The 144179-nt window shown below is 42.4% G+C and overlaps 3 protein-coding genes across 5 annotated transcripts; 2 read left to right on the top strand and 1 right to left on the bottom strand.

Annotated features, from left to right (window-relative positions):
- Positions 1 to 26372: 26372 nt before the first annotated feature.
- Positions 26373 to 42191, top strand: LOC141116424 (acyl-coenzyme A thioesterase THEM4-like). Of its 2 annotated transcripts, XM_073608688.1 has the most exons (8): positions 26375 to 26464; positions 27961 to 28107; positions 30344 to 30449; positions 30561 to 30723; positions 32701 to 32854; positions 36234 to 36344; positions 36425 to 36549; positions 39438 to 42191. In XM_073608688.1, exons 2-8 carry the CDS (start codon positions 28088 to 28090, stop codon positions 39461 to 39463), a joined length of 705 nt encoding a protein of 234 aa, XP_073464789.1. In that variant the 5' UTR covers positions 26375 to 26464; positions 27961 to 28087; the 3' UTR covers positions 39464 to 42191. The 2 variants fall into 2 exon arrangements, with proteins under 2 accessions (XP_073464790.1, XP_073464789.1); XM_073608689.1 differs by lacking the exon at positions 27961 to 28107 and having other exon boundaries at positions 26373 to 26464.
- Positions 42192 to 53574: 11383 nt separating this feature from the next.
- Positions 53575 to 54513, top strand: LOC141116559 (olfactory receptor 11L1-like). The gene has a single exon (XM_073608957.1). The coding sequence runs from the start codon at positions 53575 to 53577 to the stop codon at positions 54511 to 54513; it is 939 nt and encodes a 312-aa protein (XP_073465058.1).
- A 16925-nt stretch (positions 54514 to 71438) lies between these two features.
- STX7 (syntaxin 7) lies at positions 71439 to 126122 on the bottom strand. 2 transcript variants are annotated; one of them, XM_073608687.1, is made up of 11 exons: positions 119320 to 119458; positions 118052 to 118203; positions 115968 to 116102; positions 112303 to 112372; positions 107759 to 107849; positions 97231 to 97368; positions 92772 to 92824; positions 91069 to 91162; positions 87182 to 87254; positions 80010 to 80092; positions 71439 to 77009 (listed from the first exon to the last, which is right to left on the bottom strand). In XM_073608687.1, the coding sequence occupies exons 3-11, from the start codon at positions 116041 to 116043 to the stop codon at positions 76914 to 76916; spliced, it is 774 nt and encodes a 257-aa protein (XP_073464788.1). In that variant the 5' UTR covers positions 116044 to 116102; positions 118052 to 118203; positions 119320 to 119458; the 3' UTR covers positions 71439 to 76913. The 2 variants fall into 2 exon arrangements, with proteins under 2 accessions (XP_073464788.1, XP_073464787.1); XM_073608686.1 differs by lacking the exons at positions 118052 to 118203; positions 119320 to 119458 and adding an exon at positions 125982 to 126122.
- Positions 126123 to 144179: the final 18057 nt, after the last annotated feature.

The following is a 144179-nucleotide window of genomic DNA, read 5'->3' as shown; positions in this document are numbered from 1 at the left end:
AAAAGAAGTGATGAAAGCAGATATGATCACCATGTGTAAATACCATGTGTAATACCATGTGTGTATCATGTGTAAGGTGACCATTTTAAGGTTGTTGGCTGCCAGTAAAATGGATTGAGAAAGGAATTAGGATAAGGTGACTGGGGTGAGAAAAAGAGCAGATAAGCTCTATATAAACACTATTTGACAAGTCTAAATTTAGTTGTATGTCCTATAATATTAATGAAATTGTACAAAATTTGAATGAGAGCACTTATAATAACAATTTGTCTAGCTCTCATACACAAAGTATGGATGTGGCGGAGTGTGAAAATGTTGTGTTTCTTCAAAATTGGAAGAAATGAGTCTAAAGTCTCGTACACACGATCGGATTTTCCGCAGACAAAACCTCAGACTTTCGTCCGAAGGGCGTTGGCCAGGAATTTGTCTTGCATACAAACAGCAAACGGCCAACAAACACAAATGTAGTGACGTAGTACGTGGTTTTTCAGCTCTTTAGCGCCACCTTTGGGCTCCATCTGCTAATTTCTTGTTAGTAGAAGTTTGGTGAGTGTTGATTCGTGCTTTTCATTTCGTGCTTTTCATTTAGCGCTTTTCAGTTCGTTTCTGAACAGCCGTTCGTCAACCAAACATGTTGCAGAATCGGAGGAGATAACATGTTATTGGACCAAAAATTGGTTGCTTTATTAATTGTGACCAATTATGTCATATTCCTTTGCTGCGGGAGCTCCAGGAGAATTATCTCCGGATGACGGATCCCTGCTTTCACCAACTCTTGGCATTGTTGACCCCCTATATTAAGAAGCAGGACACATGCATGAGGCTTTTTATTTTATTTTTTGGTTGAATAATGATTTGATTTGATATATTTTCTATATTTTTGGATGCATAGAATGCACTTTTTGGTTAAGTTTTATTGGCAGATAGCATGTCTACTTTTATTTGTTTTCTTTTTTTAATGCACAATAAAAAAAATTGTGGAGAATAATACTTGGCTATGTGTTTTACTTCAAATGACAGTTTGGGAGTAGGCAGTTACATTTTTAAAAATACAATGTAAAATTAACAAGGGACACCAACATAGTTGTATTTTTGATCTTAAAAACTATGGGATAATAGTGTTGTGGTAACTTGCACCAAAAAAAAAAATAACAAGCATAATAATATTATTCTTGATATCACTAGAAAAAAAAAGCCTTTGTTAATTCTGTTAATTCTCCATTACGAGCGCTAGTTTACAAGACCGACCGCTTCTGTCTCGTCCTTGCTTCCGAGCATGCGTGTTTGTTCTTTGGACTTTTGTCCGACGACTTGTGTACACAGGTTCAGAAAATCCGACAACAGACATTTGTCTGCGGAAAATTTTAAATCCTGCCATCCAACATTTGTCTGCGGAAAATCCGACAACAGCCTGTCATCACACAATTTGAGTCGGAAAATCCGATCGTGTGTACGAGGCTTAAGAATTATGAAGCAAATAATGGTGGAACGTTGCTAAAAAAGTATCTAACAGAAGGTCCCCAATGGGATTTATAACCACCAAAAAACGTTCCTTTTTAGACAGACCTTAGAAAAAATTGGGAGAACATAGCATCCCTCTGCATAGCACAATGGATTGAGAAATTGTGCATGCAGAGAGAAAACATGTTGCTGCACTAAAGATTTGAACCCAGTTCATGTAACCAGTTTTGCCAAAAATGTAGACATAATTTCCAAGCATATCAAGGATTTTGAGGAAAAAGTTATTAAAAAAGCAACAAAAATTTGAAAGAGACCTGCCGGATTATCATCAAGGTTGCATTTTTCAGTGGAAATGTATTGTAGTCCCATTTTATATACTTTAAGCTTTGAGATAATTTATATAGTGATTATTCCTTCTCGAGATTCTTGACTGAAAACATCCTAGTTAATATACAAAATGTATTATATTTAATAATACAGTATTTACATAAATGTTTTTATTTATTTATTAAGATATAATTGATTGTAGTATCTACACATGACTGATTATTAGAATTTATGCATTATACCTATACATGTTTTTATATTTTATATGGTTGTATGTACTTAATGTTACTTATGAATTAGTATACCGTCATCTTCTCTCTCCCTGTTTTTTTTACAGGGTTTTTTGGTTGTTTCACATTTTGACCATTTTGACCAGCACCTTTTACCCGAGCGGATTTTCCGTCGGAAAAAACTTTGCATACACACGGTCACACAAAAGTTCTCCGAACTTACGTCAAGAACGCGGTGACGTACAACACTACGAGGAGCCGAGAAAATGAAGTTCAATGCTTCCGAGCATGTGTCCAATTGTTTCTGAGCTTGCGTAGGAATTTTGCGCGTCGGAATTTGTACAGACGATCGCATTCTTTGATAGGAACTTTTTCCGACCGAAAAATTGAGAACCTGCTCTCAATCTTTTGCTGGCGGGAATTTCGCCAGCAAAAGTCCGATGGAGCATATACATGGTCGCATTTTTCGACCAAAATCTCTCATCTGTCTTTTGCTGGCCGAATTTCCGGTCGTGTGTATGCGGCATTAGAGATAAATAAGTAGACAGAGCATTCACTTACTGCAATAGCTATATCACATTGCCTGTCAGTGTGGGAGGTGGTCATTGAAGGAGTTAACAATGGGAGCTCTATGTGTACAAACTGCTACATGCTATGGGTAAATGTAGCCACTTTCTTGGCTTATCAGTTTAGCATGGTACAGCAGCACATAGGAGAGGATTCACAACTGCAGGACCAGTTTTAGCCCTGGCCAGGCTACCCAGGGTCCAGTTGTGGCCACCATTATTTTCCAGCACTGCCTTAACCCTCTTGGGCATGGAGTTCACTAGAGCTTCACAGGTTGCCACTAGAGTCCTCTTCCACTCCTTCATGATGACATCACGGAGCTGGTGGATGTTAGAGACCTTGTGCTCACTCACCTTCCGTTTGAGGATGCCCCACAGATGATCTATAGGGTTTAGGACTGGAGACATGCTTGGCCAGTCCATCACCTTTCCCCTCAGCTTCTTTAGCAAGGCAGTACCTACAAAACTGCAGCTGTTGTGGGATGTTCCCGGTCTGCAGTGGTCAAGACTTACCAAACGTGGTCCAAAGAAGGAAACCTGTGAACCGGTGACATGAGGAGCAAAGGTTGGCCCATGTAGTTTGATCCAATAGAAGAGCTACTATAGCTCAAATTGCTGGTTCAGGTAGAGAGGTGTCAGCACACATAGTGCATCACAGTGTGTTGCATATGGGGCTGCGTAGCCACAGACCAGTCACAGTGTCCATGCTGTCCAATGTCCACAGCCAAAAGTGCATTCAGTGGGCACATGGACATCAGAACTGGACCATGGAGCAAAGAAGGTGGCTTGGTCTGATGAATCATGTTTTTTATTTTACATCATGTGGATGGCAAGGTGAATGTATGTCACATACCCGGGGAGGAGATGGCCCCAGGATGCACTATGGGAAGAAGGCAAGCCGGTAAAAGCAGTGTGATGCTTTGTGGAGTCCATACCTCACCAGGGGGACCTACTCAATATTAGGCAGGTGGTCATAATGTTATGGTGGGTAGTTTTCAGTTTATGGCTGGTTGGTGTATGTAAATAATAAATTCCTGGACTAAAATAATGTACAGCTTCATAGATAATTTTTTTGGAAACAATCTATCCAAATGTAATTCATAATCTGTCCATCAAATTAACAAACAGCACATATTATACATTGATATGTTCTTCCTACAATTTTATAGGCTTTTTCTTAATAAAGTTTCCCTATCTAAGGAGTTGGAAGGAGAAAGCTGTGAAAAAGTCCTGTTCCCTACAGTTTGAAGTTTGGGACTTTTAGGGGTCCATTTATAAAGCATTGCTATCCCCTTACCACTACGGCTTTGCTGCTTTATAAAAATGTGCATTACATTTCATTTGCTTTGGGGCTCTGAAGCCCCATTCAAATGAATAAATAAGGGGAGCAGGGCAAGGTGAAGGTAAGACAAGTATCTGACCGGTCAAAATCATGTGACTGGCCTCTCCTTCAATACCAGAGTGCTCCCTGCAGCATTATGCATAGAGAACGCCATGGACACAACATAGTCTGCTTTTATGAATGGTTCGCAAAGTGGAGCAAACACTGAGATGTTCACTGGAAAGTGGATAGAGGTTTAACAAAATTAGTAACTGGCTGAATAATGAGAGTAACTGTAACTTGCAGTTTAGTAAATAGCTAAAAAAAAGTTAAAATCAACAATGCAAAACAGGTCCTAGATGGCAAAAACATGTATACAATGCAGAATAATGCAAAACAGATTATAAAAGCTGCACCGGCTCTGTCAGGGTAACATGTGGCTGCATAGCATACACTCTGTACAGTTATATAACAATAAAGAGTCTAGCTGAGAGGCATTTTGTTAATGAAACAGTTCAGGACACAGCTACTTGGGATATCCTCACAGACAATGTCACTCACAATGAAGTCCAGGATAGGTCTGGTAACACTGTGAACAGCTGGAGGGATCCAAGGCCCAAGGGAGAAGGGCCACCCCACAGTAACTGAGTTTTCAGGAGAAGCTGTGAGTCACTAGATTCTGGCCTGACTGCCTGCCTGCATACCAGTTCTGAGGGTCACCCACCTAGTTGTAGATAATTTCCTAGATACCTTTGCCTCATCGGATGTGGCCTCTCTGAGCTTCTGAGGGAGGGAAGCTGAGAAACGTATCTTTCATGGGTGTGCCCAGGATCCCATGGAGGCACATATATAAATTTGTATAGGAACAAAATGCGCACAAGAACAAGAAAAGCAAGGCTTATTCTTTCAGGCATTGCAATGGGGATACTAAAGTGCCATAATGGAGAGCAAAAAAATTATCATCTAATTATCATAAGTAATTTTTCACAGATAGCACTACAGAAAACTGGCCTGTGTTTGGGTACATGGGTGAGTTATGAAGTACATTATAACTGTTCTCACTGCTTTTAGAACTGAAAGGATAAAAAAATAAAAAAACATCCCTGCAGAAAATCCTCTCAAATCACAGACAAACATAAAAAAATTACTTTACACACACACACACATCCCTTGACTCACCACCCAACATGTCTGAAACCCCCTTCTCTCAACACCCACCACATTTACACCCCCTTATCTAGGACCCACTGCATCTGCACATTTGCATTCAACCGTCCTGTCTTTCCTCAATTTTAATTTTGTTTTTACATTACAGTGCCTGCCCAGGAACCTGAATATTAACATATTACCATCAGTACTTTAAGATAGCTATACCAGTGAGATGACTCTCCTAGTCCAGTGCTATTTTTCCACTTTCCTTAACTAAACAGTTTGTAAAAGCTATGGATTGTACTGTGAAACCATTCCCATCATATACCCTAATCATTTTTTTGGAGAGGAGGCAGCCTTATTTTAGGAACCACAACCCCCTAATATCTGTACACAAATTATAGCCCTACCATGTGACAAAAGCATGACTACAGCTCTAATTAAGAATTAGAACTAAGAATTCCACCCCAAAGGTATTTCCCTGCCAGTTAACTGGTAATCTTAGCATGGGAGGGCTGGTATTTCCTATGTACTGGTAATTTAAAGACCTTAATTTAGTCACAACTATAATGCTAAAATTACTTCAATGAGTGAACATTTTCTATTCCTTGGGGAAATGTAATATTCATACATCAGATGGTGCCATAATTTTTCTAAGCAAAATGGCAAATCTTACTGCTTTAGGGGAAAAAATGGACAAACTGAAAAAGTTGAATGTTGACAAAGACAAGAAAAAAGGCAAAAAAGCTACACCTAACTCTGAACTTCGTGGTCACAGAAAGGTATATTGAGCACAAATATCAATATACTGTACAACATAAACATTACATTTTACAAATATGAAATGCAAGCAGAAATGAAAAGTCTCTCCCTGGGCCCTGTTAGAGAAATTAACTAGGTCCAAACTTGCTAAATAAATATGCATAGTTTAAACATACTGATTGTTTACTTGGTTTGATTTTGTGCAACTTACCTGTGTGAGGGTGTTCATTTTCTTGCAAATATCCTGCTTGTTATATGCATTCTTATATACTGTGCTTTGGAGCTATACTCATGGGTCCCAAGGCACTGACTGTATAAGTCTCAGTGCAGCTATTACATAATGCCTTCCCGATAGAATTTAGTCTCCCAATTGAGTAGAGTGCAGTTTTGTTAACCATTTAATGTGTTGGAGCTGTTGGCATGTTTAAAATACAAGGCTAGTTTTGCACATTCTGATATGACCTGCTAATTTCCCATGTAGAATATTCAGGTGACCATGTGACATAAAACCTTTTGACATCTCCAAGAGTTATACAGTAAAAACCACTACACTCCAGGCAATTTCAAAGGATGTGTCCTTAGACTAGTAATAATAAGATATCGTCATTGCTCTGATTTGTGTTAACTCAAACCATAAAATTACAGAAAGGGGCACCAGACCAAAACCAAATCAAAAAGGTATAGTTACATAGTTGACGAGGTTGAATAAAGACATCACTCTATCCAGTTCAACTTGTGTGAGTGTGTGGATGTATTTATGTCTCTAACACCTCCCACATCCCTGTATATTGGTTACGCCAAGATGACTATATTATGCTGAGTACACACGATCGGAATTTCCAACAGCAAATGTTCAATGTGAGCTTGTTGTCCGAAATTCCGACCGTGTGTAGGCTCTATCGGACATTTTCTATCGGAATTTCCGACAACAAAAATTTGAGAGCTGGCTCTCAAATTTTCCGACAACAAAATCTGTTGTCATAAATTCTGAGCGTGGGTAGACAATTCCGACGCACAAAATTCCACGCATGCTCTGAATCAATTAAGAGACGGAAGCGTTCGGTCTTGTAAAACTAGCGTTTGTAATGGAGATAGCACATTCGTCACGCTGCAAAGTTTTTAATCTTTTAATGCAGCGCATTCTCTTTTTCTTTATAATGCTAGAATAATGAAGTTGTTTTGCTGCTGATATTCACACAGAGTTCTGACAAACTGATTTCTTTATTATTTCTCGTGATCTCATGAATAGTCTTTTTTTCTTTTTTTTTTTGTCGCCAGATCTTCAGAATAATGTTTATATTTTTTTTTATAGCGATCTACTTTTTTTTTGTCAAGATCTCCTGATTTTTTTTTCTAGTGATCTCCATAATATTTTTTCTCGTTTTGTGTGTCAAGTTACCACAACACCATTATTATCTTGTATTTTTTAATATCAAGGAGATTGGTTGGTGTTGGTGTCCCTTATTAATTTGACATTGTATTTTTGAAATGTACCTGCCTACTCACAAACAAACTGTCCTTTTTGAACTAAAACACATAGCCAAGTATTTGTGATTAAAAAAATAGACATTTATTAGGGGTCATAACAAAATAAAGAGGAAGGCAGCGCTGGATAAACTGGTGAGATTGGAAAAGCCTTTGTACCCCAGGGCACACATCAACTATTTGACAGGCAAAATTGGTAGCCTGAGGAGTCCATTTAATAGGGAGCACAATCCGGTCCAGGACTACAAGAGATCAGGAGCAGCAGCAGATGACATGTATGTGCCGAGGCTGTGGTCTTACAACAGCCTGCGTCTTGTCAGACCAGACTGAATCCAGGCCATCACTCACTTGTCTTCCTTCCACACTTGCTTCCAGGCTGTGGCTCTGGTGTTGGAGTTGTGGCAGAAGGTGTAGGAGGCGGAGGATGGTCTAACTCACACAGGTGGGTTGTGCTTGTGAGTTTCACCCCTCAACCCCTTATTTAGGGCCAGATAGATCACTTCCTCACAAATGAGGCATTGGCCCACCTCCATTTCCTGTATTTTGCTAGCTACCATGCAGGCATAGGCCTCTTGAATATTGGAGGTGATTCTGAGGGCCGCAGTAGCCTCCCGAATCAAAGAAAGCGCTGACTCCTCCACGTTCCTCCCCTTCCTAGTACTTTTTGTTGGAAGTCGGAGCGGAGGAACCTGCGATTCGATCAGGCTACTGGGTCCTGCCACCTTCTGGCTGCCACTTACCCCCGCCTCCCCCTGGCTGAGACTTTCCACGGCCTCCTCCTGGCTGAGACTTTCCACGGCCTCCTCCTGGCTAAGACTTTCCACAGCCTCCTCCTTGCTGAGACTTTCCTGTGTATGAAAATGGGACATAGTTTTAGTTTTTTGGTCATCAATCACACACAATTTTGAGCTCATGATTGTTGCAAATTGAATGTTAATAAATAGAAAAGACTATCATTCTGACCCCAGCATTTTTCATTTGTGTCCCACTCATTTTTGGCTACTACTGTCTATTGAAATGTAAACCACTTTGTTAATTCCAAAATTAGTGATCAATACTAACATCTAGTTAACACCATTCAATTTTTGGATATGAAATATGTTGAACAGTGCTATACCTGGTTCAAGCTGGGCTCCTCCACATCTTCCTGGGTGGAAGGCCCAGGTTGTACGTCGGAAGCCTCACCTGATGTGGAAGGAAGGGTGGAAGGAAGGGTTGAGAGTGATGGCCTGATTTCAGTCTGGTCTGACAAAAGCCGCAGTCTGTCGTAGTACCAGAGCCTGGGGACATATACGTTATCTGCTGCTGCTCCTGATCTCATGGAATCCTGGACCTTTTTGCGCTCCCTATTATATGTGCTCCTCAGGCCACCAATTTTGCACTTCAAATAGGGGATGGGTGCCATGGGAATCACCGGCTTCACCAATTCCAGCAATTGATCCAGCGCTGCCTTCTTCTTTATTTTATTATTATAAAAAGGGTGTTTCACCTGCCACAGACAGGGCAGCTCCCTGTATTTATCAATGAAGTTGGTGAGGAAGTCATGATCATTGAATCTATCCATTTTATCTGCAAGACACAACACAAGACAAACCCTAATGTCAGGCTAAACTCTCCTAATCTTGTCCCAATATAGGCCTCAATCTTTAAACAGTATAGGCCACTGATGCCCCAAAATGTTACCTTCGTTAGCACGATCCGTGCTTACACTACTCGTCCTCAGTTCACAGATCGTACGTACGACGTTACACTTTATATACACTGCGCATGTGTGAAACTCCGCCTGCCCCTGACTTTCTTTCTGGTATATTCCACGCCCTTTCTCTTTCGGCGCAGTGGGAGAGCACATGGCGAAGAAAGAGCAAGTGTATGCAGAGGAGAGCAGCAACGAGGAGGACGACGAAAACCCAGATCCACAAACGTCCCGATCCCAGAGGAGATTTAAGGTGTCAAATATGTCCTTGGTGGAGATGGTGGACATCTTGAAGAGGGCAGACAATGATGGGAAGCATGGACCTTACCCAAACCCAAATGTGACAAAGGCCAAAATCATCAAGTTGTGAAAAGTCTGCAGAAGAATTTTGGGGCACGGCGATCCAAGGATCAACTGAGGAAACAATGGTCAGACCTCAAATTGAGGGAGCAGGATCAGTACAGAAGAATCTAGAGAGTGCTGCAAAAAAGTAAGTATTTTGTCATGTGTTCCTATTATTATTATTACTTTAGTGCTGCTCCATTTGCTTTTCTTTACTGTTATACAGTTTAAAATGGCGTTTAAAATGGCAAGTTTCAGGTTTGTGGGTACAGTAATCGTTCGTAGTAAACATCATTCGTTCGCCCACTAATACGATGTTTTTGGCAGATGCAGGCTAACTACATTTGTTCATGCCTATTTGTATTAAAAGAAGTTTGTTGTCTAGATGGGTTTGTAACTAGAATGAAATGCAAACTTGATTAAGTGTAAGGAGAGGACACTCAGCAGCTGTTTACACATCTGGATGCAGGAGCACTAGTGTGGGACACCAGGACACCCTTTTTAGGGTGTCCCACACAGGTGCTCCAGTGGATACTAGGGGTGTCTTTATGTGTGAAACTTTCACAAAACAGGTAAGTATTCTAGCTTTAGAAAGGGAAAAAAATAATGTCTTCAGCTTGGAACTCTGCCAAAACAGACAATTGTACGTCACTTCCAAGCAATGTTTCATATTCCTAATTCTGTCCTCAAATATCTGAGTCCTAAGTATACCTATTTTTTAATTCACATAGGGGGGAAAAGACTCGGGACATCAGAGGACACCAGGGACCCCCAACCTCCTAAAGAAGGGGAGGTCACCACACCACAACCTCACGATGTGGAGGAAGGAGAGGTTTATGAAGTGGGCAAAATAGTGACCACAACAGGTGAGTGTCTGAGACCACAGCTTGCATGCCTGCATATTTATAATACATGGTGTTTTTTTATTTTTAGGTGATGTGGATGTTGTGGAAGAAAAAACTCATTTCACCAGTGCAAGTGCACACGTCCTCATCGGGGAGATCATGGTGTGCAATCATGATTTAGAGCTGATAAAGTAAATATCAATGATGTTCCAAAAAACAAATGAAGAACATCATTGATGTTTTAGGCAGAATCTAAAACTCACAAAAATTGTACCGTTTGGTTGTGTAAATTTTTCTTTTAAATCAGGTTTTAAAGCATTTTAAAAGCCAAATTTTGAACATGCACACAGTGTGTCAACATGTGCTATCTGCCATCACGGAATATCAATGTACGTGTTTTGTGGGTGCAACCCCTTCCTCGCAACTAAAGTAGATAAGAGGAAGGGGTTGCAGCCCCGAAACACGTCCATTGATCCCCCATGATGGGAGCTAGCACATGTTGACATTAGGCATGGGATCAGGAGGGAAATCCACATTTTGATTTGCAATTTGTGTGCATCTTCAAAATTTGGCTTTTACAGGGGTGACATCACCCCATCTGATTAAGGCAATATCAACACAGTTTGGACATACTAATGTCTGATATTGCCTTCACTTTGCCAAAGTTGAACTTTGTAAGTTCCTGAGTTGTGTATGTTTTATGGTTTTAAACATGCCTTTTTAACCCAAAAAAGGCTATTGTACTGTCAAACCTAAAAATGTTATACAACAAATATGTTGGTTTGTTCAAAAACCCTTTTCTAATGCACATGTGAATGTGCTTTAGGTAAAATGTTTTGGTGCAAAGTGGATTTGCCTTTAGTAAATAACCCCCACAGTGCTCTAAAATTTGCCACAATCAGGCCATTTTCGGGACTCCAAACAATTAATAATTCATGGTGCTGAAAAGGATGTGTTTTTTTTTTAGCATTAATGCATTACATACATTAAAACAAAAACAAGGTGTGTGTGTAGCAGACCCACAACATAATAGTTAGCTGAAGAAGAGATTGTCACCTCATGTATCAAATAAATTACGTTTGCACTATTGAAGAAAATGGCAAAAAAGAAAGGCCCATTGGAGAACCTAGGAGACTGCTAAAAGAAACACAAGCAGTAAATCAAATGAAATATTATTTCAGTTTAATAAAAAAATTATTTTAAAAATGTTTCTCAAACATTTGATAGCTTATCAATGGCCCCCCTACCCGCAAAGTATTCCACATATTTTTGATGGACCTCGTGGGCGCTTTGGGGGGGGGTAAGCCAGGACGGCCAGCTTCAAGCACCATCAGGGTTGCCTGATCTGGCAATCCTGTCTCAGGCCCAACTGAGGCCACGTAGTCCGAAGCATTTCTCCTTAGAAAGTTGTGCATAATGCAGCATGCAAGTACGATATGTGTCAGGGGAATATTGCTTCCAGACATCAAAGCTGTGTTCCTGCGCGCATGCACGGCGGAACGGCGCTCCGGCGCATGCGCATTCGCGGGACGGCAATCCGGCATGCGCACTAGCGCACGTCCCACGTGACCCTTGGGCTGGCCTATAAAAAGGACTCTGGCACACAGAACAATTGCTCGTTTGTCTTCAGCTTCCTGTGTATCTCTGTTTCCTGTTGTTACCTGATTACCTGCCTTTGACCCGGATTGACCTTGACTATTCTGCTTGTCTTCTGAACCTGACCCTCGGCTTGTTATACGGATTCCGCTCTTCTCCACTGTTTAACCCTCTGCCTGTGACTCGGACCTGCCTGCTGTCTCCTTGCCCTTGAACCATTGCTTGTATCCTGGACTTCTCTTGTGTCTTCCTGCCGCACTACCTCAGCCTGTATTTGGATATACTAATCCTGTGTGTTTGACCCTCAGCCTGGTTCTGGACTTTCTCTTGTACCCGCTCCGGCTTACCCTCCCCCTTCCAGTCGCTGCACAGCCAGCAACCTCCTGCTTCCTGGGTAGCCTGTGCCTCTTTGTGCATCCACTCCCTGTCTCACCTCCGGGGGGCGGACTGCGCTTAGTCGCAAGGGTGAACCGCTCTCGGCATTTCGGCCTCGGTAAGTACTTCTCTGACAGTACAAACCAGCCATGTCTGAGGCCGACAGAGCACGTTCACCCCTGGAGATCCTTTGCCAGCAAGTATCAACACTTATGGATGCAGTGCAAAAATTGCAAGATGGCTACACCCAGATAGATGGTCGTCTCCAAAAACTTGCTGGTCCATCCGCAGCTTCTATCTCTGCTCCTGCACCCACCAGCGGGTCCTCCTCTCAAATGGCTTCTAACCCTACAGTGGTCATGGCTACCCCAGAACCCAGGGTCCCCATAACCGAGCGATTTTCTGGCGATCGCAAAAAATTCCGAGCTTTCAAGAATGCCTGCTCTTTATACTTGGCTTTACAGCCCAGGACTTTCTCCTCCGAGGTAGTAAAAGTGGGCTTTGTTATCTCTCTTTTAACTGATGAACCAAAAGCCTGGGCCCACAGCCTGATGGAACAAAGGAGCCCGGTATTAAACACCATAGACTCTTTCTTTGAAAGTATGGGGCAACTCTACGACGACCCCCAACGCATGGCTACAGCCGAAGCCACTTTACATAATTTGTTCTAGGGACGCAGGCCTGTGGAGGATTATATAGTTGAATTTCGGAAATGGTCAGCTGACACCGGTTGGAATGAGCCAGCCCTTAAGTATCAATTCCACCAAGGGTTGTCTGAAGTTCTTAAAGATGAGCTGGCCAGGATGGAGACTTCTGCAACTTTAGAGGACTTGATCCAAACTGCCACCAAGCTGGACAGGCACATGCGAGAGCGGTGCTCAAAACGCCTCCAGGTCCCTCGTCCCAGCTGGATGCTCCCTAAACCAACTCCCATCCACCCACCTTGTACTGCCTTCCCAGCTTCAACCACCTCTGACGTTAAGCCCATGCAATTGGGATTGGTCCGGGCTCCACTCTCCTCTGAAGAAAGACTGCGTAGGCGTCAGGCCAACCTGTGCCTCTACTGTGGAGGGTCGAGCCATTTCCTCCACACCTGCCCTGTAAGACCCAGTAAGTCCTACTCACCAGTTATCATGAACTATCAAGCCTCTGGTTTTTCACAGACTTATGTAACCCTCTTTGTTTCCCTACAGCTAACGGAAAAAGTAACCCGCCTGCCAGCCATAATTGACTCTGGAGCATGCAGCTGCTTCTTGGATGCCGCATTAGCTGCTAGTCTACATATCCCTCTGCTAACCAAGAAACAAAGTTTCCGGGTACACCTGGCTGATGGGTCTCTTCCCCATTTCGGACTTATCACCCAGGAAACAAGACCCATTCTTATCACCACGGACTCCGGTCACCAGGAGTTCCTGCGTTTTGACATCATCCCATCACCTATGTTCCCTATCATATTGGGCCTTCCCTGGATAGAAGCACATGAACCCCAAATCCGTTGGAAAAAGAAGGAAGTCTCCTTTTCCTCTGAATTTTGTTCCCAGCACTGTTTCCTCTCAGTTCCAGCCTCTTGTTCCACTGTTATACCAGTACCTGACAGCCTTCTGCATGTACCTTCGGCTTACCTGGAGTATAAGGATGTCCCACCGGTCCTACGACTGCCCTATTGATCTTCTACCAGGCTCTGAAATTCCGTTTGGGCGCATCTTCCCACTATCCGAAACCGAACTAAAGGCTCTCAAAGCTTACATCGACGAAAACCTAAAAAAAGGATTTATTCGTCATTCCTCATCTCCAGACCCTGCATTGACTACAGAGAATTAAATAAAATTACCATTAAAAACCGGTACCCGCTTCCTCTTATCCCAGAATTGTTTCAGCGCTTCCAATCCGCCAGGGTTTTCTCCAGCTTGGATCTTCGCGGGCCTATAATCTCATCCAGGTCCGGGCGGGCGATGAGTGGAAGACCGCCTTCAGGTCCAGGTTCGGGCATTATGAGTATTTGGTAATGGCGTTTGGGCTCTGCAACACCCCGGCTACCTTCCAGCACCTGGTAAACAACATCTTCCGGGAGTACCTTGATGAATTTCTAATCATTTACTTAGATGATATTCTCATTTTTTCTGCCACTCCCGAACTGCACCAAGTCCATGTTAAACTGGTCCTCGCAATCCTTAGGAAACACAAGTTGTATCTCAAAGCAGAAAAGTGTGAGTTTGAGGAAACAATGGTTCAGTTCTTGGGATTCATCATCTCCACCAACGGGGCTGCAATGGACCCTCAAAAAGTCAAGGCAATTCAGGAATGGCCGGCTCCCATGGATAAAAAAGGAGTACAGCGTTTTATAGGATTTTCAAATTTCTATCGAAGATTTATCGCTGGCTTTTTGGCAATTGTAGCACCCATTACCCAGCTCACACGCCAACGTAGCCGGTTTCTGTGGTCCTTGGAGGCACAGGAAGCTTTTACCAAATTGAAGGCCTTATTTTCTTCCGCACCAATCTTACGGCATCCTGATCCTCTCCTACCTTTCGTACTAGAAGTTAACGCTTCTGAGACAGCCACTGGAGCCATCCTCTCTCAAAGGCAAGGTCCCAAGGCCCTCCTGCACCCTGTAGCTTTTGCTTCCCGGAAGTTAAGTGCACCAGAGAGAAACTACGATGTTGGTGATAGAGAACTGTTGGCCATCAAGTTTGCTCTAGAAGAGTGGAGGTATCTACTAGAGGGAGCATCCCACCCTGTCATGATTTTTACAGACCATAAAAACTTGGAGTACCTCAGAACAGCCAAGCGTTTAAGACCCAGACAAGCTCGGTGGGCTCTCTTTTTCTTGATATGTAATTTCTACATCGCATACAGGCCCGGCTAAAAAAACAGTAAAGCGGATGCACTATCTCCATGAAACCACCCAGGAAATTGAAACCAGCACCATTTTATCGCCACAGAATTTTTGTATGATCACTCAGACTGATATGTTGACCACTATTAAAGTTGCATCCAGTCACTTTTCTGGCCCTAAAATGCCTTTCTTACAGAAAAAAGATGACCTTCTTTGGGCTCTGGGAAAGATCTTCGTCCCACCAGAAAAAAGACCTCTGATTCTGAAGACATGTCATGACCATAAACTGGCAGGCCACTTTGGAACACTAAAGACTGTTGAATTAGTATCCCGTTCCTTCTGGTGGTCGGGCTGGAGACAAGAATGTAAGGACTATGTGGCTTCCTGTATTCCATGTCAGCGCAGTAAAGGGTCAAATATGAAGTCATGGGGTTTGCTAAGACCACTGCCCATTCCTGAACGTCCATGGGCAGACATTTCCATGGATTTCATTGTGGATCTACCGCCCTCAGGAGAGTTCACTCCTATCCTGGTTGTCATTGACCGTCTCTCCAAAATGGTACATTTCCTGCCCATGGTGGGCACACCCTCTGCTTCAGCTACAGCTGATATTTTCTTCAAAGAAGTTGTTAGGCTTCATGGTGTTCCTGTCAGTATCACCTCAGACAGAGGGTCCAGTTTACATCTAAGTTCTGGAAGGAACTCTGTAAATCTTTGGAAATTAAAATTTGCCTCTCCTCTGCATACCACCCACAGAGCAACGGACAGATGGAGAGAACGAGCCAGACTCTGGAGCAGTATCTCCGCTGCTTTTGTTCCGACTCCTGCGTGCATGCTCGGCGGAATGGCGCTCCGGCGCATGCGCATTCGCAGGACGGCAATCCGCCGCACGCACATGCGCACTAGCGCACGTCCCACGTGACCCTTGGGCTGGCCTATAAAAAGGACTCTGGCACACAGAACAATTGCTGGTTTGTCTTCAGCTTCCTGTGTATCTGTGCTTCCTCTTGTTACCCGATTACCTGCCTTTGACCCGGATTGACCTTGACTATTCTGCTTGTCTCCCTCGGCTTGTTATACGGATTCCACTCTTCTCCAGTGTTTGACCCTCTGCCTGTGACCCGGACCTGCCTGCTGTCTCCTTGCCCTTGAACCATTGCTTGTATCCTGGACTTCTCTTGTGTCTTCCTGCCGCACTACCTCAGCCTTTATTTGGATATACTAATCCTGTGTGTTTGACCCTCAGCCTGGTTCTGGACTTTCTCTTGTACCCGCTCCGGCTTACCCTCCACCTGCCAGTCGCTGCACAGCTACTCCTCTCTGACAAGGACTTCACGCCAGCAACCTCTTGCTTCCTGGGTAGCCTGTGTCTCTTTGTGTATCCACTCCCTGTCTCACCTCCAGGGGGCGGACTGCGCTTAGTCGCAAGGGTGAACCGCTCTCGGCATTTGGGCCTTGGTAAGTACTTCTCTGACAATATGGTTTATTTTGTATTCCGCCATGTGAATTGGCGTCAGGAATAGGCAGAACCGGCTGACCATTATGCCGGAAGCATTCTCCACCACTCTTCTGGCTCTGGCCAGCCGGTAGTTAAAAACCCTCTGGTCCGGGGTGAGGGTCCCCATGGGGAATGGCCGCATCAGGTGTTCACCAAGCCCAAATGCTTCATCAGTGACAAAAGACGAACGGTAGACCAGCCACGTTGTCTTCTGCAGGTGGCAATCCCAAGCCACCACTCTGGAGCTGTCGTTAGAACATCTGGGCGATGACTCATCTGGGTGGTGACTCCACCATCTGACTTCCAACCATTCTTCCCCAAGTCCACATAGAGAAACTCATATGTCGCCGACACCACCGCCAACATCACTGAACTATTAAACCCTGTATAGTTGTAATAGTATGACCCCGAGTTAGGGGGTGGCACGATGTGGACGTGTTTCCCATCAATTGCCCCTCGCAGTTGGGAAAGTCCCACCGCTGGCCAAAGTGGGATGCCACTGTCCTTCTATTCCTGTGGCACTGAAGGAAACTGTGGAGTCAGCAAGATTAGACACAAACATTCTTGGACAACATCAGTATTACATTTTTTTTAAGGAGTATTTAAAGACAAAAATATAAGGTCCACTTATCAGATTCCTCCTAAAAATTTTAGGGGGGGGGAGATGTTTTGGACAGGTTACATAATTACATAGTTAGTCAGGTTGAAAAAAGACACAAGCCCATCCAGTTCAACCATAAAAAAAAAAAAAAAAAAAAAATATCGTACAATCCAATATACCCGATTCTATACCCACAGTTGATCCAGAGGAAGGCAAAAAAAACCCAGCAGAGCATACTCCAATTTGCTACAGCAGGGGAAAAAATTCCTTCCTGATCCCCCAAGAGGCAATCGGATTTTCCCTGGATCAACTTTACCTATAAATGCTAGTACCCAGTTATATTATGTACATTTAGGAAAGTATCCAGGCCTTTCTTAAAGCAATCTACTGAGCTGGCCAGAACCACCTCTGGCGGGAGTCTATTCCACATTTTCACAGCTCTTACTGTGAAGAAACCTTTCCGTATTTGGAGATGAAATCTCTTTTCCTCCAGTCGTAAAGAGTGCCCGCTTGTCCTCTGTGTTGACTGTAAAGTGAATAACTCAACACCAAGTTCACTATATGGACCCCTTATATATTTGAACATGTTGATCATATCCCCCCTTATTCTCCTCTTCTCAAGAGTGAATAAATTCAGTTCCTCTAATCTTTCCTCATAGCTGAGCTCCCCCATGCCTCTTATCAGTTTGGTTGCCCTTCTCTGCACTTTCTCCAGTTCCCCGATATCCTTTTTGAGAACTGGTGCCCAAAACTGAACTGCATATTCCAGATGAGGTCTTACTAATGATTTGAACAGGGGCAAAATGATATCTCTCTCTAAAGTCCATACCTCTCCTAATACAAGAAAGGACTTTGCTCGCTTTGGAAACCGCAGCTTGGCATTGCATGCTATTAATGAGCTTATGATCTACCAAAACCCCCAGATTCGTCTCCACTACGGATTTCTCCAGTTGTACTCCCCCTAGTATGTATGATGCATGCATATTCTTAGACCCCAAGTGCATAACTTTACATTCTCAACATTAAACCTCATCTGCCACATAGACGCCCAATCAGACAGTGCATTGAGGTCAGCTTGTAAATTAGAGACATCCTGTAAGGACGTTATTCCACTGCATAGCTTGGTGTCATCTGCAAAGACAGAAATGTTACTTTTGATCCCAGACCCAATATCATTTATAAAGATATTAAAGAGTTAGGGTTCCAGCACTGAACCTTGAGGTACACCACTGATAACCCTAGACCATTCAGAGTAAGAATCATTAACCACTACTCTCTGAATTCTGTCTTTTAGCCAGTTTTTTATCCATTTACAAACTGATATTTCCAAGCCTGTAGACTTTAACTTACACATGAGCCGTGTGTGCGGAACTGTATCGAACGCTTTTGCAAAATCCAAGTATACCACGTCCGCAGCCACCCCTCTGTCCAAGGTTTTACTTACCTCTTCATAAAAAGAAATCAGGTTTGTCTGACAACTTCTGTCTTTCATGAATCCATGCTGTTTGTTGCTTAAAATGTTTTTTTCCAGCAAGAACTCGTCTATGTGGTCTTTTATTAAATGCTCCAGTATCTTCCCAACCATAGAAGTTAAACTAACAGGTCTATAGTTACTTGGTAAAGACTTTGATCCCTTTTTAAATATAGGCACCACTTTTGCCCTGCGCCAATCCAGTGGTACTATTCCCGTCATTAATGAGTCCCTAAAAATTATATACAATGGCTTTGAAATTACAGAGCTCAATTCTTTTAGGATCCATGGGTGGATGCCATCAGGTCCAGGTGCTTTATCCACCTTTATTCTGTCTGAATATTTCTGGACCATATCACTTTTGAGACATTGTGGATCATTCGCGGCTGTGTCAATACCACCCCCATTATGGACATGAGCTCCCCCATGCTCTTTTGTATACACAGAGCTGAAGAAATTATTTAATAAATTAGCCTTCTCCTTGTCCCCAGTCACCCACTCTAGATTATTTTGTAAAGGGCCTACATGCTCAGACCTGACCTTTTTACTATTAATATATTTGAAGAATTTTTTGGGGTTTGTCCTACTATTTTTTGCGTTCTGTCGTTCATTTTGAATTTTTGCATCCTCGATTTCCTTTTTACATATTCTGTTAAATTCTTTGTAGCATTTAAATGACACTAGTGTTCCTTCATTTTTATATTTTTTAAAAGCTCTTTTCTTATTGTTTATAGCTTTTCTAACTTTGACCGTGAGCCACATAGGTTTTATTTTTAGCCATTTAAACTTATTGCCCATGGGAATATACTTTGCAGTGAGGACCCAAACAGTCTTTTTGAAGAATTCCCATTTCTGTTCTGTGTTTATCGATGCCAATATTCCCTCCCTCTTGTCACCTGCCATAACCCTCCCCCCATTTATCCCCATTCCACCCTCCATTAATGTCTGACCCCTAACTGACCTGTCTTCTTGATGTAATTCTAGTTCACCCTCCCCCCTCAATCCTAGTTTAAATACTCCTCCAGCCTTCCCATAAACCTCTCCCCCAGCACAGCAGACCCCCTTCCATTCAAGTGCAAACCGTCTTTAGCATATAGGTTGCACCCCAATGAAAAGTCAGCCCAGTGCTCTAGAAACCCAAATCCCTCCTCCCTACACCAGGTCTTTAGCCATGCATTCAGCTCTCTAATCACCCACTGCCTTTCCTGTGTTGCGCATGGCACAGGCAATATTTCAGAGAATATCACCTTGGAGGTCCTTCCCTTCAACTTGCAGCCTAGTTCTTTAAATTGATTCTTAAGGAGCCTCCACCTTCCATGTATACTGTCATTGGTTTCAACGTGGACCAAGACAGCTGGGTCAGCTGGTAACCCTCTCCACTTCATTGAGAGCTGAATGCATACATAATGTGTGTTACTTTGGCCAGGCCCTCCTTAATTACACTACTGGCAGCCCACTGGACAGGTAAGAAGTGTCATAATACAAAAATATAAATACACACTGTACAAATTGAAGCACAATTTTACATTCTGCAATTACCTATCTAGATAATAGGAGAACAAAACTTTAAACAGTACCTTTTGAAAGTATTCAGGCAGGCCCTTGCACTACATGCTTTGGTGAATTCATCCATAAATATGACCACAAAAGAGATAGTTATAGTGTGTATGGATTTGGCAAAGTCAGCAGATAGAGGATTGGTATCAGTTGACTTAGCGGTTGGGGGGAGGGAGGGTTCCAAATGAGTTTGGGACCCCCAAAATAAGCTTCTGGCACTCTGCCTGAATTTAAGGACAAAAATCACATTTGTACACATTTTAGGGGATGTTTAGGGTAAAGCACTACAATGGAGCTGAAAAAATACATTGCTAAGTGACTAGGCTAGGTGCGTATGGGCCCAGGATAGCATGCTGCGAAGGTTAGTGAAGGCAAATATGCATGAAGGACAAAAAAGGAACTTGAAAAACGTCCATCATGCATGAGGACAAAGAGGACATTCACAGCATATTACAATCATGGAATTATGAAAGAAATACAATACATTAGCAAACATTAAATACATAGAATGTGATGTTAAAGGAGAAAACTTACCTTAATATAGTCCTTCTGCAGGACCTGAATGATGGTAGAACAGGTCTCTGGAATAATGATTCCCAGAGCCTGGGGGGAGATGCCTGTCAAGAAATTGATGTCCTGCAGACTTCTCCCCGTCGCCAAGAACCGCAAGGTGGCGACTAGCCTCTGCTTGGGAGTGATGGCTTGCCGCATGCAGGTGTCCTGCTTCGTAATATAAGAGAACAGCAAAGCCAACAAACGGTGAAAAACAGGGTCCATCATCCGGAGATAATTCCTGAAATCGTCAGGATTATTCTCACGGATCTCCCGCAGCAAAGGCATGTGCGATTATTGGTCACGCTGGAGTAACCAATTCTTTGTCCATGAACTCCTCCTCCCCCTGTTCATGGACTGGGCTTGGGTTAAAGTAAGAACCCCAACACCAAGCCCCCCGCATAGCACGAACTCTACGATGAGTACATACCCACAACATGGCTAGAAAACGGTCGGCTGGTCAGAACGAACTAACAGAACGCACTGAAAATCAGAAATGCCTGAGAAGAACGCACTGAAAAACAGATACGAACTGACTACACGCATTGAAAAACAGATACGACCACACAAACACAAACTGGAGAGCAGTAACAATCTGAAAAGCACAAAGCTGAAAAGCGCGAATCGTCTCTCACCAAACTTCGACTAACAGAAGATAAACATGAGATTAGCAGAAGGAGCCCAAAGGGTGGCGCACTGGCTATTGAACTTCCTTATTCTAGTCCCATCGTAGGTGTTGTACGTCAGCACATTCTTGCCGATCGGAATTTCCGAAAACATTTGTGTGACCGTGTGTATGCAAGACAAGTTTCAGCCAACATCCGTCGGAAATAAATCCACGGTATGGTTGTCGGAAATTCCGATCATGTGTATGCGACATCAGAGTTTTTTTTAAATCATTAACACTTCCCGCTGCCACCACTGTTTGTGGAAAGGGAATTCACCATTTTTACCATTATAGCAGAAAAGAACCCCTTCCGCTGTTTAAGGTTAACCCATTTCTCGTCCAACTTTATTGAGTGGCCACATGTCCTCTTGAGCGACCTGAGACTGAACATTTTTCTCACTATGTTAGAATTATGATTTAAATATTTATATAGTGTGATCATATCCCCTCTAAACCATCTCTTCTCCAGGGAAAATAAGCCTAATGTGTGCAGCTTTTCCTCATAACTGAGGTCCTCCAGACCCCTTATTAGCTTTGTTACCCTTCTCGACTCTCTCCAGTTCAAGCAGGGCCGGTCCATGCATTAAGGGCGCATGGGCGCTGCCCCCTATATCCTCGCCACCCCCTATATGCATAATAGATAGATTCATGCATTGCATGAATCTATTCATGGCCGCTGCTGCCATCCCTTAGTCAGGCGTCCGGGTGTTTTTTTGAAGCACCTGATTGGAGCCATAGGCTTTAACAGGCTTCAAAATAGGGTGGACTTGGAGCGCAGAGCAATGCGCTCAGAGTCTACCCAGATGTGTTAGAAAAGCAAATGAATATTTGCTTTTCTAACACTGAATCGCCTCTCCGCCAATCAGGAAACGTGGGGCTGTTACCTGTTTCTCAATTGGCTGAAAGGTTAGGCAATCCTATTGGACACCTAGGAGGAGGGGAGGAGATGCATGGCCGAAGCTGCCGTGATCTCAGAAGGACACGGAAGACGCTGCAAGATGCCTGCTGCAGCCTGTCCCCCTGCCCGATGTGCCATACCAAATGTGCCATACCAGAGTTTTGTAAAGTGGTAGAATTATAGATTGATCTCTTGAATAAATCTCATTTTAATGCATGCTAAAAATCTGCTGGCCTTGCTTGCTGCAGCTTAGCATTGCATGCTATTGCTAAGTCTGTCATCAACTAGGACCCCAGATTCCTTTTCATCCTTGATTTCTCAGGGATCTCCCTCTAGGGTGTAGATTACTTTCATATTTTTAGCCCCCAAGTGCATTACTTTACATTTATCTATCTTTATTTGTCAGTTGTCTACCTCTCTAATTTGTTGAGGTTCTCTTGTAAAGTTTCTAGAATAATAGGGGGGGAGTTTGGGACTTTAAATGAAGCACACGGTCTGTGCCTCCATCCCTGGTTCAGGTATAAGAAAAAGGAAGATGGGACTTTGAATGAGGTTATTGATTTGTGGGGGTGAGATAATTAGAAAGTATATTTAATTGGCATATTGAGTCTGAAAATACAAAACAATGATGCACATAGTAGAAAAGGTTTAATATGTATACACACACACATACATGGTATTGACCTCATGAATACATTACATATACATATCAAATGGACGGCATATAAAATTGACAAGAGATTTAATAGGGTAAAATGAATTAGTGCAGATGTATACACGTCATCTAAATGGCACTATGCAGTGTAAACAATGGTAAAAAACACATGATCATTAGGTTGTAGATAATGAGTCTAAGTAGGTTCCTATCAGAAGGCATAAGAATGCATCCTATAAGCCTGACGCGTTTTGTGGATAATACCACTCTTCAGGGGCAGATGCATGCAACTCTTTAAGAAAACAACAAAACACAAGTAGACCAGTATGATCAAACAATATACCCCTTAACGGGGAGAATGTGTGCAAGAGAAAAGGGAGAGAGTTACTCATCCCTCTGAGTACTTACATCATGATAAGTCTGGAAAATGGGGGACGAGGAATCAGAGGCTGTCCAAATTGTCTGTACCGGGAGCTGTGTTATCCCCAAAAAGCAAACATTTATTATACTGTAGCTTATCAATTCTCAGATATGATGGCTGTTATAGTTTCCTTTTTTAGGTTTTCTTTCTTCTCTTTTCATCTGCTGATCCAGCCGGCAAATCTGTTATTTTTCAAAAGCACAAGCTTTCCAGCAGAATGTTTCAGTTTACATGGATGAGGCAAACCGCTTAACACTGGCAGGGGTGAATAAAATAATCAGCTTTTTGTAAAACCTCAAAAAGGATAAAACTGTTGGCTGTAACTGATTAAAAAGTGTGAGCTGGAGTTTGGCTTCAATTTGGTAATGTGTCTAAATCTGGTAATATATTTAACACTTGTAGGTGGGTTGCATTTATGTCTGTTCGGTGCTGCCCCAGAATGGGAGGGTAAGGGTTAATGCCTTTTCTGGTTCTTTGGTTTTGGTGGGTTATCCTTGGGTCGGACCCACTGGTCCTGTGATATAAAAGTGGCACAGTGGTCCAAAGCAGACGTCTCTCCCCCAAGCACAGAGGCCCAGAGCCCATAAGAGAACCCTTCGAGAGAGAAGATCAGATGACCGTACCTGGGAGGACTGTAAGAATGTTGCTCACTACTTCCGTGATGAAGAAGGTCATCAGGACCAAGGGGTTCATTACCAAAGAAACCAACGCTGGAAAATGCCATCTTTGGTTCCCTCAATCATACACGGACACTCTAACTTTTGCAGGTATGCTGGGGCAGAACCTATTGTAGCCCGAGTTAGAATTAGGAATGTAGGAGAAATATTGTTCTTACATGCTGGACGCTGAAATGTCTTAGCACTTCTAAGTAAAGATTTGAAACCTTGTTCCCACCTGGTCTGAAATTACTCAAGGGATGTAATGCAAGTAACCGACACTTTTCTACAGTTTGAGTCAAGTTGAGGTACTTTGGGGTATGAAGACATCAGTAATAAAGTTGATGTAGTGTGCAAATACAAGCAGTTACCTAGAGTAAAGGAGATTTACCAAGCAGCCTGTCGTAAACAGTGTAGATGTGGCAGGTGGGATTGCATTGTGCAGGAGAGTGTTATTGTTCGCACTCTCTCTGTAAGTGGTCTGTCTCCCATAGCAATGGCAGTGGATTCACGCCGCAAAGGTCTCCAGCCTGTAAACAGGTATGGAGGAGTTAAAGGAAGTCAAGTGCACGCATGGAATCTGCGCTGGGTGCACTGCACAGCCCCATACTGTTACTGGAAGTGAGGAAATGGTGACGCACTGCACGGGTGGATGCGGACAAGGCTCATCACGTCCCTCCTAAATGCAAGTTACAGAGAAGGTGTACATTGTCACGGGGGGGCTTGAGAGCATTTACAGTGCAAGTGTACACAATATATGTTCATCTCTAAAAGTAGAGGCCCTCCTTAGGGTCGAGAATTGCCCCCATGGCGGCCTCAGCCTTGTCCCAGAGCATTGAGGGAAATGGCACAGAGCAAAGGCACCCTATGTGTAATGCAGTGACCCCATCCCAAATGCCTAGTGTAGCCCAGAAGAACCCAACCCGGTGGCTAGTCCTCTAATGTGACTCAAACTTGGGTTAATGGTAAAACATTAGGAAAGGTTCATCATCAACTCTACTCCGCCTGCACACTACCCTACCCTCCAGACTGACAATGCTGCTGTCTGTTGAGTCTCCTATGCTCATTCCTCCAGAGTTGTGTCTCACTAATACAGGAGATGTGATACTGGCCTGAAATGGTGAAAGCCCTCCCAAAAAAAGAAAACTAATGCAGCCACTAAATCTAATGATTAATAAGCTGCAATATAATACATTTCTGGTTTGGGGTTTATTGATATTTTAAGAAAAGCATTTTCTTTTGCTGTTGAAGAGTTACCTTCACTTCCGTTGTGGTAAAATGGTGTCAGCTGGACAGGTAAATATCTCTAATGGATAGTAAGAAGTTTTAGATGGACATAAACTTTAATAAAGTATATGACCTGGAGCAAAAGTGCAACTTGGAGGAGGGCCAGCATGACTGGGGTGGGCTGTTGAGGTGGTGTGATGGGGGAAGGTATTAATCCACTTACTTGATTGGTGGGTCCTGAGGGATGGAGTGTTCTGTAGGGGGTAGAGGGGTGGAGGATCTTGTCGAAGCTCAGTTGGAGCTTCTCATGGAATCAGGAAAATTTCTATCACACACCCTCCCTTGCTTGTTGGTTTGGAGGGCTACCTAGCAAGATTTCTTGTAGTTGGGATGGTAGATTGTAGTAGGGGGTTGGGATGGTTTCAATAGTGCGCAGTTCTTAGTGGGGTATGTTTTTTTTCCATGACCATCCACGTTATGGGTTCATTTCTTACTAGTCGTAGCAGCAGCGGGAGGTCTATGGGGTCTTTGAAGGCCGTGCTGGATAAAATAATGGAAAATTAGGGGGTTGGGCCCATCTGGAGGTATGGGTGTCCCTTCCCTTCCTAATAATATAATAGTAACAATGGTTTTAAGTTGATTTATCTGGTAGGAAGTAAGTGGTAATTGTCTCTGAGTGTAAGTTGCGGCTGGGGGCTTTCATGGGGTCAGAGATACAACCGGTTGGTCGAGAGAAAATAGCCCTTCAAAGACCTTAGACCGGGTAGGATTAAGCTGAGGTTTTTTGGTTTAATGGTTAGGTATAAAATGTATTATATGCATTACAATTGTCTATGTTGGTAGTTGTATTTCAATTTTTGTAATAAAAGGCTGCTATGGCCTTTCGACTCCAAAAATATTATGTGTCGTCTGGTCAATCTTGGAGGGGAAGGAATGGGGTCAATTGTTTATTTTACAGGAAGGCTGAGCCTCAGTAATCTGCACATCCCTCAGTCATGTAATTTTCATCTTAATGTAATATACAAAAAGTATGTTGTAGCAATAATATCAGCAGTAAACCATAAAACCACAAGCACTGTACATATCCAGTCCAGATGCTCTATTTCATTCATGCATGTATTTGACCCAGCCTACAAACCGTAAGTCCTCATCCCCTACTGTCAATCATCATTAATGCCTTAGAGAACCATGTAAAGAGATTTGTCAGACAAACGTAATCTGACTCATAAATCTTTTACAAGTCTTGAACAGGGGAAACGACAATCTCTGACAGGTGAGAGAAAAATTAGATTACTATTACATTAGCCTTACCTTTGGTACCATAACAATTTTTTGATGCAATAAAGCATATAAGGCCTTGCTTGCTTTCATTTAAATGATAATGTAGGAGCCGCCTATGCTCTTGGACAATTTCTGCAGTCTCCAGAACAGCTTGCATACCTGTCTACTTAAAAGACCACAATTGCTAAAAATGTTGTATTCTAATAACTGCACGTGTGTAATAAATATACATAAAAGCATTTAGTATATGAATTTCACATGCTTTCAGACAATTTTTTTTCACATTTATCAACCATTTCACACTATTCAGCTGCCAGAGACCCTTTTGCTGCCAGAGCAGTTCTTTACACTTGTTAAATTGAACCTTTTATTCCTGAAGATTAGTTAAAACACCCTAAACTTTATATATTTTCTGCAAGCCATAGATATTAAAACTATGGTAGTTGCAATATTTTATGTCACATGATACTAGTGCAATTTTTTATCAATAGCATATTTTCAACAAAAAATATGCTAAAACGAATTTAAGTGCATAAAAAAATATATATTACACAACATATAAAAGACAAGGTTGTATTGCGCAAACAGATGCCCAGCTTGTCAAACCTTAAGATTGCATACCCCCGTGAAACAGCGGCAAACTTTGGTACCCAGAATGTTCCATAGATGACAATTTACCCACTTGCCAACTGCCTAACGCAGATGTACTGCGGCAGGTTGGCTCTATTGCATAAAATTACATACCTGTACATTATTTCATTCAATAGACATGGGGGGGGGGGCAACCGGAGGCGCGATTGTGCACTGGTTGGACACAGGGGATGCCAATCAGCAGGTTCTGTGGACCCGATGTTCGCCGGCCACCAGCGATCGTTCCTGGGAGAGACAGAACGGCGATCTGCCTATGTAAACAAGGCAGATCGCCCTTCTGACAGGGAAGAAGATGGAGATCTAGTGTTCTAGCTAAGCTGGAACACAGATCTCTGTCTTTACCCAGTCAGAGCAACCCCCAAACAGTTAACAAGCACCCCCTACGGACACACTTAACCCTTTGATCGCCCCTGGTGTTAACCCCCTTCCCTACCAGTGTCATTAGTACTGTATCAGTGCATATTTTTTAGCACTGATCACTGTATTAGTGTCACTGGTTTCCAAAAAAGTGTCAAAAATTTTCAGTTAGGTGTCTGATTTGTCCACCGCAATGTCGCAGCCCTGTAAAAATTGCTGCTCACTGCCATTACCGCCAAAAATATAAAAACATAAAAATGCCATAAAAATATCCCATAGTTTGTAAACGCTACTTTTGCGCAAACCAATCAATATACGCTTATTGGGATTTTTTTAACCAAAATTATGTAGCTGAATACATATTGGCCTAAATTGGTGAAGAAATTTGATTATTTAAAATGTTTTTATTGGATATGTATTATAGCAGAAAGTAAAAAATATTGTTTTATGTTTCAAAATTGATGTTTTTTTTGTTTATAGCGCAAAAAATAAGAACTGCAGAGGAGCTTTAGTTCTGTTGAAAAAAAGGACATCAATTTTATTTGGGTACAACATCGCAAGACTGTGCAATTGTCAGTTAAAGTAACGCAGTGCCGTATTGCAAGAAATGGCCTGGAAATTATGGAGGTAAAACCCTCCCGGGATGAAGTGGTTAAGGGTCTATGCATACTAAAAGCAGAAAAAAAAAAAATGCCAAAACCTGTGGCAGGAAAAGTGGCACAAAAAAGCTCATGGTAGCTCGTATTGCATAAAGGTTTAGAGGAGTATATGGATATTTGCTTTTATAAGTGTTTTTTCCAAGACATTCCCCCTGCTCATTTTTCACTATAATCTAAGTACACTTGAAAACACTGAATGCTCCTAAATGCTGAGTTTAGGGCATTTATACGCGTTTACCGTTTTTTCTGCCTGAAAACTCCCCTGAAAAACAAACTTGTGATGGGTTTACCGCCTCTAAACTCTCCTCTTGATTATGATTAATATGATTCTAAATGCCCTAATGTGCATGAACACTTAGGATAATACTGAGCTGCTTCTACAGACAGGAAAAAAAAAATGCAAAACTCATGTAAAAGCAGCGTTTTTTTTAAAGTGTTTATAAATTTTCATCTTGTAAAACAAACCCATTCAGTTTAAAATAGAACTGAAAGACAAAAACATTTGTGTATAGATATTAAAAAAAGTATATATATATATATATATATATATATATATATATATATATATATATATATATATATATATATATATATATATATATATATATATATATATATACGTACATACATACATACATACACACACCTTTTTTTATAAGTGATCACATTCCCTCTGTTCTCAGCTTCGTAAGAGCTAGGGGAGGACAAGCAGAAGCACACTGAGATTCCCAAGGAATGGCTGAGCTCTCATTGAGCTCTCATGCTTAGTATGGTCAGTTTTTTTATTAGGAAAGCAGAGGGACTGGCAGGAACATCAGGGACACACAAAGGAAGCAGTACAAAGTTTACACTTTTTCATACAAGTACATGATAGAGCAGGCACATATCAGGAATATGAAATGTGGGTTTACATACTCTAACCCCAGTGTTAATAGACCCTTAAAGCTATTACAGATCATTAGTTTAGAGTTATCCATGAGTGATGGACTTAGAATTGATGCTCTCACTGCAGTATGCACAGTGATATGTAACATGTGTAGCAAAATTGTCATTTTCATATGTAGCTGCACCCAATGCATGCATTTATATATGTGCATGTATGTGGGAGCAGGGGGGCTTAAAAAATGCTTTTATTTATTTATTTATTTATTTTGTTCCTTTTATTTTTAAACCCCTAATGTCATCTATAGACCCCAACAAAGCTGATCAAGCACAGCTCATGCTTGATTAACTTCATCCCTGGCAACAGCAGCTGGGAAATGATCGCTCTGAACCTGAAAGTGACATAATATACATTGCTTCTGGGACCAGTGAACCTTAGCTGTTATCTGTCGGAGCTGTTGGGGTTGTATCATGTTGGCAGTCAGTGTTTTTTGTTTTTTTCGGTGGACATCCTTCATTGTGATTGACATGGACCTGCATCGCTGGATGGGCGAATAGGTGGTGCATTTATATGATTGGTCTTTTTTTTTTAATTTAAAGACTTGTCAAAAAAAAAAAAAAACTTTGTGGTTTTTATTTGCTTTTCACTTTTTTGAATGAGTAGGGTTCTCAGACGTGCCTCCCCAGTCCTCCTGACTGTGCCTCACTCACCCGCCCTCCTGGCTGTGACCAGTTGTCCTCCCTAGAGTCTCTTAGCAGTGCTCTCTCCCGCTGTCCTCTCTTTGTTCTCTCTTGTGCCTCCAGTTCAGGTCCTCATCATGTGTTACTGAAAGTGGTCCCGACTGCACCTGAGCCCAGGCCCAAGGTCAACCCCCCAGACTGGGGAGCGCCCTGACAGCCTCCCCACCCTCTTACTCCAGCTCTTCCACCCAGCTGGGCTGACCCTATGTATTTAAGAAGGCCTGCCCCCTGCCAATCCATATTGGGGATTGGTCAGGGCTTCCCTTAAACACTCCAAGTGGCTCCACCTCCCCTCTCACCTCTTATTACAAAAAAGCACTAGAAGCCTCTGGAAAGAAATGGGAGGCCTGATGACACCACCTGTGAGTCACCCAGCCCTACCCTGAGCCACTCCCAGCCCAGAATGAAAAAAAAACAGGCCTAGAACCAGCCAGGCCTGCTTAAATTTACCTATCCCCTCTCTAGCACACTACTAGAAGGTGCTACACAGGCATAACACTTTTGTTAAAATATGCATTTGATAACATTTTGATAATATGTGTGTGCTTTACCAGTTACTCTCTGTTCTTATCACTAACAAGGGTGATGACAATGCTGAAAAGCTGTGCCAATCTTCTTCAGAGGTACCCTACCCTATTTACACCCACCCAGCTGCTAACTGCCAGATCACTGCCCCGCTACTTCTCAGTGAGTAACTTGTCTATATCTGTGTGTCCTATATACCTTTGACAGTGTTTTTATAACTAATATTTGCCATTTAGGTGTAGCTTTGATCACTGAATGCTTTCTTGTATTTAGATTAGCAGCACTTGTCCCGTTGAGGGACTACGTGATTTTGGTTTGCCCAATGCCACCTGGGGTCCAAACCTGCATGATCTGTACAACAAATTCCTGGAACTTAGTAAAACTGGCCTGTGGAAAAGAATTCCTTCCCATAACACTATAGCCCATCATCTAGAAGGTAAGAATTCCTGTAGAACTGAGCTTATAAGCACGAATGCTACCTACAGTTGAAAACTTGGGAGATAGTGAGAGCCTTAAAGAATGCGTAATGGGTCATAGTTAATAAATTGTCAGTCATAAAAACTGTTGGTGTTGCGCAACTGCAACCAGTCAGATTCCATCTTCTGTTCTTGATTGTCAGTTTCTAGTGTAGGTTTTGATTTGGTGGGGAAACAAAGACAGTTCTAAGATAAGGTAAAATTTTAAAAATATGCAATTAGTGGGGGAACTTGACTAAGGCTTGGTGCACACTGCCACGACTTGGGATCCGACTTATGAGACCCCAAGTCATGTGACATATGAAACCCCATGTTAGTCAATGAGAGCTGTCTTAAATAGCACTACTGAAGTCGATCCGATTTCAGAAAAGGTTCCTGTACTACTTCAAGGCGACTGCTATCCAACTTCTATTCTCTTCTATACTATATTTCTAATAAAGTAGTACTCAAGTCACCTGGCAAAGTCGCACTGCAAGTCGCACGACTTTCAGATCATGGCAGTGTGAACTGAGCCTAAAACTGGTGCACACAGAATCTGGTGCAGGTGTGCATAGTGATCATCAATCAGCTTTTAGGTTTTCTTGTCAAAGTTGCTGGATACACACTATATAATTTTCTGTAGATTTTTTCCTTCGAATTTACCAAAACCATATAATATGAGGTCAAACCTTAGGAGTTTCAATTTGTATGCAAATTGCACTACATGGTTTTGGTAAATCTAAAGGAAATCAGCCAAAAAAAGGTGTATAGTGTGTATGGGGTCTTACTGAACAAGCTAAAGTAATAGAAGCTGATTGGCTACTATGCACAGCTGCACAGATTCTGTGTGCACCAGTTTTAGTAAAACTCTCCCAATATGTCATCTGATGTCATAAAATGTTTTAGGATTATTAAAATTGATTGTAGATGCAATTGAATATGAATATCACTCATTACACCACACATGTTTAAACCAGGGAACTCCAAACTTTATAAACAAAGCCAGTTTACTGTCCTTCAAACTTTAGGGGGGGCAGTGGGGGAAGAAAATGTCCTGGCGTCAGTGGGAGGAAAAGTGTCCTATTATTGGTATTATTGGGAGGAATAGTGCCACCTCGTTCGAGTCAGTGAAAAGAATAGTGCCCCATCATTGGTGTGAAAGGGAAAAATATTGCCCCATTGTCGTTGTCAGTGGCAGGAGCTACATCTCACTGTTGAATGTAATCTAATAAGGATAGATCATCACAAACCATAAGCACCTCATCCCTGAATTTAAAAAAAAAGAGCAAATTGGGTGGGTTTATAATGGCGCAATATGAAAACCAGACCAAAGGAATAGATAAAATCTTCAATATTTATTAACAAAGTTCTGAAACATCAAATTCATAAAACCATAAGCTTATAACCCATATGTTGGGGTCCATGTTTTTTTATAGCGGTATAGTTGTAGAGCCCTAATCCCAGGGATCTATGACTATACCGCTATAAAAAAATGGACCTTAAAATATCTATTCCTTTGGTCTGGTTTTCATATTGCGCCATTATAAACCCACCCAATTTGCTCTTTTTTTTTTTTAATTCAGGGATGAGGTGCTTATGGTTTGTGATGATCTATCCACATTAGATTACATTCAACTTCTTTTTCTATACCTCACTGTTGCTGATGGTGTAAGGGGGGGGGGGGGGGATAATGCCTCAAGAGCTGTATAGAAGCATGCAAAGGGCCACAATTTTGAGACCACTGGTTTAAGCTCTAAAAATGGAACATATAAACCCTGCATTTTATTCACCAAAACACCAATATGACAATCTGTTGGCATGTTGACATTTGTTGAGCCCTTTACCACCTGCGGATTGAATGTCAAGCCTGTTCTACAGAGAGAGGTACTTTTGTGAAGTGTAATTAAACAGAATAAGCATTTCCCCAGCTAGTTTTCACTTTTTCTTTTTTACTACAGGTGATCCCCGGGAGACAGGAATAGGCAAACGCATGTTCCTCAGAAATCTTGATAGAGATGGTGTGGGCTTTGAATACTGCATGTTTTATAATAAGGCAGAATCAAGAATGGTCTGTCTTTTCCAGCCTGGCCCATACCTTGAGGGACCCCCAGGGTAAGGTATTGTTTTTACCAAGAAATGTTTTTTGCCCACATTCCAGTGTAAAAAATTGTCATAACTGACATAATGTAGTCTAAGGATATCAGTATCTTGGTTAAAAGAAGCCTGGTTGTGAAATACATGCAAAAATACAGTATAACCAATATTCATAATAATGATTGTAGATTTTTTTATCCAGGGTAGATCGGATTGCCCTTGGGGATAAAAACATTTCTTTCCTTCCCTGCTAAGGCAAATTGGAATTATTCTTTAAGCATTTTGCCTTCCCCTGAATTAACTGCAGATTTAGGGTTATGAAGATTCAAGGGTATTGATGTATTTTTTCTTTTGATTAAAGTTGATGAATATGTGTTTTTTTTTCAACGATACTAACTATGCAAGATAAAAAGGCAGACAGATTAAAGCAGGCCATACATGGTCGAATTTCAAACAAATTTTCTTTTCAAAATCAGAAAGTTCATTTTTTTTGTGATCCGATGATGCCCCCATTGATTTTCGAAATTTGGCCGACCAAGCCTTCAATTTCACCTCATGTTGCTACAGAAATGAATTTTTCGTGGCCGGGAATCTTCTTTTCTCTCCGTAAATTTTCTTTTCTTATTATATTTCTCACACGATTCTCCCATCATTGATTAGAAAATTGTTCGTTTTTCTAAAAATTTCCAACATGTCCGATTTCTAAAATTTGATTGCTGCACGAAAAATCGGCTATTGCTGCAGCCCACTAATGGTGCGAAATTCGTACGAAAATTCTTAAATACGATTTTCGAAAGAAAATTCTTTCAAAATTCGAACCGTGTATGGCCATCATTAGTCTGGCCATAGACATTTGATTTATTACATGTATTACATTTTTACATTTATTAGTTACATAGTAAGCCCCCAGACTATCAGTCTCTAAGAAAAAGACCAGTTAGACAGATTTGAACACATTCTATAACTACTTTTGGTTCCACTAAGGCCCTCTTCACACTTGAGCTGAGTGTCTGTGCTAATTTTTCTGGTGTTTTTTTGAGCGTTTGCACATTCCAGGCTTTACCTTTTTTATTATTATTTTTAGACTATATAAGACTAGTTACTAGGCAGAAAAACACAATATGCACTTTAAGCGTGTTTTTCAAGTGTTTTTAAGCACTCTCAATAAAGTCTCATGTAAAAGACAAGTGACTTTGCCACAATAGAAACTCATGTACTTTTTTGAGTGGCAAGCTTCATGTTTATATGCTTAGGTGTGAACAGGCACCATTGAATACAATGGGTATCCTACTGTTGAGGGTTAAAGTGCTTTTGGTGAAACTTCAATTTACTCAGGTGTGAACGTGATCTAGGATGTACCAGTGCTAAATGATGTAAAACTGTTCGCTTTATATCTAGCTCTGAGCACTGGTTTATATATTTTGCTTTCATTTTATAAGAAAAGAAACTTCTAGTGCTAGAACTTCCACCACAGCCACCTACTTTGCTGTTATGTGGTCAGAGAGACCTTGGTTAGACTCAATCCTGTTCCTCCTCTACCACTTCCTCTCCATTCCCCTTTTGACACAACCCTAATTGGTTAATGTACTGATTGTTCTCCTTGCCTGGGCTCTATGTATATCTGAAGCAAGCACTCATTGCTTCATGTATGCAAAGATAAGAAACAGGATTTATTATCAGAACATTATTCTGACTAGATTGTTTACTTCTTACCTCTTGCAACATCCTTTAGCTCTGGTTCACCCCGATGCAACTTGTCATGTGATTTGAAAGTTCCGGCAATGGAACCACTCATGTCGCAGTGATCACAAAAAAGTTTCCTGCACTACTTTTTACCAAATTCATTGCGACTTCCTTAGACTTCTGTTAAATAAAGTCACAAGCCGAAATTCAATCAGCAGTGAAAATCGCACTGATGTGCAGCTTTGAAATTGTGCTGAAGTAGCACGATTTCAAAGCCGCACTGGAGTGAACAGGGGGCTAAAAATAGGGTGAAAGTACATCAAAATGCTAATAACATTGCTGTCTGTTTAGATTGTTCACAGTGACTTAATACTGAGGTTGTGAGGGAAGGGAAAAGACCTTGTCTTGAGACTTGAGAGGTTGGGGGAGTAAAGCCAGTCATAGATGGATTGAAATTCGTCCGGTTCAAGACATTTATGGTCACGCTGTTTACAGAAGTCGATCTCTTGCTAAATATTTTTCATTAGATCAGTGTCACTAGCTATAACTAGCAACATTGGTCATTGTATTTTGATTAGGGAGAACTCTCCCCACTGTCATAATACAATAGCTCAGTCGGAGGGATTTCCCCATCAACACTAATGCCCTGTACACACGGTCGACGGAAAATGTGTGATAGGACCTTGTTGTCGGAAAGTCCGACCGAGTGTAGGCTCCATCACACATTTTCCAAAGGAATTTCTGACACACAAAGTTTGAGAGCTTGCTATAAAATTTTTCCGACATCAAAATCTGTTGTTGGAAATTCCGATCGTGTGTATACAAATCCGACGCATAAAGTGCCACGCATGCTCAGGATAAATTAAGAGATGAAAGCTATTGGCTACTGCCCCGTTTATAGTCCCGACATACGTGTTTTACGTCACCGCGTTCAGAATAATCAGATTTTCCGACAACTTTGTGCGACCGTGTGTATGAAAGACAAGTTTGAGCCAACATCCGTCGGAAAAAATCCATGGATTTTGTTGTCGGGATTTCCGATCAATGTCCGACCGTGTGTACGGGGCATTAGTGTGTTGAAGGGATAATTAAATCGTTTTTTCTTTTTTTTCGTTCCTCCTACTGGTTGAATGCAAAAAAAAATGCATCTAAGGGTCCAAAAAGTAGACATCTATGGGGCTGGATTTCTCATATATGTTTGCTAAAAGTTGATATAGTAAAATAGTTTGTGACATATCGCATGAAAAAACCCCACTGGTCACATTCCGGCCCCCATAAACTCTGAAGAACAGTTAACTGGCCCATTGGCCCATTGTTTTAAAAGTTTGCAGACCCCTAATCCAAACTTTTATTTTTGCTTTTGGATAGTGCATGGAACTGCAATATCCTCAGTTTGTTTTTGTGACCACTATCACCAGAATAGAAAGTAATGGTAAATCCAAAATTTTAAGTTTGTCACCTTAACATGATTAAAGTGAAAACCTTTATCTATTTTGGGGACAACTGTCTAAGAGAAAATTTCCTATCACTTTCTGTTGTGTCAAGTAAGTAATACAGTAAAACAAAACTGACAAAGGTTTTAGCCATTCGCTACTCTTGACATTTAGATATGCTTTAATATAAGATAAACCACGTAGACTGATGTGACGTCACTTAGCTTTTTATATTAGAATTACAATTTTTTTCATTATTATTTGTTAAAAATCTCTTCCAGGTATGCTCATGGGGGCTCTGTTGCAACCATTATTGACAGCACAGCTGGAGCAGGGGCTGTGTATACATGTGGAAGTGTCATGACAGCCAACCTTAATATCAACTATCTCAAGTAATTTCCATGTTTAATTACATATAATACATGTACATATTGTTTGCAAATACCTTACTTAGTAATATGTTCCTTCACAGGCCTATTCCTCTTGGATGTACCTTGCTAGTAGACAGCCATGTGGAGAAAATTGAGGGGCGAAAAGTGTATTCACGATGCCATATCCAAAGCCATGATGGTTTAATACTTCATACAGAAGCCACCGGTAAAGAGCAAAACACAACAGTAACACCGTTTTATCTTACTTTTTAAAATGCTATGGTTGGCAGATCAAATTTGGTCAGTGCTCCTAATTCCATGGTTTGTTAGTGCACATTTTGTCTGATCTGTAATTGTTTTTCATAGTTTCATTCTTAGGTACAGTATATATGAATATGGATGCAATAAATTGCAAGCATCTGATACAGATAGATAGATAGATAGATAGATAGATAGATAGATAGATAGATAGATAGATAGATAGATAGATAGATAGATAGATAGATAGATAGATAGATAGATATGGCTAAGATGGCAGACAAGGTGGTGGATGGAAGATATTTGTTGCCCAGAATATGGCTCTGGCGAATATAAGTCATTCTAACTTTAAAAGGCTGATTGTAAAATTCCTCTTTTGGGCCTTGAGTTTGGGCTGCAGAAGAGACTGGGTGGGGGCCACAGCCCAGCCACCCCAGTCCAGAAGTCTACCTGCCAGGATACCTGACTCATTACAGAAGGGCTGGGAAGCCTCATAGGAAGAAGCTGTGCTAAGGACTTTTTAAAAAATTCTGTGAATGGTGAACTGACAGGGGTACAAGCATGAAGTGTAGATGATACGGATCCCAATCTCAAAGCTGCGGTATCCACCTCGTTCCCAGCATTGGAGCGAAAAGAATCATCCACGGGCGGGAGGGAAGGAGACTCCAATGTCTCCCTTCTGCACTATGTATGAGTGCCTGATATCCTGGCACCCGGAGTGAACAGCAGGTAAAAATATCATCTGTGAAATCTGCCTGATCAGTTCATGCAGTGAAGGGCTCGATTTCTGGGTATGGGCGGAAATCAAGCCCTTCACTGCATAAACTGATCAGGCAGATTTCACAGATGATATTTTTACCTGCTGTTCACTCCGGGTGCCAGGATATCAGGCACTCATACATAGTGCAGAAGGGAGACATTGGAGTCTCCTTCCCTCCCGCCCGTGGATGATTCTTTATGCTCCGATGCTGGGAACGAGGTGGATACCGCAGCTTTGAGATTGGGATCTGTATCATCTACACTTCACGCTTGTACCCCTGCAGGGGTGAAGCGCTCTGGTGAGTGAAGGCACAAGAGGGGAGCACCGTTACTCGTTTTGGCACATTCACTGTTTACTGTTGGATAAACTTGCACTAATTGGAAGAAGCACTCCATCACTTTATATGGACACTTAAATATACCTTTTTACTCGTTTTTATCATTTTAACAACATGCTTAATAGTTAAATGATGTTTATACTTTGAATATATCACATGTGGGTTTTTTGTGCAATGGTGATATTCCATTTAACACCAGTTGTTAATTATAGATACATTTTCTGATTTTCCTTTTTGATTTTTACCTGTATCAATTTCTAAGCACTAGTCACTTTGATGATCACTTGGTAGAGAGTATTTATCCTTGCTTATTTGCACATAATTTACACCCACTATATGTATGTATATACATATATATATGCTCAATTGGTGGTACACATATTACTAGTAGGTATACTCACACCTTTATTATTCATTAATATATATATTTTTTTTTTTTCATATGGAACAGCGCCAACTCCCTTTCTGTTGTTTTTCACATGCTACATGGTGCCATTGAGGCTGGCAAAATTCAACTGAGGTCCCTCAGACCGTTGTTTCTGGGACTGTGGGTCGGCTGGTACATTGGTACATGTGTGGTGGGAGTGTCCCAAAATAAAAAGATTCTGGACATCGGTAAACCAACTAATTTATGTGATTTTGTGCACCAGTATTCCTAAGAACTCTTATGAGGCCTTGCTCAACCTGAAGCCTGCTCAATGGAAGACCAACCAATTTAGGCTGATATCTTTTATTTTCACTGCTTCCAAACAGACCTTGGCAAGAAATTAGAAATATGGGGTTCTGACTGTAGCACAGCTTAAAATAAGATCGCCTGGTATCTAATTAACGAAAAACTGGCAGCAGTCTTGAAGGACAAGGTCAAGAAATTTAAGAAGGTGTGAATCTCCGATTCCTGGGCGGGGAACCCAAATGACTTTGTGGTCTCTCTAACCGGTCTATCATTTTAATTAAAGAGTCTGCTCTGAGGTCTTGGACCCTTCCTGCTCTTGCTCTGACCCTTCGCCTATATTCCCTGGTCTTGCTCTGACCTTTCCCCTACCCTCCCTTCCCTACCAGCCACCCCTTACCTTCCAGCATGTGCTTTTTCCTGGGCCCACTGACCCTTGCCAGAGGCCCAATACCGTACAAGCTATGATCTGTCTGATGAGGTACACACACACTCTAATTGCTCATTTTTGGTGGTACAGGAGTGAAGTTTGGACCTTGCTGTGCCATTTCTATACTCTTATAACTCCTGGTACCCTTTATAGTTTTTTGTAGCAATATTAGACATGCTCCCTGTATTGCATATTTTGTATGCACCGGATTGCTTTGTGATTAACCTTACCTCTTTATACAGTGAACAACCATTTTGTATGTTATAAAAACTCAATAAATACCACTAAAACAGAAAATAAGCATGGGGCTAGTAATTCCTTAGAGCTATTCATATGGGCGCAGAGACCCCTAGAGCATACAAGAGTCAATTGTTTGAGTGTCTGGAGCAGTGAAGAGCTGCATTGGCAGCCTGTTTTAGGCAATGGAGATGCAATGGCTGTACGGACTCTTGCATTCTATCCGAGCCCCTGTTTACATGTGAACGAGACCTTAAAGAGACTGTATTGTACAGTGCCTTCCTGTCACAAAGCTATCATCTGAGCAACCCCTCCGTCACCATAGACTGCATCTATATTATGGGAATTAATTTTGAAAAAATACATTCTTAGCTCTATAATTTTTCAGTTTCTTCTTTTAACAGAGTATTTTTGCTTTTCAGCTCTCTTTATCAAGGCAAACCACTAATAGGGGGACCCACCAAGCTTCATGATCCATGGTAGGGCACTTTTGAAAGAAAGGAATGGTCAGCCTCTTGCAAGAAAAGGAATTTCCAGTATACAGAAAAATGGAACATACAATGTACATCCGCCTTGTACTTTAATACAGACTAAGAAACTTAATTATATATTTTTATCCCTATATAGTTATCAGCTGTTTGGCATAGTCATTATTTGATCTTGTGTGCTGTTTGAAAAATATCACTTGAGAGTAGAACTGTCCATAGTAAGGGCAGTGCCATGAAAGGGCAGCTTGAACCAAAACTGTCACATTATATGGTGGCACCTCAAGTACTGAATACTAATAATGACATGGGGACAGAATGCAGGAATTCCTAGCCTGCTCCCTTTTAGCAATTTGTTAGCAGTCATCAGTGTTCATGGAGCTGAGAACCAATGAGTTGGTTTAGTACCAAAACAGTAGTACCAAACCAAAACAATGATTTCTTGAGGGTAACTAAAGCAGGCCATATATGGATTGATTTTTTTTTGTTCAGCCAGCCATTTTATGTGGACGGGGGGGATCCTTCCCACGGAGCTACTGTATTCTGCCAGCAGGCAGTCTTCCCTGCTGGCAGATACAATGATCAGTGTTGCCGATAGTTCGGCTTGTATACATCCAGTGCCATACATAGATCAAAATTTGGCCAGACCATGCTGAACCAGCTAAATTTCGGTCCATGTATGCCCAGCTTAAGAGTGGAACTCTTTTGACTTTAAAGTATATCTTTGGTCAAAATGTAAAGTCATATGATCATTTCCATATTATATTTCAATTATTTCTAGCCTACTTCCATTACTTTGAATGATGTTGAAGCTTGTAAACATACTTTCTGAAGAATCCCCACATATTTACTTCCTTAAATGTTGTGACATGGATTCACTCTTCCCTGTGAGTAGGCACTGCTGTGTCACACATTTCACAGAGCCTGCCTTCTGCACTATATGGGTGCTGAGAGGATGAGTTTCAAGAGGGGGAGTCAGTACAGGAATCATTGCTAGCAGGCAGCAAGGTACCATGCAATATACATTCCTTAGAGATTGAAAGTAGCCAGCAGAGGAGAAGCTGAAAATCACCCAGGAAGTTGTGGAAAGAGACAATGCCAACTGTATGAAATGAAAGTGTATGCTGTGAAAAACAGATTTCCTTTTTTTTTAATCAAAACTTTTTTTTATTGACGAGAATAATGGGTAACGGTAAAGTACAATAAAAGGATAAGCAAATGTAATAATACCAAAATCACATACATGATATACATACATAAAAGTAAAGATATCACATGTAGTTACCTATTACATAGCACATGTAAGCACTTTTTTGGAAGATAAGATTTAATTTTTTAACCTCATTGCGATGACGATAAGTCACCTTAGAAGAAGAGAGTTAACATGAGATATCCATTGGGCCCTAGTAGGCACAGTGGATGCCAACCAAAAGCGGGCTATCAGCTTCCTAGCAAGATATAGTAATCTGGTTACCATAATATATATACCTTTTGGATACATTTCAGCATCAATCGCCCCCAGTAGGCACACCAATGAGGTACGAGGCACAGGCGTTTGATCTAAGTCAGAGATAGTCTATGTAACTTCCGTCCAATACCTTGTAAGTTTTGGACATTGCCAAATCATGTGTATAAAGTCCCCCCTATGGACAGTACATTTTGGGCATAGAGGTGAATCCCTTCGGCCCCAGTCATATAATTGATCAGGCGTGCGATAAGATTTATGCAGCATAAATAGTTGTGAGAGTTTTTGAGATACCGACACCACTGGGATTGAATCCAAGGTCATATTCCATTGGTCTCCATCTATATCTCCCACATCAGTGGTCCAGTGAGTTCTACATTTAAGTAAAGCAGAGTTCTATATTGATGATAATAGTACTGAGTATACTTGTGATATTAAACCCCTCTGCTTAGTTGCCTGCAGGCTCTCCTGAAGAAGCAGAGATTTGGCGACAGACAAACTAACGCTCTGTGCCTGGGTTTTTAGCGCATTCCTAAGTTGGAGGTATTGATAAAATAGTTTGCGTGTTAAAGAAAATTCCGCGCATAGGTGATCAAACGACTTGCGTGTACCACCAGAATATAATTGATTAAAGAGCCAGATCCCGTGTTGTTTCCTGAGGGAAAAGCCCCATAGTTTTTCTAATTCCAGATATTTAGTATTATTCCATAAAGGAGTAAACTCCATCTGGCTAATAACGGATAGTGCTTCCCTGGCTGCTTTCCAAACCTTCCGGAGCAATGACGCTGTTGGAGAGGAAGGGGAAATACGCGGGAGATCCATCTCCAGATGGGAACCAGCTGTTAATACAGGGTTAGAGAAAGACACCAAATGTACAATAGGATCATCAATGTCTCAAAGATCTCAGCCTGCAAATTGTTGCAGCTGGGATGCCAACAAGTACATCTTGGAGTGTGGAACCTCCAGTCCCCCCCCTATCCTTGCCATATTTTAGGGTAATCAAACTGATACGGGCTTGTTTCTTTTTCCATATTACATGACAATATTGGGAGTTAATCCATTTGAACCATTTAAAATAGATTTCCTTTAAGTGAGCGGTAACCACTCCCAAGACTAGTCATCCAGTATTGACTATAAATTGGTATATTGAAACACATATTATTTGATGATTTTTTTGTCATGTTTGATTTGGCAACTTGTAACCTTGTTTTAGTGTTAATGATCCTTCTGCAATTAAAGCGTAATTCAAAATGTCTGTCCTGTTTCTATTTTTTACATATGGTAACACAAAGGAATTATACTTCCTACTTTCAGCAGCTTGTTCCCCTCCTCAGTAGTATTTTTTTATATTTTAGTCTTAGATTATATTACTATGATGAATGACACCAGCCAGTTGATGGCTTGATAGTTTGGTTGAGCTCAGGAACAACTGTGACAATGTACACTGCTGCTGGTAAACAGACGTTCAGAGGCAATTGGATGCTTTTTTCAGCTGTCCCTGAACTCATCCAATGTTATCTTATCAGTACATGTACACAGGTTCGTTTAATGTAATTGTTAGGCAGTTGAGTTTAGAGGCCTTTTTTGGAAAGCAAAAAAATGAGTTCAGACATTGAGTTTAGAGGCATTTCAAGTGCCAAACGCTTCTAAACGCGGCTAAACATGGCTAAACGCGGTAGCTCACATTTAGCCACATTTCATTTACAGGCGTCTTTCATTTTTGGCTATTTTGAAAAAAAAATTTTTTTTTTTCAAAAGCTTCTAATCACAAACGCGGCTAAAAGTGTCAAAATGGACGTTTTAAACGTGGGTTGTTATCTGTCGAGTTAAGGTTGTAAAAACGTCCCGTGTACGTTAAGCCTTATCATTCACGGCATGCCTTGTATATAATTTTGGGAAAAAGTTAAATTGATAAGTTTAGTTTCGCTGTAACATACTTTTGCTGAGTATACTTTTTGATATATATTTTTATTAAAAAAAAAAAAAATGTAAGTGAACCTTCTAATCTCCACAACTGTGCAAATCAAGTGACTACTATGTAACAAAAGGCAACAAATACTAATTCGTTGTCACCTTTAAAAGACACTTTATGTGTAGTATTCATTGTAACAACTAACAATGGAACGCCAACTCCCGTGTGAGCTACTAACAGTCCACACTTCGGGCTTGTTTACTCCTGCAGTTGGAGGGCGGTAAAAACATGTGGTTGAGTTGTGTTTTTACCGTCCTTCCAACCACTCCCCCTTAAGCTGCAAAGGTAGCAAATGGGGGTGTACACATGACGCTGCTGTGATGCTCTGCTTGGCAGCCGCAGCAAGCGATAAAACCCCTGTCACATTCAGCAGGATGGATTCAAAGGAATGTAGCTGCACTACAAGCAGTGTGATGGTGTAGTCTTTTAGAGGTAAAAACAGGAAGTGTGGAGGCAACATTACACCTCCTCACAGCCCTGAAGATGCTCTCTGAAAAGCGATCCACTGCAGATCAATCTTCAGAGGGATAACGCTAGTGTAATCTATCCCTTAAAGTGCTTTCTGTATCTGTCCTTTCTGAGACATGCAGGCCTTATTTGTGCTCATCCACACTGTGCAAATATCCTCCCATAGTGTATACTAAATGACTCACCAAAACACTAGGACCTTTAAAGAAAAAAGAGTCTATTTTAGGTCTGGTGTGTTTTAACCACTTCCAGCCCAAGGACGTCAAATGACATCTTTGACTTTGAGTGGGGATATCCAGTGGCGTAACTAGAACCTTCAGGGCCCCAATGCAAGAAACCATGAAGGACCCCCTGGACAGGGCCCTTTCCTCTGAGCCCGGTGGCGGAACGCCAGGGCCTGGTCACAAGTGGGTGGCTGCATATAAAGGAACCGATTTTCTCCATTTCCCCCCGCTTCTCCTCCTCTTCCACCCGCAGGCATTCAGCGGCTGCAGAAGGAAAATAGAGAGATCAGTTCCTCTATGCCAGAGTTTCTCAATCTATTTCCAGTCAGGGCACCCTTGAAGTATACCCCTAGGTAAATGGGCTGCACTGCAACCACTCGGCAACTGTGTGCATTGCACGCAGTTGCAGCATAGCGATGATGCATTTAAGGGGTTAAAAGAGGCGGTCATGTAAACACACATGTACACACACACACATAAACACACACATGATACATATACTGTATATATACACACACACATACAGTGGGGAGAACAAGGATTTGATACACTGCCAATTTTGCAGAAATTTCCTACTTACAAAGCATGAGGTCTGTAATTTTTATCATAAGTACTCTTCAACTGCAAGAGACTGAATCTAAAACAAAAATCCAGAAAATCACATTGTATGATTTTTATGTAATTAATTTGCATTTTATTGCATGACATAAGTATTTGATACATCAGAAAAGCAGAACTTAATATTTGGTAAAGAAACCTTTGTTTGCAATTACAGAGATCATACGTTTCCAGTAATTCTTGACCAGGGATGAGATGCTTCTTACGGAGTCACTCCTTAGTTGCCCTGGCTGTGTGTTTCAGGTCGTTGTCATGCTGGAAGACCCAGCCACGACCCATTTTCAATGCTTACTGAGGGAAGGAGGTTGTTGGCCAAGATATCATGATACATGGCCCTATCCATCCTCCCCTTAATACGGTGCAGTCGTCCTGTCCCCTTTGCAGAGAAGCAGCCCCAAAGAATGATGTTTCCACCTCCATGCTTCACGGTTGGGAAGTGTTCTTGGAGTTTTACTCATCCCTCTTCTTCCTCCAAACACGGTGAGTGGAGTTTAGATCAAAAAGCTCTATTTTGGTCTCATCAGACCACATGACCTTCTCCCATTCCTCCTCTGGATCATCCAGATGGTCATTGGCAAACTTCAGACGGGCCTGGACATGCACTGGCTTGAGCAGGGGGACCTTGTGTGCGCTGCAGGATTTTAATCCATGACGGCGTAGTGTGTTACTAATGGTTTTCTTTGAGGCTGTTGTCCCAGCTCTCTTCAGGTCGTTGACCAGGTCTTGCCGTGTGGTTCTGGGCTGATCCCTCACCTTCCTCATGATCAATGATGCCCCACGAGGTGAGATCTTGCATGGATCCCCAGACCGAGGGAGATTGTTCGTTATCTCGAACAGTTGTTGGCTTCTCACCAAGCAGCTTGCATATTGTCCTGTAGCCCATCCCAGCCTTGTGCAGGTCTACAATTGTATCCCTGATGTCCTTACACAGCTCTCTGGTCTTGGCCATTGTGGAGAGGTTGGAGTCTGTTTGATTGAGTGTGTGGACAGGTGTCTTTTATACAGGTAATGAGTTCAAACAGGTGCAATTAATACAGGTAATGAGCGGCGAACAGGAAGGCTTCTTAACCACTTGAACACTGGGCACTTAAACCAGCTTCCTAACCAGACCAATGTTCAGCTTTCAGTGCTCTCACATTTTGAATGACAATTAGTCAGGCAACATGCTACCCGTATGAATTTTTTGTCCTTTTTCTCACACAAATAGAGCTTTCTTTTGGTGGTATTTGATCACCGCTGGGATTTTCATTTTTTGCGCTATAAATGAAAAAAGACTGAAAAATGTATAAAATTTAGCAAACTAGTCATTTTTCTTCATAAATTTTGGCCAAAATTTATACTGCCACATATCTTTGGTAAAAATAACCCAAATCGGAACTCTTGGCACCTAGGCTTACCTCCCTGCTGCTGAAGTCTGCTGAATTGGGATCTATCCCAGATTAGTTATCCAACGCGATTGTGGTCTTGGTGCCCAAGCCTGGCAAGGACCCTGAGGAATGCGTCTCTTATCGGCCTATCTCCCTTATCAATGCTGATGCCAAGTTGTGTCAAAAATATTGGCTATCAGACTTGGTAAGGTGATAGATGACCTAGTTCAGATTGATCAGACTGGTTTCATGCCGGGGAAGGGCACCGATATCAATATCCGTTGTTTATTCTTGAATCTGGCTGCCACCCACGATAATAGAGGAACTAGAGTTATAGCCTCTCTGGACGCAGAAAAGGCCTTTGACTCTGTTGAATGGGAGTATTTGTGGGCGGTACTGCAGAGATTTGGAATAGGACCTAGATACATGCAATGGCTCCGTATTCTGTATAAAGCCCCTAGAGCAAGGATTCGAGTAAACGATACCCTTTCGGATTTCTTTCTCCTTCAGAGGGGGACCCGGCAGGGTTGCCCCCTTTCCCCAGCTTATTTGCATTGGCTTTGGAGCCCCTGGCGATTTTAGTCAGGGAATCCAACCGCATAGTGGGATTAAAGATTGGCCCTCTGGAGGAGAAGATATCATTATACGCTGACGATACCCTGCTATACTTACAAGATGCCAATGCTTCGCTGGAGGCTGCTCTCGAGGCCTTTGACGAATTTGGGCAATTCTCAGGGATACGTATAAATTGGACCAAATCAGTCCCTTTCCCTTTAGATGTGCGGGCGAAAGAGCTGGCACCCCAGACGGCATTGAGATGGGTGGAAGAATTTACGTACCTTGGTATAAGGATTACGAGAGAGCCCCAGGCATTTCAGCGCCTCAATCTTTTACCAGTTATTGCTCAACTGAAAGACCACTGTTCCCGTTGGACTAATTTGCCCCTTAATCCCCTGGGGAGGATCAATATTTTAAAAATGATTTATCTACCCAAGCTCAACTACATATTTCGGAATTGCCCGACGTGGCCTTCTTCAGAAATTTAGATACATGTATTGGCTCCTTTCTGTGGAGGGGATCGTCTCCACGTGTAGCACGGTCAACTCTACAGCTCCCTGTGAGTTATGGGGGTCTAGCCTTACCTAACCTGATGGTGTACTACTGGGCGGCCGTCCTGGTCACGATCAGGTGGTGGTTTGAACAATTCAGGGCCAACGCTGCGGTCTGCCTTGAGGCGGCTATTGTGGGGTCCCTCACTGAGCTTAGTAACCTGGCCTATCGCGGGGCTTCATCGTACCCTTCTTTACCTGCTCCTACTGGAGCTACTCTGCGAGTCTGGGGAATGGCTAGGCGAAGGTTTTTAGCTACCAACCAATGGTCTCCATACTGCCCGTTGTGGGGGAATTCGACCCTCCCGCACTTTTGAACCGTTCCGGACCCACAGGTGTGGGCCCGGTGTGGTGTCAGAGTGTTGAAGGATATTGTTGCATCAGGATCCCTTATCCCCTTTCGTGCACTTGCAGATAGACACAATCTCCCTGGGTGGATGTTATTTCGCTATTATCAGTTGCGACATGCCTTTCTGAGCGCAGTTCCCGGTTCCACCTGTTCTTCAGGCTGATGCGATTGAGGAACTGCTCTCGCAAGAAACTCTGCATAAACCCCTGTCTACGCTGTACTTGACATTACTTAAGAAAGACTCGCCCAGGATGGAGGCCCTATGGGGTAAGTGGAAGTCGGACATCCCGACCTTAGACAGGGAATCATGGGAAGAGTGCTTCGAGAATAGCCTCCAAATACTGATTTCCTCTAGGGATAAATTAATTCAAACCAAGTTCCTACACAGAATATACCTTATGCCTCAAAGACTGCACAGAATATTTCCACAGAGGTCCTCGAATTGCCCGCGGTGCCAGTCACCGGACAGTGACTATATTCACATGTTCTGGAATTGTCCTAGACTCTCCGGATATTGGGCCACTATAGAGGAATTTGTAAATGTCCGACTCCAATTGGGAATTTCTCTATCGGCTGAATTAGCTTTGCTGGATATACAGGACGACGAACAGAGACCTCGTTATACCAAATTATTATTGGCACTATTGCTATTCTATGTTAAAAAAGAGATTCTACTAAAATGGACATCTCGTCGCCCCCCTACAATAAGAGCCTGGGAAAACTCGATAAATGCGGTTATACCTATGTATAAATTAACTTATATAAGTAGAGGGTGCCCCCAGAAATTTGCCAAAGTCTGGCAGCCGTGGACTGACCCGATTTGACCTCCCACTCTATAAATGTAATATAGATGCTTAAAAGATAGGTATTGCATGTTGTGAGGGATGGGTGTGCTGCTTCCTGCCCCCCCCCCCCCTTTCATTCATTTGTTATTTTTCTGTTATGTTATTGCCCCACCCCCCTCCCTGCCCGGTAGACATGAATATGGGACAATACTCGATGGTAGATTAGTGCTGTCTGAAGTTTGCTATCTATACGTTACATAATTGCTCTGTGTATCTGATATACTAATTTTCATTTATTATGTACTGTACTTTATATTTTCTCAAATAAAGACCAACCTTGTTGTTAAAAAAAAAAATAACCCAAATCAATGTATATTATTTGGTCTGTGTGAAAGATATAGAGTCTACAAGCTATGGTGCAAATCACTGAAAATTGATCTCACCTGATCACACCTGATGTACTGACGGCCTATCTCATTTCTTGAGATACTAACAAGCCAGGAAAGTACAAATACACCCCAAATGGCCCCTTTTTGGAAAGTACACAATCCAAGGTATTTAGTAAGAGGCATTGTGAGTTTTTTAAGTTGTAATTTTTTCCCTCAATTCTTTGCAACATTTTTCTTTTCTTTTTTTTTTTTCACAGAATTGTCATATTAACAACTTATTTCTCTCACACAGCATATGCATACCACAAATTATACTCCAAAACACATTCTACTACTCCTCCTGAGTATGGCGATACCACACGTGTGAGACTTTTAAATAGCCTGGCCACATACAGAGGCCCAACATGCAGGTAGCAACGTCAGGCGTTCTAGGGACATAAATTACACATTTCATTTTTTGACTACATCTTACACTTTTGAAGGCCCTGCAGCACCAGGACAATGGAAACATCCACAAAATGACCCAATTTTGGAAAGTAAACACCCCAATGTATATTTTAAAAGGCATAATGAGTCTTTTGAACATGTAAATTTTTGGAAAACGTGGAAAGAAAATGAAAACACATTTTGTTTTAGAGAAAGTTGTCCATTTATAAGATATTTCTAACACATAGCATGTACATAGCAAAAATGACACCACAAAATATATTCTGCTACTCCTCCTGAGTATGGCGATACCACATGTGGGAGACCTTTCCACAGCCTGGCCACATACAGAGGCCCAACATGCAGGAAGCACCATCAGAGATATACATTTTCATTCTAATTTGACTACCTATTACACTTTTGTGAGACACTGATAGGCACTGTAGTGGCAAGGGTGTGGCATGGATGTGGCATGGATAAGCACTGATGTGGCATGGATGAGCACAGATGAAGTATGGATGAGCATGAATGAGCCATGAAACTGTGTGCTATGGCAGGCTATAATCGAGGGGCTGGCACTGAGCATTAAGAATTTTTAATGTATAATTATAACAGCGGGCTGCGGGGGGGGGGGGGCGGAGACAGACACAGGCATGGAACTGACAGGCAGGAAGGAGGGGAAGAGATGAGAGCAGAGCAGGGCTGTGGGTGACGGAGGGATGCAAATTGACAGTGGTGTTCATGGCTCAGCAGCCCTGATTTTCCTGGTCAGTATAGAGAGGGCATACAGGAAGTGGCAGGAACAGGGAGGTTTTTTTTACAGTTTAGAGGGGGGCAGATTACACAGCACAAGCACCGTGCTGTTTAATCTGCTTTAAGGGACCAGGATATCAATTTTTTTTTTATGGGTTAACAAACACTTTAACTCTTCTGCCTGTAGCTCTGGGGTCCTCAGCTCCAATCTTGGCCAGTTTATTCACTGCATGGGGTTTTCTTGTACTTCCTTTGATTGCGTGTATTTCTTCTTCACTCCAAAGACATGCTTGAAGTTTATTTGTCTCCTGTCTAATTTGGTCCTATGCATATAAGATAAGGACCTCAGATTGTAAGGTCCTTGAGGGTAGGGACTGATACAAAATTAATTGTATGCAAAGCCTTGTATAAAATGTCAATGCTTACAATGTATTAAAGTAATAGAAAATAACTAAAATATACCACTTTTGGTATGCAGTATGACATACTGCATAATGTGTCTATTATATTTAAGTTTTCAGTGACTGACATTATTTTTAGTGGGGCATTTTTTTTTAACAAGCCCAACTGTTTAGAGCAATAAAAAAATAAGCTGTTGCTGTGATAATTACAGAATGATGTTTTGATTCTACCATGTTCATTAACACTATTAATCACCCAGGAGAAATGAACAGTGATCTCTAAGGATCCAAAATTCCCTAATCAAAAATGATTTATATAGTAGTAAAAATAAAATACTGTATATAAGTCAAAATAAGGGTGACACCAAAACAGAGTTATTTATTCTGCTGGATGTGAATTACTGAATAACTTGTTGTCCAAATAGGACAAACTATGAGCATATTCATTCAAAGGCACATTTCACAAGACCAGGAAACGTAAGTTCTACCTATTGCCCTTTACGGACTGGTTCACATCTAATGTAGCCCAGTGTGTTTTTATTCTGCATCAAAAATGCACGGACAATGTTTTCCATGGATTCCAATGGCCCTAGTTCACACCAGTGCAGTCAACGAAAGTAGAACAATTTTTTTCTAAATGGAAAGCATCTGGAAAGCAGAAAAATGCACCGGAACACATATGTCCTCAATTGAGATGAAGAAAAAAAGAGAAGAAAATACGCACCAGAATGCATCAATGACGCACATGCAGAAACGAGCCCAGAATGCAGAAATTGTGTGACCTGGCCCTATAAACAGAATAATCTGCTTAATGGATTACTGCACTTTTTATTATTATTATTATTTATTTTTATTATATGAAAATACCAACATACAAAATTTTCCTTCAAAGTTCAACATTAAGTATAATAGTAAATGCAATTTCAAACCCTCCCACCCCCTACCCTAACTCCTTCCACCCCCTACCTCACAACCCTCTCCCCCTTCCCTTCCTCTCACTTTTAAAACACACAGAGGGGGTTATTTACTAAAACTAGGAAGTGCAAAATCTGGTGCAACTCTGCATAGAAACCAATCAGCTTCCAGGTTTTATTGCCAAAGCTTAATTGAACAAGCTGAAGCTAGAAGCTGATTGGCTACTATACACAGCTGCACCAGATTCTGAGGGATCCACATTTTTGTAAATCTACCCCTATAGGTTGCCTTACTAAAGGAGTGGAGCTTAGTAAATGTGCAGAAATTTTACTTGGCAAAGCATACCCAATGACAAGCAAGGGAAATGTAAAAATGTTTATTTTTGCTTGCACATGATTGGATGATGGAAATCATCAGAGCTTCACTTCATTTACTAAGGTAAGGGGAAGTTCCAATAAGAAGGGGAAATTCCCTTGCAAAGTGAAAATTCACTTTGCTAAGTGAACAGCCTTTAGTAAATCAACCTCCTATATATTTTAATATGTCCAGGTAACAAAAAAATAAAGCCTCTCATCTCGGCATTTCTTTCCTGAAAAGCTGGGGTGAGAGGCTGAGGAACTGATCAAGCAAAAAAAAAAAAAAAAAACCCAACAAGCTGGGTATACAGATGTCAATCCAGAGATTGACATCTGTACAACCAGCCTGCCCCTACATGGATCAAAATTTGGCCAGTCCCTGCTGAACTGGTCAAATTTCAATCCATGTACAATATGGCCAGCTTAACTTCAGACAAAAATCAAAAGAATATCTTCGCCATACACCTGCTTGATTCTATAAAGTAAAGAGCCCAAATTCATGATTTTTATTCTGCTGTGTATTTATGTAGTCACTGGAGATCAGAGACTGGTAGAAGCAGGCAGTACCTGCGCACAACATAAGGTGTTAAATGTGTTGAAAGCACAGGTCTCCAGACTAGGACCGAGAAAAAGAAAGGCATCAGGGAATCCTGTAGATGTGCTTTCTGGTTTCCGTGATGTTAGGTCTGGAATACATATAGCAAGTCAGGGAACACATTCAACACGTACGTGTTTAAAATTTATATTTAACTGTGGAGGGGGGGGGTCTGTTTTAATAGCTTAAAAGCTGACACCATTCCAGAAATAGGCCCATATTAATAAAAAGTAAATGAGGTTGATTTACTAAAACTGGAGAGTGCAAAATCTGGTGCAGCTGTGTATGGTAGCCAATCAGCTTCTAACTTCAGTTTGTTCAATTAGGCTTTGACAATGAAACCTTGAAGCTGATTGGTTTCTATGCAGAGCTGCACAAGACTTTGCATTCTCCAGTTTGAGTAAATCAACCCCAATAACATATGGTAGTATAAAAAACTGAAATCTTGAACATTAGCTGCCTTGTACAGAATACTCAATGCCAATCCTTATGTGTACCTTTCTCAAAACAAAGCGCCCCTACAGTGTGTATGCATGTTTCTGTATGACTGTATATTTATTTGTTTTACACTTTTTTTAACATTTTTTCAGTTGTTTTCTGGCTTCTGGCCTAGGCCAAAATGATATCATATGTTCCAGGAGTCTTAATGGGCATTATATCTTTCTTTCATCTGGAGGAGGGGAAGAGGGGATTTCTCAGCTAAGCACACCCTAAGGCAGGAAAGAAATTTGCATGATTCCCCCATCAACACAGTCAGTGCTGACAGGGGAATCCCTCCTGCCGAGCAATTGTCTGCTCCTGGCAGGGGTGCATGGATGGCAGAAGACAGTGATTATAACATATATAATAAGATAATCCAACAGGCTAGTTGTACTCAAGTTGATCGATCAATCAACTTGGTACATTCAGCCTGCCCAATAACGGTTCGAATCTCGGACGGTTTCCTGCTGAACCGGCCGAGAGTTGAACCGTCTATGGCCGGCCTAAGCCAAGGGCAGATGGATTACAGGAAGTAAATACTACATGAATGTTAACCCAACATTTCATATTCCCGATATGTGCCTGCTGTACCATGCCCTAGTTTGAAAAAGTATTCTGTCCTCTTTGCATTGCTTTCTTTTGTGTGAAATTCCTGGTGTTTCTACCAGTTTCTCTGCTTTCATATTAAAAACTGACCCTGCTAGGCATAAGAGCACATCGTGGTCAGTTTTCTTGCTGTGCTGAGAACCTGGCCTGTTCTCCTCCAATGATCAGACTTGTGCTGGCAGGGCCATCATTGGGAAGCTTAGTGTGCTGCTATTATTCCTCCCTTAGCTCTCTGAGCTCCTTATGCAGCTGAGAACAGAGGGTATGTGATCACTTATATAAAGGGGAAAAAAAGGTATTTATAATATTTTTTATCTGTATACACAAATGTTTTGCCTTTCGTTTCTATTTTAACCTCAATGGGTTATTTTACAAGGTAAGGATTCATATTGATTTTACATTCCACTTTAACCTCTTGCCACCCATATAATGCATATGTGCAGTGGCAGAAAGCTTGGTTTTTAATGCCCACATGCCATGCAAATGCATCCATGTGTGGTAGTCATAGAACATTCCGTGCTGAGAGCCTGCTCATTGTGTACTCCCAGCACAATGACTGAGCTGTAAAAGAACAGCTCCTTGTCTGTACCTATGATCTGGAGCCAGCTGGACCAGCTCTTGATCATGAAACCAGTGTGACAGCCAGTCACAATGTTCATGTGATTGGCTGGCCCTTCCAGCCCCCCCAGGTGTAAAGATCCTGTTAAAGGACTACCAAGGCTGGGTGGACAGGCGTTATGCACAGATTTAGCCAACTTCATACATTTGTCTGTACTTTCCTCCTACAGGGGGAGCCATGCCGGAAAACAACAATACAGTGGTTCTCAATTTCTTCCTTCTTGGATTTCAGAATCTCTCCTTTTACAAATTGATATTATTTGCTCTTCTCTTAGTAGTTTATGTTGCTTCTCTCAGTGGGAATCTTTTAATACTTACTTTAGTTTCTTTAAGCAGAATCTTACAATCTCCCATGTATTTTTTCCTCTGTCATCTGTCTGTTTGTGATATCATCTTTACTACAAGTATTTTGCCAAACATGCTCAATGTTATACTAGAAGAAGGCAGCAGAGTGTCCATTGCAGGCTGCATTGCCCAATACCACATTTTTGGCTTATGTGCAACTACTGAATCATTCCTGCTCACTGTGATGTCCTATGATCGATACTTGGCCATCTGCCATCCATTACGGTACAGTGCAATTATGAATATAACCCTTCAAGCTCTACTACTATCTACATCATGGTTGCTAAGTTTCTTAGTGACCCTGGTCTCCCTAGTTCTTATAAGCAAGCTTCAGTTTTGTGGCTCAAATATCATTGACCACTTTTTCTGTGATGTGGCTCCAATTCTAGAACTTTCTTGCTCAGACACATCTATAGTAAAATTGGAGATATATGTGTGTTCCGTTCCTATAGTACTTTTTCCATTTCTGTTTATTACGGGCAGTTACATTTCCATATTTGTGAATATTATACAGATAACTTCTACTACCGGTAGACAGAAAGCCTTCTCAACCTGCAGTTCTCATCTGATTGTTGTATGTCTATACTATGGGACCCTCTTTGCTGTGTATGTTGTACCAACAAACCTCTCCTCTCTAAATATGAGTAAGATCTTGTCTCTCTTGTACACTGTGATTACTCCATTGTTTAATCCAATTGTGTACAGTCTTAGAAACCAGGATATAAAGAAAGTACTAGAGTCTTACATCTATGGGAATCAGAAAAGATACTGATATATGGATATACGTACAGTATATTGTATGTAACAATGGTGGAATAATTGCCATAGTCACTCACATATCTGCTAGGGGATCAGGCTAATGGGTGCCCTACACTAGATACAGAACCCTACTATGCCATCATAGCTGTTATTTTATTATCTCTGACCAGGTATGGTAACCGCGTGGCCCGATCATGCTGCCTTGTGATCCTCTTAGGAGGATTGGCAAATATAAAGTCTCAATATGATTTTATTATTTAGAAAAGTGTGTTGTTTGATTAGAAAACACAGCACTGTCTATGCTGCCTCATTGGGCAATTCTACTGGTGTGTTCTCACTTCTTAGACCTTACAAATGCTATTAGGGTAGGGGATTTTTAGCCCAGGACCACACTCCAGATAGATCAACCACGTCCCTTAGTAAACTTGCAGACCTCAGCTACAGTCACTGAATCATAGCCATTGTACTCTGATGCATTTTTACATTAATTGGGCTTAGTCGTAGTTGCAGAGCTCCTCTAAGCCCAATCAGGGTGGAATACGTCAGAGGGGCATGGCTAATATGCAAGTACGGTAGTTGAATCCTGCATGTTTACCAAGGGATGTGGTTAATCTATCTGGAGTGCGGTCCTTGCCTTAACGCTAGTGGTGGATGAACAGAGCAAGACGTGCTCCTGAATGGACCAACTCCCAGTGTGGGGAGGGAGCTAACAAGAGGGATGCAGATGGCTCTTGAGCATTGGTATTCTTTACATGCTGCCATAGGGTGGGGGATACTGTAATTTATTTTCTGGTACAATACTTTTTATTTTGATACACTAAAACCTTGGATTGAGAGCATAATTCGTTCCGGAAGCATGCTTGTAATCCAAAGCACTTGTATATCAAAGCAAATTTCCCCATAAGAAATAATGGAAACTTAAATGATTCATTCCAAAACCATTTATTCATAAGTCCTTTAGTTTATAGTACATATAAAAAGATTATAGCAATTTGATAGGTTGTATAACCATAAAATATCCATCCACAAATGGAAGCCTCCACAAGGGGTTAGAAGCAAAATCCATCAGGAGCTACAGAGTATAAAAGAAAAGAGAGGTGGGCGGCACAGTGGTGTAGTGGGTAGCACTCTCACCTAGCAGTAAGAAGGGTCACTGGTTCGAATCCCAACCACGACACTACCTGCCTGGAGTTTGCATGTTCTCCCTGTGCCTGCGTGGGTTTCCTCCGGGTACTCCGGTTTCCTCCCACACTCCAAAGACATGCTGGTAGGTTAATTGGATCCTGTCTAAATTGTCCCTAGTATGTATGAATGTGAGTTAGGGACCTTAGATTGTAAGCTCCTTGAGGGTAGGGACTGATGTGAATGTACAATGTATATGTAAAGCGCTGCGTAAATTGACGGCGCTATATAAGTACCTGAAATAAATAAATAAATAAATAAGAGAGGTGCCTCTAAGTGTAGCAATGTGGTTACATTTAATGAAGGTACAACATTTAGCAACTCACATGGTTGATTTTTAAAAGAGGCACATCTAAGTATGCAGGCATCTGGGGTAAAGAGGTCCACATAGACCATTCTCCTCACAGCTGTCAGTCTGCAATCGTGACCGGGAAGTCTACCCTGCAGTAGAGAGATCTGAAAGTGAGGCTTGAAGAGCTCATGGAGCGCAGTGTGGAAAGGGCGATGTCAATGGCGGTGAGGAGGATGGCCTATGTGGACAGCTTTACCCCGGATGCCTGCATACTTAGATGTGCCTGTTTTAATCATCAATATGGATAAGTACAGGCGCAAGGAACTGAACACAATGTTTCCACAGGTTATGAGGCCTATATAAATCAAGGTGAAAAAGAGAGAAAACAAATACATTGAAATATATTAAAAGATTATTAATAGTTCAAACGTTATGGAAGAAAGTCCACAGACCATGGGGAAGGAGTAGAATTCACCACTCAGGACAGCCGTCATATGAGAACAGAAACCATGTTCCAGTACACTGCAATAGACAAGGAGAGAGGCGCCTCTGGGTGTAGATTTAAAACAAATTTAATAAGTACATAAGTAGGCAACTCACATTTAAGACGTAAAAAACAGGCATGTAGTATGTCCCAACACATGAGAGGGAGGGTCATCAGTAACGGTCCAATCCTGAGTAGGGGAGCGCTGTATATGCTTGTTCACCGCTCACTCATTCACCGCTGATGTATAGGCCGGATGCCGTGGGGAGGAGCTCAGGACGAGGCCTGGAACGCTGATGGTGCAGAGGCGAGGATGGATGACGTCACTGCCATGGGATGGATGTTTTAATCATCAACCATATGATTTTCTAAATGTTGTACCTTCATTAAATGTAACTGTATTGCTACACTTAGAGGCGTCTCTCTTCTCTTTAGCGTCAGTTGTGACTTGAAGCTACTTGTATATCAAGACATTGCTTGTATATCACGTCAAAATGTATTACAAAATTTTGCTGGTCTTGCAAAACGCTCTCCTCAACCAAGTTACTCTCAAACCAAGGTTTTACTGTATAAGAAAGAGTACAACTGTAATAATCCTGAGCAGGGGATAGGAATAGTAGTCATAACATAATACAACATAAGAATACACATATAGAATGTGTTTTAAGGCATAAACTGTTAAACAACAGTAACCCTCCGACCAGAGTCGGGGGTCAACACAGGGTGCCTGAGCCGTAGGGCTCAGGGGCTGGAGTGTGGAGCAATCCACAAAAAACATAGACTGGACACACAAGAACGAAAAACACGGGAGGAGGGAGTGTGGGAGGGGGAAGGGGAAAGATAATGATTGAGGAAATGAGAGGTGAGAGTAGACACAAAAGAAGAAGTGGGAAGAGAAGCAAAGAAAGGGGGGGGGTCCCAGGCTGGGAGGTGGAAGAGGTCAATTAGAGATGCCCAGGCTGGTCGGGTGCAAAGTTCGAAGAGCATAAGACCACCACAGGGGGCCCACACCTTAAGAAATTTAGTGTGGGAGTCGTGGGGGGGGGGGATAGTTTGTTTACATTAATGACAGTTCAATAAATGTTCAATATTACCCCCAATAAGATATAACCAAAAAATAATAAATCCCCACCAAAATGAATGTTTTATATGTTTAGAGTGCATGTTAAAATTGAACACCAGGGAAACATGAAAAATACCCTTTAGTTATGTTTTATTAAAGGATAAGGATATTCTTTTCAACACTTCCCCCAATAGTTTGAGCATAAATTATTCTTAAAGCTGAAGTTTAGTCTTTTTTGGGAATACAGCTCCAAACACATTGTGCATCCCATCTCGTGCAGGCTGCTGCTTCTTGTAAAAATAATTTTTAATGACGCCTTCATAGATGACAGATTTTACCATGAGCGGTTATCTTTCAATGCTGCATAGGTTATACTAGTGTGAAGAGTTGTGCTGTTCACTCACCCCTTCTGCTCTCTGCACCATTCACATTGCTTGTAGTATTAATCTCCTACAATGCCTTGAGTTCTCTGAATGGAGGAGGAGTGGATGAATGACAGGATCTCCACCTCCCTTTCAAGAGAGGATTTTTTACAAGATGCAGAAGCCTGCAGGAGATGGGGTACACACATGTATCTTATGTATTTGGTGCAATATTCCAAAATTAAACAGTATATATACTAGTATAATACATTACTGGTTTCAGGAAGGCATCAGATTTGGGGTAAGTAGGTCTGTTTCCTGAAGTTTTTTCAGATGTATATTTAAAACATTCGAGACAAGAATATTCTTCATATTGACATTTTCTTTTGGGAGACAGCAAGAAGCCTACATTGGATAGTTTTGAAAACACTCCATCTGAGTTACAAATTCAAAGGCATTCTAAGGTCACCAGATTGCTATGCAAAAGGAGTGGGGTGGACAGATGCACTTACCAAGTGAAGTATTGGGAAATTAGAACATGTTCTCTACACTGAGGATAATTGCAATAAATTTCACATATACTATAAGATGTTATGACAGACAGCAGAGCAAATGTGTAAATAATTAATTATTCATTTTATTGCTTTTAACCACTTCAGCCCCGGAAGGATTTACCCCCTTCCTGACCAAGCCCTTTTTTGCGATACGGCACTGCGTCGCTTTAACTGACAATTGCACGGTCGTGCGACATTGTACCCAAACAAAATTGACGTCCTTTTTTCCCACAAATTAGCTTTCTTTTGGTGTTATTTGATCACCTTTGCGGTTTTTATTTTTTGCGCTATAAACAAGAGCGACAATTTTGAAAAAAAAGCAATATTTTTTACTATTTTCTATAATATATATCCCAAATAAATATATAAAAAAAACCTATTTCTTCCTCATTTTAAGCCAATATGTATTCTTCTACATATTTTTGGTAAAACAAAATCGCAATAAGCGTGTATTGATTGGTTTGCACAAAAGTTATCTGATCTACAAAATAGGGGATAGATTTATGGCATTTTTATTATTAATTTATTTTTATTGGTAATGGCGGCGATCTGCGATTTTTATCATGACTCCAACATTGCAGCAGACAGATCAGACACTTTTGACAGTATTTTGGTATCATTGGCATTTATACAGCGATCAATGCTATAAAAATGCACTGATTACTGTGTAAATGTCACTGGCAGGGAAGGGATTAAACACTAGGGGACGATTAAGGGGTTAAGTGTGTTCCCTCAGTGTGTTCTAACTGTAGGGGGGATGGGTTTACTAAAACATGACAGAGATCAGATCCCTGTCATGTTGCTAGGCAGAACAGGGAAATGCCTTGTTTACATAGGCATCTCCCCGTTCTGCCACTCCGTGTCACAATCGTGGGCCACCGGCGGACATCGTGTCAGTGGGACCCGTGGGCACGCTCCTGCGGTGGGCAATGATGTATGGGTTTTGGGCACATGTGCCACTTTGCCAACTTATATCGGAGTGAGCCGGTCGCCAAGTGATTCAATTCACAGAGATCATATTAATCGTACTTAAAAGTACAGAGATAAATGTGCTAGAAAAACAAACTGTGTTTATAAAATACACTCCATTTTAAAGCAATATATATTCCACTAACTTTACGTATAATGTGTTAACCTCGATACAAAATCAAGAGCCCAATAGAGCTCTTATAATTTATATTTAACCAAACATAGAATGTAAAAAATAGCAATAGAATTCTGAATGGCTCTTTTATACAGTAATTAGAAAATAAAGCACAATCTAGCATGCAGTCTAAATATATGACTTTCCATTATGGAATATAGCATTGCTTCCTAATACAACTCAGATTCATGTGGTCAATAAATTGAACAGTTTTTGTTAAAAAATAAAATAAATGGTAAAGACGTAAAGCGGGGGCACTATGTACCTCTGGTGGAAAAGAGATGTAACTTTCTTATAAAAAAAGGTTTCTCCACAATAATGCCCTGTACACACGGTCGGACATTGATCGGACATTCCTACAACAAAATCCATGGATTTTTTCCGACGGATGTTGGCTCAAACTTGTCTTGCATACACATGGTCACACAAAGTTATCGGAAAATCCGATCCTTCTGAACGCGGTGACGTAAAACACGTACGTCGGGACTATAAACGGGACAGTAGCCAATAGCTTATTACAATAGGCCAATAGCCACAATAGCCAATAGGTCCTATCACACATTTTCCGTCGGAAAATCCGACCGTGTGTACGGGGCATTAGAGCTGTGAAAATGTGGAATAGACTTCTCCAAGAACTAGTTCTGGCCAGCTCAGTGGATTTAAAAAAAAAATAAAAAGGGCTGGATGGATTCCTAAATGCACATAATATTACTGGATACTATTTTTTAGAGGTAATATCGCCAAGGGCAATTGATCCAGGGATTATCCAATTGCCTCCTGAGGGATCAGGAAGGATTTTTTTCCCTCGCTGGAGAAAATAGGATCATGCTTTATTTTATTTTTTGGCTTCACCTAGATCAACTGTGGGTATAGAATTAAAAGTAAGGAGGATATGTGGCGCTAACCTATCTTAATATACCAATCACAATTACAGAAAGGACCTCCCAAAGCTGCACTAATCTGTAAAATTACAATCTTCCTATTCACAGTGCAGGTATGCATCTAAAATATCAATACCCTAAAGTCAGTACAACATCCGGTAAACACCCACAGATAGTTACCATAAAATACAATCTACCTTCCTACTTCCAAGTGCAAAATGCATGAATGTTCAAGGTAACTCATAAAAAACCATGTGTTTCAATACTGACTAATAAATCCTCCTGTTCAAAGAATAAGCCATATTAAAGTGCTTGGTGCTGGTTACAATTCCTGGTGCAAATAATAAAACAAATCATACAGTGTGCAAAATAATCCTAAATTGAAACGTGCGACTGGAAATACAGCCAAAAATGTATTAAACTGAAAAGTGAATATTTAAATACAGTTCCTTATACTATAAACATATAAAGTGTGATGCACTGCTTTTTTTGAAAACCTCTTATAATAAACATAGTGCAATATAATCCCAATGTAATTATCTACCAGGGTGTGTGAGTACACCTTTTTATGTTGGCAGCTTTCATCTGGTACTATTGTTTATTTTCATTGATGAGATTGTGGTTTTGCACACTAGTCCTTGCACTTTTATTTAACTGTGGGTATAGCATAGTGTGTTTGAAGGTTTTTTTTATTTAGTTATATTTCCTATTAGTTTACTAGATGGTCTTGTGTCTTTTTTTTTAGGCCCCTTTCACACTGGGGCGGCGTCGGTGGTAAAGCGCCGCTAACTATTGTTAGCGGCGCTTTACCGTCGGTATTCGGCCGCTAGCGGAGCGGTTTTACCCTCCACTAGCGGCCGAGAAAGGGTTAAAAACCACCGCAGAGGCGCTTTGCTGGCGGTATAGCCGTGCTGTCCCATTGATTTCAATGGGCAGGAGCGGGGAAGGAGCGGTGAATACACCGCTCCTTCCCCGCTCCAAAGATGCTGCTGGCAGGACTTTTTTTCCCGTCCTGCCAGCGCACCGCTCCAGTGTGAAAGCCCTCGGGACTTTCACACTGGAGACAAAGCAGCGGCACTTTTGGGTCGGTTTGCAGGTGCTATAATTAGCGCGATAGCGCCTGCAAACCGCCCCAGTGGGAAAGGGCCCTAAGCCTAGCTATGTAACTATGTAACTATGTTACTATGTTACTATGTAACTATGTAAACAAAATCTTTAAAGTATATACAGCATAGTACCATCTGTATGTAAAACCAATAAGTGATTTTCCAACAAAAGGGGTCTATTTATAAAGTTTTTTCACACAAGATACACAAATTTTTCTACTTGAATTAATTGAAAGTACAGAGATAAATGTGCTAGAAAAACAAACTCTGTTTAAAAAATTCACTCCATTTTAAAGCAATATATAGTCCACTAACTTTACGTAATGTGTTAACATCGATACAAAATCAAGAAATTGGGTTTCTCATATAATTTATATTTGAACCAAACACAGAATGTATAAAATATGAAAATAGGAATAGAGTTTTGAATGGCTCTTATATAATCAGAAAATCACAATCTAGCATGCAGTCTAAATATATGACTTTCCATTATGGAATAAAGCATTGCTTCTTAATACCACTCAGATTCCTATGGTCAATAAATTGAACAGTTTTTGTTAAAAAAAATAGAAATAAAATAAAATAAATGCTAAAGACGTAAAGTGGGGGCACTATGAACTTCTGGAGGAAAAGAGATTTAACCTTCATGTATAGAAAGGCTTCTCCACAGTAAGAGCTGTGAAAATGTGGAATAGACTCCCTCAAAAACTAGCTCTGGCCAGCTCTGTGGATTTTTTTTGAAAAAGGGCTGGATGGATTTCTAAATGCACAGAATATTACTGGATACAAATTTTTAGAGGTAATATTGTCAGGGGTAATTGATCCAGGGAATATCCGATTGCATCCAGGGGATCAGGACTTTTTTTTTCCCTTACTGGAGAAAATTTGATACTTTTGTTGGATCAACTGTGGGTATAGCATAGTGTATATGGAGGTTTTCTATTTATTTATATTTTCTATTGGTTGAACTAAATGGTCTGTGTGAATCCTGGGTAAAAGTTGTGTGAATCTTGTGTGTGAAAAATGTATTAACGGACTCCATTATGGGCAAATAGCATGTATTCAGCTTCCATGTCTAGATACCTCTAAGTTGGATCATGGAAGTTGTCAGCCATCTTCTACTCTAATCATCTACCTTCCTGAATATGAACAGAAAATTAAATTGAACCCAAAGACTTCTCAAATCCCGCAGTATTTCCACCTTCGCCTTTGTTGGATTTTAGTTAATACAGGTCTCATCACGATCACAACACTTCCACATGACGATACGTGTGGGAGGAGGCCCAAGGCAGCCACCCCCACCCAGAGTAGGCGGTACTCCATCTTCCACCCGACTGTCCTGCTGGCATCTCCCTATTTATGGCGTAGTCTCAGTCCCCTGCCGACCCACTTCCGGTGATTGGCTGAGGTCTCTAGTTCTTGAAGATTTTTCAACCTTCTAGACCAGGTGGAGGTATTAGAGAAAGCTGTCAAGATCCATCCAGCCTCTAATATCCCTGACCCAATTCCATGACTCAGGTTATTCCTGGCCAGAACTATATTTTTTTCTACTCCTACTTCTAGCACACACTAGAAGATGCTACACAACATACGTCTATACCAAAACTCAGTACAATTTTCTGGCCTATGAATAATGTTGCATAGTCGCACTTTTCAGTTCATCTTAACTTTTGATAAAAACCACCGTAAACCACCACAACTACTAAAGGTTATTTTTTTTTCTTAATAAAATAAAAAAGATGTTATGCTTACCTGCTCTGTGCAACGATATTGCACACAGCAGTCCCCTACCTCTCTTTTGGCAGCCCCCCAGGCGCTGTCTGTTCCTCCTTCCCCCAGGTGCCTCCTTAGCAAGCAGGAGTGCTATAGAGACACCCGCGCATGTGCCCCTTGATAGGTTTTTAGGGATGGTGTTGGATAGGTTTGGCAGGTGGGAGGTTTTTTTTAGAAGATACATTAAGGTATCAAAAACTATTTAGAACTACTTTAATCATCTGAAAAATACAATCTAGAAGGCTGAAATACTTTCCTTGATAAAATGCTGCTTCAGGCTCCCTTATATGCTAGACTTATCTGAGAGCTTTGGTCCCATATCGCCTTAGGGAAGATCAGAAAACATGACCTTCCCTTCAGCATCCCTAGTGTACTCCCACCCCTTTTGTATATGATCTCTTTTCTCTTCCCATTTACAAGTTTATCCCTCCTGTGCAGGTCTCCTGTGGGGTGCAATGCAATAGTGGGTATGTAGTGTATTTCCGAGTAGTCTGCTAGGCAAATTTAGTCAGCTTCTCTGTAAGCAGTGGAGCATGGGTTGATTGCTTTGGGCGGTTCAGTGTCTCACAGGCTGCTGTTTTGCTACTTCCCCCTGTCTTCTGGATAGTTCTGAAAGTATAGTGGGAGGGAGAGAAGAACAAGCAGCCTGAATATTTATGGATTTTTGTCCAATCCCTGGAGAGGGTTGTCCAGTAGAGGTTGGAGAGCCTATAATTATTCTGAGGCCTGGCAGCCAGACTGCTGGAGGAGACCCCTCTGCCCTCTGCTGGGGGCTCTGCCCCTGGGGCAGAGAGTGACGAAGGAGAAGCCTCGGGAGTCCTGTGAAACATCAAGGCCCCAGGTAGGCCTAGCTGGGAGCCCTTTCAGAGAGAGAGGTAGAACCAGCAAAACATCTGTGAAGAAACTCCACTATTTGAGTGCTTCAAGTGATATTAAAGGCAGATTTTTTTTTCATAACAAATATGTCATACCTGCTCTGTGCAGTGATTTTGCACAGAGCAGCCCCAATCCTCATCTTCTCAGGTCCCCAGCCTGTGCTCCTGGCCCCTCCTTTCTGCGGAGTTTCACCATAGCAAGCAGCTTGCTATGGTAGCACCCGAGCCACTGCTCTGTGTGTCCATTCACACAATTGGAAGCGGCTCAGCCCTGCCCTTGCTCTCTCCTCATTGGCTCACTGGCTGTGATTGACAGTAGCAGGAGTCAATGGCTCCCATTGCTCTCTCAGCCAATGAGGAGGAAAAGACCCGGGAGAGCCACTGCTCTTGTGCACATCGCTGGATCAAGATGGGGCTCAGGTAAGTGTTAAGCATAGAATGCATGAAGGTAAAAAAACTTGAGCCTTTACAACCACTTTAATCCTGCTACACAGCAGGGAAGTAAGTTACGGTGCAGTGCAGATCTGTCTAAGAGTGTCCGATGCAGACAGGAGCAGTGCATGCTGTGAGAGGAGGAAATAGGTCCACATTACCAGTGGCTCCTGCGGGGGGTAGCGCTACAGTAGTAACACTCCAGGCAAATAACTACAGCATCTGGTAATGTGGATAAAGTGCTCCCAGCCAGTGGCGGCTGGTGCTCAAAATTTTTGGGAGGGCGCAAACAAACTGAAAAATTCTGAAAAAATAAACCAATTGCATCCTCACTGTGCCCATCAAACGCAGCCACTGTGCCCATCAAACGCAGCCATTGTGCCTGCAAACGCAGCCACTATGCCCATCAATTGCAGCCACTGTGCCCATCAATTGCAGCCACTGTGCCATCAAATGCTGCTACTGTGCCCATCAAATGCTTCCACTGTGCCATCAAATGCTGCCACTGTGCCCATCAAACGCTGCCACTGTGCCCATCAAATGCTACCACTGTGCCATCAAATGCCACCCTTGTGCCCATCAAATGCTGCCACTGTGCCATGCACTGCCACTGTGCCCATCAAATGCTGCCACTGTGCTATCAAATGCTGCCACTGTGCCATGAATTGCAGCCACTGTGCTCATCAAATGCTGCCACTGTGCCCAAACGCTGCCACTGTGCCCATCAATCACAGCCATTGTGCCCAAACGCAGCCATTGTGCCCATCAAAGGTTGCCACTGTACCCATCAAATGCTGCCACTGTGCCATCAAATGCTGCCACTTTGCCCATCCAATGCTGCCACTGTGCCATCAAATGCTGCCACTGTGTCCATCGATTGCCGCCACTGTGCCATCAAAAGCTGCCACTGTGCCCATCAAACGCAGCCACTGTGCCATCAAATGCTGCCACTGTGCCCATCAAACGCTGCCACTGTACCATCAAATGCTGCCACTGTGCCATGAATTGCAGCCACTGTGCCCATAAAATGCTGCCACTGTGCCATCAAATGCAGCCACTGTGCCCATCAAACGCTGCCACTGTGCCCATCAATCACAGCCACTGTGCCCATCAAATGTAGCCATTGTGCCCATCAAAGGCTGCCACTGTGCTCATCAAATGCTGCCATTTTGCCATCAAATGCTGCCACTGTGCCCATCGATTGCTGCCACTGTGCCATCAAAAGCTGCCACTGTGCCATCAAAAGCTGCCACTGTGCCCATCAAACGCAGCCACTGTGCCATCAAATGCTGCCACTGTGCCCATCGAATGCTGCCACTGTGCCATCAAATAATGCCACTGTGCCCATCACATGCCGCCACTGTGACCCCACCCACTTGCCATCTGCCTGGCACTTACCCTGTCTCGATGTGACATCGGTTGACGGCGGCGAGCGGTGGACTCCATGCATCTCCTCCCAACCTCTCCTCCTGATAGGCGTCCAATCACAGCGCCTGTCATTTCAGCCAATCAGGTGACGGGTAACAGACCCGAGCACCTGATTGGTGGAGAGGCGGTTCATTGTTAGGAAAGTGAATATCATTCGCTTTACTAACACACCTGGGTGACCCCGAGCGCCAAGCATGGTGCTCGCAGTTCACCTATTTTGAAGCCTATTAGAGCCTATGGCTCTAATCAGGTGCTTCAAAAACACCCCCCCGCCACTGTAATTCAGGCTCCCACCGCTCGAAAAGGGGCCGGGTGCCTGAATAGGGGGTGGCAGCCACGGCCATGGATTGATTCATGCTATGCATGAATCTATCCATTGGTCATAGAGGAGGTGGCTGGAGAGAGGGGGCGGCGCACGTGCGCCCTTATGGACGCACCGCCACTGCTCCCAGCACATATCTTCTGAATTTAGTACACAGATAAGAGTAAGGCAGAATAGAAGGGAAGGTCATCCTTTTGGGATTATGACTTTGTGAGTAGATGGCATCGCTGAAAACTTTTCTTTTTTTAATCGTCAAATGTGAACTAATCATTTAAAGTGGTATTAAACCTCAGAAAACAGGGGAGAAAAGCTTAAAAAAGAAAATGTATGCAGCCACCGGATCTAATGATTGGTAAGCTACAATATATTACATTTTTGGTTTTGGGTTTAATACCACTTTAATTTGTATTCAGACATTGACAAATATTCTAGGTGCGAGGTAAAAGTGGTTGTAAACCTCAGACATGAAATATGAACAAAGCATATCCATCTATAGTGTGTACTTGTCTCAATTAAGAGCACTAAGTGTCATTTCTGTCTGCTGCTTCATTGCTCTGCTATCAGCATAAATCACTTCTGTCAAGTTTTTCTGACACCAAGAGAAAGAAGGTGACGGGGAGGGATCTCCAGCTGGTTGACAGCCTCAGCTCTGTTCCTGTGTGTTCTGTGAAGGGGGGGGGGGTGTCCCTTCCCCCTCAATTAGCTGTCAGAGTGCTCCTCACTGAGCTCTGTAGTGTGTATTTTCAGTTTTCCGCACTTTATTTCTGACAGCTCAAACAAGCTTTATAAAGTCCTGACTTTGAATGGATGTAGAGAAGATAAGACCGCAGATAAACATTTACAACGTATGTAGTAGGAATTGTTTAATATCTGTGTATCATCTGAGGCCAGTCACTTCATTGGATTCAAGTGAGGGTTTACACCACTTTAAAATTGGTAATTTAAGCATAGAATGCTTAGTTACCTATAAGATAGTGGTCACAATTACAACCTTATACTCTAGTTACAGTTGACAATGTACATGCAGAAGGTGTAAGGAACCAATAGCAAAATAATTATAGGACTCGCTCTCCTTTCCCTGACCTACGGAATATCATTCTTTTTTTATGTAACATTACAACAGTAGCAGACTGACCTGTAGTATGCACTTTGAAAGCAATCCAAACAAGGTAAGTGATATATTTACCTTGTATACAGATTTATTGTATCCAAAGTAATTTTCCTCAAGCTATGGCTAGAGCAGCCAGGCTCTAATGGGACTTAAGTTTTTTTTTTTGGGCCCCATAGCAGTTGCTTTGTTTGCAATAGTTGTATCCTTGCTACTCACACAGTTCAATACCACAGGCATACAAAAAAAACAAAAGAAAGGTAAAGTAGATGTCCATAGTGGAGGATGGTTGTGCTCCTTTTGGTCAGCACCCAAAATTCCAGAGGTGACAAGTTTTTATACAGGCTTGGAGCAGTGACATTTCTGCACATGGCTATAGTGTTCATAGCAAATAAATTCTATCTGCCATACTCCTGAATAGAAACTCAATTTTTTTCTTCGATGAATGCCTGTATAACTGACATACAGTATCTCACAAAAGTGAGTGCACCCCCTCCCATTTTTGTAAATATTTTATTATATCTTTTCATGTGACAACACTGAAGAAATGACACTTTGCTACAATGTAAAGTAGTGAGTGTACAGCTTGTATAACAGTGTAAATGTGCTGTCCCCTCAAAATAACTCAACACACAGCCATTAATGTCTAAACCGCAAGCAATAAACGTGAGTACACCCCTAAGTGAAAATGTCCAAATTGGGCCCAGTTAGCCATTTTCCCTCCCCGGTGTCATGTGACTTGTTAGTGTTACAAGGTCTCAGATTTGAATGGGGAGCAGATGTGGTAAATTTGGTGTTGTCGCTCTCACTCTCACTCTCTCATACTGGTCACTGGAAGTTCAACATGGCACCTCATGGCAAAGAACTCTCTGAGGATCTGCAAAAAAAGAATTATTGCTCTGCATAAAGATGACCTAGGCTATAAGAAGATTGCCAAGACCCTGAAACTGAGCTGCAGTTTAACAGGACAGGTTACACTCAGAACAGGCCTCGCCATGGAAAACCAAAGAAGTTGAGTGCACGTGCTCAATTTCATATCCAGAGGTTGTCTTTGGGATATGAGTGCTGCTGAGGTTGAAAGGGTTGGGGGTCAGCCTGTCAGTGCTCAGACCATACACTGCATCAAATTGGTTTGCATGGCTGTCATCCCAGAAGGAAGCCTCCTCTAAAGATGATGCACAAAAAAGCCTGCAGTTTGCTGAAGACAAGCAGACTAAAGATATGGATTACTGGAACCATGTCCTGTGGTCTGATGAGACCAAGATAAACTTGTTTGGTTCAGATGGTGTCAAGCCTGTGTGGAGGCAACCAGGTGAGAAGTACAAAGACAAGTGTGCCTTGCCTACAGTCAAGCATGGTGGTGGGAGGGTCATGGTCTGGGGCTGCATTGGCACTGGGAGCTACAGTTCATTGAGGGAACCATGAATGCCAACATGTACTGTGACAAACTGAAGCAGAGCATGATCAACTCCCTTCGGAGACTGGGCCACAACATGACAATGACCCCAAGACGACCTCTGCCTTGCTAAAGAAGCTGAGGGTAAAAGTGATGGACTGGCCAAGCATGTCACCAGATCTAAACCCTATTGAGCATCTCATCTGTGGGGCATCCTCAAATGGAAGGTGGAGGAGCGCAAGGTCTCTAACATCCACCAGCTCCGTGATGTCTTCATGGAGGAGTGAAAGAGGACTCCAGTGGCAACCTGTGAAGCTTTGGTGAACTCCATGACCAAGAGGGTTAAGGCAGTGCTGGAAAAAAAATGGTGGCCACACAAAATATTGACACTTTGGGCCCAATTTGGACATTTTCACTTAGGGGTGTACTCACTTTTGTTGCCAGGGGTTTCCACATTAATAGCTGTGTGTTGAGTTATTTTGAGGAGACAGCAAATTTACACTGTTATACAAGCTGCACACTCTCTAATTTATATTGTAGCAAAGGGTCATTTCTTCAGTGTTTTCACATGAAAAAATATAAATAATATTTACAAAAATGTGTGGGGTGTACTCACTTTTGTGAGATACTGTAAGAGATACTGATTGTGACTGAATAAATGAGCACAGCTGGACCCCAAATAGGTCCAGTATTTTCACAAAGCCTTATTGATCTAGATCTGATGTTCTCAACTTTTTTACCGTGAAGGAACCCTTGAAATAATTTTCTTGTCTTGGGAAACTGCTGCTAAAACCAATTAATTGGGGGTCAGTGGGAAAAATGTTCTGCCAAGTGGTCTTGGCCAGTGCCGGGACAAGTTCATCCGGTGCCCAGGGCGAAAAATGCAATATGTGCACCCCCATCACAGTTTATTATGAATGCATGCTAATTTCTGAAAAAAATAACACCCAAAATTGGCATTCATTTCTGCAACAATAACCCCTATCAATGGTGCCAGCGACTGCAATAATAACACCTACATTAATGGTCAGTGGTGTTATGTTATTTAAACTCTACTTCACTGGTAGCTCCTTAACATTCCTCCAGTATTGATGGTCAATGGCAGTGCCATTTAAAACATCCCTCCCCATTGGGGGCCAGTGTTAATTAATCCTTTCATGATGCAGCATGGAGGGGTAAACTCTGCCATTGGTCACCAATGCAGCATGGAGGGGTTCATAAACATTAACAACTGCTGCATTAATAACCAGTAGCAGTGTTAAATAACCCCTTCATGATACATTAGTGACCAGTGGTAATTAGCCCCTTCATGCTGCATTATGGAGGGGTTAACACTGCCACTGGCCACTAATGCATGAAGGGATTAACACTATGACAGGCCACTGCTGCATTAGTAACCAGTGGCAGTGCTAAATAACCCTTTCATGCTGCCAGTGGAAGTGTTTATTAACCCTGTTGTGTTGCATTAGTGGCCAGTGGCAGTGTTAATGAACTGTTTTATAATGCAACATGAAGGAGTTAATTAACATTGTCACTGGCTACTAATGCAACATCAATGGGTTAAATAACACTGCCACTGGTTACAAATGCAGCCGGGGGTCAGTGGCAGTGTTAATAAACCCCTTCACCCCCCCCCCCCCAACAAACTCAAGGAGTTAAAGCAGTAGTAAACCCCGCTTGGTGATTTTCACCTACAGGTAAGTCTATAATAAGGCCAGTGCCGGGACAAGCATACTAGCACATTATGCTATTGTCTTGCAGTTTTTTTTTTTTGTTTTTTTCAGCAGTTTACTACCACTTTAATAAGTTCATTATACATGAGAAACTGCTTACCTTACATCCAACCCGCACAAGCGGAGTACTGCACTTACTTCCTGGCCTTTGAATTAGACATTAGAGGAGAAGGCAAAGACCAACTTTCAAACTTTCAGCTGTTGGGCAGAGATCACTCTGCCTGAGAGTAATGGCACTTCTAGTGCCAGGTGCAGGAGCGCAGAGAGTGCGTTCCAGCACTTGGTACCTGGCTTCTTCCAACTGAAATGCTGTGCCTGGGGCGCCCTCCCCAGTCCTAGCCCTGGTATTGGCCCTCAAGCTATGCAGGCATCATCAAATGGGAGGTCAATTAGTTACAGATCAAGGAACCTCTAGCAAACTCTAAAAGGAGCCCTGGTTGAAAATGTCTGATCTAGATGGTCAAGACAAAACTCAGTCTTGATCCTCCCAGTATGACACATTTCACCCAACACCTGACTTATTCATAGAAACATTGTTGAGTTATTAATAAGTCACAAATAGCGTGTGGGAACAAGCTCCTCGGCTACCTTGCACCCACTTTGTTGGAAGCGTGGTAATGTTTTTCTGCTCAATTGCAAAACTGAGACACCAAGGTTTAAAAATGTTATATAAAATATACATTTTAGAGTGCAATGTACACAGAATTTTAGCCCTTTTACTTACCTATTGTATATTAAAAATACCACTTGCTTCCCAAGTATTTTAAGGAGAGGAGTTTGAACAAAACAGCCATTTATTTCACTTAGTTTCCAACATCAGTTTATTTTGAAAAGACTGTAAAGATGTTTTCTAACATATAGGTCACCAAAAAGTAGGAATGTAAGTTCAATAGACAATCTACTACACTTTAAGTTCTTATAAAAAAAAAGCAGACTGTACAGATCTGCCCACAGAATAATTACAGTTTGTTTTGCAGAAAAAAAACACATTAAATTTAGTATTACATATCAACAAGGAGTCTTTGCATCGACTACTAATGGAGTACAATGACTGAGAGGGTAGAATCCTATAAAAGGTGAACAATTTTAATGCTACCGCGTTCTTTACACAATGTGTCAAAACAATTACACAAAACATCAACCCTTACATTGTTTTGGCACAGCAGTGCATGGTATATGGACCTGAACAGGAATACACAAAAATGATGTTTTGTTACAGTAATGATGACGATACAGATAGATATTACATAACACAAACTGTATAAAAAAAAAACTTATATTTTTGGGAAACTCTGCAGAAGCAACTAAGTTTGGCACTAAAATATTAACAACAACAAAAAATACATAAAAGATCTTTGTGCTATTTTTGTATTATGTTTCTCTGCTTGCTTTCTGTTATTTTCAAAGCGCCATATGTTCAGATTTCCAAATGAAGAGGACGGTGAGGCACTAGGCACAAATCCATAACCATGAGGATTAATTAGTAATGTCTATTGGCTTAGCTTCGCCAGCTCTCCACAATTTATTTGGGTGGGGGTGGGGGCAAAAATAGCCACCCAATTTGAGAAGTCCATGCAAAATAAGAAAAAAGTACCAAATAACTGTCTTAAAAGTCCAAAACACTTTAATGGTAAATGCACACAACAACAGGATGGCAAAATACATCCAATGCATTTTACAGGCCAACAATTTCCTTTCAACAAAGCTTAAACCAAAATATTGTCAGTTGGAATCAGCTTCTGGATATAACTCTCTGATCGGAGAAAGAATTGAAATGCAATTGCGTCTGTCTCTATGGCCGAGTGATGGGATTTTGCCTTCTATGCACTGAATCATGGTGAGCCACCTCCGAAATGAGTGAGGACAGGAGGCAAGACAGCAGGGGAACTACACAAAAACAGGGTGCAAGGCCAATGAAGACTTGAATGAAAGTGTCAGACTAGGAAAACGGATGGAGCTAGTGACGCAAAAGACACCGAATGGGCTTGGGAATGGAAGCAAAGATGCCAAGGAACTTAGCAGAGACGGGGTAGGGGTAGTAAAAAATGCTTAAATGGGACATGACTGAGAGACAGAGTAAAACATGATGAAACAAAGCATGCCATGAAAGCCAGCTAGGAGAAATAAGGATGCCAATATATGTACTGTAAGTGATAAATGAATGGGAGAGGGAAAAGGGAAAAGCCTGCAAAATTGTGAAATAATTGAAGGCACAATTTAATGCAGAATAAAGAAGGTAAGAAAATAAAAAATAAGATGAATAAAAAAAACAACACATAATGATATAAAGGCAGAACTGGTGTGGGAGAAGGGTATATTGAAATATGGCACACAAGGAAAGGAATGTCTTGAGTATTAGGTAAATTATTAAAATTACATATTGAAAAAAAAATGGAGGGGGGGGGGGTTACAGGGAAGGGGGGAAATAATACAGAACTGCAAAAGCTGAAAGAATGAGGAGACTAATGATGACAAGTGTTTACGAGACAAGAAATATGATAATGCAAAATATATAAGGAAAAGAAAAGGGGGATAAGAAACTGTGCTTGTAAGGTGGATGGTTAGAAAACTGTCAACAAGATCAAAACATGTATAATATACTGTCAAAGGAGTGTGGTAGTAGAATAACGGTGAAAGTCACAGAGCCTCAGTGGTTTTGTTTAACTATCGGGACCCCATAATTAAGTCTATGAAACTGAAACATCTCTCTCTTACACAACCTTTACAATATATTATAATTCCTGGATTACTGTATTTCTTTTAATTATAGCCCTGAAAAGGCAATGGTCCTTCTGTGGCACAACAAAAAATGTCTTCTCAGACTATGCTCTTTAAAGCCTGATCAAATTGAAACAATGCTTGTACAGCCTTTGTCTAATGCCCCGTACACACGGTCGGATTTTCCGATGGAAAATGTCCGATCGGAGCGTGTTGTCAGAAATTCCGACCGTGTGTGGGCTCCATCGGACATTTTCCATCAGATTTTCCGACACACAAAGTTGGAGAGCAGGAGATAAAATTTTCCGACAACAAAATCCGTTGTCGGAAATTCCGATCGTGTGTACACAAATCCGACGGACAAAGTGCCACGCATGCTCAGAATAAATAAAGAGATGAAAGCTATTGGCCACTGCCCCGTTTATAGTCCCGACGTACGTGTTTTACGTCACCACGTTTAGAACGATCGGATTTTCCGACAACTTTGTGCGACCGTGTGTAGACAAAACAAGTTTGAGCCAACATCCGTCGGAAAAAATCCTAGGATTTTGTTGTCGGAATGTCCGAACAAAGTCCGACCGTGTGTACGCCTTATAAAAGTTTGAATTGTCCTTCCAACATACTTCATGCATGTACGTCGATAACGTATTGGGTTGAGCAATTCAGATTGGATTTGATGGGCCAAATGTTCTATTAGGACTGTTGGTAGAAATATGACTAACTAAAAGAAGGCTCAGACACATGAGGGAACTGTAGCTAAGGTATTCCATTTCTAATGATGTTTAGGGGGCAGGGCAACCAACTTTGGCACGAGTATTTTGTTTGGTGCGATCCTGTTTTTAAGGGTGAGTGTCCTGCAAAAAAAGTGAAAGTAGTTGGCAGTGCTTAAAAAGAATACCATTATTTCTTATGTTGACCACTGTATCTCTGAGATTCTGAGAAGAAGGTTTAATTCTTAACCATTTCCTAAAGACACTTTTTGGTCAGTTTGCTCACCCTATTCATGGCACATATTCTAAATTCTTAATCATTAAGAGAAAACAACACTCCAGATAATGACAAAAACCTTATTCATCAGACACAATGGCACAAGTTTTTAGACCTTCTTGGTAATTTATGTAATTAAAGCACTGCTTGCAAATGTCATTATAATCTGGCTCTAAGGTGCAGTTCCTCCTTTTCTAAAGTGTCCAAAATAAATATATTGTGGCCAAGGTTTATGGTGACAGCTCCTACAATTATGAGAGCTGTTATTATCCACATTCATAAAAAAAGATCTTCATGCTGATTAAGCCACCTGGTTTACACATTAAAAAAAATCTAAATATTCAATAGAAGAATGGTGATGATGGCAGATGAAGTTAAGACCCTATGTATTTTGGTTCAGATATTCTACAAAACAATGAAAAACCTGAAAGTTCCCCTTCCCATATGACTATAGGAGCATCTATTATTCTCTTGTAAAAGTTTATTTTCAAGACAAAGGGATTGGACGGTGATGAGATAAATCTTTCCTCAAATTCATCCATATAGAGGTTAGCAAAAATGAACTGTGAAATGTGTACAATTCAATCAGTTGGAGAAAGAATGTATCAAGAAAAATAAAGTATTTATGTGTTTAATAGGACACTGTGTTATCTTGTTGTGTATTGGCTTTTATTTGTACCTACATCATTTCCAATAAAATGTTTTTGGAAAAAAAAAAAGTGTTTGTATGAATTCAATCTACTTGTTTCTCAGTCATCAGAAAGTCTGCACTTAAAAATCAAGACATATGGAAAGTTTGAAAAGATGGATGAAATGTCCAGAATAAGCCAATGGCAGCCTGTAGACAACTGGATACTCCGTTCACGATTTAGTAACTTTGATGTATCCATTAGGAAAGAAGGAAGGTGTTTGACAAAGATTTGAAGGTACAAATCAACATATTCTGAAATATTAGACGTGAATGAGTTTATGCTTGAAATTATAGGGTGTCAAAGATTTTGGACCTTTTGGTAGATGCTAAAATGTGGTATGTTTGGATTTTTGAAGACACTTTTTCTGGTGATGATGGCTCTCTCAAACCCATCCTCTATGGGGATATATACTCTCTGCAGAAAACTTCAGTTTGGCTCTAGGGTATATTCAGATCTGTTCTAGACCACGATTCCACCCACTTTATAAATGTTTTTGATTACAATATTTGAATCAGCATTGTCTGCTCGCCTAGCTTCTTTTTCTCCCTTAAACACCAGTGGGTTACCAACAGTTGGTAAATCATTAAAATTCCTTACCATTGAATAGTGTAGGAGGTAAAGCTGGGCCTAAACACTGAAGCAAGATATCGATTTAGAATATCATCTTTGGTCAGAGGTCAGATATCATCAAATTTGGTAGTTAAGAATAAGCTTTGGATAGACAGCAATTTCTTAGTTAGACAGTAGTCGAGTCCTTTCTTGGGCAGAAGTCCTCATCTTTCATTAGAAAATTGGATGATAAATTAAAAATCTTTATTGTGTCTTGGTCTTTTAATATTGCTTGGCGGCTTTTTTTTTTTCTTCCTTCCCCTACTCTGCATTTTCTTTCATGTGCTCTGTGAAGTTCAGATTTGTCAAATTATAGGAAAGTACTTGTGCCAAATTAAAAACTTTAGCCTTGTGTAGGCAACTCTCTTCATGGATTTTCTTAGTACTAGACAGAATGATAAAAGCACATAATCACATTGGGTTATAGCATGTTGCAGCTTGCTTTTTTTCAGAGCTGACCTGTGCTGTGGTCTGCAGCTGAGTTTCCTCAAAATAAGTCTGCTTCTCACCTGGGTCCCATGATTGAGTCCTTCAATTACACAAAGGATTTAATCTTCCCTGTAAACTTGTGGCAAGATTTACTGTGTGTGTTTAGGCATCACCACACTTGTTCTGGATCATATTGTGAAGTGCAGCTGTGCATTTGCTCTGGTGTCATGTATAGGAAATTTATTTAGACTCTTTCAGTGAAATGGTGAATTGCCTATGTAGTGACCTCCCTAAGATTCTGTTCCCAGTTTCCTGTTGCTCGGTATCCTATCTTCCAGTTTCTAGCACCTGTTAACCACTGCCTGCTAGAGACTCAGCTGCAGTAGGGACAGCTAGGGACCGCAGCATAGTCGGGTACTGAAGACAGCCAACTGTAAAACTGTAGAATTTTCTCTGAATCATAAAGTATGTACAGGATGATTTATAAGGACTGATGTAGAGAAAAACAGGACTGTCACCCAAAACAAGCAATCATATGCAGGGTTGAGTTTTCTAACCTGCAATACAAAATATTACATAATTCAGGTTGGGTGCTATGGGTATCGACAGACAAAGGTGTCCGTATGTGTTAAAAACTTAATTCCATGGCAAGCAATATATACAGTTCTTGATCACTGCTAACACATCATTAAACCCAACAGCGTGCAGTGCTGTTAAAGTGCAAGTAAGACATTTCATATTTATAATATACACTTCAATTTCTTCATTTTCACTGTGAGGGCTACTTCTTCACTGATTTGTTAAGAAGAGATGGAATTTAAAGGCATTTGTAAGGACACCTCTTTATTTTTTTGTTGCTCCCCAGATAATCAGTCCAAGAACGACGCCAGCTACAATGAACACGGCGATGATAATACAGATCTTCTTCCGGGATTTGCGCTTAAATACAGAAAAAGTAATGTCAGAAACCATTTTCTTATCATAGTCAATTTCCATCACTTACCAAAAATGCAATTAAATAAAAATCCAATGTGAGCTGGAAATTGTCCCTTGTATGAGAAAGTATAGAAAAAGAAAAAAAAATATGATATGGTTTGTCCATACCAGCCAGATTCTACATTTATTTTCGAACTTGACTAGACAAAGGACAGTAGGAATTTAAAACAATCTACTGAGCTGGTCAGAACTAGTTATTGAGGGAGTCTACTCCACATTTTTACAGTTCCTAATGTGAAGAAGCCTTTCCATATGATGGAGATTAATTATTTTTCTCCAAACATAAAGAGTGCCCCCTTGTCCTTCGTAATTGACCTGAAAGTAAATAACTCAACACCAAGTTCACTATTCACCACCTTCTGTATGTATTTATACAAATTCAGCATATCAATTATATCATTACTAAACTCTGAGTTCACAGCTTAAACTATTAGCTGTGATGCTATTGTCAATCACAGGGTCCATGGCAATACCCTAATTTGGAAATTAAAGTGTTACTAAACCCAGGACTCTGCATTTACTATATCTGGCCTCCCACAGTACACAGAACATGGAAATGCAATTACACTGCTCAAAAAAAATAAAGGAACTCTTTGAAAACACATCAGATCTCAATGGGGAAAAATATCATGCTGGATATCAATACTGATATGGACTCGGTAATGCGTTAGGAACGAAAGGATGCTACATCGTTTGATGGAAATGAATATTATCAACCTACAGAGGGCTGAATTCAAAGACACCCCAATCAAAGTGAAAAAATGATGCAGCAGGCTAGTCCATTTTGCTGAAATTTCATTGTAGCAACTCAAAATGGTACTCAGTTTGCATGGCCCCCACGTACTTGTATGCATGCCTAACAATGTCAGGGCATGCTCCTAATGAGACGATATATGGTGTCCTGGGGTATTTCCTCCCAGATCTGAACCAGGGCATCACTGAGCTCCTGAACAGACTGAGGTGCAACCTGGCGGTGTCGGATGGACAAAAACAATGTCCCAGAGGTGTTCTATTACATTTAGGTCAGGCGATCGTGGTGGCCATTCAATGGCATCAATTCCTTCATCCTCCAGGAACTGGCTGCATACTCTTGCCACATGAGGCCGGGCATAGTCGTGCACCAGGAGGAACCCAGGATCCACTGCACCAGCGTAGGGTCTGACAATGGGTCCAAGGATTTCATCCCGATACCCAATGGCAGTCAGGGTGCCATTGTCCAGCCTGTAGAGGTCTGTGCATCCCTCCATGGATATGCCTCCCTATATTATCACTGAGCCACCACCAAACCGGTCATGTTGAATGATGTTAAAGGCAGCATAACGTTCTCTAAGGCTTCTCCAGACCCTTTTCATGCCTGTCACATGTGCTCAGGGTGAACCTGCTCTCATCTGTGAAAAGCACAGGGCGCCAGTGGCAGACCTGCCAATTCTAGTGTTCAATGGCAAATGGTAATCAAGCTCCATCGTGACGGGCAGTGAGCACAGGGCCCACTAGAGGACGTTGGGTCCTCAGGCCACCCTCATGATTTCTGATTGTTTGGTCAGAAACATTCACACCAGTGGTCTGCTGGAGGTAATTTTGTAGGGCTCTGGCAGTGCTCATCCTGGTCCTCCTTGCACAAAGGAGCAGATATCAGTCCTGCTGATGGGTTAAGGACCTTCTATGACCCTGTCCAGCTTTCCTAGAGTAACTTCCTGTCTCCTGGAATCTCCCCCATGCTCTTGAGACTGTGTTGGGAGACACAGCAAACCGTCTGCCAATGACAGGTATTGATGTGCCACCCTGGAGGAGTTGGACTGCCTGTGCCACCTCTATAGGGTCCGGGGGTCCCCTCATGCTCCCAGTAGTGACACTGACCCTAGCCAAATGCAAAACTAGTGAAAAACAGTCAGAAAAGACGAGTAGGCAAAAAAAAAATTTCAGTGGCCGCCACCTGTAAAACCATTCCTGTTTTGGAAATCGTCTCATTGTTGCCCATCTAGTGCACCTGTTGTTAATTTCCTTAACACCAAAGCAGATGAAATGGATTAACAACCCCACTTTGCTGCTTAACTGACCAGATCAATATCCCAGGAGTTTAATTGACTTGATGTTATACTCCGATTTAAAAAAAGTGTTCCTTTAATTTTTTTGAGCAGTGTATTTTTGTAAATATAAACAGCTAAATACCTTTTTTTCATCAACAGTACATAGCAGTCTTGTGACTTCTATCAGTGTCTAGTTAAAGCTTGTAGGAGGAGTATTCATTCTCCTCTGACTGTCCTTTAAAGCTGCAGGACCCCTGACCCTCTATCTGGACAGTGCTGTTTGGCAAAAAATGCTCATGCACTCTCCAAAGAAAAGAAAACTCTCTAGCAATACACACCAAACATGTGAGCATGTGCAGCTTGTCTCCAAGGCAAACAAAAAAAAGCCCTAATTTTTTGTGTCCCATTGGTGGATGCTGCTGCGTTACATAAATACTTTGACTTTCATTCATTCTGACACCGCTGTAAGTGCCAAAAGTCTGGCTCTGAAGATTGCACTCCCAGCTCTAGAAATCCACACACAGTGAAGGCTATGTGGGTCGCTCACACTCCATCTCCTCCTGATTGGATGAGAGATGGATAAACTGTGACACAGCCTCACCTCCTCCAGTCTCAGAACACATTGGTTTAAAACAGAACTATGGGCTAAGTAACTAAAAGCAAAACATTTTCTTTTAAAAATGTGGATAGAGTGGCGAAGCGGTTAGAACCACTGTCATGTTTTTTATTGCTGTCTCTGGCACCATAAAAATGATATTGGTATTTATATATTATTCATTATAGCCAAGCCCACTAAAATATCCATGTAATAAGTGATCCCAAAAATATGTCACACAGTGATGGCTTCAACTAGCCCAAAATCCATTCTAGAGAGATCAACACTTTCACAAAGGCTGCTTGAGCTAAGTTCCCTTACCTGGTATTCAGCTGCTCTGGCCAACTGCTGGTTAGCTTGTTGGACATGGACATCAGCACTCTCCACATTGGCCTCTATGCTGTCTGTATAACAAAAGAGATGTATAAATATAATGTATATATTTTGCACTTTTTACCCTGTTCATTACATCAAAAAAACAAACAGATAAAATGGTGTATTTCTGTTCATCCAGTATGTCTGTCCAGGTTAAGTGGATGTAAACCCTCACATATACCCAGTGGCACAGCCTCAGATGATACACACGGATGAAACAAATCTCCCTAAGTTTTACATGTATATCTGCTGTCTCCAGCTTTAAATATTCTTTAGAAAGCGCAGATCGTGTTACAGATTTTCTCTCCTTGTTCAGCAGGGAGTGTGAAGTCTAGGCATACAGCCAAGACAGCCGATTGGAGGAAAGGCACACACCCCCACTCCACATAGGCAGAGACAGGCAGAGCGTTTTGTGAATAGTTCAGCTCTGTCCTAATCTATTTAACAACTTCCCACGACACAAATTGCAGGCTGGTTTTATCACGTGTTGGAGAACTTGTCAGATAACAGAACTGAGCAGGAGAAATCCACTGAACTTAGTGCTTTAACGAGCGATAAGAAAACACTGCAGCTATATGTGCCCAGCTCAAATTTCATGAATCAGGTTTACATCCACAAACACTCAGTGACAGACTAATAAAGTCTCTTCTACCTCATGGTAAATTTTTGTTTAGGAAGTTTAATTCCACTTTAACATACGTGTTTTTAGAAGAATGTATGGTCACTTTTGTATATAGTTACATTGATTCATCTTGGTCCAATGTGACTATGCATATATACCACATCTTTGGGATTCCTCTAGATTAGAAGCTGGAAATCACTGTAGTAAACCCCACTACTCCAGTGATCTTGACTAGCTTCCAGGTCCCATGCTGACTGATTGTCCTAATGCATTTTGAACACAGAAGGTTGGTCGCTCGGCATGGGCACCATTCAGAGATCGCTTTGCATTTTATCATCCAATTAGGGAATGCTTTGCATTCACTGAGGAAATGCAAAGCATTCTTTAAATGGTGCCTGTGTTTAGCGGCTGACCTAGTTTCAGAATCAAGCAGGGCAGCTTCTCAGCATGGGACCCAGAATCCAGTGGAGATCTCGGGAGTAGCCGTGTGTACTACAGTGATTTCCAGCTTCTAGAGCAGGGGTCTCAAACTGGCGGCCCTCCAGCTGTTGCGAAACTACAAGTCCCGTGAGGCATTGCAAGGCTAACAGGTACAAGCTTGACTCCCACAGGCAGAAGCATGATGGGACTTGTAGTTTTGCAACAGCTGGAGGGCCACCAGTTTGAGACCCCTGTTCTAGAGGGATCCCATATGCATAGTATATTTATTTTTTTATTTATTTCAGGTACTTATATAGCGCCGTCAATTTACGCAGCGCTTTACATAAACATTGTACATTCACATCAGTCCCTACCCTCAAGGAGCTTACAAACTAAGGTCCCTAACTTGCATTCATACATACTAGGGATAATTTAGACAGGATCCAATTAACCTACCAGCATGTCTTTGGAGTGTGGGAGGAAACCGGAGTACCCGGAGGAAACCCACGCAGGCACAGGGAGAACATGCAAACTCCAGGCAGATAGTGTCGTGGTTGGGATTTGAACCAGCAACCCTTCTTACTGCTAGGTGATAGTGCTACCCACTACACCACTGTGCCGCCCACATGCATAGCTATTTTAGTCCAAGCAGGATCAATGTAACAATGTAAAAGATGTCATACCAGGAATTCTTTAAATGCCTTAAACCACTTTTGAACAGTATTTTTAGCTTTGTCTATGACTTCCAAACAGTATATTCTAAAAGGGAGTCGAAATAAAGTGTAGTACAATGAGATCCAAGGAATATATCTATTTTAGATATTATTCGTTTAGACAGCATAAGATCAAAAGTGTCAGTTCCTTTAAAAGTGGTACTTCAGTTTTTGGTTGAAGATGCGAAACTGAACAAACTATTAATACTTCCAACAGAATACTTCTTTCCTCATGTCTGAAAAAAATTGGGGCACAGCTGAAGAATTGAAGGAGATATTGCAGCTGGGTTCTCCAAGAAATATAAGAATCCAGTGGGTAATTTAACCAACTGCTGTTTGTCCTTGCCTAACATATCATTTTTAAAAAAGGAACTGAGGTCTGGAAGTCACCCCAAAAAGGCAAGCAGAGGGCAAAGGAATAGTCATCAGTGTTGCCTGTGGTCTCCATGCAGATGCTCCTTGCCTTGGTCTGCTCTGCATCTCTTTATAGAGGTGGCCATCTTGGTAGAGGCAGGGTTTTACGTCCTCATGTCAGAGCCTCCATCAAGAAGAAAACTGAGCAGCACCTTAGTGACAACACCAGATCCCACTTCAAATTTCCCAAGACTAGCAGAGAGGGGCAGGCCTTAAATCCCACACTGCAGATATACAGCTATGAAGGTGTAGGTACAGGGAGGCCTGGGCACCCTCACAAACTAGGGAGTGTAATTCTATTTTTATGGTGGAACTCAGGACAAAAGGGTACTGCTTAGGCCCAATTAAAGTGATAAAGGGGGGAAAAAAACAAGTTATATTTACTGCTCTGTGCAATGGTTTTGCACAGAGCAGCACCGGTCCTCCTTTTCTCGGGTCGCCCGCCAGTGTTCCTGGATCCTCCCCCTGCTGTGCGCCCCATAGCAAGCTGCTTGCTATGGGGGCACTCATTCATGCTCGTTCCTGAGCTCTTCTCTGTGTATCAATTGACAAGCACAACAGGGCTCAGCCCCACCCCGCTTCCTCCTCACTGACTGTGATTGACAGCAGCAGGAGCCAATGGCTCCCACTGCTGTGTCTGAGTCCATGAGGAGGGACAGCAGCTGCTCTCATGCATATATCTGGATCGAGATCGAGCTCATGTAAGTATTAAGTGGGCTGAGTTGCACACACAAGCTTTTTTTTACCTTCATGCATAGAATGCGTGATAGTAAAAAAAACTTCAGCCTTTAGAACCATTTTATAACTTTTCTAAATATTCCCTAAAAACATAGCAAATCTTATTTTTTTTAGTTCAGTTCCACGTTAACATTCTTGCAAATAATAATTTTGTATTGCTTCTATTGCAAACTTAAAGTCAAAAAATGCTTCTAATTGAGTGTGTAATACATTCTGAAAATGCAGTACGTTAGGTAATATGCTATAGAACGACAGTATATATATATATATATATATATATATATATATATATATATATATATATATATATATATATGTTACAATATTTCGCTAAAAGAAATCCAAGAGAATGATTTCATCACTATGACTTCATACAGTAAATTACGAAAAAAATATAGTTTCACAACCATGACTAAGCTTTTTTTTAACCATGTAGTGCTAAATACATCCCTTTCCTGTAACCACGTTGGAAAACATTTTTTTTTCTTCCCCTTAGAACAGTATTTACTGCACTATACCAGTACAACACTGACCACATGAAAAACGAGTTGTACTGGTGAGATCATATGACCTGTTCCACAAACTCTCCTGCTCCTGTACAGCCAAGAAAAGCTACAGATTAGCAGGGGATGGGGAGGCAGTTACATTGGGACTGCAATACAAATAATAGATCTGGTGCTTGCATCCTCCTATAAACTACGTAGAAGTCAAAAGGTGATGATTCTGTAAAACTGGCCATAAATGGATCAAAAACGGTCCAGTTCAGCTACCCCTTTTTATCTCAGCAGGGTAAACTTGCACACATAAATAAAGAAATAACAGGGTATTCAAGTGTATTGCAAACTTTTTCAGCTTATGCCACTGGCTGGCTGATAAATTAGTTGTAGAATGGTAAGGTTTACTCAGGTGCGGAGATCTGTATACAGTTTCTAAGGGTACATTCACACTGGCAGCTTTCTGTTTCAATATTTTTATTGAAATTTTCCACAAAGAGAGCAAAGACCATAACAAGCACATAGGCATTGGCCAAATATAGGAGCAGGTCAGAGTCCGCAACATAGGCGGAACATACTGCATATATACATATACACACATATACATATACATATACACACACACACACACACTCGCACTATGTGCTCAGTTAAATATACAGTATCTAATGCCCTGTAGCTGCTGTTCACTAAGTGCTAAACACATATAACAAAATCGCACGTTTTACCACAGCGCATACAGTGTAAACCCCATTCTCTAAAAAAAAAAAAAAAAAAACAAAACAAACAAAAAACAAAGATGTATATAATAAAGTAATTAGTTTTAATTCATTTAGTGAACATCCATCCTCCAATACAGTGCTTAGTGCTCAAAAGTTCATATTGAAAGTGCTGAAGTGCTCCAGGTAAACATGACGCGCAGTGTGGGCACACACCTCTTTTATTTCCCTACTCACCAGAAGAAATAGACCCTCAGCTTTTAAGTCTGGGGTCAAACTCACTTATATCTGGTGGTGGGGGTACCAGAGAACTTCTCTTTTCTTTCTATATCCCCAACTTTCTGCTTTTTCTGCTTCTAACGTTTTGTCAGTTAGACTGTGCCATCATCACAGCGCCGGAGCCTGCGATACCCAGAAGTAACTCCGGGAGCGATGGCAGCCGCCGGAGCGGGGTATGAGGACGGCTGCAGGGGCTTCGATCTCAGGTAAGTAATTCATAATAAGCTATGCTATGCATACTAGCTCATTATGCCTTTATCTTGCATTTTTTTTTTATAGGGTTTACAACCACTTTAATAAAAACACAACATATAAAAATCAACTTACAGAGTTTCAGATACAAAAGGCGTGGAGCGCACGCTGACTCACGGCGAACCTGGAAGAACCCTATCACTATGCAAAGCGCCTTTCTATCTGAAACTCTGCAAGTGGATTTTTATATGTTGCGTTTTTATTAAAGTCTAATATACTACACTAGGAGAACTCTCTCTTCATTGAGCCTGTTGGAAATTTGAGGTTTATATAGAGGCAGCAAGTTGGGCATATAGAAAGAAAAGAGAAGATCTGTGGTACCCCCACCACCAGATATAAGCAAGTTTGACCCCCCAGACTGAAAAGCTGAGGGTCTATTTATTCTGGGGAGTAGGGAAACAAGAGGGGTGTGTGCCACACTGCACACCATGTTTACCTGGAGCACTTCAGCACTTTCAATATGAACTTTTGAGCACTGAGAATTTTACTGGAAGAAGGATGTTCACTAAATTAATTAAGAAATTTGTCACATTTTCATTTGGACTAATTTCTTTATTATTTACATCTTTATGTTTTTTTGTTTGCCCACTAAGTCGCAAAGAATGTAAGAAACCAGATGCCACCATAATAATGGGTTGTTGGTATCTCACAAAAGGTATTCAAAGACATCATAACTCACCTCCAGCGGTACATACAGTGCCAGCAATGTTACCCGCCCCCAAATACGACTTGTAGAAGCAACATTGCTGGCACTGTACGTACCACTGGAAGTGGGTTATTCCTGCCTAAGAATACAAGGATAGCTTACCTGAAAGATCTGCAGAAACAGGTGACGCTGTTATCCTAGTGAGTGTGTTGGTGATCCATCCAGCCCTTAATTCTTTACATTCTGCTGTTGACCTTGCTATAATTTGAGGGTCAATATGATCTGGTAAGCAGACTTGCCCCCCTTCTCACAGTGGTGATGACTGCATGCACATCCTTTCTCACAGAAGCTGGTGTGGGGATTCTTTTACTGTACTTTTTATGTATTTGTGGACATTTATGTGATGCTTATCTAGACTTTAACACTGAGTTAGCGCTGCACCCCTCATGTATTGTGGATGTTGCAAGTTTGTCCAGGAACACTTCTTTACAGTCCAGTGTAAGTGCAGATCAGCGGGGGATTGGGGATAATTGAACTTGGTTTAGTTCAATTGTGCTCAGTGTGTGTGCATCCTAAGGGTGCATAAATACTGGGACCAGTTAAACTGAACCATGTCTAAGTTCAATTCTCCCCACCCCCCCACTGGTCTGCACTTACACTGGACTGTAAGGAAGTGTTCTCGGGCACACTCCTCTGCCAGCCAGCCAGTGACCTGTTCGTCAGTACACTCACACTGATAAAAACTGTACCAGACAACAAATAAACCATGCCCAGGTCCACCTCTTCCAAGTGGTCACCAGCATGGTATGCTTAACCATCCCAGGGTGTTGTTCGGAGTACTCACACTACACAATGAACCATACCAAGGTAGTGAAACATGCCTGGGAACGGGTGAAACTGCCAGTGTGCGTGCACCCTTAGAAGGGGTCATTTCAGGCACGGTTCATTTGTGGTCCAGTATTGTTCGCTTCAATGTGAGTGCAGACCATGCTTGAGCACATAACTCTCCATAGATGACTTAGCCTAAAAGCAGGGATGACTGTGGTCTGGTTGGCAGAAGTGATGATGTTAGCGTGCCCAGGAACACTTCCTAATAGCCCAATGTGAATGCATACCAGCGGGGAAGTAGAGGTCAATGAAACCCCCGACATGGTTTAGTGTAACTGGTCCCAGTGTGAGTACACCACAAGTTGCAATCCTGCGATAGCAATGTCCATCTCTAATGCCAGTTGTCAGCCTCTGTCCTTATCCACACATGAATATCTACCCAAAAAAAAAAAAAAGAAAAAAAAGGAATGCAGATAAAATGTTAAGCTCCCAATTAAAGAAGCAACTGTCTATGCCCCGTTCAGTGCGTGAAAATTTATTACACTGGGAGAAGGACTAGTGGTGTCAACATGACTAAAAGACTCATCACACTTGATATCCATTTAGGAGGAAGCAAGTGCCAGCTGATCAATTATTTGTATTTTTGTTTTAATGGCCAAAATTGAAAGATTTATTTATATCAGTCAGGCTGCGGTTATTTGGATCATGCTTTTTTTTATCATAAATTGCATTGTGGCCTTTATTCGCTCTTTTTTTACATTAGAACGGCAGTTTAATTGCTGTTAATATTTATCAAGTCAAAACAAGCTTGATTAATAAATATAATAATTTTGGCAGAATGGAACGTTGGAGCTTCAAAAAAAATGCAATGACAGGTAAAGGAACTTTTATTTTAAAAGAGCCTCACCTTCAGATTTAATCACATAAGTAGTAAATATCTGCTGATGGTAAAGTGTAAAATTAGCAAATTCATTACTTATAATACAAACTCACCAATCATTTCTCCTTGCTCGTGAACCATCATGCCCAAGTCTTTAAATATTTCATTTATTCCTCTAATATCTTCCTGTTGGAAATAAATACAGAAATGTTTCTATAAAATTATACATGAATCATTTGCTAAAATGATGGTGTTCCTACCTAAACATCACATTGTAGAACATCAGAACAAATTTTTAATACACACCCAGTTTCCTATCCATGTGTGTTAGTGATGGGGATTAAACAAGCCTGTCAAGACAGATCCTATGGGCCATTGCTCATTTGTTATGGAGGGTACAGGGTATGGAAATGTCATACTTGTCCTTCCTTCACCAAGTCAATGATCTATGTCACTAATTTCTGGTCAGTTATTTAACATATAATGAAATCAGGATCAAGAAAATAGCCCGAGTCTGCATCTTTAAACACAAATCAGCATTTGCATCTTCTGTATGTGTTTTCTAACTGGTTGCATTTATGTGGTTCTTCATACTCAAGAGATAACCTACAGTGTTTCCTAAAGGAAGGATAAGTAATACATAGCATTAAATAATGATAATATGAATATCTTAAATGAATTTAAAATGTATCTTTAAGGTTAACTAGAGAATCTTCTTTTGTGCCTAACCAAAGTGTCTGACAAAATCTATCCTTAAAGTGGAGTTACTCTCCACTTTTGAACTTGTACCTACAGGTAAGCCTATAATACGGCTTTACCTGTAGGTACAGTGAATATCTTCTAAATCTACACTGTTTAAGAGACATTCACAAGCGATGCTGCCATGTCACTGACTCATTTGCTTTGAAGGGACGGAATACCCGTGCTGTACCTTCAGAGCTTTGTGATGGAGCAGAGGGCTCCTGAGCGCATGTGCGGGAGTGACATCACTGCAGCTCCGGCCATTTATACAACCAAGCCTGTGAACCCAGAAGGAAGACCGGATGAAGATGGCAGCGCTGGGGATCCTGGACAGCACTGGCCGGCAGGGATCCGCTTTGCAGGCAAGTCTGTCATAATATGCTAGTATGCGGTGCATACTAGTACAATATGACTTAACCCTGCAGGGGGGCCCTACTTAATTTTTACTCCAGTGGTAATTTACTACCGCTTTAAGAATTGGACTTCAAAACACAGTATATGGGGTTACCAAGTGCCAAACTAGGTGACCCAAGGAGTACCTCTATGTCACTTTGATTTGCAGCCATCACAGTCATTCTGTTTAGAGTGGGATTAGCCAATAGGTGGCTATTAGGAATACAACACATAAAACACTTTAAAGATAGTTCATCTCCACAGTATCAAACCTTTTTGGCTCAAAAAGCTGGGCAGTCTACCGTGTGCTTTTATAGCCCAATCTAAAGTTTGTAAAGACCTAAAGAAGAAGTATGGTCAAAGCTCAGGAGGGACGTACTGGAAATGGAGCGAGTGCAAAGAAGGGCAACAAAGCTAATAAAGGGTCTGGAGGATCTTAGTTATGAGGAAAGGTTGCGAGCACTGAACTTATTCTCTCTGGAGAAGAGACGCTTGAGAGGGGATATGATTTCAATTTACAAATACCATACTGGTGACCCCACAATAGGGATAAAACTTTTTCGCAGAAGAGAGTTTAATAAGACTCGTGGCCACTCATTACAATTAGAAGAAAAGAGGTTTAACCTTAAACTACGTAGAGGGTTCTTTACTGTAAGAGCGGCAAGGATGTGGAATTCCCTTCCACAGGCGGTGGTCTCAGCGGGGAGCATTGATAGCTTCAAGAAACTATTAGATAATCACCTGAATGACCGCAATATACAGGGATATGTAATGTAATACTGACACATAATCACACACATAGGTTGGACTTGATGGACTTGTGTCTTTTTTCAACCTCACCTACTATGTAAGAACTATGTAAGAACTATGTGAGCTTTTTTCACCCTAATTCTCCTATAGATCACAAGAGTGCAGTTCATTCTGCACCCCCTGTGACCCATTTTCAGCCGACGCTGATCTCACTCAGCGAGTCCAGGCTCTGGCAAGATCCTGCGCTTAGGTGTAGTGCTAGGGACGTTTAACACTTTTCTGCTTGGCTGGCTAGTAGATCCTCGCATGTACTACAAACAATAACAAAAACAAGGGGCACCGAGCTAGTGCATTACCAAAATAACAATTTATTAGGAATATGAAATAAAAGTATTCTACTTATTTGGCTCTGAAGAAGAGGGCTCGACCCTTGAAATGCATTAGCCTTAGGAAGCTATTGAGGGCTCCCCAAACCACTGGTTAAGTACTGTTACATAGTTAGTCAGGTTGAAAAAAGACCATCTAGTTCAACCAAAAAAAAAATACAATCCCATATACACAAACCTTCACCCACAGTTGATCCAGAGGAAGGCACTAAACCCCAAAAAGTATGCTCCAATTTGCTACAGCAGGGGAAAAAATTCCTTCCTGATCCCCCGAGAGGCAATTGGATTTTCCCTGGATCAACTTTAACCATTAAGATTAGTACCCAGTTATATTATGTACATTTAGGAAAGAATCCAGGCCTTTTTTAAAGCAATCTACTGAGCTGGCCAGAACCACCTCTGGAGGGTGTCTATTCCACATTTTCACAGCTCTTACTGTGAAGAAACCTTTCCGTACTGTGGACCTGGAGGCTGTCTCATCTGCGTCCTTTTATATGCCAATGCATGTGAGGAGTTTGTAAGTAAAATACTTTTCTTTCACATTCCTAATAAACTGCTATTTTTTTTAATTCACTAGGACGGTGCACCCACTTTTTGTTGTTGCTCGGAAAGATCCCGATTATAATATCAGGATCCACTCGGATGCCTGGACCAGCAGGTGGCTCAGCCTCTCAGCAAGCTGCTGGGAGACTGAGCCACCCACTCCCACCCCCTTCACACCCCAGCTCTCCTGTAAAGGGCAGAGCACAGAGACGGTGACTGACAGTCAATTGCTCTCTGTTCACTGAAGGCTAAGAATTGAGCGATTAGCTTTCTTTGGTCGCTCAGTTTTCAGTCTTAGACTCCTAGGGGAGTATAATTTTTTTTTTTTTAAAAGAACCCCATACTTCTCTTTTGGTCACACATAGTTCAATATTTAGCAGATTCCTGTAAAATCCAAGCTGTGAGTGGCCCTGCCAACACTAATAGGCTTGACAAACTTCAATAGAGAAATCAAAGCAGCCAGGCGAAAAAAAAAAAAGAAAAGAAATGGTGGCCGAACAGTGACTGCATCCTATCAGCTGTAGTCACTGTTCGGTTTCTGACAACTGTGGGTGCTGGCGTCAAAATACAAAAGCCAGCAGCAGATTTGTTCATCCACACTGTTCAGCATGGATGGTGAAATCTAAAGAGCTCACTGGGCTGAATGAGAAAAATCTTTACATGTATGGACAGCTTTATAAACCACTGTTTGTACTACACAATTTGAAAATTGTCAGCTAAATAGTGACTGCATCCAATCAGATGAAGTCACTGTTCGGGTTTTCAGGCAGCCAAGATTCATTGTAGTAGCTAATTTACCCTGCTTCAGGCTAATCTACAAATAAAAGAAACATTGTGAAGCAATTATTTAAAAATGTGAGTTACACAAAAATAGTTTTAGGTAAATGTAAAATTGCTTAAAAATACTCTATACTTGCATTTACAAACACACTAAAGGATTGTATCACTACTTAATAATATGAGGGCCCGAATCCTTGAGTTTCTCAGCTTAACCTGCCTTTTAATTGCAGTAAATATTTTTTGTTCTTTTCTATAGAATATCTCTGCTGGATAAATACTTGCTTCCCGTTTCACTTTTTTTTCTTTTTTTTTTAGATGTTTTATGACATTTTAATGTCTGTAACAATTATTATTTGTTCCTTTGTGAAAAAATAAAAAATCCTTTGTGTAAATAAATAGAAACACACCTCAAGTTGAAGTATTGCAGACTCACGCTCTTCTATAAGCCTTAGGTCATCTTCCGTAATGTCATCTTCTTGCATGACCTGTGATTGGCTCTCACTGTAATAAAACATCACGTGTAAGTTAATATATTGCTTATCTGTGGATAATCTTCTCAAAAGTACACAGTAAATGACAAGCAGAAGTTTTATGATGTTGTAAAGCCCCCAGGTTTTTCACCTTAATGCAAAGTGCCCCCAGGGAAAGCGGCTTTGCTATGCATTAAGAAGAAAAACCTTCTGTGCTGCAGCTCCGCTCCAGAACCCCTCCTTTTTCTTATCTGAACCCGATCCAGCGATGTGCATGAGCGCAGCAGATCCAGTTGCTGTCTCTCTCCTAATTGGACAGATTGTTAGCAGCAGGAACCATTGGCTTCCGCTGCGGTCAATCAGATCCAATGACACGGGAGCAGGGGGTAGGACCGAGTCCCGCTGTCTGTGTCAATGGACGCAGCAGCTGGACTCGGGAGCGAGCCCACATGGGTGCCCCCAGGGAAAGCGGCTTTCCGTGGGAGCACCCGATGAGGGGGAAGGGCTTGGAGCACAGGCGGGGAACACCCCAGAAGAAGAGGATCGGGGCTTCTCCGTGCAAAATGATTGCACAGAGCAGGAAAGTATAGGCATGTTTGTGACCGTATTTTTATTTAAAAAAAAAAAAAAAAAGGGTGTTTACAACTCCTTTAAATAAAATACATTTAAAAGTTCAGCTTTATGACTGCTAATCTTTGGATAATCTTTTAAAAAGTACATAGCAAATGACAAGTAGAACTTAGATAAATGTCAGTTAAACATCCACTTTGTTAGTGCTATAAAAGTACAGGAAGCATTTCATTCTAAAGTCAGATTAGCATGTGAATACAATAATCAATAAATCAAAAATATATTTTCTATTAAGAATACAATTTTTTCCCCACCCTTCTAGATCTCCTTTTAGTAGAGTATAGATGGTTTAGAACCTCTATCAAATTTTTATTGCTGCTCAGTCGCAAGATTATCATTACCCATGTTATCAATGAGACAAAAAGGGGAGACAAAAAGGGAAGACAAATCTCTGCAATGGTGACGTGAACAGCAATATAAATCTGACAGGCATTCTAAACTTTTAAGGCTGTACTCAAAACTAACAAAGTTTTGATGGGAGTTGTATATTAGGCTCACTCTCCTTTCACTCTACATACAATAAAGCTGGCCATACACTTATAGATTTTCAGAACGACCGTTCATACGAAAATTCTCAGTACATTCAAAGATTTGATGAATATTGTTTGAAAGTACTTCAAAATGTAAATGTAATGTTAATTTGAAACAAACTTTCCTAAAAAAAAAAAAAAACACATACACAGTTAGAAATTAATGTATTAAAGAAAAATTTCCATGCTGATACTTCGAATTTTCATGTCACTGCGGTTGAAAAAAAAAAAAAAAAAAAATGACGTTTCGACCCCACTAAGAACTGGAAAACATTTTAAATGAAATTCTACTAGTGTATGGCATTTGCTAGTTCTTGGTACAATCTATTGTATGTCCATCAGTATAGAAAATTTCCAATATGGGGAGGCTAAAGACTTAAGAACTAAAAAATCCCCCCCCAAACAAAGAATTTTACAGTATATGTGGGTAATCATTTTTTCTAAAACTTTTTCTAAAATATTAGTTTTTTTCTGCCTTACTTATTCCAGTTGACCAGTGCGCCATCTCTGAGACCATCATCTGCCCCACCAGCCTAATGTGTAGAAAACAGCAAAGAAGAAACATCTGTATAAATATACAAGCTCTGCATTGCCAACAGTCCACATGTCAATTCTGGAATCAAATGGTGCTATTAAAATAGAGGCAGAATTTCAAAACCCTAGTTATAAAAAGGAAATATTTTTCAATAGCAATTCCAGACAATGGGTGAAAGCAATCACTGAGCCAATAATACTTTTAAGTAAACACAATAACTATACTAAAAAAAAAAAAAAAAAAAAAAAAAACATTTCAAGGCTTTTTATGTAAGGATTAACATTCCGCAGAAAAATAGGAGGCAATGACGCTTACATGTGGAGGTGCCATCATCCCTACATAATAGCATTTAACAAGAAAGTGGACAATTGTAAGAGAACAACTGTAGTTTAGAATAAAATGGTGTCCCGGCACACTTACCAGCCAGCCTGCAAAACAACCAAATTGGCCCCCTCTAACAGTTTACCATAAAAACATGGGGTTTGGTTTACACACATTTGTAAATACAAGTGTGCAGGGGCTGCATGCCTTTGCTGCCTTTGTGCTCTTGCTGGGCATCACGTGCGTCCCTGTGCCTTTAAGCAGGGGTGGGCTCCCTCCAGGCATACCTGCTCTTTATCTATCTATTCTTCTACAGGTGCATCTCATAAAATTAGAATATCGTCAAAAAATAAATTAATTTCAGTAATTCAATTAAAAAAGTGAAACTCATTTATTATCCAGATTCATTACACACAGAGTGATAGATTACAAGCATTTCTTTTTTATTTTGATGATTATGGCTTACAGCTAGCGAAAACCCCAAATTCTGTATCTCTGGAAACTAGATATTACATATGACCAATTAAAAAAAAGGATTTTTAAAATTTGCTTTGTGAAATGTATGTCCATGTACAGTATAGTATGCACCTAATGCCGCGTACACACAAGCGGACTTTTTGACCGGACTGGTCCGATGGACTGAGTCCAGCGGACAATCCGACCGTGTGTGGGCTTCATCGGACCTGCAGCAGACTTTTTCGGTCGAAAATCTGACAGACTTTAGATTTGGAACATGTTTCAAATCTTTACGTCGGAACTCTGCCGGACCCAGTTCCTATCGAAAAGTCCGCTCGTCTGTATGCTAGTCCGATGGACGAAAACCGACGCTAGGGCAGCTATTGGCTACTGGCTATCAACTTCCTTATTTTAGTCCGGTCGTACGTCATCACGTACAAATTCGTTGGACTTTGGTGTGAGCGTGTGTAGGCAAGTTCGTTTGTTAGGAAAGTCCGCCGAAAGTTCGTCGGATAGACAGTCGGACCAGTCCGGTCAAAAAGTCTGCTTGTGCGTACGCGGCATAATACTTGGTTGGGCTCCTTTTGAATGAATTTACTGCATGAATGCGATCAGCCTGTGGCACTGCTGAGGTGTAATGGAAGCCCAGTTGCTTTGATAGCGACCGTCAGCTCATCTGCATTGTAGGGTCTTCATTTTGACTATACTCCACAGACTCTCTATAGGGTTTAAGTCAGACAAGTTTGCTGGCCAATCAAGCACAGTGATACCATAATCATTAAACCAGGTATTGGTACTTTTGGCAGTGTTGACAGGTGCCAAGTCCTGCCGGAAAATGAAATCAGCATCTCCTAAAGCTGGTCAGCAGAGGGAAGCATGAAGTGCTGTAGAATTTCCTGGTAGAGGGCTGCGTTGACTTTGGACTTGATAAAACACAGTGGGCCAACACCAGCAGATGACATGGCTCCCCAAATCATCACTGACTGTAGAAAATGTTGCATTTCATTTGGAAATGAAGGTCCCAGAGTCTGGCAGAAGAATGGAGAGGCACGGAATCCAAGTTGCATGAGGTCCAGTGTTTCCACAGTCAGTGATGATTTCCCATGTCATCTGCTGATGTTTGTCCACTCTGTTTTATCCAAAGTTAGCGCAGCCCTCTACCAGGAAATTCTAGAGCACGTCATGCTTCCCTCTGTTTATCAGCTTTATGGAAATGCTGATTTCATTTTCAGGCAGGACTTGGCACTTGCCCACACTGCCAAAAGTACCAATACCTGGTTTAATGATCATGATATCACTGTGCTTGATTGGCCAGCAAACACGCCTGACCTAAACCCCATAGAGAATCTGTGGGGTATTGTCAAGAGGAAGATGAGAGACACCAGACCCAGCAATGCAGATGAGCTGAAAACCACTATCAAAGCAACTTGGGCTTTAATAACACCTCAGCAGTGCCACAGGTTGATCGCCTCCATGCCACGCTGTATTGATGCAGTAATTCATACAAAAGGAGCCCCGACCAAGTATTGAGTGCATACTATACCGAACATAGACATGCTTTTCAGTAAGCCAACATTTCTGTATCAAAAATCCTTTTTTTTTTATTGGTCTTATATAATATTTATTATAATATATATTATAATTTTCTGAGATACTGAATTCTGGGAAATCACTAGCTGTAAGCCATAATCATCAAAATTGAAAGAAAGAAGGAAAGAAATGCTTGAAATATAACACTCTGTGTGTAACGCATCTATATAAAATATGAGTTTCACTTTTTGAATTGAATTAGGCCTCTTTCACACGGATGATCCGTATGTCCGTTTTTCATCCATCCGTTTTCGGATGAAAAACGGACATACAGTCATCCCTATGGAGCGTCGGATGTCAGCGGTGACATGTCCGCTGACATCCGACCCCGCTCCGATCCGAAAAGTGTAACGGAGGAAAAACCTACTTTTCCCTCCGTTTTCGGATCGGATCGGATGACGACGGACACTACGGACCGTCATCATCCGATCCCCCCATAGGGGAGAGCGGCGCTCTGACAGGTCCGTCGCTGCACACTGTGCAGCGATGCACCTGTCATCTTCCTGCTCAGCGGGGATCGGCGGAGCGATCCCCGCTGAGCCAGCGTGTGTTCACGGGGCGGATCATGACTGATCTGCCCCGTGTGAAAGAGGCCTTACTGAAATAAACTTTTTGATGATATTCTAATATTATGAGATGCACCTGTATGTGCTCCTACTATGGAGGCTCTGGAAATTTAGAGAGTTAGGCCTAGTACACACTAGTATTTTTTTTTTTCCTTCAACCCAGCAGGGCTGAATGAAAAAAAAAAAAAAAACTGACAGCTCAGGAGGAGCAGCTGTACAAACTACCTGATATCAGTGCAGCGATCTCCCCTGCTGTTCTATTGTGTTCTGACAGGGAGACTGCCCACTCCCCCACTGCCGGAACACTCCAGTCAGTGCTCTCAGCTATTGGCTGAGAACGCTGATCGGGAGCCAATCGGCAGACCTTTTTCGGTCATGCCCCTTCGAGAAATGTCGGGCGGTTTCTATTGAACCGGCTGATTGCCGCCCGACATTTGGCCCGTGTGTACTAGCAGGTCCACAGTATGTACAGAGGTCCTTTGGCGTGGGTACTGCAGCTTACGCATATATTTGCATATGTGTGCAAACAAAGGCCTCTGTTTTTCCTGTAAACTGTTAGACATGGCCAATTTGGTTGCTTTGCAGGAAATCTTTTGGTTTGTGATGTGCATTACCTTTCCATGTGCACCTTGCTGCAAAGGCCGGTTATAGGTTGGGGTGGTTGCCACTTTTTTGTAGTTAGAATAAAATGGTACACTATGCTGGGATCATGTGAGCTGAAGGTCATAGAGAGGGCGATTATTATGTTGCAGAACTGTACAGTATATGGCATTTTTTCTGTTGCTAGCATCATATGGAAGGAGAATAGAAGAAGGCGTGGATTGAGAAAAGTTAGATGAAGAGTGGGGAAAAGGAGCAGTGGAAGTGAAGACTAAAGGGGGTGAAAGGAAAAAAGGAAGGTGGGAGTGGAGAGATTTAGAGGCAAGGGAAGAATAAAGAGTTGAGGGGAGGGGAACAGAAACAAGGTGGCCAGTAGGGTCCGGTCAGGCACATGGCATCCTTAGTTTTTTGGAGAGCAGCTTCAGAGTGAGAGAAGGGAATGATCTATGTTCATATGGCGATTACATTCTAACCATGGGAATCATGTTACTAGACAAACTTTGACAAAACAATATTTAGGTAACACTGCTCTATTATGGCTTTAAACCACCAACTGAAAGTTGATGTATTTGGCTCTTAGATCCTTCACTGTGATCGTAAAAGTCTGGACATTAGCAGAGTGCATGAAATTGGCAGATCCTGTTATTAGTGGATTCAAAATGGACCAAGCATAGAAGAAACTATTACATTCCATCTATACATTACACCCATGATCCTGAAAGGAGCCCAAAAAATCATAAAGCTGAATGATGGAATGCAAACATTGTATACTCAATGATATAGTCTAGTTTGCAGGCTCAAAGTTTGGAAGGGGTTCTACACAGCCCATCCATTAGCCAAGCAAAGACTATACCTCTGATGTTTAACTTACAGATAGTCTGGAACCTGCGCGGACTCTGGCCACAAACTCTTTCTCCTTCTCTGCAGCTTGTCTCTGAATTTTCTGAAAGTTTGTTAGCGCAGAGCTGAACTCATTCAGGAGTCTGTCTTTTTGCAGTTTTCTCTGTCTCTGACAAACAAAGAGAACACAAGGTTATAGAAATGCATTTGAAATCTCTACTGTACAAAAGTTTACCATTTGACACAATTTTCATGCACATCTTAAACCCCTAATTACTCTTTTCGTGTTTTAAGGCTTAACGTACACGGGACATTTTACAACCTCTCTTGAACAATTTAACTTGACAGGTAGTAACCGACGTTTAAAAGTGTCCATTTTGCCGGGTTTACATGCCACACTTAATTTAAATTTTTTCCCAAAATAGTAAAAAATTGAAAGCGCCATTGGACAAAACGTGGCTAAATGCGAGTTACCGCGTTTACAAGCTGTTACAGACATTTGGCGTTTTAAACGCCTCTGAACATCCGTCCTGAAAACCTTTTTTTTTTGCTTTCCAAAAAATGCTTCTAAACTCAACCGCCTAGAAACGACCCTGTGTACATGTACTGATAACATAGAGGAGAGTTCAGGGGCAGCTGAAAAAAATGCCCAACTGCTCCTAAACGTCCATTTACCAGTAGCAATGTACATGAAGGCTAAATGATTAACTTCACCCACTTTGACAAAAAATTTAAAGTCAGCAACTAGAAATACTGTAGCTGCTGACCTTAAATAAACATGTACTTACCAAGAAGTCCAGCGCTGTCTTCCTTTAACCTGAAGTCTTCACAGGTCCATTTAAATCCCAAGCTGCCATATTGGATATGGGGACCAGCTATGACTTCCTGAAGACTGACAGCAAGCCCCCTACTGTGCAAGGCACTGACAACGGGGAGACTGACGTGTGACATGTGTATTCCAGGAGGAAACAGGCCTGGGGGGGGCATGAAACAAGCAGACGTCATCCTTTCCTTCCCAAGAAATAAGTAAATGGGAGCAAGTGCCTGTTTGAAAAAGTGCTTGCTATCCTACCCCCACATCCAAAAATTTAAAAAAAAATGTCAAATGTGTAAAAGAGATGGAGGAGTGATCAGATGTGACTAAAGGTCCACTTTAAGCACAGAAATGCATACTGTAAGTACTATCCTACTCTTGTTGAAGTTGTCTAAATATATAAAAAAAAGAAATGAAAGATAAGTCACATCAAATAAACAGGGAACTCTAAGGAATGACTTAGAATTTCCTGCGTCATTTTCTTAGCTTGAATCCCCTCAGTTCTAGGTGTCCGTTTATCAGAGATAATTTATCTAATTTCAGTTCTCAGAGAAAAATCTTCTCCTCTGGCACCCCGTTTATAAAGTGGAGAACATTTGTTCTCAGAAGGAGAGATGAGAAGTTTTTCCTCTGAGAACACCTGAGATCTGAGTAGAAGGGGCAGAGCTGTCTGATCTCCTGAGACACCTGTGTGATTACAGAGCAGCTGAGTTTTAAAAGTGAAACCAAAGTTAAAAAGACTGTGTGATTACATGAAAATATTAAAGGGGTTGTAAAGGTATTTTTTTTTTTTAAAATAACAAACATGTTATACTTACCTTCACTGTGCAGCTCGTTCTGCACAGAGTGGCCCCGAACCTAATCTTCTGGGCTCCCTCGGCGGCTGTTTCAGCGCCTCCCCGCAAGCATTTACCACCTTAATGCGAGCTCCCTCGCATGGTGGTGAGTGCTTGCGGGCGCGCTCCCGTGATACAGCCGGCGGCTATAGCCGCTCGCTGTATCACTCGGCCCCGCCCCCGGCGCGCCGCGTCATCGGATGTGATTGACAGCAGCGCGAACCAATGGCTGCGCTGCTTTCAATCCATCCACTGCAGCCAATCAGCGACCAGGCTGAGCTGCAATGAAGATGACGAGGACGAGCAGCGAAGATTCGAGGCGTCAGGTAAGTAAAACGGGGGGGCTGGGGGCGGCGGTACTGTCAAAAGTTTTTTCACCTTAATGCATAGAATGCATTAAGATGAAAAAATTTTTACCTTTACAACCCCTTTAAGCACTAGCGCTTTTTTAAAAACATATTGGCCCTTTAGCGCACATTTTGGCACAGGTTATTTTAACACGCATTTTGGTGTGGTTTGTAACCAACATTTAGGGGCTTCTTTTAGCATGTAGTTTGACACTTTGTTAAAGTGCATTTTGATTTGCTTTTTATGCGTATTTTGGTAAACAGCACATTTGCTATCCACTTTTGGGGTGCCAGTAACAATTAATGGCATTGCAAACATATCATGCATTTTGCATGCGTTTCCGGAATGCACACAAAAACACAGGTAAAAAATTTGCCAAAATATGTGTTAAAAAAAGCACCAAAATGCACATAAAATGTGCTAAAATGTGTTTTAAAAAAACAAGCCAAAATGTGTGCTGAAAAAAGCAGCAAAAACTGCATCAAAAACCGTACCAAAATGCACACAAAAAAGGCCCAAAAAGCCAAATTTAACATTTTTGAGCATGGAGTGTTGTGCATTTTTCAATGCACATTTTGGCACGTTGGTAGTGTATTTGTCAAATGACCAAATGTATGGCAAAATGCATATCTAACTGCATTTGGGGTGCCATTAACAATTAATGGCACACCCAGAAGCTCATTGCATATTTTGACACAATTTTACAGCAATTTGGAATTGTGGCAAGAATTGCGCAATTCTGCATTGCTCAGATGTGAATGGGTCCTAAAAGACAATACATTATAACTATACTGTGTGTGTATATATATATTTTGTGTGTGTACATATCACACACATACATAATAAAAAAAAAAAAAATATATATATATATATTATATATTTATTGATTATATCAATCTTTAAGCTTGCTGTTGCTGATTTTAGGAAGAAAGAAGCCTCCTTGCTCACATCGTAGCAGCTTCTCAACCTCTGAGCTGGAGAATCTGGGACGGAGATATTTTACAGAGATGGCCAGTGAGATCTTCAGATCTCACCTTCATAAACTGGTCATCTGCGTAAAAGTGAATGAGAAGTGAAGAACATGTTCTCCACTCCTCAGCTTCATAAACTGACACACCTGAGAGATCAGCTGTGATCATCAGGATCTTGGCTCTTCCCTGTTTGATAAACCTACACCCTAGTCTGGCGGCTTGGACAAAAAGGTAAAAGGTAAAAAAAAAAAAAAAAAAAAAATGTATACTCAGTTTGCTTATAACAGCCGAGGTTCAGTGTAAAAAAAAACACAACTTGGGTCATCTAAAATTAAATTTTTTAATTAACTTTAAAATAAAAAATGGTGGTAAATTTCCTCTTTTGCAGTGAAATTTCAGAAAGACCCCAATACATCTTTGTTTTGTATTCCCACTCACAGCATACCTATTATAATTTAACAAATATTTGTTACCTTTCTAGGCGTTTGTTTGGAGCAGGGCTTGGGCAGAGACTGCCCGCTATTCTGAACAATTTGAAATGAGAGGAAATGCAATCTGTCTCCACTGATAAAAGGAAACATCAAGTTTCCTCATTATCATAGAATGCCAGCTTCTAGATCATTAACCCTTTGTAAGGACAGACATTGTTCAAATCTAGTTTACAACTGATAATGAGATGTGCCAGTACAGTACAGACAGGGTTAATTATGATGAACTTTAATTCCTAAGCCCTCTCAGCACAGCAGAGGAAAACTTCAGATTTGGAGTTTTCAAAAAGATACAAGTAAAATGTAAGCAGCAATTTTTTCCAGTTATGCTATATGAATAAGAATATGTAATGAAAATAAAAGTAGGTGATTTTAAAGAGGTTGTATACCTTCCTGTATACTTTGTACCTATAGGTAAGCCTAGAATAAGGCTTACCTATAAGTATTGTAAATATCTCCTAAACGTGCGCTGTAGATATTTACTGTATACTGTGCTGATGATGTAATTGGCGCATGGTTCCGAAGGAATGGCCGCCTGTGCTGTTTCTTCAGGAGCGTGTGCCGTGACCGGAAGCGACGTCATGCAGCTCTGGCTGGTCACACAGCCGGAGTCCGTGGCTCCAGAAGGAAGACCGGCAAAGATGGATGTGGCCTGCACTGGGGATGACGCAAGCTTCGTTTGCAGGTAAGTGTCACATAACGTGTTAGTATGCGATGCATACTAGCACATTATGCCTTTACTTTGCAGGGAAGAAAAAATAATAATAATTAAAAAAAAAAAAAAAGAGTTTATTTCCTCTTTAACTCTGACTAAAACACCAGCCTACAAAATGTTTACACGGTTTTTGAGGGCATAAATCTGTTTATATTTGAAGGGCATATATTGTTTCAATAAATACGCTGAATGCATTTTTTATCATAGCTGACAAAGACAAAAATGTAAAAAAAAATTGCATTTGTCACAGTAACAGCTTATAACAGTATTTTTATACTATTTAATGTATTTTATATTTTTACAGGTTGAATAATCACTTTAAAAGCATAGCTGGTCCATGGCATTTGTCAAAGTGTCTCTCCCTGTGATAGGCACAGTAAAAACGTCTTGTTTGTTATCATGTATATCCTGCTGATTTGTTGCCATCCATTGCGACCAAAGGCTATACTGTAATGGGATATTTATTATGTTTTTTTATCACGGAGCATCATGCTGAGGAAAGTTAATATAAAAATTGCAGATGAGAGGAAGTCAATGACCAAATTTTTTACCTATAAAAACAAACAAACATAAAAAAAAAAAAAAACATACCTTTAAAAAAAAAAAAAAAAAATTCCAGATCTTATCATCTCTTGCACTCATACTTGCAGAGTCACTTTTTCCATAGTATTTGATACAGCAATACACTTTAATACAGTAGGCATCAGAGGGCGCTTACAATCTAAACATAGAAGCTTATCCATGGCTGTATGCAGCTGTACATAAGTATACGGCAGTACTTGCATAAACATGTGCATGCCTGTAGGCATATATGACATATGACCCAGGACCAGTGAAAATTTTTTTTTTATTGGTGGCAAACAGAATGCCACCCCCCCTCCCCGGTCAGTAGCACTTACCCCATCACCGATGGCTTCCCCTGCTCGGCGGCCTCCCGTTCTCCATGGGTTCTTCCCTCCTCCTCGACGGCCAACTGGGAGTAGTCTCTTTTCAGCCAATCAGAAAACAGGTCTCACACTCACTTCCTATAAGCCAGATTGAGGATCAGTGTTTCAACAGTGTTGTTAAGCCCGGGTTCACACCTATGGAGCCGGTTCACATATCCCCGGGGCGGCTGCAGAGCGCACTGCACTGTGCGTCTTTGGCTCCGTTTCAGGGCCGAATTCAGGCATAGAATCAGCCCCGATTCGTCCCTGAAACAGGGAACAGGGACGCACAGCGCTCCTGTGTGATCCGCAGCCCGGTATAGTCTGAACCCGGGCTTAATCACTGTTGTAACACACCTGGGTGGGATCGGAGCGCATTCTCTGCGACCTGAGCCCACCCTATTTTGAAGCCTATTAGAGCCTCTGTCTCTAATCAGGTGCTTAAAAAAAAAAAAAATAAACCCTGGCTGCTGCAATTTATGTACCCGGTGCCCTGAAAGGGGCAGGACGCACGAATAGGGGGTGGCTGCAGCGGCCGTGGATAGATTCATGCTATGCATGAATCTATCCATTGCATATGTGGGGGTGGCATGGAGAGAGGGGGCGGCGCCCGGACTGGACGGGCCACCACTGCCCAGGACACAGGCTGTCCACGTTCAGAGCCATACGTCCATATGCATGCATGTGTTTAGGCAAGTACATATGCATATTGTACAGGTCGCCAGGGATGGGTCCTGTACTGGAAATTTATTTCCCCACTATTTCGGTTATGGTCCCCATAAGGGAAAGTTCAAGAGACATTTTTTAGTACTCAGGGGTTCTCACCCATTTAGAGTGAGGGGTCTCTGGGGTAGTCCAATCAGAGAGGAGAGGACTCATTTACAGTACTCTCTGTATTGGTAGTCCTCATTTGGGACCTGGAATTCAGAAGCTCGGAAAGACTGTGGGCGGGAAAGAGCCTCCTAACCCTGATTACAAGGACTTTGGTCCCAAAAGAGTTACATAGTTCCATAGTTAGTAAGGTTGAATAAAGACACCAGTCCATCGAGTTTAACCTGAGTGAGTGTGGGCACGTGTCTACAATTATCCCTATTTTATTTAAGGTACCCATATAGCGCTGTGTCAATTTTTACGCATCGCTCCACACATATATATCGCACACTCACATCAGTCTCTACCCTCAAGGAGCCCTCAATCCAAGGTCCCTAACATTCATATACTAGGGCCAATTTTGGACAGAAGCCAATTAACCTACCAGCATGTCTTTGGAGTTACCTGCTTGCAAGTGAGGCCTGAAAAGCAGCAGGAAGAAGTCAGCGCCTGTCTATGGGGTGACGTGGAATAGTCCACAGGTGTAAGAAAGTGTGGATTGTCTAGTGACTGAGACTCTGTTTTGCTGGGCTCCTGCGGCTTATCATGTACCCTGAAACAGACAGGGACTTTAGACCCAGGTGTGGAATCGAGATACTAGTGATGAGCCATTTAGTGGTAATAAATTATATAAGGACTATGCTTTTATTTTTGCTATTTGTGTTTGCTTGTTTTGTGAGACCAGTAAAGACTATTTCCTTTTACCAGCGGCTGGCTGGTAGTCTCGGGCTCTCAATATTACACAGCACACAGCCATTTATTGCAATGGGAGGCTGAATGTTGTACCTGTGGGCTCCCTTAGGCTACATTTACTCTTGTTCATTCTCTTGACTCGAATGGGCGAGTTTGAGAGGTGGTGACATGGCATGTGAACAGCTCCCTCCGGCTCTATGGTAGGCTTTAGGTGGTAGGAGGGAGGGGAAATATAAAACCATGACTCAACCACCTGTTTTTACCATTTCCTGGCTGCCCTTGCGAGAGGCGCCTTATGCTAGCTTAAGCTATGTGCGTTCTGTACATTCGCAAAAATGGCTAGGCAAATCACAAATCATTTCACATTACACATGTGTACTGTATTTTAACAATGTATTTTACTTGGGGTTCAGATTTTAAAGAGTAGTACGAGGAAGGTAGACTTGTCTATGTAACTCTTCATAGCAATAAAAGGAAAGACTTTGCTTTCACTTTAAAAATGGGTATCTACTAATCATGTCTATTCGTCCATCATAAATATAAAGTACTGATTTACATTTGTTATCATTAAAAGAAACGTGCATCATTCAGAAACTTCCCTTTATGAAAAAAGCACCATAAAAGAGAAAAAGGGAAATGTGTTTAAAACAAAAGTATCTGTTCCTTTTTATGTAGTATGCCTCACTGCACAAGCCTACGCAAATAAATCAACGCAAACCTCTTCACTGCTGCAATGCTTTCAGGAGGTAAGAGGTTATTTGGTTAAAATTTAAACTTTATTAAAGAATTGAAAAAAAAAAATTAAACTTCATTTAAAAAGATAGAGTAAAATAGAGTAAAAAAAAAAAAAAAAAAAAAAAAAAAAAAAAATGATGACTTGCCAATATTTTATGTAGCATTTTTTATGAATAATCTAAAAACAAGCAAAACAATCTGTGCTAATACAAGAACCACACTATCAAAAAAGAATATATGAAGTCCCTTAGTGAATTAAATAGATATTGCAATGTGCACAGCATTTTTCTTAATAAAATTAGTAACTATGACTTTTGTTCTTAAATGTCCAAATGTGCATTTCTCATATGGATTTGGACTTGGATGATTTTTTTTATAGTGCTGCAATTTCTAATGGTTTCTTTTTTAGGAAAAGCATTTCTGTCAGGGCTGGGCTCAGCCCTTCCTTCTCTGAGCTGGCCGCTCAGCTGTCGGCTAATTGCCAGCTCCTATCTCTCCACAGTTACTCAGCTGTTGATGATATCCTGCTCGTCAGTCCTGACTACTTAAGCTGTACAGTCCAGGGAATCTCATCAACATAAACTATCTCCTGCGATTCTGGCTACAGATCCTGCTTGCTGTTCCACTACATTGATCCCTGACTTCTGGCTTTGCTGACTATCCGTTCCGGTTACTGAACTTTGGCTATGTTTTGACTATGTTTTGTCTGCCACCTGGCCAGGAAATGAGGGGAAATCTCCCTCAAAAGGGAAACAGAACAGGAAATCTTGTCAGGATGTTTTTTCTGTCTGTCTGCTACCCTTCAACAGACAGGAAGTGAGGAGTGGGAACAGGGATAGCAATAAAAAAAAGTTTACCTGTACAAAATCCAGTGAGAGCACCAGACAAAGGTCTGAGATTAGGTTCACATCTTTGCGTGTCGGGAATGCATGCATTTCACTTTCTTGATATACATAGAAACTATGTGTGCTTTAGCAGACACATGGTGGTGCCATTAATTGTTAATGCCACCCCCACACATCTGCTAACCCATGCACCATGTGGTTTGAGGCAGCACATTTTTGGAAAAGGGGTCATGGACTCCTATTTTACATTTCTCGTCCGTAGCGCAGCCCATTGAAATGAATGGAATGCCCTATATGTGACAGGTGGAAAGTGTACATGCTTGGTCACATCTGTAGATGTGAACCTAGTAGGAGAGTTCAGAAGCTAGTATGCTTAGGTTCGCTATCAACTGGCCCAAATTATCAAGTCATCAAATGGCTGGTGTCATAGCTGATTACATGTGCAGCACCATGACAACTGCAGATCAAACAAAGGCCAAGATGGTAGCTTCCTTGCCTGAAAAGGAGAGGAGACTTTAGTTCTGCTTTAACCTTTTCACTACAAGGTCCATATGTCATACGAACCTGACAGCGGGAGGTTTCACACATGCATTGGCTGCAGTCACCTGGATTCTGTAAAACTGACAGGCAGGACTACTGCCTGTCAGGTGGAAGCGTTTGGGTGGCTGCGCTGCCGCCAATTGCTTCCACACACCCCTGGTACTGGCACCCCCTGCCATGTATTCCAGGCTCCGCTTGCAGGCCCAGGACTGACATGGGGGTTGCCGGTGGGTGGAGGGAGGGAGGAGAGCAGAAGAGCTCTCCTCCCCTTCTTGCCGCAACCCAGAAAGCGACGTGTATGATATCACTTCTGTGTCACCTGTCACTTTCCCTGGCTAGCATAGTCAGGAAGAAATGTATTGCAATGTGATATGCATTGCAATACATTCAGTGGAGTCCAGAGGTAACATGCAGGGTATTTTAGACTCTGCATGTGTCATTAAAGAGAACATGTCACCTAAATATCATCACATAGGTGACTTTTTGTCCCATATGTGATGAAAAAAAAAAAGTTAAGCAAAAAAAAATTTAAGCAAAAAACCCCCAAAAAACTTTGAGCCCCACCCCCACATAATATATACAGACACGAACGTAAACGCACCCGTCGGGGCACCTACGCACGAAAACGCTGAATGTCATTTACATGTTATATATCGCCGCACAAAACAAAGTGAGAGCAATAAATTCTAGCACAAGTCCTCCTCCATAACACTAAACTGATGACCTTAAAATGATTTTTTAAATGTGTGCAAAAAATTCAAAAATTGCTCTGGCAGCGAAAAGGTAATTATTATATTATTATTATACAGGATTTATATAGTGCCAACGGTTTACGCAGCACTTTACAGGTTATAGATCTCCCCCTTCTTCAGGGCTTAAAGTGATTGTACACCCTGTACAATCACTTTTACCTACAGGTAAGCCTATATTAAGGCTTACCTGTAGGTGCTGGAAATATCTCCTAAACCTCCACGGTTTAGCAGATATTTACAATAAAGCCGTGCACCGATGTCTACGGCGCATGAGCTCTTTAGAAAGGGCAGATCGTGACGTTTCTAAAGGGGGTCATGCTGTGACTGACGGCTCCCACGTGCATGCGCGGGCGTGACGTCACGTGACTCCGACCAGTCACAGAGCCGGAGTTCGCGGCCTGGAAGGAAGAGGGGTGAAGATGGACGCTCGCTGCTAGTGGGGACAGCGGTGACATCGCAGGCTTCGGTTTCAGGTAAGTGACATATAATGGGTTACTATGCGATGCATAGTAGCCCATTATGCTTTACCTCTGCAGGGAAATAAAGAGGAAGTAAAACCCAACAGGGTTTACTTCCTCTTTAAGTGTAATGTATCTATGCTGAGCCAATCTTTTTCTTTCTCACACCTGATTTTTTTTCTGCAGAAAACAATTATACCCAGGTGCCTTTTGGAGACCTCTGTCACGCGAAAGTCCTGAACAAGGGAAGCCCACCTGAAACGTGTTGTCTCCTTGTGAGCAAATATCAATAATAAAAGCTTTTTGGACACTCTTGCTGAATTTTGCACATGTGACTCATCAAAACTGGGCTCCTTGCTTTTGGGACACTCCGCTTTTGTTTAGAGCAGCCTCGCCAGAGCCACTGTGCCTTAGCACAATTTGATTGATCTACTGATGCTTTTAATCTAGCACCCCATTTTTACTTGTTTCAGGGAAATAAAAAGACAACAGATACAGTATATTAACCCCTCACCAGTTTATAAGAAATGCTTTTGGCTGGAGCTGAGCTGTAAGATAGTATCAGTACCTGATCGCTGTCTGTGGGAAGCGATGTAAAGTTCTTGAGGCAAACGTCTGTGTCCTTAGCAAGTTTATTCACAAGCTGTATCTTCTGCTGTCTACAACAAAAATGACATTATCATAGGGTCACTATACTGAAAGGGTTTTGTAATTGTTATATAACCATTTCATATACTCAAAAAAATAAAATAAATCCTCTCCCTCCAGGGCATAATTGGCTTGCACTTTATATATTGCTGACATTTATATACCACCAACAATTTGTACAACACTTTACATACTGTACACTCACATTAGTCCCTACTGTATCTCACCTATAAAGTTATTTTCTGCTATGTGTTGTATTAATGTTATTATCTCTGCTGATATCCAGTGTTAGGCAGCCCCCCATATATCGTGGTTGCAGGAAAGAAATTCACACGATTCTCCCATCAGCACAGCCAGGCATTTCCCACTTTTCTCCCTTCCTGTTCAGTACTAGGTTGTACAGTCTTAGCAAGACCCTACATTCTTCTTCCATGTTCCCTCAATCTCAAGTCTTCAATGGAAAACGCCTGAACAGTGATACATTTTTTTCAGGCATTTTCAGCTCAAACAGCAGCTCCCTCCCATTTTCTAGCATCATTCCACACCTTACACAGGTTTCTATTGGCCACAGCAAAAACGCCTATAATATTTGCACTCATTTTACACTCAAAAACGTAGCCTTAATATTAGGGCACTTACGTGTCCAGACATTCAGCCGTGTTCTCCCCCTAGCCGAGTCTTCAAATCGGCTATCGGATGCTGGTGCTGCCATCTTGACTAAGGGAAACCAGCTGTGAAGCCGCGAGGCTTCACAGCTGGTTTCCTACTACACATGTGCGGCGCTCATTGTGCTTTGTGGATGGGCCATAGTCCCCAGAAGGCTGTGGGGTAAGGAGGGGGGCCAAACTTTGGCAAACTGAGCCGGAAGTGGGAGTGGGTACCTGTCAAAACCAGGTACCAGCTCCCCCCAAAAAGGTGTCAAATGTGGCAGTGGAGGGGGGTTGGAGGCAGACAAATGGAGCTTCCCCTTTTGGGTGGACCTCTGTTTTAACTTGGATGGGTTTCAGGAGTGGTGTGATACTCCAAAAACACTAACCAGAACAATGGAGACACTCTTCCTTATAGCAGCTTCTTGACCCAGTCCCCTTAAAAGTAGGACACGAAATGGACAGCACTGGGGCACCTGTAGCAATGTCTCAGGTCAAAAAAAGCTAAAAAGCAATTAGCAAAGAACTAAGGTGCAGCTGCAACAAAAAAACACCAATATCTGTGTATTAAATCAACATAAATACAGTAAGTGCGCTTGCAATCAAATGATCAAAAAAACTAAATTCCCATACTGCTTGTATAAAAATATAAGTGCATATATATTGTGCATAGTTAGTGAATCACATAACACAGTCAAACAGTGCTTGAAATTGAGTATATGGATAAATAATGAAACATGTGTATAAACATATAAAGATCAAAAATATCCTGAGTGGTGAAAGTGAAAAAATAATAACTAAACAGAAAAGTCAAGTTCCTCAAAAGAAGTTCAATAAAGATGCATAAGTCCCTTTAAAGGAAGGATCGCATATCCACAGGTCTTTGGAAATCACCAATATGAGTGACACAGAAGAAAAAGTGGTGTGGAGGGATATCCAGACAGACAGTGACTCCGGAGGATACTACAGATGGACCCTTACCAAAAATAGTGGACCTCCCTGATAGCAAGGTCTCGTGAGCGTGCAGATACAGCCCTCTGCAGGGACAGCTGGATGGTGGCGTCCGGATCAGCCGATACGTGCGGCGCTCCAATGGGGGATGATTCCAACGTGTCAACCTGGAAGGGGGCACCCGCTCTCTGCACACCACTCCCAAAAAAAAAAAAAGTGGTGGGAGTGGTGTGCAGAGAGCAGGTGCCCCCTTCCAGGTTGACACGTTGGAATCGTCCCCCATTGGAGCGCCGCACGTATCGGCTGATCCGGACGCCACCATCCAGCTGTCCCTGCAGAGGGCTGTATCTGCACGCTCACGAGACCTTGCTATCAGGGAGGTCCACCATTTTTGGTAAGGGTCCATCTGTAGTATCCTCTGGAGTCACTGTCTGTCTGAATATCCCTCCACACCACTTTTTTCTTCTGTTTCACTCATATTGGTGATTTCCAAAGACCTTTGGATATGCGATCCTTCCTTTAAAGGGACTGATGCATCTTTATTGAACTTCTTTTGAGGAACTTGACTTTTCTGTTTAGTTATTATTTTTTCACTTTCACCACTCAGGATATTTTTGATCTTTATATGTTTATACACATGTTTCATTATTTATCCATATACTCAATGTCAAGCACTGTTTGACTGTGTTATGTGATTCACTAACTCGCACAATATATATGCATTTAATGTCTCAGGTCAGGCAAGCCTTCTACTCAGTGAGTACAGACCTAAAAGGGAAGGATATCAGAGACTGCTGCACAGTGTCCTCCAAGCTTGGGATGTCTCCACCAGGCAGGCTCTGCTGTGAAGCTCCCAGGGCAGATCTTCAGGGACCTCGATGAGCAGACTGGATTTTCAGCAGGATGGCCAGGAAGGATGGGCCCTCCTGGCTGAGAACCTCTCCTCTTTCTGTGGTTCTAGACTATTTATGCATCCTTAAACCACCATCTGAGCACACCACCCCAGTGATTGGCCGGAGCTTCAAAAATATTCAGGCTGCTTCTTTAAATCTCCCTCCCACTGGATTCTGGAAATCTCCAGAAAACAGGGGGAAGCAATCAAACCTGCAGCCAGCAGAACCCAAAGAAGCCCAAAGCAATCACACACGGCTCAGCTGATTACAGGACAGCTAAGGAACTAAATTTGCCTTACCACACTTAGTAGCCCAACTAGGAGGGTGCTACACATGTACTACATTGAAATGAGCAAGTTATTCTGGGACCAAGTAAGATCCCATTCACGCTTGCAAATGGGGCCATGCACAATCAAATGTGGGAACTCCAGTGGGGGTTCCCAGTGATTAGCTAAGGGAAGAAGCCCCACTGAAAGCAACAGGAGGCTGACAGCTCCTGCAGCTAATCACTGTGCCTCGCATGTAATTGCTCATGGAGAGATTATTTGTGAGTGATCAACCCTGGATGTACTTAGTCTGCGTCCTCCCCCATGTAATGGTTAATGGAGCGATTAGCAGGTAATCGTTCCATTAACGATTACACATACACACACACACACACACACACACACACACACACACGCAAGCCCATGATTAGCTGCAGGAGCTGTCAGCCTCCCATTGCTTTCAACGGGGTGCCTCCCACAGCTAATCGCCAGGAACCCCTGCTGGGTTCCCACATATGCTCACACATGGCTCTATTTGCATGTGTGGATGCAGCTTAATAAAACACACAATCTACAAGTTTGGTATATCTGTATCTCAGAGCGAAGGGGAGATTTCAAATATTTTTTCTGAATATAAATACATTAAAATATTCACTTATATTTTTTTCAAACGTGGTACCAAAAGAAAGCTAAATTTTGTAACCAGAAAACATTTAAATGTGGTTTTAATATATCAAAGTCATTAGCAGTTGAATTCTCTTCAATATGGCAAAAAGGCCATTTAAAGTGGAAATCTTCTGCCCTTGTTGTTTTAACTTTGGATAGTAAATACATTATACAGCCCACTTCCGGTTTCTTGTCTGGTAAAAAGCCTAGGCTTATGACATCATGCACACTCTTGTGAGAGTTTGCCAGGATGGGGGGGGGGGGTGTAAGTCATAAGAGGGCTAAAGAGAGCTGAAGAGCTCGAGGTGTGCGTCTGTGTAAATCCAGGAAGTGAACAGGCAGCAGCTTCAACTGCCCACAGTTAAAATGGTTACAGCCAGACTCAGTGGAGGGAGATGTCTGCAGCATATTTGGCAAGTACACTATATATATATATATATATCATATGCAAAGTAGTTGGAGGGAAGCTTCAGAATGTCAAAGATATTTCTATTACAAATTACGTGAGCAGACTGCAGTTCCTCTTTAATAAGCTTATAGTCAGGTAACACTATCCTTTTTTATAATTTGTGGCTTTATACATCGAACTGTGCTAAGTTGTGTGCTTATTTATCTAGGAAAGCACACCAAAATATGCTGATTAATTATTATCATTTTTTAAAGGTACTTATATAGCGCCGTCACTTTACACAGCACTTTACATATACATTGTACATTCACATCGGTCCCTACCCTCAAAGAGCTTACAATCTAAGGTCCCTAACTCACATTCATATACTAGGGCCAATTTAGACAGAAGCCAATTAACCTACCAGCATGTCTTTGGAGTGTGAGAGGAAACCAGAGTACCCGGAGGAAACAGGGAGAAGATGCAAACTCCAGGCAGGTAGTGTCATGGTTGGAATTCAAACCAGTGACCCTTTTTACTGCTAAGTGAGAGTGCTACTCACTACACCACTGTGCCGCCCATATTAATGACATCAGAAGTCTCCTTCTGCTGTACTAGCAATGTCAAGAGATATGACAAGGTTGTGTACTCACAGTTGATGGCGGAGCTCTGCAGTATCCAGCGCAGTTCCAAGTTGATTTACTATCCTCTGTATTTCAGAAGCTGCATGAGAAGTTAATTATTAATGTAGTATGTTTATCAGCGTGTGTGTGTGTGTTACAACATGCAGGAATAACATTTTGAAATTAAACATTTATAAGAGGAAGCAATCCATGAAAATGGCAAACAATGAGATCACTGTTATGGCTAACAATCAGAAAGTGAACCTGTCAGGTGCCAAATATTGCCTATTGTGATGATTTGGCAGAATTTTTGTGTTCCCCTGTGGAGTGTCTTGGATCCCAGACCCAGGCTGAATACAGGGCCCGCAGATCTGCACTGGTCAGCAAAAAAGTGTGGACATTAACATATCCCTAACACTTAAACCCTACCCTCCTTTACACTTAACCCTAAGCACGCAGGGGTGTACTCAGAAAAATTGTGAACATTTGTTCTGTGCCAAAAGCAATGTTTTTACTCCATTTCCTCTACAGGTATTATTCATTCACAAAAAAAAAACAAAAATTGAGCGAATTTGGAAAAATACCACATTATGGACAGTAGAAGGAGATAAAGAGCATAGGAAATATGTGCGTTATGTCACACACTAATGTGTATTGTGTAAAAGCTGTCCATTCATTTTGAGCTGCCAACACACTCCAGCTTACTCAAAACGAGCACGACCTTTACCACTTAAAGACCAGGCCTCTTTTTCAGACCCGGTGTTTACAAGTTAAAAACACGTTTTTTTGCTTGAAAATTACTTAGAACCCCCAAATATTATACTTTTTTTCTAATACCCTAGAGAATAAAATGGCGATCATTGCAATACTTTTTTGGAAAAAAAAAAAAAGAACACAGTAAAAAGTGAACAGTGAAAGATAATGTTATGCTGAGTAAATGGATACCCAACATGTCACGCTTCAAAATTGCGCCCGCTCGTGGAATGGCGTCAAACTTTTCCCCTATAAAATCTCCATAGGCGACGTTTAAAAAATTCTACAGGTTGCATGTTTTGTGTTACAGAGGAGGTCTAGGGCTAGAATTATTGCTCTCACTCTAACGATTGCGGTGATACCTCACATGTGTGGTTTGACCACCGTTTTCATATGCGGGCGCTACACACGTATGCGTTCGCTTCTGTGTGCGAGCTCGGTGGGACGGGGAACTTTAAAAAAAAAAAATTTTTCTTATTTATTTAACTTGATTTTATTTATTTTTTCACTGTTTAAAAAAAAAAAAAAAAAAAAAGGTCACTTTTATTACTATTACAAGGAATGTGAACATCCCTTGTAATAGAAAAAAAAAGCATGACAGGTCCTCTTAAATATGAAATCTGGGGTCAAAAAGACCTCAGATCTTATATTTGGACTTAAATGCAATAAAAAAAAAAAAAATTGTCATTTGAAAAAATTACAACAGAAAAATGGCCCTTTAAGACGTATGGGCGGAAGTGACGGGTGAGGGCCATCTTTCCCTCACTCGTCTCCATACCCAGCCACGGACGGGTCCCGATCGCCTCCGTTGCTTCCGACTGCTCCGGTAAGTGGCAGAGGGCACGGGAGAGGGGGTGGCCCCTCTCCCGCCGCCAACGGTGATCTCGTGGGGAGTCCGCCACAGAGACCACACTTTTAGTAAACAGAACCGCCGGCTAAAAAGATGGACACCTCGGTTGTGGCAGCAGCTGCTGCCGTTACCGAGATATCCATCTTTAAACTGCCGACGTATATGTACATGAGCCGGTCAGCAAGTGGTTAATGCAATGCAAAAATGTGATTTGGCCCTTTTATTATAGGCCTGAAGGCCAGTAAACACCTGAATCGCAGAGGAACGAGCATTCCTGTGCCATTCAGTGTGGTGCAATTTTTAGCCTATCTGAATGGGCTGAAAATGCACCAAAAGTAGTGCATGCACTACTTTTTAAAAATGCACTTCAACCAAATTGTATGGTACTGCGGTATCATGCAATCTGGTGTAGGTAAACGCACTGTGTTTGCTATCTGCATTTGGAGTGTCGCTAGGAATACACTGACTTGTAGCAGATCCCACCAGTTTCCTGCACCACGTGAAAAACGCATCTCAGAGTCACATGATTTCATGCATGCTGGGAGTCAGGCAACCAAACCAACGCACAAGAAACGCATCAAAAACCACATAGGCCCCGACCGATCATGTCCGCCTTTCAGTTTTTAATGGCGGACCCGATTGGACCCTCCATTGTGCTCTATGGAGCACTGGATGTCAACATGTGTCCATTGACACCCGCCCACATCCGATCCAATCCCATCTGCTAAAAACAGACGAATGGGAATCCATTCCCCAGCCATCTGGCGGATCGGAGGACAGTCGGATGGAAACGGACAGGCGATCTGTTCCTATCCAACGGCCCAAAGCCCATTAGCGGAGAGGACACGGACCTGTCATCTGCCTACCCAGCTGGGATCAGCGGAGAGATCCCCTGCTGAGCTGCCAGACTCTGCCAGTGTAAAAGGGTCTATATGCATTTTTGATGCATTTTTTTTAGCGGAGCAGTGTTAAAGCAGCCTTATTAATTTCTTCTTTATTGGTTGAACTAGATGGCCTTTTTCAACCTGGCCAAAGCTGGGTATACACTAGTAGAATTTTATTTTACATTTTTAGTTGTAAGTACAGTGGTCTTTTGTCATCATTAGAGGGTCAAATCTGTGTTCCTTTTCAACCACAGCGACAAGAAAATTGGAAGGTACAGAGTGGAACATTTCTGAAATGTTCAAATTTCTAACAGTGTATGTGGTTTTCGTTCAATAAAGTCCATTCACTCCAAAATCGAATGTTAAAAGCAAACAAAATCTTGAAATACTTTCATACGACATTTGAACGTACTAAGAATTTTCACACATGTCGGCTTAAGAAGAGATAGCCTGACCGATAAAGCGCATATCTCAGGGGCTGCATTCACACCTGAGCATTTCAAAGTCGCGGGTTTTTACAGCGTTTTACCATGATTTTGCCCCAAAGAAGCTCAAGTTCTTTTTTGAGCTTAAGGCTCGATTCACACCTATGCATGTTGCTTTTGAGCGTTTTTGGAGGTTTTTTTTTCATGCTTGCCACGTTTTTGAGCCGCGTTTTTGCCGCGTTTTTGCCGCGATTTGCGGTTTTTTTTTTTTTTTTTTTTTTTCATTTTTTTTTACAGTCTTAAAAAAAAATTACAAAAAAAAAAAAAAAAAAAAAAAAAAAAAAAACGGCAAAAACGCACCAAAAACGCATCAAAAACGGTGCACTTGCGTTTTTGATGCTTGTCCATTGAAAACCATTACATGCAAAACGCTGCTTTTTGCATGAAAAAAAGTCCCTGACCCTTTCCAAAAACGCAGAGATACAAAAAAGCATTGATGTGAACATGTTCCATAGGAACCCATGTTAAAAAATTCCCGTGCATTTCTGCAAAATGCAAAATGCATCAAAAAACGCGCTAGTGTGAATGGGGCCTGAGGTGTTTTGCTTCAGGTGACAAAACACTCAGATGTGAACAGGTGCCATTGAAATGAATGGGATTTTGCTTGTTTGGCATTTTTCAGGCGTTTTATAAGCTGAAAACGCTCAGGTGAGAATGCAGCCTAAAAGGTACAGAAGAAAGCCCTATGAGGTTATAACAAGCAAACAAAAGGCTGTGACATACTGCTTTGCGTTATCTTCTGGATATTCGTTGATATGGTCTGCACAAGCTGCATGGGGTCTCTTGTATCATAAGCCATGGTTGCTTTGTACCCGAGATCTTGTTTACATCAAAAATGTCCAGGAAATGGGATGGTACCTGAAAAAAAAATTTAAACGATTAAATCAAAATGAGGTTCACAGCAACGCTAAATGAATTCCATGGCCCAAAGCCTGGACATTAAGGCCTGGTTCACACTTATGCCTTTTTTAGTGCATTTTCAGTTTTGAAGAAACACACTACAGTCCATTTAACATGGTTTCCTGTGGATGTAGTTCACAACTGTGCACTTTATGGAAAGGGCTAGGGACCTTTTCCTAGTTTTTGGTTCCATAGACTTCAATGGATCAAAAGCGTGTATTGAAAAACGCAGTAAGTAAGTTGCAGGAACAGAACAGAGACCACTTGTGAAGTAACAAGAACTTGATTTTCTATGCTTGTATTATCAAACACGTGTACAGTCACTTGGCGCTATTGGCATGTCCAAAAAATTGCCAGATGTCTACCACTGCCTAATGCTATTAACGTAACCAATGGTAAGAGACTTAGGAGCCCACAATTACCACCATTAATAAACAATAACCGCTTCACTTTCGAGATGAGACTAGCATGCAACAAAAAACAAACGAATGGTCATCCGAAAATCTGATCGTGTGTACGAGGCTTTAATCAAATAGCCTAGCCATAAAAGCTCAGGCTAACAATTCCAGAAACAATCATTGTTAATCAATTTGAACCTTGTCACCCCAGCACAATGCTGGATGACAACAACAAAACCTAATACTACGTAGGGGGCTCTCTACTTCTCCTGACAAGGCTGCACCCCAGGTGCCTAAATTGCTGATAGCTGCCAGATGTCTCTAATGAATGCTTGCTTCAGCTGTCACTCAGAAGACAACTGCACTGCAACACAACCCGGAGGTGCACTGTAGTGAGCTGTGATAAAATTCATTTTAACGCAACGCACAGGAAAGCACTGCAGGTCACCGCACCACACCACGCTGCTGTGCGTTTGACAAGAATGAATAAAGTTTAAAAAAAAAAAAGTGGAGGGAGAACTGTCTAATGTGCTGGCCTTAGGCCTGGTTCACAGCTATGCATTTTTAGTTTTGCAGAAACTATGGGTCACGTTCACATCTGTGCATTTTATGGAAAGGGCCAGGGACCAGCAGGTTGTGTTTTTGATTCAATAGTCTTAATATGGATCAAAAGCATATATTGAAAAATGGAAAATGCACCTGGAATATGCAAACTACAACCTGCATAGGTGTGAACCAAGCCTTGGGCCTGATTCACACCTATGAATTTTTTGTGCTTTTTGCATTTTGCAGATATGCACTACAGAACGTGTTCCATAGGAAACCATGTTAAATGGACTGTAGTGCAAATCTGCAAAAAGCACTAAAAATGCATAGGTGTAAATCAGGCCTTTAAGGACAAGAACATATGTGTGTAAAGCTTGCTAAATTGCATGTGTTCAGAAACACTCTGCAGTTTAGCAGACACACAGGGAGTGCCATGCCTCAGCGGTGCATTTTTGCACAGGTCAAATCGCTTGTTACCATGTGGTTGGGTTCAGTTTGTTTAAAAAAATTTTTTAAGAAGGGTCAGGGGTTTCTTTCTCCATGCTTCTGATGGGTCGAGAAGCTCATTGAAACGAATGAGCTGCTGTATTCACGACGTGCGTGCGCAAACATGCACGCGCCAATGTAAAACAAGCCTTAGAGGCCAGGGACTGAAGTGAATATAGAATAATTGTAAAGCGCTGCATAAGTTGTCAGCGCTATATAAATAAACTGCAGATATGCTGTTATAATTTAATAAGGCCGTAGTCTAAAACTTGCTGTGGAATGCGAAAAAGAATGCACAACTAACAAGCTAGTTGTTGCAGCTATGAAGTTAACAGATGCACTAATAATATAAGAAGCCGGGGCAGGGAGATAATCTGTACGTGACGCAGCACCCTGCACATTTATATTTGTGAGCAGAAAAGGATATACAGTGCCCCAAATAAACAGAAGTACCTTACACACAGTGACATCACACACCCGCTGTACAGCTGTCACTGTGCAGGGAGAGATAGCAGCTCCCTCCCAGGAAGAGAAGTGCCCACTGCAAAGGGAACCTGCTGGCTGCCTCCTCTGCTCTGTTTAGGTTGGCCTTGGAGGACTCTTCTTTTTTTGATCGGCCATCAGGCCAACTGAAGAAAAACAAAAATGTGAGATGGATGAATCCTCGCCACTGACAGTGAGACTCCTCTGCTTTCAGAATACACAGACCAGCAGCTGATTGACAAAATTTTTTCCAATCTCGTTGATCACTACATTGACATCTGTTGAACAGGAATGGTCTATAGATGGATCAAAATTCAGCTGGTACCTGCTGAACCGCAGAATTTCAATCCATCTTTGTGCAGCTTAACCACTTCAACCCCTTAGGACGTATCCTATGTCCTCAGGTTGAAGTGGTTACTGGGGGTAATGCCCGCACCTGCGGCATAAAAATTTTCACCCGGCGATGAGCTTTACTGTAGAAGTGATCGGATTGGCTATACAGTGCAGGGAAGGAGGCCCCCCTTCCGCCGCTGCCTTTACTGGGCTTTCCCGTGCCATTGCTGACTTTACTAGGGATAGTACTGCCATCCCTTGGTGCATTTGTGCAATGAACGGGGAGGAAGGGACACCTATACCCACCTACCCTCTGTGATGTAAGTAACCAGAAGCGATGAGGATTTCGTCACTTCCGTTACCTGCTTGTAAAGCATCTAATCAAACCAATTTCAGTTTGATCAGATGTTTTCAGGGCAGAGCAGAGATCTGGGACCTAATAGATGTCAGATCTCTCTATAAAGAGAACCTGTCATGCTTATTGCTATCACAAGGGATGTTGTTCAAGGGATGTTGTTCATCCCTTGTGATAGCCTAGCTCTCAACTGTCCCTGATTTGGAACAAAGTCCCTCTGTCCCGCTTTACTCCCTCTTTCTGGTCTGATCTGTATAGTTGTATATAAAATGCACTGTTTATCTTTCAAAAAGTGTTTCCCAGTGCTAAATCTTTCATCCAATTTTGAAACTGCTGCATTTGCAAATGTCAAAATCAAGTATAAAGGAGTAGTAGTAGTTAAAAAAAAAAAGCACTTGTGGGTTTAACTCATATGAAAGGGAGTGTGTCCTATGACTACATACTTTTGCTAACAGGTGTCCCTCGTTCTCATCTCAAAAAGTTGGGAGGTATGTGATAGCAATAAAATTGATAAACAACAATGTAAAGGGACAGTGTAAACAACACGTTTTAAATAAAATAACATTTTAAGCACCTCCATGCTCTGTAAACGGTTATTGCACACACATGGGAGGTTACACCACAAACATCAGAGTGAAAGCAATAATTCTAGCTCCAGACCTCCTTTGCATCTCTAAACTGGAAACCTGTAAAGGCTTTTAAAGCCTCGCCTATGGAGAATTTTAGGCACTGCGGTTTCTAGGTAATTTTCTAGCAAACAAATGCTGATCTTTAGCATTTTATAGTCTGCACATCCAGCTTTTGTCTGACGAAAACACGGAATCGGCTGTCGAAAGCACCATACTAACGATCCAAATATGGGCAGATTGTTAATCGGACGAAATTTTACTTCCGATTTTCGTATCGTGTGTACGGGCCTTTAGAATGTGTGTGAGAAGAGTCAAAATTGGCCTGGGGGTCAGGTGGTTAATTAAGCTAGGCCAAGGGTGGAGGCAGCTTGTCCCAGCTCAGTCTCCCTCTGGTAAGGCCCTTTTCACACTGGGGCGGTTTGCAGGCGTTATTGCGCTAAAAATACCGCCTGCAAACCGCCTCTAAACAGCCTCCGCTGTTTGTTCAGTGTGATAGCCCGAGGGCTTTCACACTGAAGCGGTGCGCTGGCAGGACGGTAAAAAAAGTCCTGCGAGCCGCATCTTTGGAGCGGTGAAGGAGCGGTGTGTTCCCCGCTCCTAAACCGCTCCTGCCCATTGAAATCAATGGGACAGCGCGGCAATACCACGGCTATAGCCGCGCTGTAGGAGCGGTTTTAACCCTTTTTCGGCCGCCAGCGGGGGGTTAAAACCGCACTGCTAGCGGCCGAATACAGCCGCAAAAACGACGGTAAAACAGCGCTAAAAATAGCGCTGTTTTACCGCCGACGCCCCCACCGCCCCAATGTGAAAGGGGCCTTAGTGTTTGTACAAATGCTTATCAGAGGGAGTCACAGTGATGTGCAGATATGTGCCTGATCAGACCAGACTGAGATCTGCAGCTAATATTTGCACCACATTATAGCACAGCTACTGCAACAAATCACCATTTGCATTTTTCCAGTTTCTACCACACATATTGCAAATCCTCTGCAACAAGGCCCACTATGTTGTTTATTTGGTGCGTGTTGACTATGCACCAAAAAATGTTAGAATAACAAAAGTTTATCAGGCTTACTGTGTTAAAGCTATTGTGTCCCCTGTAAACATGTACTTTCTTATGCCATTGCCCATGCATGCAGCTGAGAAGTCCACCAGCATGTCACCACTGTATCCTGTAGTGAGTAGGCGTTGGCAGGAGGAACCATTGAGCACAGAAGGAAACCAGGAAATTGACCAGGAGTAAATATAAACAATTTGGCCCCATTCACACTGGTGAAAGGATCCATTACTTTAAAGAATCCCAGTGGGTGTTCTCAACGATTATATACAGGAGGCAGCCATATTTAAATTAATGGGAGGCTGACAGTTCCTGCAGCTAATTGAGGTCGCTCACATGCAATGGCTCAAGCAGCAATTACCTGCAGGTGATCCGCCCTGGATGCAAACTCTCATCACTTGCAAGTAACTGCTCCATGACCTATTATATGCGAGCAGCCGCAATTAGCTACAGGAGTTGTCAGCCTCCCATTACTTCCAATAGGCCTGCCTCCCACTGCAAATCACGGGGAATCCGCCTTGGGGTTCTCATATGTAATCTTACATGGCCCCATTCAGGAGTGTGAGAGGGGGCCTTATTCTTTATGAAAATCTGCATATGCAGAAAAACCACCGGAACATATTCTCACCTCAATTCCGAGGACTTCGGCAGTTTAAGGGAGTTGTTTACGAGCATTTGAACACATATAAATGCCACTGGTTACACCAGTGCGATTCAAAAATACCTTCTTGCTGTATCTTTGATGGACCAGCTTCATCAGAACTTGCATTATATAGAGTTCAATGATAACACATGTGAAACACACACAACATGTTAAGACCCCTTTCACACTGGGCGGTTTAGCGCTGGAAATAGCCTGAAATCTGCCTCCTATTCATTCAAGTGTGACTTTTCACACTCGGGCAGTGTGCTTGCGGGATGTTACAAAAAGTCCTGCCAGCTGCATCTTTGGGGCGGGTTGGGAGCGCTATATCTCCCAAAATGCCCTGCCCATTGGAATGAATGAGCAGCGCTTCGGAAGTGCCCAAACACGGGAGTTTAACTCCTTCTTTGGGGTTAAAAGCGCCCTGCTAGCGACCGAACAGTGCCGCTTAAACAGCGGTAAAGCGCCACTAAAATGAGCGGTGCTTTACCGCAAACGCGGCTGCGGCCCCAGTTTGAAAGGGGTCAAACGTGGCCTAAAAGCCCGTTCACATTGAAAGCGCCCAGGCGTCAGCGGTAAAGCGGCGCTGCCCATTGATTTCAATGGGCAGGAGCGGTGTATTCACCGCTCCTACACCGCTGCAAAGAAGCTGCTGGCAGGACTTTTTGTGACGCCCTGCCAGAGCAGCGCCCCAGTGTGAAAGCACTCGGGCTTTCACACTGGGTTTGCAGCTGAGGCTTTTTTCAGGCGCTATTTTTAGCGCTGTAGCGTCTGAAAGACGCCTCCAGTGTGAAAGGGGTCTTAGGCCTGTTGCACTGCGTCAGTGTCCATTGGTGCACTGCAGTGCCATTAATTTCTAATGACACCTCAACACACCTTACCAGCGAACCTGAACTGCATTACCAAACATAAGGCATGCATCTTGTGGTGCACAAGGCAGGCAGACCTTGTAAATGAACAGGTTGCCCTAATGCAACACACATTAACGTTCAGCATAACACATGCAGGTTAATGAAGTGCAACAATGTGAATCCAACCTCTCCGTAATCAACTAAAAAAAAGTCAGAATCTATGAAAGGCACCAAACAAGGTGGCTGCACAGTATACTGAGTGACACCTGTGTCATGCATTCAGGGACATATGCCATGAGTGCAGAATTCTTGTGTTTAGGGCCTAAGGCCCTCTTCACACTTGAGCGATACTACTAGTACTGCATTGCGTTTATTTGCATGTTTTTATAGCACATTTTTGGAGCTGCACTATCTATTTGAATGGTGCTCCAAAAATGCACTAAAGAAACTCATGTATCAAATTTTACACGCAAGAAAAGCACATTTTGCATTAAGCATTTTTTGCACTTTTAGGTCGCAAGAAATAATAGTACAGCAAGTGCATGCTTTAGCGTGTGTTTCACATGTTTGCAGAAACTCTCATTGTTGCCTGAGTTTCTGCTATGCCCAGGTATGAACGAGGCCTTAGGCTGGATTCACACCTATGCAGTTTTAGTGCTTTTTGCATTTTGCAGATTTGCACTACAGTCCATTTAACATGGTTTCCTATGGAACACGTTCTGTAGTACAAATCTGCAAAAAGCACTAAAAATGCATAGGTGTGAATCCAGCCTTAATGCAAGTAATGCTCATTCATCCTCCAGCTATGTACATCTGCCTTGTATCTCAGCCTCTCATAGACTTGGACAGACTAGTGCCAGCAGGGTGGGAGGCTACACCTGGCCTCCTGGACACCCAAGAATGCCAGGATTCGATGTAAGCCAAGCCACCAGGGTGGTCACCTCATCCCTTTAAACCCGAACACATATTTGTTACACAGGTTCTGTGGCTGATTAAGGTGGTAATTAAAAGCACTTAGTGCCTTATCTGCATTAAATTAGCTTCAGATCCTGTGTAAAGCTTGCAAACCACCCATGCGCATGAGGCCCAATATTGACAAACATGATGAAGGGCTGGACTAATCCCAGCAAGTCAATGCTTCTTAAGCCCCCAGTCACACTTGAGCTGAGAGTCTTTGGCCATTTTTAGGCACATTTGTGCTTATGTTTCAGGCTTTTTTTTTTGTTATTTTTAGCTAGTTACTATGCAGGAAAACATGCAAAAAATTAGCATTATGCACATTTTTCAGATGCTCCCATCAAAGCCTATGGCAACTAAAATACCTGATTCTGCCCAAAAGAAGCTTGTGTACTTTTTGTACCTCGAGCTTCAAGCGACACCACACTCAGGTGTGAATGGGTTCATTAACTATAACAGAAATTCAGAGTCAAGCATTAAAGAGCTTTTGGTTCTTAAGGCTGGCTTCACACTATTGCAAATTGGATGCGGATTTCACCGTATCCAATTTGCATGACAGGTGATTGTGACTGGCTCTCTATGGAGCCGGTTAACATATCTCTGGAGCGAATTGCACAAAAATTCGGACTGAAATCAGATCTGAAACAGTGAACAGGGACACACTGGACCCCTGCAGTGAGCCGCTCTGTGCGGCAGTGTGAACCCAGCCTCACTGTTTGAATACAAAGGGCTCATTCACACAGCACTGCATGCTAAAATAACCACGCTTAGCGTATGGACTGCTGTCAGTTCAGGGGCAGCAATGCTGCAGAGTGATACATGTTTCGGCACACACATTGCTTATATTTTTATTTTTTCACTTTATTTGTCTCTGCACAGCAGCGCAGTGTCATGCATTCTAGTGCTCTGTTGTAAAATGTGTCATGTCTGCATTTTACCACATCTCACCGCACCTCCCAGCCTCCTTGCATTGTGAACTGTTTTCTATTTGCCCGGTGGAGGTCCATTGCAGAGAAGCGCAGATCACCACACTACATGTGGACAAGCCTTTAAGCTGGGTTCACATATGTGCGAATTGGATGCAGGCAAGTGTGCAATTCACATGCAATCTGGGTGCATGGCAATTTCAGCCCATTCATTTGCTGATTAAGGTGGTAATTAAACTCACTTGGTGCTTTATCTGCATTAAATAAGCCTCAGAACCTGTGTAATTCATATGTGTTCAGGTTTAAGGGCCGGTCCAGAGATTGGATTTGATTCGAACTGCAGTGAAAATCACATTGCGATCTCTGTGCAATGCGATTTCAGCCATAAAGATTGTATGGCTGAATTTGCATCAAACTCGCACAGGGCCCTTTTTTTTGTCCGCAGCAGAATCGGATCGCATGGGTGTTCACACCCATGCGATCTGATTCCTGTCCGAATTTGCAGATTGCACTGCAATATGTGAACTGATTTGGGGGTGTCATTAACTTTTACCTGACACTCCCAGCAGTTCGCATAGGGCAGTGTGAACTGCCGCCGGGAAACATGCGATGCGGGAACCCGCAGTGGATTCGCAGGGTTCCCGCATCGCAGCAGTGTAAACCGGCCCTTCAGGGATGAGGTGGCAACCCTACTACTGTACCATGCGATCCGGTGCAGGCAAACGCTCTGTTTGTACGTATTTGGGGTATAGTTAAGTTAGCACTGACACCCGCTACAGAATGCAAATGCATTGTGTTTTGAACGCAGTGCAGAAGCGTGCATTGTACGTGAGTTTCAAGCACCACATTCTGAACTGACCCTAAGGGGTTGGTTCACTTTTCCAGAAAAAAATCTAAAGGGGAACTAACACCGGACAACCTTCCAACTCCCCTGGTCCCCACTGTACTTACCTCTGCGGGTGCTGAACTATCAGCACACCTGCAGCAATCCCCACTTTTCTTCATGCACAACTTTAGAGACAGATCAGATCGATTCATGTGATGGTGCTGACCAATCAGAGTTGATCTGCTTTATGAAACAAAAAAAGAATTGGTCTGGCCCATCCTGGAAGTGCTGCACAGAAAAGAGCGGAGGGTTTTAAATCGCCAGACCGGCTGCGGGGGTGCTGACAGCTCAGCAACACCGGAGGTAAGTACAGGGGATGGTGAAGATGTCCGGTGTTCGTTTTACATTCTTTCTGTAAGCCCTGGGTCACACTTGTGCAGCTTTAAAATCGTGCTACTTCAGTGCAATTTTAAAGTCCCACATCAGTGCGATTTGCATTGCCGATTTCATTGCGGCTTTCATTTAACAGAAGTCTATGCAAGTCGCAATGAAAATCGGTTAAAAAATAGTGCAGGAACATTTTTCATAACCGTGGCAATATGAACGGTTTCATTGCCGGAAATGGGGTGTCACTTGTCATGCGATTTAAAGCTGTCAAATCACATGACAAGTTGCACCGCTGTGATTGGGGGCTAAAGTCGAACTAAACCTTTAAAATGACAGCCGGTCCCTAACTTTTGGACAGACTGGCTCTGAACTCCAGGTTCACCTGTCCACCCATAACGCAAACAGCGTCAATGGCCTCGCCAGCGGTTACAGGAACCAATCTATGAAATACGCCGTTTGTAAACAACGCCGGGACACTTTCATGCATGTTTTTTTGCCACATCACTGCCCCTCTGCTGTGGAACCAGAAGTCCCAGCAGGTCGGTGTGTTACAGAAGTGTGTGAACAGGAAAGCACTGACACTGCTCCTCCTGCCATCACATGATCAGAGTTCAGTCTGGATTTCCCGAGCAACAACAGGGAGACTCCCCTCTCCGCCACATCAATGGAATGTGCAGCTTTAGAAGAGTTAACAATGGGCGGTCATGCGATCCTAATAAACCCTCTATAAATCCAGGACCAATATATTACAATGGATTGCCTGCGATGACATAAATCAGAGTGTTCCCAGTGTGTAGATGTGATCACTTCTTGTGTGATCAAGTGACAGCTTCCTTGTGACAATCTGAGTGCTGCGCTGAGATCACAACACAACAATCAGATCAATGGTTGCTGGATCAAATGATCCCTCCATACTGATCACAGCCTGCCTTCCCCATTTAATACAAAGCCATGTCATACCTGCCTGTGTCCTGCGGCCTCAGTCTGCTCCACACACCCCAGTGACAGGCAGCGCATACTCAGTGTGAGTGGGAAGGAGGGGCTGAGCCTGCTGATCTCCAGTGTCACACTTTAGGAAGTGTGCTCTGCATTAGGCAACTCATTTCATTCTAGCTGTCAGCATAACGAGCCTGCTGCTTCTTCCTGGTGGGGGTTTTTTCAGGGCACAAGCGAAAACACATCGGCTTGTGTTGGTATACAACTAAACGCTCGTATGTGTTTATATGCTTACGTTTTTTTTTCGTTTTTTTTTTCATGTACTTTCGTCTAGCTTTGTTTTAGGATAGGCGCACATCTATGCGTTTTTAGGCTCGATTCACATCCATGCATGTTGCTTTTGAGCGTTTCTGCGGTGCTTTTTGCTGTGCTTTTTGCATTTTTAGACACGTTTTGCATTTTTTTTTATGCTTTTTTTTTTTTTTCATTTGTGCAATTTGTTGTTGGGTAGATTAACCTCTTTTGCTGACCAGCCGCCGTCATTATACTGCGGCAGGTTGGCACGGCTGCACAAACCGCCGTAGGTGTACGTCGGCGGCTTTAACAGCTATAGGGGGTGACGTTGGAGCCGATGTGTGTGCCTGGCAGTCGCAATTTCCACTGGCGAGCCGCGATCACTCCTCAGAGAGCCAGAACGGGGATGTAAACAGTCAGGGAAGTAAAGAGATATCTGCTGTTCCTAGTGATTAGGAACAGTGATCTCTCTCTACTGCCTGTCAGTACACTGCCCCCTACAGTTATCCCCGGTACACACAATCAGAAAATCGTACGAAAAATACCAATTTCGGAGCGATCGTACGATAATCTGATCGTTAGTACAGTTCATCCCGATATTATTTGATCGGACATGCACAAATGTTTTTTTCGTACGATGACAGATTGCACAATTTTCGTTTAATCAGTACAGCGGTCGTTCAAAAATGCATTACAACACATAGGGGTTATTTACTAAAGGTAAAGGTAAATCCACTTGGAAGTGCAATCGCTGTAGATCTGGGGGGGACATGCAAGGAAAATAAAAAACAGCATTTTAGCTTGCACGTGATTGGATGATAAAATCAGCAGAGCTTCCCCTCAGATCTACAGTGACTGCACTTCCAAGTGTACTTGTAGTGCCGAGTGGATCTGCCTTTAGTAAATCAACCCCATGACATCACTTCCGAATTTTTATTCTGTTGTACACTAATTTTCGTGACTTTAGTAAACTCATCAGATTTGATCTGAGATTAGCATGCATAAAAAAAAAAACAAAAAAAACAGACGATCGTTCGTCCGATAATCTCATCATGTGTACCGGGCATTAGAAACACCTCCCTAGGGAACACTTAACCCCTTGATCGCCCCCTAGTGTTAACTCCTTCCCTGCCAGTGACATTAATACAGTAATCAGTGACTATTTATAGCACTGATCGCTGTATAAATGTCAATGGTCCCAAAAAATTTCAAAAGTATCTGCTGCATTGTCGCAGTCCCGCTAATAATCAGTGATCGCCACCATCACTAGTAAAAAAAAAAAATTATAATAAAAATGCCAAAAATATATCCCCTATTTTGTAGACGCTATAAACCAATCAAAATACGCTTATTGCAATTTTTATTTTTTTAGCAAAAATATGTAGAAGAATACATATTGGCCTAAACTAATGAAGAATTTTTTTTGGGGATATTTTTTATAGCAATAAGTAAAAAATATTGTTTTTTTTTTTCAAAATTGTCACTTTATTTTGCTTATAGCGCAAAAACTAAAAACTGCAGAGGTGATCAAATACCACCAAAATAAAGCTCTATTTGTGGGGAAAAAAGGGTGTACATTTTGTTTGGGTACAATGTCTCATGACCACGCAATTTACAGTTAAAGCGACGCAGTGCCGTATCGCAAAACATGGCCTGGTCAAGAAGTGGGTTAAACCTTCTGGGGCTGAAGTGGTCAAAGAGGTTGTAAACCTCCGAAAAAAATTAAAAAAATAAAAAACAAAACAAAAAAACCTGCAAGACAAAGGCATAATGAGCTAGTGTGCATCGCATTTTAGCTCATTATGAAATACTTACCTTAGAACGATGCCCTGCAGTGCGGCCCACACTCCTCTCCCACGGTCCACATCTTTCCCGGAGTTACTTCCGGGTTCGTAGGCTTCGGCGCTGTGATTGGCCAGAGCCGGAAAGACGTCACTCGCACGCATGCGCGCAGGTGCCGTCGTTCACAGTACGGGTCCTGAAAAAATGGCATGGGCGGGCCCTTCCTTCGGTGCGCATGTGCCGATGACGTCGTCGGCAGCGTATATAGTAAATATCTCCTAAACGTGCAAGTTTAGGAGATATTTACAGTACTTATAGGTAAGCCTTACTAGAGGCTTACCTGCAGGTACAATTAAAGAGTAAGTGTAATGAAAGGGGATGGTGGCGCTCCCTAGATAGCATAAAGGTGACCAAATTAATGGTGTGTACCTAAAAAGGTGTGGTATACCAAAAAGTAATGACTAAATGATAATATATGTGTGCAAACTAGTATCACATCACAAATAAATATGGTGATCAGATAAACTCCAGGTACATAAACAGTGCTTAATAATAATAGTATACCAATCAGAAAATCAAATATAACCCAATCAGGAGATCAAAAATAACCACAAAAACAAAAAAAACCTTCATAAACTTAGTTGTCTGCTGTAGGTGGGGTGACCACTGAGCAGGCCCACTCCAATACCGTGAACCCACTAACGTGGGTGATATATGAAAAGTGTCTATAAGTGAATGTACAAATAATAGTCCATACAATATATAATTGAATCTTCACTCAGAAATGAATAGCACCCACTTGGTGACTTATGTGTTTTCAGAGAAACTTGATACATATATAAAAAAGAAAATACTAAATAAATGTTCATAAGTAAGTGTGCAAATAATAGTCCATATAATATGATTAAATCTTCACTCAAAATGAGTAACACGCAAATGGTGACCTTGTGAAAATCCTTTCGTGACTTTGTGCTCCCCCTCCAGGGTCCCTACTCACCGGATCCACTCACCCCTACAGGGGTAATACGCTTAAGGTTGTAACTACTGCGGTCACTCCACCACCATAGTTGTTCTGGTGCCTAGGATATCCTTCCTTTCTTCAGGTACTTTGTGGTGTGATCTGTAGTAGGTTCCAGTCCTTACTGGAAGCGTTTGCATTTGTTTTCTTTTTTCCCGGCTTTTTTCCCCTATATTTTCATCTGGTGATCTTGTCAGTAACAAAAACTCTGGCTTATGATGGCAACACTCACTGCATTACTTCACTTGTCCTTTGGAGGACAAGAAAACAAATGCAAATGCTTCATCTAAGTAAGGACTGGAACCTACTACAGATCACACCACAAAGTACCCGAAGAAAGGAAGGATATCCTAGGCACCAGAACAACTATGGTGGTGGAGTGACCGCAGTGGTTACAACTTTAAGCGTATTACCCCTGTAGGGGTGAGTGGATCCGGTGAGTAGGGACCCTGGATGGGGAGCACAAAATCACGAAAGGATTTTTCCCAAGGCGTCTTTCAGGACAGCACCTGAGAGATAGCGACTCCACCCACCGGAACAGGAAACACCTTCTTCCTCCAAACTTTAAAGGGAGGCGCCTCCCCACCATACCTCAGTTTTTGTGTTTCCTCCGGCCTGGAGGGAACATCTTTTGAGGGGGAGCAGGTTCTCTCAGGTGCTCCTGGGAGACGGGGCTTCCTTTCTTTTTTTCCTCCTTCAGGGACCCGCTGTCCTCCCGGCCTACCCAAGCCTCGACAGTGGTAGCAAACGGGCTCCTCTTCCCCTCCTGGTGCTCGGTGAGAGCCGTAGACCCGGTGATCCGCGCGGTCATAGGGCGGCGGTGCGCGTGCGCCGCCGCCATGTTTTTTGGCCGGCAGGCGCGGCGGAAGTGACATGGCGGGGTCGCTGGGTCAGCAGAAGCGTCATTTCCGGCGTGGATGCAAGGGGGGAGGAGGGAGGACAGGAACTGGCGCCTACTTCCGCTTCCGGTCCGGTGCAGATGCACTATGGGAGTCCGGAAGCGGCTTATAAAGCCACAAGTGAGGAGCTGCACACCAGAGATGGAGGACTCAGCGTCTGCAGCGGTGGGGACAGGCACAGGCGCCAGTAAAGCTCAGGTAGGAGCAGCAGTTTAAGTCTGCCTTTCTTCCTTTCCTGGGTTTGGTCTACTTTCTTTTTTCTTACCCCCTAGTGGCAAGGGGCCTGTCTGGGCACTAGAGGCTGACTGGTTTCTTCTTAGTGCACCTGTGGGTGATTCTTGTGTAGCTGAGACCGGGTCTCACTAAAAGGTCCCCTGGTTTTTTTCCCTTTTTTGTTTTTTCTCTCACAGGCTAAAAGCTCTGACCCAAAAAAGAGATGTCCTTCTTGCAGGGCCAAAATGGGAGAAAATTGGAAAAAAGCCTTATGCAGTACATGCATCACTTCTTTAGTTAAGGAGGAATCAGCTTCGGTTTGTGATGATCTGGTTGCCTCTGTAAAGAAGGAACTATACGCCACGATTCAGACTTTTCGTGACTCTTTAGTTAATCCAGCTGCTAGTCAGCCATCCACTTCTGAGGCTTCCCAGGGTTCTTTTTCTTTCCCCATGGTAGAAGCTTTACCTGAAGGCCCCTCTATCAGGGAGGAGCAGTCCCCTACTCCTTCCGTTAAAGATTCGGAGGAGGAGGGTGAGGAAGCGGAGGTGGCTCCTTCCAAATTTAAGCTTTCCCTAGAGGAGGTAGACGGACTCCTTAAGGCTATCCATGTTACACTTGGCTTAAGTGAGGAAAAGAAGGAGTTATCTCTTCATGACCGCATGTATGCAGGGTTAAATGAGCCTAAGGGGCGAACATTTCCGGTTCATTCGGTCATTTCTGACGCCATTACTAAGGAATGGCAAGATCCAGAGAAAAAGCCCTTTTTTTCCAGAGCCCACAAAAGGCGATTCCCTTTTGAGGAGGACCCTTCTGCGGTGTGGAATAAGGTGCCCAGGTTGGATGCGGCCTTTTCACAGGTCTCAAGATCCACAGACCTGTCTTTTGAAGACATGGGTGTTCTAAGGGATCCAATGGACAAACGCATGGATCTTTTGCTCAAGAGATCATGGCAATCAATCATGAGCAATTTAAAACCAGCAATGGCCACAACCTGTGTAGCCAGGAATCTGGAATACTGGGTGAACTAACTTAGATCTCATATAGTGGCAGATTTCCCCAAGCAGGAGATCTTAGATTCCTTTCCTACCCTGATTTCTGCTGTTGCTTATATTGCTGATGCTTCGGCTGAAGCTATCAAAATGTCAGCTAGGTCTGCAGCTTTAGCAAATGCTGCGAGAAGAGCTTTATGGCTAAAAACCTGGCCAGGTGATACAGCTTCAAAGAGTAAACTTTGTGGTATTCCCTTTTCAGGTGACCTTCTTTTTGGCCCTGATCTAGATAATATCCTAGACAGAACTGCCGATAAGAAGAAGTCCCTTCTGGTCAAAAAGAAAAAGCAGACCCCAAAACGTGTTTTTCGACCTCAAAAAACTCAACAGCAACAGCAGGAAAATAAGTTTCAGGGCAGGAGAAAAAATTGGTCCGCGCAAAAGGCGAAGGGCAAAGGCGGAATTCTCTTCCGTCCTCCTTCACAGGCCGAAAACTCACTATGACGCATCTCTGCGGGTCGGCGGAAGATTACGAGAGTTTCTTCCGCAGTGGTCAGTGATAACTACAAATCAGTTTGTTCTGACCACTCTCTCGCAGGGTTATACTCTCGAGTTTTCCAGAAGCCCCCCAAGAAGGTTTCTGGTAACAAATGCTCCTCGAGATCCATTAGGGGCCCTGGCCATGAAATCCTCTCTGGAGGAACTGATGCAACAGGGTGTAGTAATCCCGGTGCCACCAGAGGAATGGCACGAGGGTTTCTATTCTCATGTCTTCCTGGTAAAAAAACCAACAGGAAGATTTCGTTTAATTCTAAATTTAAAGCCACTAAACAGAGCCATCAAATACAGAAGGTTCAAGATGGACTCAATTTTCACCGCCAGAAATCTTCTGACTCCAGGTTGTTTCATGGCGTCAGTGGATTTAAAGGATGCATACCTGCATATTCCAATCTCATCCCAGTCCCAGAGGTTTCTCAGGTTGGCGGTAAGGTTGGAAGGCAGAATTCAGCATCTGCAATTCAGAGCCCTCCCCTTCGGGCTATCATCCGCACCCCGAATTTTTACCAAAATAATGGCAGAAGCTCTAGCTCCGCTGCGTCTTCAGGGAATCGCAGTAATTCCTTACTTAGACGATCTGCTATTTTTCGCCCCCTCAAGAGAGGAGTTGAGGAGCAATTTAAGCAGAGCATGCAGCCATCTGGAGTCTCTAGGTTGGATCCTAAATCTCCAAAAATCTTCCCTGGAACCATCTCAGGAGATTCGCTTTCTAGGGTATATAATAAATTCGGTAAGCCAAAGAATTTTTCTTCCTTTAGAGAAGAAAGGAAAAATCCAGGATACAGTGTCCTTTTTGCAGACCAACCAGCAGCTGACGGTAAGGTTGGTCATGTCAGCCCTGGGTGTTCTGACTTCGTCAATGCCAGCTGTTCAGTGGGCAAGACTGCACTTCAGACATCTGCAGGCCTTTCTTCTGAGATCTTGGGATCACAATTTGGAATCCCTAGATTCAGAGGTAAGAGTTCCAACCCAAGTGAAGAGGTCACTATGGTGGTGGAAAAGGCAGGATATCCTATCGGAGGGGTTAGTCTGGGCCTTTCCAATCGAAAAAAGGCTGACAACCGATGCCAGTTCCTGGGGTTGGGGAGCCCACCTAGAAAAGGGTTTCACTCAGGGAAACTGGTCCAGGAAAGAGGCGACCAAGTCCTCAAACTGGAGAGAGCTCAAGGCGATCGACTTGGCTCTGAAGTCATTTGCTCAGGGGCTTCGGGCCCAGCATGTTCAAATACTAACAGACAATGCCACGGCCGTGGCTTACATAAACAGGCAGGGAGGTACAAGGAGCAAATCGCTGCAAGTACTAGCCATGAGCATTCTCCGTTGGGCAGAAGGACACCTGCTGTCTTTATCAGCAGTCCATCTAAAGGGATCCCTGAACGGGGTAGCGGATTTCCTGAGCAGAAACCCCATTCGGGAAGCAGAATGGTCGCTGAACCCAGAGGTTTTCGCCATGATTGTCGAGAAGTGGGGGCTGCCAGAGGTGGACCTGTTCGCCTCAAAGGAGAATGCCTTGGTTCCGCAATTTTTTTCCCTAAGCAATCACGACGGGTCACTAGGAACAGATGCCTTGGCGTATCCATGGAGATTCCATCTCTGATACGCTTTCCCCCCATTCCAGTTAATTCCCTTAGTTTTAAGAAAGATTCAGGGGGAAACAGTACCGGTTATCCTAATCACGCCTTTTTGGCCAAGAAGGGCTTGGTTTTCAACCGTTCTGAAAATGGCGGTCAGGCCTTGTTGGCATCTGCCCCTCAGGCACGATTTACTATTTCAGGGGCCAGTAAATCACCCAGAGGTAGCCACTTTGGCGCTCACAGCCTGGTATCTGAAGAGCAGCTCTTAAGGAGCAAAGGTTTTTCCAACCGGTTAATCTCTACGCTATTATCCAGTAGGAAAAGGGTGACTAGAAATATCTATTCCAAGGTCTGGAAGGTTTACAATACATGGTGTAATTCATCTGACCATGACCCAGGGAGTCTTGTTTCCATTCTGGAATTTTTACAGGTTGGTGCTGACAAGGGACTAGCAGTTAGTACCTTGAAGGTGCAGGTAGCTGCGATAGCAGTATTCCTAGAAAAATCGGTGGCCTCGGATCCGTTGGTAACCAGATTTTTCAGATCCCTTACGAGATCCAGACCAGCACCACTTAAGTTGTTTCCGAAATGGGATCTGTCGATAGTCCTCCAGGCTCTAACAAGGAGTCCTTTTGAACCTTTGGAAGAAGCGCCACTTAGATATCTCACTTTTAAGTCTGTGTTTCTGATTGCCATGGTCTCTGCACGAAGGATCAGTGAGCTTAATGCTTTATCAGTTAAGGAACCCTATTTATCTATCTTCCCAGATAGGGTTATACTTAGAACAGATCAGAAATTCTTACCAAAGGTAGCTTCAGTACAAAATCGTGTTCAGGACATTGTACTTCCGACCTTCTGCCCCAACCCAGTAGGGGAGAAGGAGACTTGTTTTCACATGTTGGATGTTAGAAGAGTTTTGTTATGTTACTTGGAAAGGACAAAGCTCTTTAGACGTTCAGATTCTCTCTTTGTGCTATTTTCGGGCAACAGGAAAGGTTGCCAGGCTTCTAAAATCTCTTTAGCAAGGTGGCTGAAGTTAGCCATTTCAGAGGCTTATTCGCATGCAGGTGTGTCTCCTCCAGCAGGAATTTCTGCACACTCCACAAGAGCATTAGCGGCCACTTGGGCAGAGAGAGCTGGTGCCACCCCTGAACAAATCTGCAAGGCGGCAACATGGTCGAGTTTTCACACATTCGTGAAACATTACAGGCTGGACCTCACATCTGCTAATGATCAGGCGTTTGGCAGAAAGGTCCTGCAAGCTGTTGTCCCGCCCTAAGGGGGTAAGTCTCTGTTATCCTCTCAGGTGCTGTCCTGAAAGACGCCTTGGGAAAAACCAAGTTAGACTTACCGGTAACTTGTTTTCCAGAAGTCTTTCAGGACAGCAACATCCCGCCCTATTGTATTGTATATACTATGCTGTGACTAACGTATGTGTTTATGTGTTCCAGCCGGGGCCGGAGGTCTTCTCTACTACAACTGAGGTATGGTGGGGAGGCGCCTCCCTTTAAAGTTTGGAGGAAGAAGGTGTTTCCTGTTCCGGTGGGTGGAGTCGCTATCTCTCAGGTGCTGTCCTGAAAGACTTCTGGAAAACAAGTTACCGGTAAGTCTAACTTGGTTTTTTGAAAACGCCTAAAGTCACCATTTGCGTGTTACTCATTTTGAGTGAAGATTTAATCATATTATATGGACTATTATTTGCACACTTACTTATGAACATTTATTTAGTATTTTCTTTTTTATATATGTATCAAGTTTCTCTGAAAACACATAAGTCACCAAGTGGGTGCTATTCATTTCTGAGTGAAGATTCAATTATATATTGTATGGACTATTATTTGTACATTCACTTATAGACACTTTTCATATATCACCCACGTTAGTGGATTCACGGTATTGGAGTGGGCCTGCTCAGTGGTCACCCCACTTACAGCAGACAACTAAGTTTATGAAGGTTTTTTTTGTTTTTGTGGTTATTTTTGATCTCCTGATTGGGTTATATTTGATTTTCTGATTGGTATACTATTATTATTAAGCACTGTTTATGTACCTGGAGTTTATCTGATCACCATATTTATTTGTGATGTGATACTAGTTTGCACACATATATTATCATTTAGTCATTACTTTTTGGTATACCACACCTTTTTAGGTAAACACCATTAATTTGGCCACCTTTACGCTATCTAGGGAGCGCCACCATCCCCTTTCATTACACTCTCATATTTATAGACCCCTCCAGGGAGCTATATTAGGGGAGGCTGCATACCTAGTGGGTATACTAAGCGCAGTCACCCACTATTCATTTACAATTAAAGAGGAAGACTTTACTTCCTCTTTAACCACCCTCAGCTCCGGAAGGTTCACCCCCTTAATGGCCAGGCCATTTTTTGCGATACGGCACTGCGTTACTTTAACTGACAATTGCACGGTCGTGCGATGACGTACCCAAATAAAATTGATGTCCTACAAATAGAGCTTTCTTTTGGTGGTATTTGATCACCCCTGCGGTTTTTAATTATTGTGCTAGCAACAACCAAAATACTGACAATTTTGAAAAAAAAAAAAAAAACAATATTTTTTACTTTCTGCTATAAAACATATCCAATAAAGAAATAAAAAAAAACAATGTAGGCCAATATGTATTCTGCTACATATTTTTTACCAATAAGCGTATTTTGATTGGTTTGCGCAAAAGTTATTGCGTTTAAGAACTATGGGATAGATTTATGGACTTTTTTTTTTACTAGTAATGGCGGCATTCAGCGATTTTTAGCGAGACTGCAACATTGCGGCGGACAAATCGGACACCTGACACTTTTTGGGGACCAATGACACCAATACAGTGATCAGTGCTTAAAAAGATGCACTGTCATTGTACTAATGACACTGGCAGGGAAGGGGATAACATCAGGGGCTATCAAAGGGTTAAGACCACTTTCACACTGAGGCGCTTGTTAAGTGCCTCTCAAGCCACCCCAGTGTGAAAGTCTGAGTGCTTTCACACTGGGGAGGTGCGCTTGCAGGATGGGGAAAAAAAGTCCTGTAAGCAGCATCTCTGGGGCGGTTTGGGAGCGGTGTATACACCGCTCCCAAAACACCCTGCCCATTGAAATGAATGGGTAGCGCTGCCAAAGCGCCTACAAAGCACTTCGGCAGTGCCACAACACAGGCGCTTTTAACCCTTTCTTCAGTCACTAACGGGGGTTAAAATTGCCCGCTAGTGGCCGAAAAGCGCCACTAAAACTAGCGGCACTTTACTGCTGACCCACCCCCCGCCCCAATGTCAAAGTAGCCTTAAAGTGGATGTAAACCCCAATTTTTTTTAATCATACTGTGGAGTATAAAATTTCCTATCATTTGAGCCTAGTCTTGCCACACAGAGTTAATCCATCTCTGAGCAATCCTCTTTTATTGTTCAAGAAAAACTTTGTCAAATCCTCCCCCTTGCTGTGAGTGACAGGTGATTTACATATCTTGTGCACTAGCCTAAGAGACATGCATTATTTTTTAATTCCCTCCCACTCCTTTCTTCAGCAGCTCTGCAAGGATTGGCTGTTCCACACCTCAGCATGATTTGGCATGCTGAAGTCATGTGGTTACTTTCCTGTCTTTTCACTGGATGTTAGAGATCATAGCAGAAGTTCAGTGTAAGAAATACACAGGAGAAAATGCATATTGACAAGGGGAGTGTAGAGGTGGGCGGGGAGTCTACTGACATCACGACTCCACCCATCGAGCTCCAGACAACAGACCCACCCACAGAATCTGCAGTTTTTCGGGTCTAAAAACAGACAGAGGGGAGACATTTGACAGGTAAGGATACATGCATGAGGCATGTATATCCTTATAGATAACCCCTATGGCAGTAGTTTAGAAAGGATGACATTGGGTTTACATCCACTTTAATGTGTTCCCTGTTTCTTAACTGGAGGAAGACAGAGATCTGTGTTCCTGCTTAGCAGAAACACCAGATCTCTGTCTTCCTTACAGAAAAACAATATGCCTTGTTTACCTAGGCAGACCGCCATTCTGCCTCTCTTGGAACGATCGCCAGGTTTCCGGCAGACATCGGGTCTGCCAGACCTGTTGATTGGCTCCCATTGTATCCAATCACAGCGGGAGCGGGGCTCCGGTGGCACGTGCCCCAGAGCTGAAGAAAAAAATCACATACAAGTATTTGATTTTGCGCTTAAGGGCTGCCCTGCTGCAGTATATGTACTGGGGCGGTCCTTAAGCTGTTAAATAATACAAAGCGCATCAAAAACCCGTCTCTGTCCCTTTTACAAAAACGCAAAGGCACAAAAATGCATTGATGAGAATTTGTTCCATGGGAACCCATGTTAAAAAATATGTCCTGCATTTCTGCAAAAAGCACAAACAATGGCCCACCTGTGGTGGGATTGCCCTAAAATTAAAAAATACTGGAAAAAGATTTTACACTTTATAAAGGAAATCACTAAAGAAGAAGTCGTGGAAGACCCGTGGGTTGTGTTGCTACATGGTGTGGAAGGAGACGTAAAACTATATAAAGAGTCACTGATCCCTCACTTATTAAATGCAGCTAAGAGACTTATTCCCAAGAAATGGCAAAATGAGGAATGTCCATCAATTTGGGAGTGGATCGACTCGGTAGAAGAAACATATAGCATGGAATGTCTGGGGTGTAGCTTAGAAGATAAAAACAAAGGGATTAAAGATAAGTGGGAGTGCTGGAAAGAATTAAAAAAATCATGGAGTTATGCGGAGGAATTGAGAGTTTAGAACTATAATGGGGAATGGATAAATTGGAATGTTGCAATCTCGATTAAGCTTAGTACGTAGAGGCTGGGTGGGGTGGGGGGTGTGCAGGGAGGTTGGGTCTAAGATTTTGTATTAATGGGATACTTATTCAGTTGTGTAAGGAATGATAAATTAATTATATAAGTGCAATTGATATAAGCTACCATGATGTGACAATGAGAAGGGACGAAAAGATGAACTGCAAAGTTGATTTAAGTGTCTCAAAGGTGTCTGCTGAAGTGGCAAAAAAAAAAAAAAAGCACGAAAAAAACGCATTGGTGTGAACCCAGCCTTGGTGCATTTGCAAATCTGCAGAAACGCACTATAATCTATTTAGCTCTGCTGCACGCTAGAAAGCGGTGCAGGAAACCTGCAATCTGTGCGCGTTTCCTGCACCCCATTCAAATCGCATTGCTCTAGCAATCTACAGCAGGTGTCAGTGCAATGTAACAACACCCTAGGCTCCATTCACACCTAGGAATTGCTGCAATTCCAGAATTGCGGCAAAACGCAGGATGCGATTGAAATGCCATTACTTTTTAATGGCACCCCAATCACGGTGTGATTTGGTGGGCGAGAAATCGCTCTGCATTTGCAGCAAAATCGCAATGAGCGAAGCTTGTCGCTCAAAAAGGAGCAGGAGCTTCTTTTGCATGACAGAGTATCGTGTTGCGATTTTAACGCGATTACAGCACAATCTATTGCCCACCAATCATGGCAAAATCACACCATGATTGATCAAGTAATGGAATCGCAATTGCGTTCTGTGTTTTGCTACAATTCTGGATTCGCGGGCAGAATCCTGGCAATTCCACCTGCGATTCCACCTCCAAGCGCCTAGGTGTGAATGGAGCCTACGGTGTTGTTAACATTGCACTGACAGTGTGAAGCAGAGCTAAATGGATTTTAGTCCGTTTCTGCAGATTTGCAAATGCGCTAAAAAAACATAGATGTGAGCCTAGCCTAAAACAAAGCTAGACCCAAGAACAAAAAAAAACGTAGGCGTATAAACACATACGGGTGTTTACTTGTGAGTGTGAATAGAGTTCTTTTGCATGCACAGGATCACATGATAGAAAATGACCATGCAATCTGTTTGCAGTGCATTTCTAAAATTGATGCATGCACTACTGTGGTGCGATTTGAGCCCATTCACAATCACGCTACACTGAAGCGCATGTTTATTGCATAGGAATGCAGTGCGATTCCTGTGTGATTCATACAGGAATTCATCCCTCCCAATCCATACCGGGTCCTTTCGGGTCTGGTATGGATTTTAAGGGGAACTCCCACACCAAATTTTTTTTTAAGTGGCGTGGGGTCTCCCCCAAAATCCATACCAGACCCTTATCCGAGCAGCCTGGCAGGCCAGGAAAGGAGGGGGACGAATGAGCGCCCCCCCTCCTGAACCATACCATGCCACATGCACTCAACATTGGGGCCCCAAGCCACCTTGTTCCCATGTTGATGGGGACAAGGGCCTCTTCCCCACAACCCTGCCTGGTGGTTGTGGGGGTCTGCGGACAGGGGGTTTACTTGAATCCGGAAGCCCCCTTTAAGGCTCCATGCACACTGAAGCTGAAAAACTGATGTTTTTGGGAGTTTGGTCTTTTTTTCAACAGCTCTTAAACTCTCCTCTATGCTTCCCTATGTGTCCATGCACACATGGACGTTTTTGGATGTTTATCGGCAGGGGAATTTATGTTGTCTGAACGCCCTAAAATTGCGTTCAAGAGCAGTCCTAAAAACTCCAGACTCTGGTAAAAGCTGTTAAACGCGGTTTAACGCTGTATTCAGAGCATTAAGCCTCATCAGACGTTTCTCTGGCTCTATTTAAAATCAATGGTTCCCTATGGGAGCCAATTGATTTGAATAAAAGTCGCACCAGAAGTCGGACCATCATGATCTGACTTGCGGTGCGACTTGTGTGCTGAGGATGTTGAAGGGGAACCCCCACCAAAATTTAAAAAGAATTGGCGTGGTGTTCCCTCCAGGACGATACCAGACCTTTCAGTCTCGTATGGATTATAAGGGGTATGCCCCACGCCAAAAAAAAAAAAAAAAAAAAATGGCATGGGGTCCCCCCAAAATCCATACCAGACCTTTATTCGAGCATGCAGTCTAGCAGGTCATGATAGGGGGAGATGAGAGAGCGCCTCCCCTCCTGGACCAACCAGGCCACATGCCCTCAACATGGCGGGGTGGGTGCTTTGGGGCCGGGGGGGGCCTGCCCCCCACCCCAAAGCACCTTGTCCGCATGTTGATGCGGACAAGGGGCTCCTCTTTCCGACAACCCTGGCCGGTGGTTGTCGGAGTCTGCGGGCAAGGGCTTATCGGAATCTGGAAGCCCCCTTTAACATAAAAAGGGGAAGAAAGAAATCAGAAAACATGCCAGAGCTGCCTTAATAAAATACTTTAAAAACCTGTGTACTGTGTTTATTTTTGACACTTTATTTTTAGGTTTTAGGTGAATGGGTAGGGGTATGTACCCCATACTCATTCACATAGGGTGGGGGCCGGTATCTGGGGGCCCACTTGTTAAAAGGGGCTTCCAGATTCCGATAAGCCCCCACCCGCAGACCCCGACAACCACTGGCCAGGGTTGTTGGGAAGAGGCCCTTGTCCTCATCAACATGGGGACAAGGTCATAGCTCCCAACTGTCCCTGATTTTGTGGGACTGTCCCTGATTTGGAGCAATGTCCCTCTGTCCCTCATTCCTCCTCTTTTGTCTCTCATTCCTCCTTTTTCCTCCTCGTTTGTCCCTCATTTTGGTCTGATCTATAAAATGCCCTTTTTATCTATCAAAAAGTGTTTCCCAGTGCTAAACCTTTCGTCTGATTTCTAAATTGCTGCATTTGTAAATAACAAAAGCCAATATAAAGGAATAGTAGTGGTAAAAAAAGCACTTTTTTATTCAAATCTCCTTTAAGGGGGTGTGTCCTATGCATACTTTTGCTGATAGCTGTCCCTCATTCCCATCTCAAAAAGTTGGGAGGTATGCAAGGTGCTTTGGTATGCAAGGTGCTTTGGCACCCCAAAGCCCCCACCCCCCCATGTTGAGGGCATGTGGACTGGTATGGTCCAGGAGGGGGGATGCTCGCTTGCCCCCCTCATCCTGACCTGCCGAGCTGCATGCTCGGATAAGGGCCTGGTATGGATTTGGGGGGTTCCCCTTAAAATCCATACCAGACCCTTATCATCCTGGAGGGAACCCCACGCCAATTTTTTTTTCATTTTGCCTGGGGTACCCCTTCAACATCCTTAACATCCTCATCATGATCCGACTTCTGGTGCGACATGCAAAACGCTGATAAAAGCGTGTTTTAAAAGCAGCGCAAAACTGACTTCAAGAACAACATTTTTGAGTGTCCTGTGTGTATGGAGCCTTAAAAATAAAAAAAAATGTCCCCCGGTGTAGATTAATCGTCGATCGTGACGATAGCTAAAAGCTCTGCACGTGTTATGTGACAGTTCTTAAATAGCTAAGGGGCGATACCACTCAGCGACATCACCTGGTGGCACTGCCCCCTGTGATGTCACGACCGATGCATGCTGGGTTGGTGGCATCGCAGGGGGCAGTGCCACCAGGTGATGTTGCCGAGTGGCACTGCTCCTTAGCTATTTAGGAATGACTGGGTAATAATGACCAGGTAATGCGGATAGCAGCGGCCGGTCAGCTTCATTAAACGAATGACAGGCTGACAGTGGCCACCACTATTCGCATATAGCCGCACAACGCGTTTTTACCTGCGGATGTCTGGGTCTTGATGCAGTCAGCTGTGTCCAGCTCAGACATCCACAGGTAAACACTTGGTGTGCGACTACATGCAAAAAGCGGCATGGTAATTCACAGAGTTGCTCTGTGATTGGAGGAGAAGTGGTCATGTGTGTTTGACAAGTAAAATAACCAGGCTGTCCCCCAATTTTTTCTCACAACCCCATGCTAATAAATCATCAAAATTATTTGTTATTAGATAATATACATTCTCTGTAGAACAAGATACATAAGTTTGGTGGTTTCTATCAATCTAACTTCTCTGTAGAACAGAAATAGAAATATGTGTGTTGAAATCTAATTAGCTTTACACATACTGTATGCATAACCCATCATGAGCATCAATCTGCTGCACACTGCTATACATCATAGTTGCCAACATTGAAAAAAAAATATGTGGGACACTTTTTTGGCTGTAGGCGGAGCTGTACAATAATTAGGGGGCGGGGCATTCATTTGTAGGCGTGGCTTAGAAAAATCCATACTTGAGGCGCACGAAATGCGCCGCGGTGAAAAATGGGCGTGGCTTACGTGAAAATGGCCGTGGCTTATGTGAAGGTGGGCGTGGCTTAAATGGGCGTGGCTCAAGAGGTTGGTTAGAGTCTGAGATGAATGAGGGATGGAGAGGGAAAGGGGGAGAAGGAAATGACGGGACAGCAGCCCCAGATCCTACACAATAGAAAAAATATGTGTATTCTAGAAAGTTTAACAATCAGCAGATAAAGATACTCCAAACGCCTGGTGTTAACGCTTCAATCATCCCGGCACCATGGTTGTTATGGTGTCAGGATGATTGAAGCGCATTATTTCTATTATTACATTGTAATATAAAATTAAATCATTCAACTCACCATAATGCCGAATCAGTGGGATCCCTGAGCGTGTCACTAGCCACGTCGCCTGCCACCAGCAGAGTCTGTCCTTGCATCAGGTGCCCCCGACAGAGTCCGTCCTTGCATCAGGTGCCCCCGGCAGAGTCTGTCCTTGCATCAGGTGCCCCCGGCAGAGTCTGTCCTTGCATCAGGTGCCCCCGGCAGAGTCTGTCCTTGCATCAGGTGCCCCCGGCAGAGTCTGTCCTTGCAACAGGTGCCCCCACCAGAGTCTGTCCTTGCAACAGGTGCCCCCACCAGAGTCTGTCCTTGCATCAGGTGCCCCCGCCAGAGTCTGTCCTTGCATCAGGTGCCCCCACCAGAGTCTGTCCTTGCATCAGGTGCCCCTGCCAGAGTCTGTATAGACCCCCTCAGTGCAGACCCCCTCCATCAGTGCAGACCCCCCCTCTATTAGTGCAGACCCCCCCTCAGTGCAGCCCCCCTCTATTAGTGCAGCCCCCCCCTCAGTGCAGCCCCCCTCTATTAGTGCAGACCCCCCTCAGTGCAGCCCCCCTCTATTAGTGCAGCCCCCCCTCAGTTAGTGCAGCCCCCCCTCGTTAGTGCAGCCCCCCTCAGTTAGTGCAGCCCCCCCTCAGTTAGTGCAGCCCCCCCTCAGTGCAGCCCCCCCCCTCAGTTAGTGCAGCCCCCCCCCTCAGTGCAGCACCCCCTCAGTTAGTTCAGCCCCCCCTCAGTGTAGCCCCCCCTCAATGCAGCCTGGCCCCTGCTCAGTGCAGGAGCGGCCGGTGTTCTGCCTAGAAAGTTCCCCTCGGCAATGGAGGACCCCCTGTACTGCGCAGGCGCAGAGCTTGCGCAGTAAGGGGCTGGGAACTTTCAGCAAGACACGGCGACGGCGCCGTGTCTATTGCTCGCTTCAGTGGAGAGGGCAGGAGCCGTGCAGCTAAAGAAGCCGCTTCATTGGCTGCACAGATCGAGCCCCCTTCCCCTCTCCACTCAACACTAGAGGAATATAGAGCGATGGCACCGGCCGCCATTTTGCTGGAGCCCGCTGCTCCAAAAAAAACAAAAAAAACAACATTCCCGATTTTCCTTATGGAAAATCCCGATTCGGGACAGCCTCCAATCGGGACGAGGGTCCCAAAATCGGGATTGTCCCAGGAAAATTGGGACTGTTGGCAACTATATATACATTCTTACACAATTCTTGGAAACTTTGCATAAAAACAGGGATTTTTGGTTCACATGCATTGCAATACATGTTTAAACTGGCCAACTGCGTCAAAGTAATCCCTCTCTGGACAGACCACACACTACACACTGGTTTATATATTTGGAATGCAGAGCTTGGTGGTTTCTCTGTAGAACAGTGTACAATATGCTTTGTCGGTTTCCATCTCTGCAGAACAGAATAAGAAGCTTGTCTGTTTCCATCAAAATCTCTGTAGAACATGGTACAAAACTTGAATGCTCCTATGGTGCTAAGGAATGAAGGCATCTTCTGGAATGT

The sequence above is a fragment of the Aquarana catesbeiana genome, linkage group LG13 (genome assembly GCF_042186555.1).
Source record: "Aquarana catesbeiana isolate 2022-GZ linkage group LG13, ASM4218655v1, whole genome shotgun sequence".
NCBI classification, from domain to species: Eukaryota; Metazoa; Chordata; class Amphibia; order Anura; family Ranidae; genus Aquarana; species Aquarana catesbeiana.
The sequence above is the reverse complement of the archived record's forward strand: the minus strand, read 5'-3'. Positions and strand labels throughout refer to the sequence as shown.

Excerpts from the sequence above, each read along its gene's own strand:
- LOC141116424 (XM_073608688.1), top strand. The coding sequence starts at position 28,088 with ATGGCCTGGAAATTATGGAG. Across the intron at positions 36,345-36,424 it reads CTTAATATCAACTATCTCAA|GCCTATTCCTCTTGGATGTA; the intron begins GTAATTTCCATG and ends GTTCCTTCACAG. Across the intron at positions 36,550-39,437 it reads ACTTCATACAGAAGCCACCG|CTCTCTTTATCAAGGCAAAC; the intron begins GTAAAGAGCAAA and ends TTTGCTTTTCAG.
- LOC141116559 (XM_073608957.1), top strand. The coding sequence starts at position 53,575 with ATGCCGGAAAACAACAATACAGTGGTTCTCAATTTCTTCCTTCTTGGA.
- STX7 (XM_073608686.1), bottom strand. The coding sequence starts at position 116,043 with ATGGCTTATGATACAAGAGACCCCATGCAGCTTGTGCAGACCATATCA. Across the intron at positions 91,163-92,771 it reads GCACTGGTCAACTGGAATAA|TGAGAGCCAATCACAGGTCA; the intron begins GTAAGGCAGAAA and ends GTTTTATTACAG. Across the intron at positions 87,255-91,068 it reads CTGCAATACTTCAACTTGAG|GAAGATATTAGAGGAATAAA; the intron begins GTGTGTTTCTAT and ends TATTTCCAACAG.